Source organism: Lucilia sericata, unplaced genomic scaffold (assembly GCF_015586225.1).
Source record: "Lucilia sericata isolate MDLA Ls3-8-SP2 unplaced genomic scaffold, ASM1558622v1 Contig000825F_arrow, whole genome shotgun sequence".
NCBI lineage: Eukaryota > Metazoa > Arthropoda > Insecta > Diptera > Calliphoridae > Lucilia > Lucilia sericata.
In genome coordinates this window covers 287-123999 of record NW_023994817.1, presented here as the reverse complement: position 1 = coordinate 123999, position 123713 = coordinate 287, and the positions used below count along the sequence as shown (strand labels likewise).

The 123713-nt window shown below is 29.7% G+C and overlaps 1 protein-coding gene and 1 long non-coding RNA gene across 2 annotated transcripts; one reads left to right on the top strand and one right to left on the bottom strand.

Annotated features, from left to right (window-relative positions):
- Window positions 1-21431: 21431 nt before the first annotated feature.
- On the top strand, window positions 21432-94684 carry LOC119608376 (protein timeless homolog; the record flags this gene model as incomplete). Its single annotated transcript, XM_037962777.1, has 8 exons — window positions 21432-21477; window positions 69664-69747; window positions 69850-69898; window positions 82743-82884; window positions 88835-89040; window positions 89662-89750; window positions 92318-92518; window positions 92589-94684. Coding segments are annotated over 8 exons (2499 nt in total), but the record flags the coding sequence as incomplete, so codon positions are not given.
- Window positions 94685-99344: 4660 nt separating this feature from the next.
- On the bottom strand, window positions 99345-100106 carry LOC119608377. The gene is made up of 3 exons (XR_005231813.1): window positions 100037-100106; window positions 99807-99859; window positions 99345-99701 (listed from the first exon to the last, which is right to left on the bottom strand). It is a non-coding gene; the product is annotated as an uncharacterized LOC119608377 (long non-coding RNA).
- Between the last annotated feature and the right edge of the window lie 23607 nt (window positions 100107-123713).

Below are 123713 nucleotides of genomic sequence, written 5' to 3'. Positions count from 1 at the left end.
CAGTCAGGGGTTCGCAAAGAAGGACACTTCGATTATTTTAAAATTTTAAAACGATCCTATTTATCTATTTATCTATCAGTTATCTCTTATAGCTTAGGAGATAATCGCATTTGAAAATTAAATGTTCAACCTTTTTATCCACCCTACTCCAGTTTTTTTGATAACAGCGGATCCAAATACTTCCTGATTTTTTTATTTAACAAATCTACATATCAAATAGTGAAAGAATTGTTTAAAAATTATCACTGAGTTCAATATTATATAATTTTAGAAATTAATTTTTGCTATTTTTTGGGAAAATAGTTTTTTTTTTATACTCACACCACTGATATTTGTAACACCCAAAAATATTGGTTTTACACCAATCCATCTGTATGTCCGTCCGTCCGTCCGTTTGTCTGTCCTTCCGCCTGTCTGTCTGTCTATCCGTCCGTCTGTGTGTCCATGTTAAACTTGTACTCACGCTACAGGCCGTAACTTGCAAGATAATGTGATTAATTAAAACATAATATTCTTTTGACCCAAGGACGAAGACGAAAATGGTTAAAATCGGTCCATTATTTCGGCCCCGAACAAAATAAATGTTTTTATTATTAAAAAACTATTTCACATTTTTAAGATACTCACTGATGTTGGGTATAATATGGTCGGTCATGTCCGACTTTACATGCTTACTTCTTCTTATTTTTAAGTTTTCTAAAAAATTTCGATGAAAAAAAAAAAAAAAAAATTATGTAAAATTAAAGTTTAGGGCGAAAATTCTCAAATCGCTAAGTCGATATCAATTTATAGCCTCCTATTTTAGTTGGCACAATATATTCTCAATTATTCTGTAAGGGCTTTCGATAATCCCGCCTCTGGTAGGGATTTTATAGCCAAAAAAGCAAAAAAAAATCATTTTTGCAATTTTTCAAAATTTTTTTTTTGGAATTCTGGGATTTGTAATAATAAATTTAAAAATTTCTTTTATGTTTTACATTGGCAATAAAAAAGTCTATATAACTGTAAATTTTCGTTAAAAAATATTCATATATTTTATTGAAATTTTAAAATCATTGTCATCTCACAAATTTAATATAAAACTATTTGGCACATTTTTTAAAAAGGTATTCAATCAATTTCTTAACTGATAAAAAAACTATAAGTTTCCGAAAAGTTGATATAATTCCCAATCCACTGATATATAAAACATTTACCTTGTTCCTTTCACATGTAAAATTCATTCACATCTCATAAAGTTTGACAGCAACAATTAAATAATACGTATACGTCTGGTATCCAACATAAAAAGTGTCATAATTTACATGGACGTTATTACACGCCAAAAATATCATAAAGGCATATATAACAAAAACTTAGTTTCGAAAGTGTTCGAAAAGTTAAATAGTTATCGTGGTAATATCTAGCAAAAGCTCGGTCCAAAATTTTCTATGTATGTCCATAAATAGCACAACATAACTTTCCAAATTAACCTATAATTTACTACCAATGTATTGAAGATGGGTATATAAGATTCGTCATAGCCGAATATAACATTAAGTTTTAAACTCTAAAAATTATATAATAAATAAAACGAAACATTTCTATAAATGCATCAAATTTATACTTTTGTTTATTTTTGCATTTTAATTGCATCAATATTTGTTTTTTCATTTTCATATCTTCTTTTCATAATTGTTCATTCATAAAATCTGATGTTTAAATACCAACATAGCTGTACAATTTATTTGTAAATAAATATAAAGAAACCAACATTACATCAACAATTTTTTAAATAAATATAGACACAATAATAATGTTGAATAATTACTAGCAATCCTTTTTCTCTCTAACATCCTTCTTTTTGAGCTGTTGTCGCTTTTTTTCTCTTCCGATTTTATAATTTTTTTGCCCGCAACCAGAAAAGGGTACATAATAGAAGTTTTTTGTTGTTGTGTGTACACAATTCATTATACTTTTAATTATCTCTCTTACTCTCTGTGTGTTAAAGAAGTTACAAATACTTATTTCAAACACAAAATAAAATGAATCTTTATTAAAACCACTTCTTTGCTTTGGAAAAAAAAAACTTCAAACAATCTTCTTTATATAGAATAAAATATACATGCATATACATATATTTTGGTATTTTTATTTTATTTTTACCCATTAAGAGTTTAGGACTTAAAGACAACAACTGCAATAAAAACATGTTCTTGGAAAGAGAAAAAATGTGCAAGTGAGGAGTAGAAAATATAGAAAATGTCGCGTTAATACTACACTTTCACCACAAACTGCATTATTAATGACTTGGAAATGTCACGTGCTTTTGGTTTTTCAAAAATAAAAACTCCAACCACTTCCCTTTTATACACTTGCACAGTGCTGTTGGCAGTTGTGTCTTATTGTATATTGTATATTGGGGTAGGCAACAAAGTCATTTCCAGTTTGATGAGTATAAATTGAAATGAAATTTATTTACGCTTTTAACGCTAATAATATTAGTAACAATGTTTAATATGTATTAAGATTCTATTTTTTCGATTGGAATACTTGAAAAGATTTAGGGTCTATGTCTAGTCTATGTCTAGTCTATGTCTAGTCTATGTCTAGTCTATGTCTAGTCTATGTCTAGTCTATGTCTAGTCTATGTCTAGTCTATGTCTAGTCTATGTCTAGTCTATGTCTAGTCTATGTCTAGTCTATGTCTAGTCTATGTCTAGTCTATGTCTAGTCTATGTCTAGTCTATGTCTAGTCTATGTCTAGTCTATGTCTAGTCTATGTCTAGTCTATGTCTAGTCTATGTCTAGTCTATGTCTAGTCTATGTCTAGTCTATGTCTAGTCTATGTCTAGTCTATGTCTAGTCTATGTCTAGTCTATGTCTAGTCTATGTCTAGTCTATGTCTAGTCTATGTCTAGTCTATGTCTAGTCTATGTCTAGTCTATGTCTAGTCTATGTCTAGTCTATGTCTAGTCTATGTCTAGTCTATGTCTAGTCTATGTCTAGTCTATGTCTAGTCTATGTCTAGTCTATGTCTAGTCTATGTCTAGTCTATGTCTAGTCTATGTCTAGTCTATGTCTAGTCTATGTCTAGTCTATGTCTAGTCTATGTCTAGTCTATGTCTAGTCTATGTCTAGTCTATGTCTAGTCTATGTCTAGTCTATGTCTAGTCTATGTCTAGTCTATGTCTAGTCTATGTCTAGTCTATGTCTAGTCTATGTCTAGTCTATGTCTAGTCTATGTCTAGTCTATGTCTAGTCTATGTCTAGTCTATGTCTAGTCTATGTCTAGTCTATGTCTAGTCTATGTCTAGTCTATGTCTAGTCTATGTCTAGTCTATGTCTAGTCTATGTCTAGTCTATGTCTAGTCTATGTCTAGTCTATGTCTAGTCTATGTCTAGTCTATGTCTAGTCTATGTCTAGTCTATGTCTAGTCTATGTCTAGTCTATGTCTAGTCTAGTCTATGTCTAGTCTATGTCTAGTCTAGTCTATGTCTAGTCTATGTCTAGTCTATGTCTAGTCTATGTCTAGTCTATGTCTAGTCTATGTCTGGTCTAGTCTAGTCTAGTCTAGTCTAGTCTATGTCTATTAGTCTATGTCTATCTATTTAATCTAATGAAATAGCTTTCTCCCCAAACCAAACTCAGCAAATTTTACAGGGTTGCTGAAGTAGTCGTTGTACTATTTTATGCCAATAGTAAATATACATTTGTAGTGATAAATAGTATAAATTATGTTTTTCCAAAAAAACCGGTAGTCCCATTCACGTCCTAACATATTCAAATTGTCTGTCTCTTCGTCATTCGATCAATATTTTAGCCACATTAAAGATCTATTGAAACTATGGTTGCAAAAGTGGAATAACCCATTCATACGACAAGAGGGTGGTAATTGGACGTTAAAATGTGCACTATTTGAAATATATTTATCACATTCAATGACTGGCTGAAAGAGTGAGTGAATGAATGAATAAACGAAATTCATATAGATTACAATATACAGCAGCAACAAAAATGACAACTGCGAACAATTATTTGCCAATGGTATTTGAAACATTTTTATATTTTAATGTTTGTATCTGAGAGTGAGTGTGTGTCTATATTTTTACTTATACTGTAATCGACTTTTATCTATGGACAATAGTAATACCAGTATAGTTGGATATCAATCGTCATAATCAAAACCGCACACTACAGTTTCTACTACTTCTGCCACATAATATTACAACTGTTGCAATAAATGCTGTTGCCACAACTACTACTTCAACATTCGTGTGGATGCCACTGTGAAACCACATTACAAAGCTCTATTTCTGTTAAGGATTAAAGCAATTTTTGCTTTATTGTAATCAATGGTTGTTATACCCTTCACTTTCGTGAGAGTGGTATATATAAGTTTGTCACACTGTTTGTAATTTCTGTAATATGAAGCTACGTATAACCTTTTAGAAAATATTTATGTTATTTTTTATGTATGTACTTGCAAAATATTTCGAAAAAACTTCCAGCTATTTTTAGAGTATATATTTTTTAGAATTTTTCAACATAAATGTATGTCATGAAAATATAGAAAGCAGTTAGCATTTTCCTTGCATACATACGTAAATAATAAATATATTGGTATCTGGTGAAATATATATCTGCTTTTTTGTCTCGACATAAAATATGAATAGTAAGCACAAAAGAAATTAATTATTATTAATTCAAATTATTAACTAATTTACTTCACATCAAATCATAATTAAAAAAAGAGTTCTGAACACACTACAGCGCAAATGAACTCGAACCAACAAAATATAATGAAAACTATACTAAAATACAACAAAACTATATGTCATTCATAAAAAATTTTGAATGACAATACAGGCAAACTTGCAATGAAAAATGTAATATACATATTTACTAACATTAAAAAATCACACATTTTAATATAAGTGTTAAGAATGAATGAATGTTGCACAAATGTTGCCATTAACGGATGTAAAGCAGAGACAACAGTTGCAACTTAAAAATATAGAATAGAGAAAATAAATACAATATGATGAGGTTTAATAAAAACTGACAGCGATGAAAGCGTCGACATGCAATTGAGGGAAAAGTGCAACATGTGTACATATGTATGTATGTATTGCCTTAAAAGAGAATTTCGGAAGGAGGTGTTTTTTAGTTTGATTTGATAGCTGACATATGCTTTGAATAATAAGAGTAACCTATCTTATATGTGATATCTCAATTTGAGTGAAAGATTATCATATTCGAAAAAAATTTTGTGATCTCAAATTGGTCTGCCCCATTTGTAGCACACTGTTAGTTGTTTTATAAATGTGGATTTTTTGTTCGTTTTGAAAATCGCTATTTAAAAATATGTCTGTAGATACAAAGGATATGAAAACTGAATGCACAAAAACACAAAACAAACTTGTCATTGAATAAACACACACAAATATAGAAACAAAACTGCACTTTCAAACCTGGAAAATTTCTATTTACCATATACATACATGCATACATACATGTAAGTCAGTTTGTTAGATAAACATTAGAAGTTAAAAATACATTTTTAACATAAATGTTAAATCAACGTCATACACACATGCATCCTTTCATTCATTCGCCAAGATTCTGACAAATAATGACATTCTCTCGCAATATCATGGTGGTAGTGTTGTAGTTTGCGTGTTTGTATAACTGTAATTGTTTTTTTTTTTTTTTTTGTAGTAGTAGTAAATTATTATGATGGTGATGATGATGAGTACAATGATGACAACATTTGATGATAATGGTAATGTTGTCATTATTGTTGTCGTTCCTTTTTGTTGTTGTTGTTGCTCCTATTCTTGTTTTTGCTGTTATTATTGTAATTGTTGTTGCTTGTTTTTCTTGCACATACTCACAATATGCATAGCTTTAGTTTAGTTAATAGAAAAACACACATACCTGCAGTCATAAAGGAAATCAAATTCAAATGTTAATGTTGGTAAGTTTACCAACATCCACATTTGATAAATGTACATTTGTACACATTAACATATCGCTCATTTACTACAAGACTGGTATAATTAAAAAAAGGTAAAGGAAAAATGGCTTTAAGTGTTTTATAACTTTTACTATTTTTGTAATAACTTTTTGTTATCGGATTTGAATACCAGATACATGTATACATATATATACATGTATACATATATGGAGTATAGATTAGTATGTTTCTAATATGAATTTAAAACATATCTTATCTTATTAAATACATGAAGAACGAGCATTTAAAATTTTGCATTTGCATCAAAAAGTCATCCTAACACCAAAAATAATAGACGTTTACAAAACCCGAATTTTGAGTTATGTCAGTCTTTTTGTAAGTAAACGATATACATTTCAGTACAGGTATGCATAAATAAGTGCGTGCATAGAAAAATTAATATTGGCGTCTAAGGACTAGCATTGATAATGATGAAACTCTAGTCTATTTCTAGTCTATGTCTAGTCTATGTCTAGTCTATGTCTAGTCTATGTCTAGTCTATGTCTAGTCTATGTCTAGTCTATGTCTAGTCTATGTCTAGTCTATGTCTAGTCTATGTCTAGTCTATGTCTAGTCTATGTCTAGTCTATGTCTAGTCTATGTCTAGTCTATGTCTAGTCTATGTCTAGTCTATGTCTAGTCTATGTCTAGTCTATGTCTAGTCTATGTCTAGTCTATGTCTAGTCTATGTCTAGTCTATGTCTAGTCTATGTCTAGTCTATGTCTAGTCTATGTCTAGTCTATGTCTAGTCTATGTCTAGTCTATGTCTAGTCTATGTCTAGTCTATGTCTAGTCTATGTCTAGTCTATGTCTAGTCTATGTCTAGTCTATGTCTAGTCTATGTCTAGTCTATGTCTAGTCTATGTCTAGTCTATGTCTAGTCTATCTAGTCTATGTCTAGTCTATGTCTAGTCTAATGCTAGTCCTATGTCTAGTCTATGTCTAGTCTAGTGTCTAGTCTATGTCTAGTCTATGTCTAGTCTATGTCTAGTCTATGTCTAGTCTATGTCTAGTCTATGTCTAGTCTATGTCTAGTCCTATGTCTAGTCTATGTCTAGTCTAGTCTAGTCTATGTCTAGTCTATGTCTAGTCTATGTCTAGTCTATGTCTAGTCTATGTCTAGTCGATGTCTAGTCTATGTCTAGTCTATGTCTAGTCTATGTCTAGTCTATGTCTAGTCTATGTCTAGTCTATGTCTAGTCTATGTCTAGTCTATGTCTAGTCTATGTCTAGTCTATGTCTAGTCCTATGTCTAGTCTATGTCTAGTCTATGTCTAGTCTATGTCTAGTCTATGTCTTAGTCTATGTCTAGTCCTATGTCTGTCTATGTCTAGTCTATGTCTAGTCCTATGTCTAGTCTATGTCTAGTCTATGTCTAGTCTATGTCTAGTCTATGTCTAGTCTATGTCTAGTCTTGTCTAGTCTATGTCTAGTCTATGTCTAGTCTATGTCTAGTCTATGTCTAGTCTATGTCTAGTCTATGTCTAGTCTATGTCTAGTCTATGTCTAGTCTATGTCTAGTCTATGTCTAGTCTATGTCTAGTCTATGTCTAGTCTATGTCTAGTCTAGTCTATGTCTAGTCTATGTCTAGTCTATGTCTAGTCTATGTCTAGTCTATGTCTAGTCTATGTCTAGTCTATGTCTAGTCTATGTCTAGTCTATGTCTAGTCTATGTCTAGTTAGTGTCTAGTCTATGTCTAGTCTATGTCTAGTCTATGTCTAGTCTATGTCTATCTATGTCTAGTCTATGTCTAGTCTATGTCTAGTCTATGTCTAGTCTATGTCTAGTCTATGTCTAGTCTATGTCTAGTTTTCTAGGTCCTAGTCTTATGTCTAGTCTATGTCTAGTCTATGTCTAGTCTATGTCTAGTCTATGTCTAGTCTATGTCTAGTCTATGTCTAGTCTATGTCTAGTCTATGTCTAGTCTATGTCTAGTCTATGTCTAGTCTATGTCTAGTCTATGTCCTAGTCTATGTCTAGTCTATGTCTAGTCTATGGTTCTCGTCTATGTCTAGTCTATGTCTGTCTATGTCTAGTCTAGTCTAGTCTATGTCTAGTCTATGTCTAGTATATGTCTAGTCTATGTCAGTCATGTAGTCTATGGTCTAGTCTATGTCTAGTCTATGTCTAGTCCTATGTCTAGTCATGTCTAGTCTATGTCTAGTCTTCTGTCTAGCTCTATGTCTAGTCTATGTCTAGTCTATGTCTAGTCTATGTCTAGTCTATGTCTAGTCTATGTCTAGTCTATGTCTAGGTCTAGGTCTATTGCTAGTCTATGTCTAGTCTATGTCTAGTCTATGTCTAGTCTATGTCTAGTCTATGTCTAGTTCTATGTCTAGTCTATGTCTAGTCTATGTCTAGTCTATGTCTAGTCTATGTCTAGTCTATGTCTAGTCTATGTCTAGTCTATGTCTAGTCTATGCTAGTCTATGTCTAGTCTATGGTCTAGTCTATGTCTAGTCTATGTCTAGTCTATGTCTATGTCTAGTCTATGTCTAGTCTATGTCTAGTCTATGTCTAGTCTATGTCTAGTCTATGTCTAGTCTATGTCTTGTCTATGTCTAGTCTATGTCTAGTCTATGTCTAGTCTATGTCTAGTCTATGTCTAGTCTATGTCTAGTCTATGTCTAGTCTATGTCCAGTCTATGTCCAGTCTATGTCCAGTCTATGTCCAGTCTATGTCCAGTCTATGTCCAGTCTATGTCCAGTCTATGTCTAGTCTATGTCTAGTCTGCGGCTAGTCTTCTTATTTATAAATTTTAGAATTTAGATTTTATGTCTAATTTAACTAATTTCACTCCTTGTATAAATAATGTTATTTCATTCAAGGACAACTATTAATTCAAACAGAATTTATTTCCATTTTCCCCTGCATACTCCTAACCTAACACTTTTCTCAATTATGTGCTGGCTTTTACCAGTAACAAATAGAAAAAAAGTTAAAATAAAAAATTAAAAAATAACTAAAACAAAAACTACCCATACGCTTGTATAATAAACTTTACCTCACAGTTGTGTAAATATCCAAGAGATATTTAATGAAAAAAAAAAAAATACAAAAGACGTTGCTCTCCAAAACCGTTGAATGAATAGATTGATGGTTGTTGTTGTGTAATGGTAGTTTTAACATTGACCTTGACTTATGCAAATATGGATTTTTACGATGAATGAATGACTGTCAGGCTACATGCTTGCAGTGAACTGGGGAATACTTTGCAATGCCAAAAAAAATATTGTGGTAGACAATTGCTGATTAAGAAAAAAGTTTATTGGGAAATAGTGTCTACCAATTTATCTTTCGATTTCAACTCATTCTGGACCGATGTTATTAAATTAAACCGAAATAATAGAGTAAAATTATTGTCAAGCGTTCAAAAATAACCTTTAAAAGTCCTATAATAAATTATTATTGTATTTTGATCTTGTAGTAAAAATTTTTTAAAGTTCTTCATTAAATCTAAATGTTTGCCAAAATACCCCTTTTAGTGCTTTATGAGTGATAATTTATATAATCCAAAGCGAAATTTCCAAAATTCTTTATTTGGGGGTTGTTTCCGAAAATACATCCCTTAGTATAAAATAAATAATAATTACCGAGTCAATTTTGACATAGGACAAAGGGTCAGCTGACTGACCCTTATCATATATTTCTGTCACGCTAATATGGCCACTGTTTTGTTTATAACACTTCGAATAGTTTCTTTAATTTCTGTTATTTTTAACACAATACTACACAATTGAAATTTATTAAATATATACAGTTTAGTCATAAAAAGGTCGATAAGACAATGTATTTAAAAATTCATTTTACTATGATTATAAGAAAAACTAAATAATTTTTAAATTCAATAAATAAAAGAGTACATAAAGTTTCTGTTATTATTCTCTTGAGTTATTCTGTTGGAAAAAAATTTAAAGTCATCAACATAATACCTACACCAACACTAGCTAGTACCATGTAATTTATAGAGATCATTATTATTATATATTTTATTGCTGTTGCTGATGTTGTTGTTATTACTGTCCTTTAAGTCAAATGCACTCATAGAACAACAGACAAAGCTAAACAAATAAACAAACAACATGACTTACATGACTTTTCCAAATTATACTTTGTTTATAACTATACATACGAATACACACAAATGGTAAACTAAATATATCCTTATATGTATTAAATCCTGCTGGTGCTTTATATCTGTGTTTACAGAAACATACACACTTTCTTGGTTTGTTTACCTGAGCGAAGAAACCTTAAAAGCAGAAGAAGTTTAAACTGCAAAAGGAAACAATTTGTGAAAAAAAATACAAATACATGCATTCACTTGCACACATATTTACCGAACTAAAAACCAATACAATACAAAGCTAGAAAACTTGTAGATATGCAATCCACACACATGCATGTGAAGTAAATCTTCATCAGATATAAAATATTGTTGCATGCAATTTAAATAAATATATTTGTTCTCATATGTGTGTTTCAAACACTCTCTTCTCTGTATGTGTTTTTTATGTATAAGTAAGACTAACAAGATGTACTGCTGCAACAGTGGAATATTAGGGTATAACAAATTAATAAAAAAGCGGAGTTTGACTGCCTTTAACCCAAAATTTTTCTGTTCTGATTTTGACTTTTAATCAAAATCTGACAAAGCTCACTCATTTGAATATACGATCCCCGATCCCCGAGCTTAAAGTCTATAGATGGCTTTTTCGTCAAAGTTAAAGAATTTCATAAACTTTTAATAAAGTTATTGTATATGGGAAAAGTAAAGTAATAAAATAATATTAAGTTATTGTTGGTTTCATCTAAATATAAGAAAAAAGCTGCTTTCAACAAATAGATACCATTCTATTAATTATAGCCGCATCTTTATCTTTATCCACATACTTTTTGTTAACTAGATTTTGGGTGATACTAAGGACTAAAAGAGTTATAGAGTTGGTGACAGTCTTGTTTAGAGTTTGTGGTGGTAGAAGAATAGAAATATTTGTCGTATCTTTGAGTTAGTTACTGTTTGTTGTGCAACTTTCCACTAAAGGTGAATTAAGCAGTATATTTGGTTTAACATTAGGTTTATGAATAACGTAATTTTTAAATTATTAAGTTATTTTAACACCAGCAAATTTATGTCACTTATAATGACTATATACAATGTACTATATAGTGGACTTTATCAATTATGGACCTATCATCATAAAATTTCGCAGAGGAATTGATAAAATATCATTTCAATGATATGAGACTTTGACCTGACCTATTATATGGATAATTAGTCAAACTAAAAACAAGTTCTAATCTGCTAATCATTTTTGTCAATACCCTTTATTTAGGAATGCTTATGAAATATTTTGTTTATAACACATACAATTATATCACTATTCAAAATACACTCACAAAAACATATCGAGGGACTATATTCAATAGTCGCTATCTGTCATTTTTATGAAAATGAGATTTTGATGGCAAACTATCCCGCATCAGTGATATAAATTTCAAAGAAAAAAAATATTTTTTTGGCAATTTTATAGCATTTTTTAAATTTCTCTATCTTAAAAAAAGAAAAATTCTGAATGCAAAACTCTCTATCTTATCCAAAAATTGCTTCAAACTCGATCCCTTTGGATAATTTTCTGTTGCAAAACAAGTCTTCTTAATAATTTGGACATGCTGAACACAAATCCGTCAAAATATTTAAAATCGGTCTAATAGTTTTTGAGATATCGCTCATTATGATACTAATTAAATCAATTTTATTGTCGTGTTTAACCATATAACATTGATTTTGGACCAAAACATTATAATCTGTTGCTTTTTCAACAATTTGGTTTCTTTTCCTCCATTAAATTGTATAAAATATAATATTTATTGATTTTAATTCAAATAAAAATTTTATGTTTCCATGAAAAACTCTCTATCTGTTGGTTGAATGAACATTTTCGTAGAAAAATAAGCTCTATCTGATATAAATTTGTGAATAATTTTGTAAATAATGCAAAAATTAAAATTCTTTTTATATAATGGTTTAGAATATGATCGTAAAAATATATTGTAAAAGGAAAAAATAAAAAATCTTCACGAACTAGCGAAATAAACAGTTTTTTTGCTCTCCTGAAAACTTGTATTATTTTAGATAGAGACTATTGAATATAGTCCCTCGATATTTATAAATAAATGTTGGTTTTACATTTACAAACAGGAAAACAGCTTTAGGATATTTTAAATAATGCAAATGATTATCATTTGTTGTAATCGTAGTCCTCGTTATTGTCACACATATCCGTTTTTGTCTGAATGAACTATTACACCGGTTCAGTAAAGATTAAATACAGTTGTTTGGCCCTGTTGGTTGTATGGTTATGATGATAATGATGATATCATACCATTTACTCAAAACTAAGAATGTAAGTTCAAAGTAGATGAGGTATATAGTATGGTTTATTTAGTTAACTTGGCTTACTAAATAGTTTGGTTTGTAGGATGGTTGTTGGTCGGTCGGTTGTATGGTCGTTAGATTGTTTGGCTTATTTTGTATTGTTGTATTATTTATTTATTCGCATGCGACGTAAATAATTAGTAATAATGACACTGCACTTCTCTACACTCTGCAGAGAATTTTTGAACAGCAAACAATATTTATTCAGTTCCATTAAATGACCTTTCCTGCTGTACAATTAAACATACTGTTATGCCTTTAAATGCCGGGTTATTTAATAAGTTCAATATTTGTTTAGTTGGGGATGTTGCCCCGTTGGGCTCAGCTGATTGTGTAAGTGACATAGTTCAAAGCAGGTGGTTGGTTGCTTTACTTTACTACGAGCATCAGCATATACCAACAACATATTTATTTGATTGAATTTTAATTTAATTCCATTCGAATAAATGTTTTGTGGCTATAAATTTACAATTCACATGATAAATTATCTAAATATATTACAACATTCTGTTGTCTTAATAGTTATTTGTTGGTCATATGATAAATTTCAATTCTATTAACTGAATTTGCATATTATGTGTGCGTATTATACCTTTTATATGTTGGTTAATTTGTATTTAGTTAAAATAATTTGCTCTAAATGCTCAATTTAATCGTGTATAAATTTAAGTTTAAATAGAAAATAATAAATAAATTCAGTATAGTTTTAACTATAGCAATACCAATCAATTAGTTAAATGTTGGTAATTTTAAATGATTTACTATGAGTTTTATAATGCAATATGCCACAGACTTATGCTCCTAACCGCAATTGTACATATGTCACATAATGATTAAGGTAATTCTATTTGATTAAACAACAACGGCAATATATTTATCAGATATTGTAGAAAACTATTATATGACTACCTTTCCCTCGACTGTGAAAAAGTAGTCAGATTTTGAATATACATATACATGTATTATATACAAAGTTGTCATAGACTGACTACGCTATCTATACCAGGAAAAAGTTTACTTACCCGGTAAACAGGCAACTAATATTGAAGAAAATAGGGTGAATAACTACTTATTTTTGATCAATTTGATACGAAAAATAAATGGTTGCAAAAGTGCTTTTCCCATTTTCCCGGACTTAAGTTAATTTCTGTGTTCATTAGTCTATCCGTGTGCTCAGTCTCCATTAACAAGTTATTTTATCGTGCTATTTGGATTAGTTTTAACATAAAAGTATAAGTCAATGTTCTTTGAAAACAACTACTGATATCAACTAGGGTTCGAACTACTTACTTCTTGTTTGGTAGACAGACGGTCTAGACAATTGGCTACAAATCCAGTTTAACCAGAGGAAATTATGTTATTGATAACGATCACTCATTACCAGGTAATGTTTTAAATAAATACATACATATAATATATGCACAATTGGGACGAACGACGAATTTTTTCGGAACGAATATTCGTCGTCAGAAATAGAACTTACTTGGGTATATGAAAATGTACACAATCATTGCGTATGACGAAATTCGTTGTACGTAACGAACTATGCGGTAGGTTTATTTATATTTCTTATGCAGACGAACGACGAATTAATTGGGAAAAATTGTTTTAAAACCAATTCCGGTAGCCCGAATATTCGAAATTATATTCTAAAGTTCGAAGTTATGTTCGAAAAATTTCTTATGCTCTTAAAATAATCTCTGGGTCATAAAAACTAAAAATAAAATTTTCGAAAATTCGAACTTAAGTTCGAAAATTTTTTTAAGCCATTAAAACCAGTTCTCGTGGCCCGAATTGTCTGAAATTTGGCAGTCTGGAGACACTTGATGACACTACAATGCTATGTTGGAATATTTAAAATTAAGTTCGAAAATTCGAAGTAATGTTCGAAAAAAATTTTGAAGCTGTTAAAATAATCTCAAAATTGGGGATATTCACAAAAATATAATTTTAGTTCTTTTCGAGGCCAATTTCTTACATTTTCTAATTTCGAAATAATGTTCGAATAAAAGCTGTTAAAATTATCTCAAAATCGTGAAGATTCACAAAAATATAATTTTTGTTCCTTTTTCTTACTTTTTCCAATTTCGAACAAACAAATTTTGAAACGAATTCGCTGTACGAATAATTTGATTGTGTTCCATTCGACGAATCTACCCAACGAATTGTTGTCGACTAGTTCGTCGTGCTATACGAAATTTGTCGATCGTCCCTTTACCTATTTTATTTTTTACTATGATATTGCACAAATTAACCAGAGTCTATTAAAATTGAAATCATCCATCAATCAGTAATTAATTGGAATGCATTTTCTGTAGAAGTAGTCACGACTTAACATAATTTTGTATTGGAAAAATTTGCCAAAATGTGGATACTTTTTCTATAGAAAAATTATTCCCAATTTGTCTACATATTCTCTAGAAGAAATAGTGACAGTTTGACTCCATTTTCTAGAGAAAAGTAGTCAGAATTTGACTGTATTTTCAATAGAAAATGTTGTTACAGTTTGGCTCAATTCTCTATAAAAATTTGATGACATTTTCTATGGAGAAAATGGTCACTATTTGACAAAATTTTCTATAGAAATGGTTTTCAGATTGTAGAAAAAGTGTGACTACTTTTTTTGGCTACATTTTATATACACACAGAAAACAGATCGATTGGAAATTGGTTACCATGATAAGTATTTAGTAGGGTGATCGAGTCGATTTTTCAATCGGTTTTAAAACCGGTTTTTTCTGCTTTACCAGTGTCGGTTTTTTCTAAATGTTGATTTTTCGAATATCGAATAACCCGGTTTTTTCACTTTTTAAAAACCGGTTTCGAATACTTTTATTTGCTTTGTAATCAAAGATTATTTAAATGAAAGTTTGAAGTAAATAATACAGCCCGTTTAAATTTTAAAAATATTCGAGTCCAGGAACTAGGATATATTTTTCTAAAGCACCATTGTTTAAACTTTTTTGATTTTCCTAATTAATTAAAAAAATTTATTTGTAAAATTGATGACTGTTTAATAAAATTTTATTAATCTTAAGAATATATTCCAATTACAATAATTAATTTACCGCTGAAATATTATGGAAGTGTTGGAATGCCTATGAAAATTTCCTAAAAGGGCTTTAGAATAAGCTAGGATTACATAGTACCTTATGTTTAACAGAAGTGTCCACTTTTTTTCCTATTTTTTTTTATAATAAAGAAATAATGTAAATCAGACGACTAGATCTAAAGTTATAATCTGTTAAACTGTTAAAAATCATTTCGGGCCATGTTTTATTAATCAAATTTAAACATAAACATTAATTTCTTCAAATTAACATATATTTTTTTTTATTTATTATGAAAAACCGGTTAACCGGTTTTTTCTGAATTTGAAAAATATCAACCGGTTTTTTTGAAATGTCAACTATTCGAACTATTCGAAAACCGGTTTTTGGAAAATGTCGAATAATCGATCACCCTAGTATTTAGTTAAATTAATTAAAATTGTATAGATGTTATTGAAAAACTGTATAATTAACTGATTTTCTATATTTAGAATTATAAAATAAATAATAAAATAAATAATAAATCATAATATGAATCGAATTGTGGTTGTAACAATTTCCAAATCAATAATTTGAACTGAATTCTATTGGTTATTAAATTCATTTATGAATTCAGTAAATGCAGCCCACTTTTATTTAGGATTAAAATGTAAGAACATCAAATATTAGTCTATGTAACCGAAAAACAGTAGAAAGTAAAAAATATTCACCACTGCAACCAACTATCAACTGACAAAATTATTTCAAATTTAATTACGATTAAAGGGACCAAATTCGATGTTCACAACCGATCAATTGGTAATTATATTTGACGTATACAAAAATAAATAAAATAAAGCGATTTTACAATTGAATAATAAAACTAATAACAATTAAATGTAAATTAATGCGGAAAAATGGGATAGAAAAGGTAAGTTTAGTCTATTTTATATCTTAACATCTATTTTGTGTTATTTTCCTATAATCTTTAATAATTTTACAGCAGCAGAAAACGTGGTATGGTAGTGTTCCTTTGGAAATGTTGGACAGAATTAAGAACAATATCCCTGGTACATAAACATAGCTTTTACCATCAATATCTCAAAACTAGTGACTATTTTGTGGTAATAAGTTTTGTAGGTTTGTAAATGTACATTTATATTTATATTTTATTGTAATTATTTTAAACAAAATAAAATATATTTTCAAATAAACATAATCCACAAATTGGTTTTAATAAATAATATTTCAGTTCCAAATACCGATAATTTCGATCCAGATTATCGAATAATAATTTAAAATAGTAGCGTACACCATATATTCAGTGACAGGAACCGAATTTTACAGTAGCTACAATAGAATTATGGGATAGTTGTGAGAACCGACTGAATTCGATTGGAAACAAATTCGGTTATCACAACGAATCTGTTTTCTCTGTGTAGAGAAGGTAGCCACAATTCAACATAATTTTCTGTATAAAAAGTAGTCTCAATTCAACTACACAGAGAAAACAGATTCGTTGTGATAACCGAATTTGTTTCCAATCGAATTCAGTCGGTTCTAACAACTATCCCAAAATTCGATTGTAATTATTGTTTAATTCGGTTAGTATTACTGAATATATGGTGTACTCAACTATTTTTATTTATTATTCGGTAATCTGGATTGAAATTATTGGTATTTGCAACTGAAATATTATTTATTGAAAAACAATTTGTGGATTATGTGTATTTGAAAATATATTTATTTTGTGTAAAGTATTTACAATAATATATAAATATGCATAAACATACAAAATGTATAAATATAAAATAACTTCTCCCCTTTACTTTTGAGATTTTCGTGGTAATAAACATAGCATTTATGTACCAGGGATTTTGCTTTTGATTCTGTTCAATATTTTCAAAGGAACACTATCTATCCACGCCTTTCCGCTGCTGTAAAATTATTAAAAATTATAGAAAAATAACACATAATATATTATAAGATATAAAATATACCAAACATTACCTTTTTTATCCAAATTTCTGCATTAATTTATCCTCAAATGTAATTAGATTGTTTTTAATTATAAATTCGTTTTATTTTATTTATTTTTGTATACGTCAACTATAATTACCAATTAATCGGTTGTGAACATCAAATTTGGTTCCTTTAACCGTAATTAAATTTTAAATAATTTTTTCAATTGATAATTGGTTGCAGTGCTTAATATTTTTTACCTTCTACTGTTTTTCGGTTGTAGCGACTAATATTTGATGTTCTTACGTTTTAATCCTAAATAAAAATCGGATGCATTTACTGAATTGACAAATGAATTTAATAACCAATACAATTCAGTTCAAATTATTGATTTAGAAATTGCTAAAACCACAATTCGATTAGTACACACAGAAAAAAGATCGGTCGGAAATTGGTCACAATCACAATTATTTAGTTGATATAAAGGAATATTAGTTGTACTTAAAAAACTACACCATCAACATATTTTATATAATTGCAACTGAAAAGCCAAAACTGTAATCAATATAAGGTTAACATAACTGTTAATTTAGTTTATGTAACCAACTTAAGCTTTATTAAAATAATTTTTAATAACTTTACTTAGTACAACCGAATTAAATTTTTAATTTTATGTTCCAATTGAAAATATCAGTAATTGTAATCAAAAATTTGTTTATATGAATATATTTAAGTCAAAAATAGGTTTTTAGTCGTGGTACCAAAATAATTTAATTAAAGGTATAAACATTTCGGTTATCTTAATAAATTAAAGCCTTATTCGGTATTTCCAACCGAAAAATTCGATATTTATTATAATAATGTTTAATTCGGTATTTACAACCGACATCAATATACAAATAGTTATGTTGACATGACATTTAAAAAAATATTTAGTTCTAAATTAAAAGAAATAAAGAAAAAACATAAATAGAATTAAATAAAGCTTTCTTGCAGATTTTTCCGGTCAATTGTAAGTAAATAAATCAGCTTCCATGTACAATACATAGTAAAACCTTTATGTGTTCATTTTCAGAAGATTATGTGTCAATGCCTATAATAATTACGCAGGTCGATGCAATTTGAACCAAGGGATTCTAAGGGAATGATCTAGGCTGAATCCGGATCTGCTATTGGTAACTTCATATACGAATTGTGAAATTCAAGTTCATCAATTTGTGGATATTACAGGCCAACAAACTATTAACACAAAATCCATAGTTTACTTTTCAAAGGACCCGAGTCCGAATCTTAGCCTGAAGTTTGAAGAACCCCGTATTTTGTCGTATTCAAGGCACTATAATAGCGCGGAGTCAGTTTTATTTATAAAGTCATCTGAAATTTTGGTCCATTGGCTATAAAACCTCGATTATATCTTGTTTATTTATTAACATAACTTAAGCTTTTATTAAAAGAGACGCTGTACAGGGATTTTCAAACATATAACGAAAACGTGATGTGATTTGCAAATTCTGAGGTCAAATTCGGATTAGAATCCGTCGAAAAAGTAAACTTTGGGACACAAATTTGTTGGCCTGTGTTATCCAAAATTCTATGAACTTGATTTTTACAATACGTTAAAGTTACATAGCACTTATAGAAGTTACCAATAGCAAAATCCCTTCAATCATTAGATGATTTGATTGATGTATATCGAGTTTTATAGTTTTAAGAATAATATACTGTAAATGTTAAACGTTCATAAATACATTTAGTTTTGTGATACAGTAAGACATTGATCTACAACAATTTGTAACACAAACAGTAAAAATGTTGTAACTTTTTTTAAATGTTGCAGATTCGCGATGCTTATGGATTTATGAACGTAGGAATTCAAAATGTATAAATATGTATAAAAATGAATTAAATTTGCTAATTAATAAAGAAATTGATGAAAAAAATAAAACAATGTATGCTTTTATTTTGGTTATTAATATTGATATTTTCGGTCCCTATAACCGAATTGTTTTTTAAAATAAGTAGTTACGATAAATAAAAGCTTACTGACTGCAATCGAAAATTCGGTAATAACAACTAACCTGTGTTCTAAAAGTATAGTGTTAGCAAATGAAATATTCGGTAATTGCAATCAATTCATATGATAGTACATGTAACCGACCAAATTCGATTGGAAACAAATTCGGTTGTGACAACGAATCTGTTTTCTCTGTGTATTATTGTTTTTTAATACTGAATATAGAAAATCAGTTAATTATACAGTTTTTCAATAACAGCGATACAATTTTAATTAATTTAACTAAATATTTATCATGGTAACCGATTTTCAATCGATCTGTTTTCTGTGTGTAGAAGAAGTTGTCATCGTCTGTTTCAATTGTATATAAACAATAATAATATTCTGGCTACAGGTAGACACATTACGCCTACATAGGCACAATCTGAACACATACTTTCTAAGGTACCAAATTGACATCAAATTTTTCAATAACATCCGTTGTCAATTATATACAAGAATGTTGACCACGCAACTTTGTCAACATTGCAACATTTCGTTGTCGCAATCTAAATTATATGCACATCCGTTGTCTAAAAGTTAACAAACGTGGTAAGGTCACTATTGACAACGGATTTTAAGTTTACCACATTTGTTAACTTTTAGACAACGAATGTGCATAAAATTTAGATTGCGACAACATTACATGTTGTTGTTGTATGTATTAATATACTTGACAACAGATGTTATTGAAAAATTTTATGTCAATTTGGTATCAGGCGTGTATACATATTTATTTTTCCCTCTGTGTATGTATGTTTTAAAACAAAAGTTTAAAAATTTATTTTATGCGATAAACTCTTACATTCATGACACCTTTTCCTTACTCGAAAACAAATGCACTAAACATGCAGTAAACCTAAGCATTCATTTACTCCCTAAATGTTGTTTGTCAAAATAAAAAATGTCTCTAATATTTTAAACATGATCTTACATAAAATCCCAACTCTTAACAAAAATAATATTTGCGTGACAAAAATAACAAAATATTATAGATAAAAAAACGATTTTTTTAAATAAACAAAAATATAATTTTATTTAATTTATGCTCTTTTGTCTCGACAAAACAACAATTATTCTTTGCCAAAAGAAAAAAAGGGAAACCAACAACAAAATTTGCAAACAACTTTGTAGTATAATTTAGCTACTAGTAGTAGCAGTATTGAGAATAAATTCTAATACAAACACATATAAAAAGATTCTAACACACAGAGACACCAGCACAGCATTATCGAAAAAAAAAAAAAACAAAACAAACAAATAAAATAATACTAGAAAGTGAAAGAGAAAAAAGGGGAAAAACAAACAAGCTACCAAAAAGCCATCAACGAAGTAAAAACCCCAACATAAAATAACAAAACGTTAGAAAAATACTGCAAAAAAAACAAGCAAAAAACTCTGTAAACAACTACAGTAGAATTCCAATTAACAGGATTTTATTTGGCCAAAATAAAGTAACTAAATTCAAGTGTTTTTCTTTAATTTGAGGTTTTAAGGATTCGATGGTAGCAACACATACATACCTACTTATGTGGTGGTTCCATTCAACAGCAACAAACACCCACATATACATACTCACACAGATAAACAAAATTGAACAAAAAAAAAAAAAAAAACACTTGTAATTTCAAAAAGAAAATCCCAACAAAATAAACAAATTCCGCGGGCGTATAAAATACATTATTTATGTTTTATTTTATTTCATTTTATTTGTTTGAACTTTTCTCTTTGCTGTTTTTTTTTTTAAATCAAAATTTTTGTGCGTATTTGTATTAGTAAACACATATGCATAGTTAGTGGTATGTGTGTGCGTGTTTATGGAATCCCAGCAGTCATTTATGTGATCTTAGGATACTTTACAGTTAATTATATAAATATTTTAAATCCTTTTGTAAAAACTATATTATCTTTACTAAAACATATTTCTTCTTTTCTTTTAGGTAAGCCACTGATCTGTCGCTTATTGCAGAAGAGCTTTATTTTACTGTAAGTATGTATATATGTACATATATCGTATCAGGAGATTTAGAATAAGCAGATCCATTTCCAACTTAACCAATGATTCTAATTCCGCTACTTAATGTGCTGAAAACTAAAAACCTTCTCAGTGAAAAGTTTACGTACTCGGTAAGCTGACAAGTAATATTGGATTAAATTGGAAGTACTTACTTTTTAAGTGAAAACTACTAATTTTTCTTCGACGTGGTTCAAAAAACTACTGGTTACAAATGTTCTTACCCCACTTTCCCGGACTTACACACGGGTGTATATCGGTTGTCTGCGCTTATTAGTCTATCTGCTTACTCAGTGCTCTATTAATAAGTTATTTTTTCGTGCTATTTGGAATAGCTTTTAACTCTTAAAAAAACGACTGATATCAACTAGGGTTCAAACCATTAACTTCATGTCTGTTAGACAGACGCTCTAGACAAATGACTACAAATCATATTCAACAGAATGTCAATAACTTTATTGATAAATCCCACTCATTACCAGGTTATGTACTAAATAGTTACTACAATTTTGGTTGCTGGGTTATTTTAAAATGTTATATTAATGTCTCTATATGTATTTATGTGAATTGCTTAAAATGTTGGTGAATATTAAACTGATGTTACTCATCCGCATTTAGCTTAAAAATAATATGTTTAGATTTGTTTGTTTGTCAAGGTAGTTGTGTTGAATTTATAAAATTCTTTTGGCAAGTTTGTTGTTATACCCTACACCACTATAGTGGGGAGGGCATTATGCGTTTGTGCAACCACCTTAAAGTATACCAATCGGCTCAGAATCACTTTCTGATTCGATTTAGCTATGTCCGTCCGTCTGTCTTTCCGTTTGTGTGTCCATGTAAATATTTTGAAGATAATTTGATGAAATTTGGCACAGACTCTTCTTTTGACCCAAAGCCTGTTGAAAATGGTTAAAATCGGTCCATTATTTCGCATAGCCCCCATACAACCGTTCTCCCCAATTGGGCTTTTGAGCTCATAAATCCGTCTGTCTTTCCGTCTGTGTGTCCATGTAAATATTTTCAAGATAATTTGATGAAATTTGGCACAGACTCTTCTTTTGACCCAAAGCCTATTGAAAATGGTTTAAATCGGTCCATTATTTCGCATAGCCCCCATACAACCGTACTCCCCGAATTGGGTTTTTGAGCTCATAAATATGTTAAATAGTCTTGTATCACTCCAGAAATCTGGCAAACTTAGTTTTATATAAGTCTTAATGATACTGCTGATTTTCGTAATGATCGGGCCTCATTTGACCCTATCACACATACAAAGTCCCCTTCAGAAAATGACTTGACTGTCAATATTCACTTATAAACACTAATATCACGATGAAATTCTGCATAAATAACTTTAATGTAGACGTAAATCCGTCTACCATAATTTATAATGATAGCACCCTAATTATATATAGGCCCCCATATAACCTTATAATGCTTATCTTTTTGTCAACAAATTGTTAATTCTGAATTAACGTAAAAATGTATAGTCGGCCATGCCCGACTATAAATTCTTACTTGTTTGTATTTTATATTTTTTAATCTAACAAGATTTTTAAGAGGTTTATTTATTTAGAAAATAAAACCAGTTAAATACAAACATTCACGTACATTTTCGCTGACTTTAAAATATGATTCTCAAACGCTTAATAGCAAAATAAGAAATTTGCACGAAATAACATTAATTTCGATGAAAAAGGTATTATTTTTTGTGTTAAACTAATAACTTAAAAATATGTATGTGTAGAAGGTGAAAATGAAATTTATTTTGTTAACCAATTTTTTGTATTAGGAAACATTTTGTATATATGATTAAAAAAAAGAATGTTACACAATTTTTAGAAAAAATATATATTTAAAATTTATATAGTACTACATACCAAAGAGCTGCATCGCACAACCCTCATTAATTACCTGGGTTTTTATAATTAAATATATCAGATATTATAAGCACATACTTACATAGTATTTACATAAATGTACATATGTGAAATATAAAAATATCATGATTTAATTTAATTTTTAATTAACACAGCACAGGATTTACTGAAAAAAATTTAATAAGCATCAACAAAAGCTCAAGAAAATACTAAATTGCCATATTTTATGTTGTTATTAAAAAAAAGAGAAAAAATCCTTTTCAAAAAATATGATATGAATTTTTTTATTTCACCTAAATCAAGTGCCTTCTTCGGCATATTGTTGTATTATCCTGCTGCTGTGTTGTTGCTGTTTGTGCGTCGGCTGTGATAATTCTTTTTGTTGTTTTTTTTTTTAATTTAAACACATTATTTAGATCTCTTATATTGTAATTAACTTTTTTTGTTGGTTTATCATTTTAGTTAACTCGAGATGCTTACGTTTATTTTCATATTCATATTTCTTTTTATCTATATTAAATCCCTTCATCACTTCATTAATAACATATGAAGTAATAGTATGAGCAACAAAGTACATTGTTAATTTGAGAATATTTCTACCCTGTTGGAAATTGTGTCTTTTGACGACATTGTTAGAGTTGATTCATTACATACAAGTCATCAGGTCACTACTGACAATATACTGATTTTATCTTAAAAAATTTTACAAAATATCAACAAGTTTTTTTTGGGAACAAATGACAAATTCTGTAGGGATTCTAACAAGTCACGAAATATTTACATAAGACGTTTTAAAGAAGTGTCCTGAACAATTTTGGCATCCATATGAACATTTGCGTACAAAATGTTCGGACTAGCTATAGTTGGCGTGTCACTTCCTATATAAAGAAAATATATATGTGTGAAAATGTAACAATTACAGTCCTAAAATTTGTTCGTTGCCACTTGGTATCATTATGAATATTTAAGTAAAATAGGTGGACAAAACTAGGGGGCAAGGTACCTTCCATGTGAATTAAATACAAAAATTCGTATATCTGGGAAACTATCAGACCTAGAAGTTATAAAATTTTCACGGGAACATAGAAATCCATATGAAAAATTTGAAGGGAAATAGGGGCCACGCCCCCTATTGCTTGTCCGGCTAATCCTTAAATCCTTAAATTTTTCCCAAACGACTTTGACACCCATGTAAACATTTTGGTAATAAATTGGGGAATTAGCAACATAGGGCGTGACATTTCCAATAGGATTTCGTATATCTGGGAAACCATAAGAGATAGAATCCTCAAATTTTACACTATAGTCATTGACATCCATATGAAGAAATTAGGAAAACCTGGCAGGACTAGCAATAGGGGGCGTGGCATCCATACAAATTAAATACAAAAATTCGTATATCTGGATAACTATTAGAGCTAGATGCCTCAAATTTTACACGAGCAACTTTAACATCTATGTGAACATTTGGGTAATTAAGTAGTGGAGTAGGAACATGGCCATTAGGGATATAACCAAAATTAGGCCCTATCTCTACGTGGTAGCCAGTAGTGTTCTAATAAAGAAAACCATTTTTCATGTCATTTTGGTGCAAAAACCTTCAGCGTCAAATTGATTTTCTTGAACCATTCACAAACAAATTTACAAGAATTTTTAATAGTATAATCTATATGTGTGGGTCCTAAAATTGAAAGAGGGATTTACCGTATAAATGTCTTGGGACACTTGTTCATACCAAAAAATTTCGATTTTGTATTAAAAAAATTTTAATTTTTTTAGAGTATATATTGAAATCTTTAGAGCATTTGCCGCGGAAACTTTTTTGACGTACTTTTTTTATACTCTATGTAGAACTAATAGGGCCGATTTAAAATTTTCAAAAAATGTATAAAAGTTTTAACCCTAATGGGCATGACACTTCCTATATGAATTAATAGAGCCTAATATACTTACATTCTTTTGTATATAGCCGACTGGAAAAATGGGAATGGCCCTCCCCGTAAAAAGTAAATATGAAAAATCCTAAAGCAGTTTTTATACCGTATACCTGAAATATTGGTCCTACTCCCACCATACACGGCTCAGAATTACTTTCTGACTCGATTAAGCTATGTCCGTCTGTCTGTCTGTTTGTTTGTTTGTCCGTCCGTCTGTCTGTCTGTCTGTCTGTCTGTCTGTCTGTCTGTCTGTCTGTCTGTCCTTCCGTTTGTCTTGTGCACACACTTGCTATTTTCAAATAATTTGATTAAATTTCGCACATACTTTTCTCTTTCTATTAAAAATCTTTAAAATCGGTCCATTATTTCATCTAGCACCGTATTACATTACCCCATTCAACAAAACTACAAAATTCAAGAAGAACTTTTAAATCCAATTTTCAAGCAATTTATTTTAGAAAATAAAATCTTAAACCATATAATCTATATTAATAAAAGATAAACATTAAACATCGAACAAATTTTAATAAATGTAAATTTTCTTAAAAGAAAAATGCCTATATATTTTTTTTGCTTGTGATCAAAACTAATATTAATAAAAAAAATAAATAATGTTTTTCATATAGATTTTTTAACAAGGCAAACAATATCCTTGTTTGAATAAAAATTTCTGCTGAAGAGTTTATGGATTTCAAAAAGAACGTGTCTATACATATATTCTTACCGGAATTACAATAACAAACATCCGTTCACAGACACACTCTCTCCTATACTTGAGTGTTGAATAATGAAGTGTTGTTGTTATGTTAGTTGATAAAGTTATTTTTGTTGTTGTTGTATGATGTTGAATGACTGTATGAATAAACGAGTAAGTGAAGAGTGAATGTATGACTGACTAACTGAGTGACTGAAAGAATGCATACATGTTTTATGTCAAAGATTATAATAAACTCAACTGTAATAACAAAAAAAAAATTACAACAACATATACTAGCACATGTACAATATGTATTAAAATTTTTTTCTTATGCTGTAATATGCTTATTTTTTAATAAGAAGTATAAAAGAGAAAGTAATAAACAATAAAACATGTTGAAGCATATTTTAAGGCTTATAAACTTGTTGTTCTCTTTGTTTTTTAAAATTTATTTTTTAATTAATCCTTTGTTCTTTCAAGAATTCAAAAAAAACTGTCTAATGAAGTTTGATAAGGGAATACATACTTTATTTAAATAATTTCATTCATACACATACATACATATTTCATATGCCTAAAACGTTCTTAATTTAAAACACATTTTAATATTTAAGCTTTACACCAAAATATGAAAAAAATATAAGAAATTCTTATTATTACTTTATATAAACTCTATATAAAGTATAATACAATTATGTCTTTAAGAATGAATGAAAGTCATTCTTTTAGAACTTCTTCCCGAATGTCGCTCGTAATACTTTTGCGGATGTTGTAGGTATTGAGTGCTATATTAACTTATATTAATGTTTATATTTAACCTAATAATCTATAATTTCAATGTATGTATGTGTGTGAGTATGTCTGTTGGAATATGTGTATTAACAAAATGGCACTTGAGTGTACGTGTATGTGGGTTAAGTATCAGTTTAAAAGAAAAATACTGTAGAACAATCTAAAGAAATATTTTTAAATGTTATTTTGGCAAAGAAAATTTTAAGACAAAAATACTTTTATAGTCTCTATTATCCATGCATTCAAACATAACAGTTCTTTATTTCTTATATTCTGTACCAATCGGTTCATGATCACGTCCGTCCGTCCATGTAATAAATCTACATACTTTAAATGGTTGTATGAAAAATTATTCCGCTTTAAAATGTTTGAGTAGAGTACTATACGATATCTGTAGAGTACTATACGATCTCAATATTCGTGGCAACATAGGATTTTTTTCAACAGTAAGTCGGCACTTCTTTCTCTAAACTCATACACTACCACATCCTTACTAGTCAGACAATGCAAGAAGGATTTGTCAAGGCTGGGTCATCTGTCTGACATAGCCCTAATTTGGGTTCCTGCGCATAGTGACTATTATGGAAATGAACTTGCAGATGACCTTACCAGAACGGAATCTGCACTTAATATCTCTAACGCCGTTTCAGTAGCAACACCGTTGGATTTTGACAAAAGCAGCATCCAGAGATTCTTTTTTCAAAAGGCTGAAAATATATGAAATAACGTAGACACATGTAAAGAAGTCAAGTTATTATGGCCGTCTTTCAATGAGAAACGCACCAGAAGTAGGCGGGATATATCGAGGCTAGGTAGACATGCAAGTCGGCTTGGGCTCCCCTTCAACGAGTACTGTAGCAATTGCAAAGATAAGGAAAAAGAAGAAACGGTCTTTAATCTGTGAATGCCCTGCTTTAACTGCTAAGAGAAACAGTTTCCTTGGCAGTCACTTCATATCCAACCTTAGCGAGATATCAGGGTCTAAACTTAATAGCATATTGAGATTTCTCACGGCTACAGGCTGGATCTAATACCATACAATACTACATGTGACGAATGGAGTGGTCCTGTCAAAACGTTGATATATTGCAAAACCGTTTTAAAGGTCAAACTTCAATTAGATCACGTGTTGTCAGAACCACTTTATCGATTCTACGACTGTAGTAAAAAATCTTCAGCTATGAAAGTGCAAAAGTCAGAATTGGGACAAAAGTGTAATATTGAATAATACTTTCACTATATATTTCTAGTCCCACTGTTGAAAAAAAATTTAATATTAAACTCTTTACTTTTTATCATTATGTTGTTGTTGCTGTTATGTGTTTTTTACAAGTCTTTGTTTTATATTTCGTATTCATGCTGAGCATAACAAACAATAACAAAAAATTATGACTGTCAGGATTATGATAAAACAAAAGCTTTGTCGCTGTATTTTTTACGCGTTTTAAAACGATCCTTCATATAAACATACATACATACTCAAACACAGTAATACTCTTACAAAGTAACAGTATTATTTTAAAGAAGCAAAATAAACCTTAAATATGACAAAATACACACACACACAAGCTAACTGTTATACAGACACATTTGCAAAGTCATCACTAAACAATTGTGAGTGTCACGACGAGAGAAGAAAAAGAGTTTTATTTCCAATGTTAACGTACAAATGCAAGGTTGCGTGATGTTGTGTGTAAGTATGTATGTATCTCAATGTTAGTGAGTATTGATATAGAAATGTACTACTACTGTATGATTATGAATGAGTGTGATTATATCTGTATGTCTCTAGTTGACTGCCTGCTGTGTTTTGAGGTATTATTTTTTCCCTTTAGTTTTTTTCCAGAAAACACAGCCTAAACGTATGCTTTTAATATGAGCCTATATTTGCATGTGTGTGAGTTTATATTTTTCTCTTTATGGAAATGACATGTTGTGTCACGCGTTTATTTGATATTTTTTTAAATTTTGCTGTGTCTTTTGTTTTGTCTTTTGTTATCATTTGTTAAAAAAAAATATTAAACATCGAAAATAATGATGACAAAAACAGAAGAAATGGAAAAAATATGAAATAATAATTCAGATTGCAACACTCTCATTTATATTCTAACTTGTTTTGTTCACGTTTGTTAGACACAACTACCATTATCATTTTTCTAATGTTGTTGCTGGTGTCTGCTTCTGTGTCATTGTTTCTGTTGTCTTAAAGGACTGTTATTATGAGTGTAGGCTGTTTACCATAAAAGAGTGAGCGTGTGTGTTTATATTTGTAAAATATGACTATGTGACACTTTGTATGTGTTAAAGTGTATGCGTGTCTGTGTTAAACATCAAATCATCATCATTGTGTCTTGATTATAAATTATGAAAAGCAAATAACCTTTTCTTGAGGCTTTATTTTAAAATAATCTTTTACTATTTGTATCAGTATTTGTTTGTTTTTCCTTATGTTATATTTTATTGTACTACTGCTGCTATTTTTGTTTTTCTAATCTTAATACTGTTCTGAAATATTCATTTAGCAGGGCTCAAAATGTTTAATTTAAGCAAATTTGAAAAATATGAAATTCAAGTTTTATTATAAATAAATCTCCCTACTATATTAATGGTTTAGCTGATTAGGTTTAAAATGCTTTTACTTTATATGTATATTTTTTAAACACATTGCAAATGGATTCATTGTTCTGTTTGTAATTTCTTTTAGCTTGTTTTTAAGTTTTAAATAAACAATAGACACTCTTGTCTTAAACCATGAATGTTGATGAAATACATTGTGATAAATTGTCATAATATTTTTAACAAATAACTATTTTAACATTTATTTAAAGTAAAAAAGAAATACTTTAATTTAAATTAAGTCAAGTCGAGGATGTTTGAAAAGTATTTTGTGCAGATTTTTCAAAACAAGTTATATATGACGTATGAATAATATCAGTACTATTAAAAATAATCATACGTACTGTGTTACATATATGATTGATAAAATAGTTTGAATAAAGAAGGTGTAATTATTTACAAAATACTACAATAATACTAAACGAATTACAAAATATATAGGTAAAAAAATCGGAACAGATTTAAACGTTTTCTTTAAAGTTTGATTTTGTATTCTATAGTAGATTTGAGAGTTATTTCAGGAACTATTTCTGATATCAATATATGGGCAATTTTTATGTCAAGTGAGCCAAATTAAAATTTGGATGAAATTTGCGGTTATTTTCAGCTCTAGCGGTTAAGAACTGCCTCTGAAGAAATGAACTGACATTTTGGACATACAGAGTTTTTTCAAATGAGTGTAACCTTTTCACCTATTGGTTCTAGCAAAAATTGTCCAAAGGACTTTAGATAGCTATTTCTTCAATCTAGTAGATTTTTTTTTTTTTTTTTTTTTTTTGTGTTACGAGGGATTTTTTGGAAATTTATATATTTAGGTGTAAAAAAGGGGAAAAACGGGTAAAACAGGGTTTCTTAATTATCTTACACAATATTAGAGATACAAGAAAATTTAAAATACATCTATACTTACTCTTAAAAGGAGCAGATGAGTATCTGCTACTTTTTCAAAATTCGTACTTTTAAGGGGTGAAACGTGTAACAAAGGTGATTTCGGCCCTTTTTAACTAATAAAACATATTGGACATATCTCTCCAAATTATGAGACACCTGTTTCGTACTTTTTTAAAATTCAGTGCTTTTTGGGTGTAAACGGGAGAAAACTGTATTTTTTGGTACTTTTTCGATTTATTAATTTATACATATTTAGTTACGAAATAACACTGCAATATTTTTTGGAACAAAACGTTTCACTAAGGGAAAAAAGCTCCAAAAAAGAAAAAAATATAGTTTTAGTTAAACTCATTGGCCAATTTTTATAAAATTTGAAGAAAAAAAATTGTTAATTTACTCACACAAAATACGCTATTAAAGTGTTATTTTGGATATCTGGTACTACGACCTATATATATATGACCAAATATGGAAAAATAATTTGGTTCTTTTTGAAATCATATTTAAACACAATATATTTAGAAAACTTAATTCACGAAAACTCTATTCCTGGGCGAAAAAGTTCGTCAAATGGTACTTTTTTGTATTTTCTTTAATATTAAACATAGAAACATAAAAATTAACATGACTAACTAAGAATCTATCAGAGGTGACAGAGGTACGGGTAAAACAGGTTTTCTTAATTATCTTACACTCTTAAAAGGAGCAGATGGGTGTCTTTTAAGGGGTGAAATGTGTAACAAAGGTGATTTTGGTACCTTTTTTGACCCTTTTTAAATAGTTAGTTAGTTAGTTAATTAGTTAGTTAGTTAGTTAGTTAGTTAGTTAGTTAGATAGTTAGTTAGTTAGTTAGTTAGTTAGTTAGTTAGTTAGTTAGTTAGTTAGTTAGTTAGTTAGTTAGTTAGTTAGTTAGTTAGTTAGTTAGTTAGTTAGTTAGTTAGTTAGTTAGTTAGTTAGTTAGTTAGTTAGTTAGTTAGTTAGTTAGTTAGTTAGTTAGTTAGTTAGTTAGTTAGTTAGTTAGTTAGTTAGTTAGTTAGTTAGTTAGTTAGTTAGTTAGTTAGTTAGTTAGTTAGTTAGTTAGTTAGTTAGTTAGTTAGTTAGTTAGTTAGTTAGTTAGTTAGTGCCTGGGCCTGTTGCATACAAACCTCTAAGGAGAGGCATGGCATCAATTGTAGACCCTAAGTAATATCACTCCTTCGGGAGAATATGCCAAATTAATCTCACGTCGGTTCAGTAACCCCCAGAAAAACACTTTAGAGTACATTATTTTTTTATTCGATTTAGTAGTGTTTGTAGTGCCATAATGGGCGTGGCTATCATCCAAGATATATATTATGTTTTATTTCTTCTCTTATCATTTGTATAATTGTGGCTTGTTTGTTTCCCAATATAACTGTTATATAAACAGTATGCCTAGAAAGAGCTTTGATCCTATCTATATCTAATATAATCAATAGCTCGTCATTTAGATTTAAAAGAGTGTCAAAAACCATTTGAATTGATTTCGAATTTTTTTGGTATAAAATAGTAATTTTTGGTACTCCAGCATAAACTTGGTAATGAGAGGTACTTAAACAACTGCTTCCTTTTCATATACCGTCTGCATTACATTTAAGCACTCTAATAATGACTTATTTATTAATGCTTTAGTTGTGCTTGGTGCATAATTCGAAAATCCTTTGGGTATAAAACTTAAATTACGTGTTACATACTTAATTTCTTTTAACAGCAAAAAAAAATGTATAATTTTTATTTAAAAATTTTTGTACTTCATATATTTCAATACATGACAGAAAACAGAGAATACCAGTTAACACCAACATGCATCATTAACAAAAGCATTTTTCCTTTCCTCCTCAGAGAAAACATTAATAAAAAACCGACAAACTGCAGATAAATTCCAGCCATTGAAGAAAATGAAAAAAAAACACGAAACCAACTTGAGTTTAATGTTCTGTACAATAATTGAACAATTTTTAAAAAATGAAACTCAACACCAACATTTACATACAAATCCGTTTTATTTATTTTTGTTACAAGAAATGATTAAGGGGCCATAAGGATATTTAAAGTGTTCATATTTAGGCAGAGGAGATGAAAAACTAACAGAAATTAAATACAATTTTTAATAAATACATTTCATATTATATATGTAATAAACGCCTATAGGAATAGCTATAGTATTAAGCTTTAGTTTGTCGCAAATTTTGTCTAAAATTAAGTTTTGTTTGTGAACAATTAAATCAAATACTCTTGTCTTGCAGTTTAGTATATTCCCGCTATCATTGGAAACCCCAACCAGCATTTAAAATAAAGAGAAAACATCTGTTAATAGGACTATTAAAACTCACGTTTACAACTGTCATTAAGGCTCTATGAGTAGTACAACGTCATTGTTGTATGTTGTTTGTATGTATGTACATGATAATGATAATAAAGACGATAAGGATAATAATAATGACTGGGTATGAGGAATAATATTTACGTTTTTTCTTGTACGAAACAAATATTTTGCCACCACAGCTCACGTACAATGGGACAGAAAATTAAAACAGAATCCTTAAACTGGGAATCATCTTCATACATATACATACATTGGCAAACCGACAGTTTGACTTGGGAGAGCGTGTGTGGTTTGAAATATGTATATACCCTGCAAGTTTTAAAGAGGTAAACCTATGAAAAAGAGAAGTGCACAATACGGATTATCCCTAGCCACTGGCTACCCTAATGACTAGCTATTTCAACATGTGCTTGTCCTGCAAGGAAGTTGATTCTCACTCCATAGGTTACAAAAAGACAGACGGAAAACTAGTCAAAATTAGTCTATGTTTGACAAGGAACCTTTTTACTTAAGTTTGTTTTTGAAATGTCCACTCCCTAGATTATTTGGAGACTGTAAAGTGACGACTGTATTCGCTCTCTCTTACACTAATGTGATAACTGTCGTCATTCTCGTTTACAAAGAGCACATTTGTGAAGAAAGTCAAATCAGAGCGAAACAGATGACGTTGGTGGAAATAACTGTATTTTTCGGATACATTGTCTCTATGTCGAACTGCAGGGTATGTATGTATATGTATGTGAGTGTATAAAGAAATCGGTAGATACAATTGTAGTTTTTTGTGTATATTTGTATAAAATGTTAAAAACACCCAATTTATATATAATTTAACAACATCAATGTTGGTTAAAATAAATATATTGTTATTTTACATTCACAGTCATTGGGTAAGAGAAATAGTCTCTATACTATACACTATATTTTAGAACAAAAATTGCAATTCATTGGTATTCTGAAAAATTCACTATTTAAGCTATAGGATCGTCTTTTTTTAATCTGTGTTGTCTTAAAATGTAAATAAGACATATTATGTAAGCATACTGTCAGCCGTTATTGCATTAACTCTAGAGGTTAGCAATGTCTTTTTCGCTACATACAAAATTCCAGGAATTCGAAATTTCAGAACATGCAGAACATCAACTCTCCTCACATAACTCTTGGCTTTTAATATATGATTTTGTTATGTCTTCTTTAATATAAATGTGATTGTATACATAATATCTTATGTACAAATGTACTATGTGTCCTTAAATATAAATGAATAAAAAAAAGTAACACATTCATTGTCAATTCTTATAACAAAACTTTGCTCCTTTTTTGCGCTTTTTCATCCTTTCTTTATATATTTTTTTTTTTTTGTGAAAATGAATAAATAAAATGAAAGCCAAAAAAAAAAAAAAAACTACGCATGAATATCCTTTAAGTTGACAATGCCAACAAACGTATTTACACAAATACACGCATTCAGTGTGAATTGTGTATTCCAAGCCCACCTCAAATAAACTCTGAAATCCTGTAAAACCAAATAGAAAAAAAAAAAAAACGTAAGAAAACAAAACCAATGCATTTAATGTAACATTTTGTAATTCCTAACGCGTTTTTTGATTCTTCCACATACTCATTGTACATTTATGTATATTGCTGTTGGTTGTGGTGGTGATTGTAACATGTCCTGGAGGAAGAGAAAATGAAATAATATGAAACATTCATACCTTCAGCACTCCCATTTCTGTTGCTGTTATTTAGCATTCTTTAGTCATTCTTCTCTCCCTGCCTTTTTGAATTTCTTGACAAACATACATATGTAGGTACTATTTTTAGTAGTTTCAAATATTCATACATTTCTTTATTTTCTCTTTAAAAAAAAAAAAAACATACATGCATTCTTTAGTACACACACGTGTATGTTTGTCAAAGTATTTTTTACTCAGACAAGAATACATATTTGCGTATTAGGATGGCAACATTTCGTGTGGAGTGAAAATTTGTTTTTTTTTTAAGCAATTTAAAGAATTTATAATTTATCAAGAATATTGTCTAAAGAGAAAATTTATCAAATATTTGCTACTAAAGGAGTAATCAGGAATTTTCCTTAAAAAAAATAAAACGAATCTATAAATAGAATTTTTTTTTTTTTTAATTTCTTATAAAAAGTTAATTTATTAAAAATTTCCTCTAGAGATTAAGAGAATTTAAAAAAAGTAAAATGTATCCAAAATTTTATCTAAAGACAAACTTTAATGATTTATTTAAAATATTTTCTAGAAAATGTATAAATATGAAAACATTTCTTTAATAGGATTGTTTTCTGGAAAATTCATTTAATTAAAATTTATTTAAAGATAGACAAAGATTTCTAAGTATACTGAACCCAGTTTCCTGGTCAAGAAGATAACGGTGACAGACAGATTTAAGTACTTCCTATATATAATTCACTATATAGGAGAACCACAGGCATGAAATGGGGTCTTAGTCCCACTATGACACATTGGCTTTATAAAAGTGTAATTAGTACAATTCTAGCTTACGCTTCAATAATCTGATGGACTTCTTTGGACAAAAAGTATAATATCAAACTAATACAGAGATTTCTGCGTACATGCTTCTTGGGTATAAGTGGAGCCATGAGTACTACGACAAATAAGGCTCTGGAAACGTTGCTAGATATTCTATGCGAACGGCTCATAACTTTAGGGGAACTGCCCAATACTGGTTATAGGACACGTCATCAATGTATACTGGACACATTGGAAGGCTATACACAATCATCGGACGTGGCCGATCGCATACCAGACACAGAATATGTCGGAAACTTTGAAACACTGATCCCAGATGGAATGTCTTGGTCAAGCGGAATATTAGAGCAAATACCCTTAGGAATCCGTTGCTACGCCGACGGCTCTTAATTAGAGAACAAAGGGTCTGGGGTTCTATATTGAAGACCCAGAAACAGAAATATACCACCATTTACCTAATCACAACCCTAGCTTCCAGGCAGAAGGCCGAGCAATAACGGAATGCGGATTAGAATAAATATGGCGCCCACAGGGCTTAACATATTTACCAACAGCCAGAAGGCAATTAGGTCGATATCGGATTATAAATTTAAATCTAACTTAAGGCGAAGGTAGATCGAGGTAGTTAACCTGACGAACGCAAGGGCAGAATTGAAAATATGGATGAGGAAAACCTCTTGAAATAATGAAACAGTGGGTAGAACCACAAAGATCCTATGAGGTGACCCTAACGAGAGCAGGAGTAGAAGTCACCTCAAAATCAGAATGACTGAGATTAGTATAATGGAACGTATTCTGAGTGGACATATAAAATTGGATGTGCAGATTCAGGTGAATGTAAAGCATGTAGAGAGGACAGTGAAACTCTGGAAGTCCTTTTACAAGGATACAGGATCACGAAATAAAAAACTGTGGATGTAGTTTTGCTGCATTAAATCTCTAGTTTCATCTGGTTCAGGTCTAATTTTTAGTGTTGGACGGTGCTTTATAAGGTTTTTTACCAACAAACATTTTCCATGAAAAGAGGCGCATAACAGGCACGATTGTGGCCCAGGTGTATTTTTTCGAAGAGGAAACTTGTCTAGAATTTTTACTAAATAACAAATTTAACGATATTTGTCTATAAAATTTAACGAAAAAGTTCTATAGAGAGTTTGATTTGAACGGCACTTTTAAAAATTTAACAATTATTTTCTCCCCAAAGGCAGAAAAGAGAGATTTTAAAGAAAGAAAAATGTAACAAAATTTTTCTGTTTCTTTAACAAATATGTTCTATAACGCGAAAATTTAAAATTTACAAAGAGAAAATTTAACGAAAACCTTTTACATACAAACAGAAAATTAAAAAAAAATTTACAAAAAGAAAATTTTACAAACATTTTTTATAACGATTTTTAAGTGAAAATTTAACAAATTTTTTTATAGAAAGAATTTTATATTGAAAAACTTTTTTTTATAAAATATTTTCTTTTTAAAGAATTAAACAATCGAACATTTCTATAGCAAAGTTATACTTATAGTCAATTTTGTTCTTCCTATCAATGTTACTGTCCATCCTAATGTGCATAAGTATGTGTTATAAATGCTTGGCTGATTTGGTCCTGTTTCGTTTAGAGAATATATGAGTAAAATAGTAACGACATTGACATAAAATTTTTCCCTTTGTATTTTCATTATTTTTACTTATTTTTTGTTCATAAACTAAATATGTACGCATTGGTATTTCGTATTATCGTGTTAAATTTTCTTTCAAGCTACATATGTATATAACTACGAGGGCTGGTTGTTATGTCACATAACATATTTGTTCTTTTTTTTCAGCTTCTTAAATTTTTTTCATGATTTGAATCTAATATCTGTTTCAGTCTACTCAAATGAGTTTTATGGTGGTATTTGTTTCCTTTTAGGTATTTTTTACTTACACCCTCGTATTTAACTTTCTCTATTTGTAGATTTTCTACACACACGTTTTTCATATTTTTTTTTGTTGTTTTTATGTATAATTTTTTTTTTCATGTATATAGTTGAGGTTTTTGTTCTAGGTTTTAAAATCCATTTATTTTAAAATTCCTTTTTTTTTTTTCATTCCACTTAAAACATAATAAAATTGTGTGAGTGCGTGCGTGTTTATTTAAGAATGCATTAAAAAAAAGTAAACTCAAGTTGGTGGCGGGATTTAAAAACACAAAAATTTATTTTATTTATTTTAATGGACATGTGTGGCGAATACTTATAAAGGTGAAATATGAACCATAAAATTAGGTATGTGATGAGAGTTCAAAAAGGGATGAACAAGAGTAATGACACCAACCACGCCCATTAGAAAAAAGTTTAGCAATAATCGTAATTGCATGACGAAATTTTGTAGTTAAGGCCAGTCTTAACAAATATTTCTTTTCGGCATAATTTATTAAGATATATAAGGAAGTAGAAGTTATTACATTAGTACTTGAAATTTAACGTTTTGGGTGGGGTTTTAGAAAATGATATATGTAATGCATTAGATTTTATGAATTATAACAGTATGAAATTTGTACATAAATTTAAACTCCATTAACATGACATTTTATTAAGTTCGACATAGTATTCATATGTTAATAATTTAATATTGTATGGGGTCTAGGGGAAATAATGGACCGATTTCAACCATTTTCAGTAGGCTTCGTCCTTGGTTCAAAAGTAGAGTATGTGCCATCAAAATATGTTGAAAATTGCGACCTGTAGCGTACGCACAAGGTTTACATGTGCACACAGACGGACGGGCACGAATGTCAAGTGCTTAACGTGAACACCTGCCTTGACGGCCTTATTTCACGGTGATCTTTTTCATCCACTGGGTAGACTAGAGACGGTCGCAATTTTTGTACATGACTGAGCCGGTCCATGTACAAGCACTTTGCTGAAGAACTCGAGCTATCTAATCTCTTGCCATAGTAGCCCCGTTGCGAAATGATCAATCCCAATGCAAAACCCCGACAAGGAAAAAGCAATCACTGGTCTAAAGTCAATAGAAGGGGTTGACAAGTCCCAACATCAGGTGAAATCAATCTTCCGGTAAGCCGGAAGGTGACCACCCTTATGATGTCATGAAAGATTGCATTATTCAAAATGCAATCTCCATCATATAAGAACCCATTCCAGTGCATTCCTTAACCTCTTTAAGCCCGCGCAACCACACTACTGAGATGGCTCTGTTGCTTCGGCAACAGCACCTAGAGACGTATTTGGTAGCCCGAAATATCCAGCCATTAAATCAGGATCCCTCTGTATGCCAGATATTGTGACAAAGTATGTAGAAATTTCCAAAGTCAATTCGAACCCAATAATCCAGCATAGGTTGCTTTGTCACATCACCCAGTGACATCTGTTAAGATGGCAACAGCACCGGAGAGAGAATCCAGACATATTTAGTATTTGGATATATCAGTCCTTAAACCAACATTCTCTCCCCGCGATTTGGGTTTCAACTACAGCCACTACGTGGATCCCGAAGGAACCTCAACCAATTGACCGGTCAGGACTAGGTCCTGTGGGCAACCGGCCACCCGTAGTGCCAGATTATATGGTGCTCTGGTTAGACCCTATGCCAAATCATTCCGAGGCGAAGCCAAGGATACAGTTTATAGTCCCGGCAGACTAGTTTATAGTCCCGGCAGACTAGAGATACTGGTAGCATCTCTTTACCCCGGGATTGCAATACACCATGATGGACATTTCATCATGGAAACATGCCCCGGGGGAAGACGGACGGACAGACGGACATAGCTAATCGACTCAGAAAGTGATTCTGAGCCGATTGCTATACTTTAGGGTGTTTGTAGGACCAATATTTTTGGATGCTACAAACATCAGCAGAAAAGCATAATACCCTCCCCACTATAGTGGTGTTGGGTATAAATACTATATCATCTTTAGCAGAATCGTTTAGACATAACTTACTTACAAGTCTTATTTATATTAGTTTTTCATACTTACAGAAAGTCCTTTAATTATTTAATATAACTATTATATGTATATTTGAACTAAAACTTTTTCTATCTATTTCTCTCTATTAGAAATTATTTAGCTAAATTGTTAAAGAATCCATACAAGTTAACTAATATCCTTTTAACAAATTATCTACATAAACTCTCGGAAGTTCTTGAAATAAGTGTTGGACAAACACTTAATAATTTGTTTCAAATTGTTGTTGTATACTATTTAAACACATCATCAGCCATTTGGAATATAAATGGTACAACAGTTTCCCAAATAAAAAAAAAACGGAAAAAGTAAAAAAAAAACCTTAAATGAACAAAAGGAAAAAAACTTTGCTCATTACATAATTTTGTTAGTGTAATTCTTTTTATTTAGTTTTAGTAACATTTTCAGTCCAACAAAAAAAAAACGAAATTCGCTAGAGTATTAACAATTATGGGTTACGCTTGACCAACAAAAAATATCCAGAGACAGACGGACAGATAGAGCTAGAGATGAATAAGAATAAAACTTAGAGTAAAACGAATACCTTAATATAAAACCACTTAAGTTGTCAACACTGTTGTTTACCTATAATACAAAAAGAATACACACTCCAATACACGCATACACGTGCGACACACTCACACTTGGGAAAGAGTGTATTACAACCATAAGCCACAATGTGTGGCATACAGAGAAATTGTATGAATTTTTATTCCATTTTTTTTGTATCCTTATCGAGTCAGAATAAGGACAATAACAACAACATCAAAAAAAGTGCTTTGAAGTGCAAACAATTTGCTTACGTGCCTAAAATTGTCAATGGTCAAAACTGTCAACACTTTTTCTTTCTTACTAAAACCTGTGTAGAAAATAAAAATGCAAAAAATGTTGACAAAAAAATGAAAAAATACAAAAAGGTAATAATGTCCTTTTTATGTTTTTTTTATATAAAATAAAAATACAGGAATAATTTATGAAAAAAATACAATAACTTTTAAACAGTTCATGGTTACCTTGATTGCTTGTATATTTATGATTTAACTAATTTTTTATAAAGGACTTTTCATCCTTACTAACCAGAATTTGCTCTCTGCAGGTCATAAACAAATTAGACTTGTTTCATTACTCTTTAATATTGATAAGCCCACTTCCTTTTAGTTATCCTTCTCTGTGCGTAATAAGTTTGTCATACATACCACGTAATCTCTAAAATTAACAAAAATTTAGAAAAAGTATAGAATTTATTATCAAATTAAAAAAAAAAAACAATATTTCTTTGTAAAAAAAAGAAAATTTTTCGAAATATTTCCATAAATAAAATTTCAAAAAAATTTATAAATTTAGAATACCCTGGGTGCTTTCCTACCCTAACCAAAAAGTCCCTTTCATATTACATATTAAATTTTATATTTCTATATTCAATATTTTAATATATTCAAAAAGTACCATCTGAAAAATGAAAAAGTACAAAAATTTCTCTCAATAAATTTTCCTTTAATAAGGACCGTGTGTCATGTGTTCCGGTTATTATGTATAGTGAATACAAAAGGTAGCATTCGAAAAATGGAAAAGTGCCAAAGATTACAGATTATTACTCAGTCAGTACCATATATGTTCAAATATATGTTTCTAGATTAAATATTTTAAAAAATTCAAAAAGTACCATTTGAGAAATAAAAAGTACTAATATGTTCTATACTAAAGAATCTTATTCAAGAAGGACCGTCTATGTATATTTAATAATCATGTGTTTTGGATTCATATTATAGAACAAACAAATAGTATCATTTGAAGAAAGAAAAAGTACCAAATGTGCAATAAATTCTACCTTTGTGGAAAGTACTAATAAAAAGAGTAACATTTTCCCCCTTTTGCCTAAGAATAGACTTTTTCGAAAATTAAATTTACAAAATATTCTGTGTTTAAATCTATATATCGCAGATAAAACTCAAACGAAACAAATCTGCATTAATTTGTTCCAGAAAAACTGTGCTTTCAAAAAGTACCTAACAATTTAGCCGAATTTGGTCCTTAGTACTTAAATTCTGAAGTAATATGCCAATAGCTTAGTTTGTGTGAGTATATTAACTATGTTTCAAATTTTATAAAAATTGGCTCAATTAATTTGAATAAATTAAATTTCCCGTTTTCCCCTTTTTGGTACTTTTTTTTCCCCAGTGAAATAGCAAATATTTTATTTCAATAAATATTACAGAGTTAGTAAGTAATTGAATTGAAACATATTTAAGATATGAGGCGGCTCTTTACTATAGGCGAACTGGCCAAAAGCGGTTATAGGATACGTCATCAATGTATTCTGGACACATTGGAAGGTTATACAAAATCATTGGACGTGCCTGATCGTATACCAGACACAGAATATGTCGGAAACTTTGAAACGCTGATCCCAGATAGAATGTCTTGATCAAGCGGAACATTAGAACAAATACCAGTAGGAATCCGTTGTTACACGGATTGCTCTAAATTGAGGGACAAAGTGGGACTGGGGTTCTATATTGAAGACCCAGAAACAGAAATATACCACCGTTTACCAAATCATAACACAAGCTTCCAGGCAGAATTACAAGCAATAACGGAATGCGTAAATTGGATTAGAATAAATATGGCGCCCACAGCGCTTATTATATTTACCGACAGCTAGAAGGCAATTAGGGCGATATCAGGCGCTATAGCTAAATCTAAGACCGTATTGGATTGTAAGAAAGCTTTAACTGAATACTCTCCCAGAGGTAAGGTTCACATCTTATGGATACCAGCCCACTCGAAAGTAGTCGGTAACGATAGGTCGAATGTAATAGCTTTAAAGGGAAGGGAGCTCGAGGCAATTAACCTGACAAATGCAAAGCCATGCGACGCAACAAAAGCTGAACTAAAAATATGAGTGAGTGAATCCCATAAGGCCTCTTGGAATAATGAAACAGTGGGTAGAACCACGAAGAATCTATGGGCTGACCCTGATGAGAGCAAGACGAAAAATCTCCTCAAAATGAGCAAGTTTGAAGTTAGTATGATGGTACGTATTCTGAGTGGACACACAGGATTACGAGCACATCTCTGCAAAATTGTACGTACGGATTCAGACGAATGTACAGCATGTGGAGAGAACAGTGAAACTCTGGAGCACTTTCTTTGCCACTGCCAGGCATTCGTCGAAGTTAGATCCAAGTATATTGGAAGTGATGTTATTCCGGAAATAACATTTCTAACTAACACTGATTGGAAGATTCTTAGGAATTACGTTCAGGAAACTAAGTTTCGGAACACTGAAAAATAATTCATTCAGTTGCTTTTTTTCATGAAAAGGAGCGCACAACAGGAGCAACACAACAGTGGCCTAGGATAGGGTACACCTAGTATTTCTTCGGATTTGATGTAGTATTCATCCTCCTATCAACCTACCTACCTACTTACCTACCTAAGTAATTCAATAGATGTACGTCAATAAATCGAAAAAGTTTTCTTAATGTGCTAAAAAAAAGTACCAAAAATAAAATTTTTTCCCCTTTTATACATTTTCACCCCTTAAAAGTACGAATTTCAAAAAAGTACCAGACACCCATCTGCTTATTTTAAGAGTAGATACAGGTGCATTTAAAATTTTTCTTGTACATATCACTAATATTGTGTAAGAAAACCTGTTTTACGCGTTTTTTACCCCTAAATGTTCAAATTTCCATAAATCCCTGCTTAGTGAATCTACATAACTAAAAACACATCTACTATCAAAATTTCATGATTCTAGGTTCAGCCGTTTGGGCTGTGTGATGATGAATCAGTCAGTTAGTAACACGACTCTTTTATATACATACATAGAAGATTCAAATCTTTAAACATTCCCTCTTAATTATTATGAGTATTTTTCGTTTAAAATACAACAAAAGTAGTTAATTTTAGTAATTGGAGATAATTGCAATTCCTAAAAGTAACAATTCTATAAATTATAAATTAATTAAATTAATTTCATATTTCCATAAACATTTAAGCTGCATCTACTATCATTAATTAGTTAAAATTTGATTACTCACATACAATTTATTGGCAACACTAATAAATCTAAAGTGTCTAGTTTAATTAAAACTTAATTATGGACATAAATTAATTTTCATCGTTTTCTACATAAATATTGAAAAATGTACACATCTTATCTCATTTCCTTTAGACAATATTACTTTCTGCCATTAAATTAATGTCTTTAAATAAATACAATTTATTTTTAAGTTTTTTTTTTCTCTCATTTGTTCATTCCTTTTTTTCAATTCAGTTCAATTCGATTTGATTTCTGTTCTTGTGTTCGTTCTTTCAATGAGTCTGTGTTTGCGTACGTAGAGTTTATCAAAAATCGATTTTAAATTTCTATTTAACAAAATTCATTTCGTTTCAATGATAATGTGTGTGAAAGTGTTTGTGTTTCTCTCGTAGAGGGTATGTGTGTGCGTGTGTTTGTATATTGACTTTTATGGACAAAGTTTTCAATTCAATTTCAATTTAATAATATTTTATAGTCATTCATATTGTTGTTGCTTGGTTGGACAATTGTTTTTTCCCCAAACTGCTGTATGATTTTAGCTAAAGTCCTTGAATGCTTGTTGACTGACTGACTGGTTGATTGTTCAATCAACGCGACCATAACAACTACAATAATTTTCATTATTTCCAAGCTTTATACTAACAAGGTTGTGTATACCCCAGCATACAGATGCAAACAACTGTACGTATTTATTTGTATGAAATGCTAAACAATGAATGACTCTTTTTCGCTCAACGCTTTCCCTTCATCAACAACAACATCATCAGCAGCGTGTTGACTATGGTAATGACCATGTATATGAGGGTAAGTCTGAAAAGTTTAGAAAAAAGTAGCGTAGGTGGTCTTTATATAAACACAATTTTTTTATTTTTTACAGAAAGAAATATAGAATTTAAGCACTATATACAGAAAAATAATAGTCCTACACCCTAAGGTATACCAATCGTCTCAAAATTACTTTCAATTAAGCTATGTCCGTCCGTCCGTCTTTCCCAGGGGGAATGTTTCCTTGACGAAAAACTCCATCTTGGTGTATTGTAATCCCGGGGTGTAGAGGTGCTGGTGATGATCAAATGTATCTTCGGCCTTTTCTTAGAATAATTTTACATGGGGTCTGACCAGAGTACCATATAATCTGGCACTACGTGTGGCCGGTTGCCCGAAGGACCTAGTCCTGACCGGTCAATTAGTTGAGGTTCCTTCGGGATCCACGTAGTGGCTGTAGTTTATATCCAAATTCGTGGGGAGAGAATTTTGTTTTAAGGACTGATATATCCAAATGCCAAATATGTGTGGATTCTCTCTCCGGTACTGTTGCCATCTCAACAGATGTCATTGATGTGACAGAGCAACTTATGCTGGATTCCTGAACCCGTTGAGTATCTTTTACTCTTCGCGTAGTAGGGCGCCAGTATATGTTGGGGAATTTTCAGGTTGACACTTGGTAGTTGCCTGTCATTCCGTAGATCGTTCTTTATGGTCTGAAAATGGAAGTGATGTAATTGGTGAACTATCGGAAAAGACACCTCTGCCCTACAGAATACTAGTACTGATTTAGTAGACCTTTTACTTCAGGGAAGCTCTCGGTGCTGTTGCCATCTCAACAGGATTCATATTGTTTCATGCTACGCGACATATGGTTGAGGTCCGTTCCCTCAACTCGTCAGGGAAAATATTGGGTTCGAATTGACTTTGGAAATTTCTACATCCTTTGTAACATTATCTGACATACAGATTATTTGGCTGGATATTTCGGGCTACCAAATACGTCTCTAGGTGCTGTTGCCGAATCAACAGAGTCATCTCAGAAGCGTGGTTGCGCGGGCTTCAAGAGGTTAAGGAATGTACTGGAATGGGTCATTAGTTGATGGGGATTGTATTTTAATAATGAAATCTTGCATGGTCTCCTTCCGGTTTACCGGAAGAGTGATTTCACCAGATGTTGGGGTTTGTCGCCCCTAGACTTTCGATCAGTGATTGCTTTTTCCTTGTCGGGGTTTGCATTGGGATTGATTCCATGCTGTCTGTCATTCCGCAACGGTGCTACTATGGCAAGAGAATAGATAGCTCGAGGTATTCAGCAAAGTGCTTGTACATTGACCGACTCAGCCATGCACAAAAATTGCCACCTGAGTTCTTCATAGAAGGATTCAGGGGCGCATGGTAGACCGTCTCTAGTCTACCCAGTGAAAGACCACCGTGAAATAAGGCCGTCATGGCGGGTGTTCACATTAAGCACACGACATTCATTTGTCTGTCTGTCTGTCCGTGCGCTCACTACAGATCACAATTTTTAAGATAATTTGATTAAATTTGACACACACTCTTCTTTTGACAGAAGGTGAAGCCAATTGAAAATAGTGAAATGGGTCCATTATTAGTTAAATACTTGCTACGATTGTTTTTGCTAAAAAAATGCCCTACGAGGATACGTCCTCGTAGGACAAAACAAAATTCGAAAACAGTATATCAAAGCTAAAAAGAAAGTACTTATATAATACATTATTTGTAAGTCATTACTAGATTACCTTCTGTGGAGAAAGTATAAGTCATTGCCATGTTTGTTATGCCACATTTAAGATAAATTATGAAAATGTTTTAACTTATACATTGAAAATATATTTTCAGTTTGCCCTCGTAACATGTTCAATTATACATAGATTCTTGTATATAAAAGACCGACCGTTTTATTTCAAAAACATAGTGTACCACTGCCATCAACAATCAAACGACCATAATTTAAAAATTCTGTTTTCCATTATTTTTTATTTCTTTAACACCAATCAGACGTACCTTCATCTAGCCGTTACTCCCCCTTTCCTACAGCTGTTGTTGTTGTTGCTAGAGTTTGTTAATATTGTTTGAAATATTTAAACTAGAGCAACATTACACTTGGCAATCAACAATTCTTTCTTTTTTATGTATTTAACATTCATTTCGTTTATTCATTCATTCGTTCGTTCATATTTATATTTACTTTTGTTAAATAATGATGGCCAAATGTGGGTCTGTATAGGAAGGGGAGATTTGAGGCTAATATTAAGGCATCTCTATGAAATGCTTTATGACCACGTTCTATTTTTAATGGCAGAGAAATGTGTTTGTGTGTGTGTTTTTTTATAGCTGAATTATAAAGACATCAATATTTTTTTAAATGTATTTATAGAAAAATAACATTTTTATTTGTAAACATTTTTATTTCCGAAAGTTAAGTGTGGCCGATAAGAAAACGTAATGTCCTTTAACACCTGCATATTTTGGCTATAATTTTAAAAATATTTACGACCCTATAAGGCTACTAAGTTTTTAAGATGAGTAGATCTTTAAAAAATATTTATTGAAATAAATTATTTTCATGTTGAATTCCTTTTTAAGCATTTTATGATATCAAAAGCCAATACGACGAGTTGATATTTTAAAAGTTTTGAAAGAACCATTCAGAAAATGTACATGTTTGGTATTAAAAATGGTTTTCATTGTGAATATAGTAATCTTGATAAACATATCTTAAGATACCTGGTACTTACTTCTTCTTGAAAGTTTAACCCAGATTATAAATATGCAATTTTGTCTATTTTTTTGTTAAATTTTCTTTTATAAAACAAATCTTAAAATCTTTATAAACATATTGTTTAAGTACAATATCAAATTATACTTACAAACATACGTTACTACTTTATTTTGCACTATTTTTTATACCCTACACCACTTTAGCGGGGAGGGTATCTTGGGTTTGTGCTGTTGTTTGTAACGCACAATAATATTGGTCCTATATATATAACAATCGGCTTAGAATCATTTTCTGAGTCAATTTAGCTATGTCCGTCCGTCCATGTAAACTAAAGGCCTGCACAAGACAACAATAATTCGACTATTTGCTAAACCTTGTATACGATCTTCTATTGTCCCAGGGATGAAGCCTATTGAAAATGCTTAAGATCGGTATATTATTTCACCTAGCCCCCATACAACTGAACACCCGAATAGGGATTGTAAACCTTGTAATCAAACTACAGGTCGCAATTTTGAAGATAATTCAATGAAATGTGGCATATGATCTTCTATTGTACCAGAGTCGAAGCCTATTGAAAATGGATAACATTGGAACATTATTCACCTAGACCCCATATAACTCAACCTGCCGAATAGCTCTTTTATGTTCATAATTATGTTTAATATACTCGTATCTCGACAAAAAGCTGCAAAACTAAGTTATATACTAGCCTTGATGTCATTCATGAATTTTATAATTATATGGCCTCATTTGACCCTAGCCCCTATACAAAGCCCCCTTCAAAATATGACTTAAATGTCCACAATTTCATCCAACAATAAATTGCTTAAGTATATCTGAGGCAAGGTACAATTCCACTTAATTATGAAAACTAAATCACATTTTATTTTTATAACTGGTGTAGGGTATTATACGGTCGGCCTCGCCCGACTATAATGTCTTATTTGTTTAAAATTTACTTTAATATTCTACACAACTTTCACTTGCAGTAGGGACTACTGTTTTTAAATAACCCTGTAGTTCTTATAATGTTCTAATTTAACACATTTCATTAACGTTTAGTTATTTGGCTGACAAATGTAGTTATTTTAGAAATCAGAGTCATCCGTTTCCCTTAACATTATTAGGTTATTATTCCATTTTACTGGACATGTTACATGCAATGATTCCTATGTATAAATTAAATCTTTGCTTTAAAAACAGAATTACTGGAACTATTCCACACATACTGTCGGATTGTAAGGTGTAAGAGCTGTAGTAAAGTATGAATGGAACACATTTAAATGACACGTTTTATTGTCATCATCTCGTTTGGTCTGCATAAAATTTAGACTTTATGGAAAATGCAGCTTGCTAAACTAGAAAGTAATATGAATGAAATATGTTGCAATAAAATTCTGAAAATATTGTGTAGGAAAAAAAAAGACAAGAAAAAAGAACGAACGAGGGAAATGACTAAAGTGTGAAAGCAAGTGTGTTCATGAATTTACAAATAAATAAAAAATGTTAATAGTACTGACAATAGTAATAGGAGAAGCCTAAGTTTTTAAAGAATTCAATATTTTATTGTTCTCTGGTAGAAATCGAACACCCAACTCCTAGACTGAGGACTCAAAATATTACATAATGAACAGGTTTCAACAATTTTCAATAGGCTTCGTCCTTTGGTCAAAAGAAAAGTTTATCAAATTATATAGAAAATTGCAACCTGTAGCGTGAACACACAGACAGGCAGACGGCTTAATTGATTCAGAAAGTGATTTCGAGTCGATTGGTATACTTTAACGTAATTGTAGCACCAATATTATTGGGTATTACAAACATCAACACAAACGCATAATACCCTCCCCACTATAGTGGTGTAGGGTATACAAATTGTATTTAATGTTATTAATTGAATACTCTCCAGGCTTGAGTTCGAGTCCTACTTGGGGATACATTTTTTCTAAATTTTAATAATTTGTTTATGAATATTAGTCAGTTTCATTACTATATATGTCAGTTTGAAATGTTTACATCCATGATGGAATAAGTATGATGTTCTATCTTCAAAAAAGCTTAAACGGATCTTCAAATATAGTTTTATATCCTACATAGGTTGAAAATTTTGATCTATTTTCTTGATATTATTTAGAAGGTATTCTTATTTAGAACCGTTTGCATTCTGTCTCAATCCATGTTTGTTCGTAATAGATAAACTCAAGAACTTCTACAAGTAATGCGACAAAAATTCGGGCTTACATTCCATGGATCTAGAGAAGTGTTCCTGAGAAATTAAAAATTTTCCAGATAGATAGCTCCGTAGTTTTAAATTTCACACAAATACAGCTAAACCGCCTGAATTGATTAATTTGCATTGTATTTCGATCTTTACGTGAAAAGTGCTATAAAACAAATTAGAGACCTGTAGCGCGTACCGGACTCTGCTAGTATCTAATAAAATATACTATCAATAGTTTCAAAAAAATACCTCCATACATTTCCCTTACTGTAAAACCGGAAATTACTTAAACTCAACATGAAATTTATAAGTAACAGGCAACGTAAAAAATATATTGCATCAAACAAAAAAATACATTTTTTTTCTCCTCAAATCCTTCCAAAAAGGATGTGCATTAATGTAATAACATTTCAATAATAATGATGACAGGAAATGTTGTGCATATGCACGGGCATAATGCAAATATCATGATGTGGGAGAAATATAAGAAAAATAAACGCTATTCTTTATACATAGCAGGAAATTGTATAATTAAGATAAGAATTATACTTAAAAAACTTAAGTAGATTATAGCCATAAGAAAAAAGCAAACAAGAGCTAAATTAAGAGACAACAAGACACAACAAAAAACTAACTACAAAAGAATAATAATGAAAAATATAAATAAATAAAAACAATAAACTATAAATCATTTCAACAATACAAATAAAGTCATTGGAAATGAAAGTAGAAAAAACAAACGATTGTAGCCCACTCACAATAAAGATTAAGTATGATGTCGGCGGTATGAGTTACTCACATGAAAAATTATCACAAAACAAACCTTAAACTCTTGACAAACATAAATCAAAACAACAGACACAAACAAATCACAACAGCTTTACACACACACACACACTTGTAAATAGTCGCACATAGATACATAAAAATAAATAAAACCTAGTTAATAATATATTTTGTTTTATTATAGTCATGATTCCAGTCTATGATGAGACAATCATCATTGTCAACAACAATATCGCTATCATCAGCCCTGTTATTATCAACATGATCCAAATATTAGAGTTTGTTAAAAGAGGATTGAATTGACACATTGATGTTAATACATTAGCTTTTTGCCAAATATCTCTCTTTTCTGACTCGTAACGGACGTGACACACATCTGCCTCCAGAATTCTTCTTAACTAAAATAACTAATAAGTTTTCCATGTATCAGATGTATTAATATCTTTTTACGTACAAAGGTGTTTGCAAAAATAGCACTTAGAATTTCCATGAATTTTTGTTTTTTTTATAAATTTACAATGTATAAAGATTTTCCAGAAATTTTATATTTTATTGAAAAATTTTAATCTAGGTGATGTAGTTATTTAATAAGATACTTGAGTAGTAGTTCTCAATAGCATTACCTCATTGTGTTGAATAGGATTTGTAGCCAATTTTCTAGAGTGTCTGACCAACTAATAAGAAGTTAGTGATTCGAGCCATAATTGATATCAGTAGTTTTTTTTTCCAAAAAATGTTGATTTATACTTTTATGTAAAAATTATTCCAAATAGCGCAATAAATAACTTGTTAATGGAGCATTGACTTAGCGGATGGACATACAAACACTAAAAACAGCCATAGAGCCAGCCGAGTTTAAGTCCGGGAAAGTAGGTTAAGCACATTTGTAACCAGTTATTTGTTTGAACCTCGTCTAACAAAATAAGTAGATATTCACCCCTAAAGTAAGTACTTCCACTTTGTTCCAATATTACTTGTCTGATTGCCGGCTAAGTAAAGCTTTCCTGCGTTCTCACCTATAAAATATTTTCGATACATTTTTTTAAAGAAAATTTTCGATCCGTTTTCTTCTTTTCATAAGTTTACTTTTTTAATGCAATTAGTTATTCTCTTTCATAGAAATTTTTCAATAAACTTTCTCTTTATAGAATTAATCAATAAATAACCTACACCACTATAGGGGAGGGTATTATGCATTTGTGCTGATGTTTGTACACCCACCTTAAAGTATAACAAACGGCTCAGAGTCGATTTAGCTATGTCCGTCCGCCTGTCCCAATTTTCAAGATAATTTGATAAAATTTGGCACATACACCTATTGAAAATTGTTAAAATCGGTCCATTATTTCGTCTAGCCCGCAAACAATCGTACTTCCCGAATATGGCTTTTGAGCTCAACTTGGTTTTATATAAGTCTAAATGATACTGCCGATTTTCGTAATGATCGGGCCTCATTTGACCCTAGACCCCATACAAAGTCCCCTTCGGAAAATGGCTTGATCAAAATAACCTTATAAACACTAGTATCACTATGAAATTCTGCATAAATAACATTAATGTAGACGTAAATCTATCAAAATTTATAAGGATAGGTCCATAGTTATCCTTGCCCCAAATATAACCCCTCTTTTAGAAAATCACTTTTATGTCAACAAATTGTTAAAATATTTCGGAATTAAAACAATAAACCCTTAAATGGTTTATTATTTAAAATAATTGACATTTTACATACTACTCACTGGTGTAGGGTATCATATGGTCGGCCATACATTCTTACTTTTTTTGTTATGTGGAAAATATTGAATAAATTTTTGTTAATTTTCTCTTCTGAAGAAATTTTTTTTAAAATCTTATCTTTTACAGAAAGTTGTACATAAATATTGTCTCCTACAAAATGTTCTTTTATAGAAAATGTTCTTTAAGGTTTTTGTTTTACTGAAAAATTTGCGATAATTTTTAAAACATTTTCTCTTTTGTAAATTAATTAGTTATTGCGTCGTATAAATTTTACTACATATGGTGTGCTATTTCTATAACCATGACTTTATTTCAAAATATATATTGTTATATCGTTTTCTACGACTGTGGTGATTTTTAGTAGTAGAACATTTTATTGTTTTGCACTGAATCTATTTTTGTACATTTGTTTATGTTAACCATAATACACACACAAACAAATAATATATTTTAGACTTCGTTATCACATTAAAACCCGCAGTTCTGGGTAGCTGTACCGAGCTTAAGATTTCATCTGAAATTTAAGGCTATGGAACATATTATAAGTACTTGTTCTAAGATTAATTCAAATGGTCCTTTCCAGACTTTCTATGTTTAGTGCAGAAAAAATCAATGGGTTCTTTGCAGACTTTTTATGTGCAGTGCTTAAGCGTTTTTGTCTAGATTACTTAAGGCCACAGAAGTGATAACCCCTTACTTAAGGCCACAAAAGTGATAACCCCTTTTAGTTCAACAGGCAGTTAGATATTTATGAAAAATATTATCTAAATGGAAAAACATTGATTCCTTATAAAACTCCTACACTCCTAAAAATACGCATTTATAAATATGAAATTTTTCAAAATTGTCATCTCATTTCGTATTAAATAACTGTAACTATATCATCATTTACTTAAGCATATTCATGTATGTATTTGTATTTGAAGGCGGACATGTGATAGAATGGACTAAAATAGACAAACTGACAGACAATACAATTGTTTGGGATTCTATTCTATTTACTTTACTTATCACTGAAAACAGTGAAATGCTAAAAACAACATCATACAAAGTTTTTTGTTTATGTTTCGGCAATACAAATATGATTTTTATGTTGGTCAATGTAAATTAAATACACAAAGAAAACACAAACATTTAAATGTATACATCGATAGACAGAAAGGCCCAGGACATACTACAATAGTATTACAATAGACTAATAGAAATGAACAGGAAAGCAAATACTATGAACCCATACCGAGTCAGTGATTGAAAGGAGTAAAATTTATTTATGCTACATGGATCTCAATGTTTCCTATGGAATCCCAGCAAAAATGACTTGTACTTACCCAAAAACTTACTTTACAATGAATACTGCATATCGTCTACATTACTTAGAAGGAGTCTAGTAATGTCTTATAAGTAACGTTATATGTAAGTACTTACTTTTTAGCCTTGACATTTTGTCTTCGAATTCTTTTTATTATAACAATAATTTGCATTATAACAATAACTAAGAGTAGAAAACAAAACTACTTACTTAACTCCTTATTAGCAAGCTAACTTGTAAGTACTCATTTAACTCCCTATTTGTAAGCGAGCGTGGTAAGTACTTCCCTACAATGCCATCACCTTATTAAAATAATAGCTTAAAATTATATTGTGTATGTAATTTTTGCATTTCGACCTCTTACTTGTTCACATTTCTACTTTAAAAAGAAATACACCTATACCTCTATCAAACCTATTGTGCTCTCCTTTACCAGTGCCTCAGATGGGAATCGAACCCACAACCTTCGGTCAACCAAATTAGAACTCTAACCTACTGGAAGTTAGTGATTTTCTCTGTATTTTCAAAAAATTTTCCTTAAAAAATTTTCAAAGTTCTCTTTACCATATGGTCCTGTCAGGTTTATATCGAAATCGAAACATTCCTTTAAAACACTGTTTTTCTCTTCACTGTCATTACACAATATGATATTTCCATTATGCAAAACGAGATATATGACAAAGAGCGACCAAAAAATCGACAACGTTTTATAACAAATAATCTGTAAAACAGTTAAAGGCCTTTGGATATACAAACCATTAAATAAAAGACACGGCACAGATTTATTGAAAACAATAAAAACAAACAAAAAATATTTTTGCGAAATCATACCGCACAGAATAGCAAGACAATAATAACTCTGCAGTTTGTGGTGGCTGTCTCAACCTGGTGATTTTCAATATAATTTGATAATCAAATTATCTTTGTAACAACTTATTAAAACATGTATCAGTCCAAAGAGGAAATAATCGTATACTTAACTCTGCCGTAGATTACTTAGGGTGGCTTACATAACTACTCATAAAGTTGTTTGTGTTGATTACTTGTTATACTATTGTTATACTATTATACTATTTAGATGGCACGCTAAAGTGACAATCTATTTCCCCAGACTAAAGTGATACTTTTAGATTAATTAGCGACACTTTGGAGACATTGACTCCTTGCAAAACAGTTGGTAAACTTTTCAACACACTCATGTATACATACGTACATATATATACCCTTCAAACATTTAGATGACAAAACTATTGCGCATCACCCCCGACGCCACGTCAGAAACACTTCTGGACGATTGTCAGACGAGAACGCACATTTCACAAAAACAAAATACATTGATTTCGAATTTTTGTCTTCTAGAAATATACTTTTAAGTTACTTCCAGATGATAGTTAGAAGAGTACATCCATTTTGCTTAAACAGAAAACCATGACTGTTGAATTTTTTTCATCTGGAAGTATACGTTTTAGTGACTTCTGAATGAGAGTTGGATGAGAACACACATTTTACAATAACAAAATACATTGTTTCCTAATTTGTATCTTCTTGATTTGTATGATTATGCCACTTCTGGAAGACAGTTTGAAGAGTGTTCACATTAATGTTGTATTTTATTCATCTGGAAGTGTGGATTGTAGTCACTTCTGTACGATTGTCAGACGAGAGCACACATTTTACAAAAACAAAATACATTGATTTCTAGTTTTCGCCGTCTGGAAGTATACTTTTAGGTTACTTCCGGATGATAGTAAGAAGAGTACAAAAACAAAAATATGTAAATACTCCATTTTTTAGCGTGAACACGAAAAAAATAAAAATAAATAATGCAGAAATTTTGATAAGTTCAGTGATGTTTTGTGTTTTGTCCTGTCATGTTCAGTTTTAATTATTCATTGTAAAACTTAAATGAGTTATTGAATTTAATATACATAGAAAAATAGTGTAATTAATATATTGTGAATCTTAAGTAATAAAAAACAATATGATAGTGTTGTGTTAAAAGTCAAATGTTAATAAACATTTAAGAAGGTTTTGTTAATTGGTGAAGTTTATTAAATATATACCAAAAAGTAATTATCTTCAAGGATTATATAAATAAAATTAAAAAGTAAGTTGTCATATTTTACATTAAAATACTATTTTAGGTATAAGTTAACAACTCTAAACGGCTTCCATTTCCATTATTTTTAAACGAAGTCTAATTAAAAATGTTTTTTGTAGGAGTTATAAGCATTTAAAGACTTTTTTAAGTTGTATGTTTCGGCTTTCATTTGATGAATATTGCATTTTTAACCTATGTATTTAGATTTATTTGAGTTAAATCTTAACTTTCAATATTTTTTAAATTATTTGCGCGTTTAGGTCCTGTTTCTAGATTACGTATGATCACTTTGAGCTAAAATTTTATTTGTATTTCATTATCGTAACAAAAAAAAAATACATTAAAATTTTACTTAAGTATTTAAACGCTAGCTGGAATCATTATATTCAAATTAATACTACTGTTTTATACATAAATTATTTTTTGACTTGGGTCACTTGACACGAAATTGCCCATATAAGATATTTAATATTAAAATCAAATATTTTTAAAACCACCTTTTTTAAATACAATTTTATTAATTTTCATATAGCTTTAGATTTAATTATTCTAATTATAGGCCTTTATATGATACTAATATTCTTAAGTTTTTGAAAGTGTATAACTCCTTAATTAGAAGAGAGCAAACAAAAAATAGTATTGCAGTCAGTGTTGCCAATTTAGCACTTTTAGTGCTAGATTTAGCACTTTTAAAACTCATTTAGCACCCAAAAATGTAATCTAGCACCTAGCACCTTTTTTTAGCATTTTTCAAATGTTTTTGGCACCTTTTTAGCACATTTGAGGATTTTTTGTACATATTCTTGTTTGCCAATTTTAATTGTTCTTCTGTAAAAATATGGATAAAAATAAATTATTAATTAATTATGTACAACATAAAAATTAATGTTTACTGGTTATCTGTAGAAATATCGGTTCGTATTTGATGAGCTTAAGTTACATTTTAAAAGGGCCACTTCCTATGGAAAATGGCACAAAGCTAAACTAAAATCTTATATTCAACATACATTTCCAAAACTAGATCTTTTTCCAGCGATTTATGATTCAAATTGTTGAGATTGAGATCAATTTTTGGAAACCATCAATTATAATTAAAATTTCTTACAATAAATTCGAGATCTTTTTCTACTGGTTTGAAGTAGTTGTTTTTAAAATCTGGACTAGTATCCCAATGTAAATATTTGTATTAATGGAAATATTGAAAGAAACGATTTCATCGGAACTTTTTAATCACAACATTTTTCGACAGAACTGTTTCGAGAATTAATGGCTTTATTATTAGTTGCAATGTCGTTGTTTACTTCCGATCTAAAAAATTCAAAAAAATTATTGAATAAGCATTTCTTATTCCGTATTAAAATCATCCCATAATAAGTGGATTTAGTACGTTTGCGTATTAAGGTAAAAACATTATTTATGCAGTTAAAAAATACACAAAAATAAAGCTATTTTAGACAAATTCCAGGGGAGCCATATAAAAAATCCTCTTTTTGGGATAAAGTAAGAATCGAAAAACTCTAAAACTAGTTATTATAAACATTTTGTTCTGTATTAAAATCGACCCATAATAAGTGGAGTATTATTTATGTAGATTATTTTAAAAATTTAAATATTTTACAATAAAATACCTTATTTTTGTTAGCACTTTTTCTAGCATTTTTTTCTTTATTTTTAGCACTTTCTAGCATTTTTTTTCAAAACAATCTAGCACTTTTTCGCAATTAGGTTTTGGCAACACTGATTGCAGTATTAGTGTCAAAAGCAATTCCCGTTTAGGGTCGTTAAGGTGTTTCTATTGTTAATGACTGTAAATAATTTTAAAATAATCCATGACTTAGTAATTTCAGATCTTTATGGATTGACGGTTTAATTCCAAGTTATTTAAAAAATGTTCATGAAAGGTAATGTTGTGTAATAAATAAATGTGTAATAAATAAATAAATAAATTAATTTTTAATTATTTTATTTTTTTTTTAGAAAGCAGTAGCTAATATTGTACCCCCTATTAAAATACTTCTAATCGATTTAAAATATAAAAAAGGGATCTGGTATGTTATTTCATCACGCGGTTCCATTAAAAATGTCGATTATTTGCAGAAAATGTAAAAAATGGATCTGAACGTTTAAACTTCGGTGGGAAATGTATTGATCATAAGAGAATCCTATTTTTATTGCTTCCTAAAGTATAACAGGTAATTTCAATAAATACCTGTTATAATAAAGTATGTATGTACATATATTCAATATTAATTATAACATTATTTTTGTTTATTTCGTTGAAGGATTAATGCGTTCCAAAATATAACTCTTACAATTTGATGGATCGATCATAAAATTTATGAAGAACTAAAAAAATATTTTAGAGTCCAACGTTTTACAATTTTTGGAAGTATACCAGTCAACAGTTGGAATATTAATACAGATTTCCTGAAAATTATCTTATTATTATAAGGTAATAATTCAAAATTTTTGATACATATGTACATTAGACCGACTCACTCTGTATGGAAAGCAAAAACGTGTCTTTGTTAACTCTCTCAAAATTTACCTTGCTTTGTTTTATGATGATTCCCAAAACATTTTAAGTCTAAAGATGACAGTTCGTGAGCTGGATCAAATTAAAAAAAGGTATTTTGGAATTATTTTTTTTAAATTTTTGTTTGTTTTGAAATAAAAGATCCAATACGGGGTATCGTTTAAAAGGTATTTTAAAGCAGCGTCCAATGATGTATTAATCATAAATAACCGTCTGCTTATAATTGTCATATTCCAAAATATTTAAAATTGTTAGGTTTTTCACTAAGGAAAATAAAATGTATGCACAATTTTGCAAATTAGACTTGGTTTCAAATGATACCACATACTGTATATATTGTTTAAGAAATGCTGTATAATTAAAAAAAAAAAAATAACCAAAAAGGGACTTTTTTGTAACCGGTTCAGCTCACGAACGGCCATTGAAGACTAGAAATATTTTGGGAACCATTATAAAACATAACAAAGATTTTTTGAAGCTGGGTAAAATATTGAATTTTTTCTTTAAAACTGTCCAGCTCACGAATGGGCAACACTTAACCGAAAATATTTTGGGTTGCATCATATTACATAACAGCGAATATTTTGAAGTGGGTAACTCAAGCATCATTTTTTGTGAGTCGGTCTAATGTACATATATTACTTTTTTTAGATTAGTTGTTAAATCAATTATTTTTTCTACTATTTTTATTTCAATAAAAACTATAAAATTTAATTTTATTTAGATTTTTTTTATAGATTTTATTTTGGTGAGTATACAAATAGAAGAAGAGAAAACTCATCTTCTGGAAGAAGAGAATAGTCATCTTCTAAAAGAAAAGAATACTCTTCTTCTAGAAGAAGAGAATACTCCTCTTCCAGAAGAAGAGAAAACTCATCTTCTAGAAGATAAGATAGGAACACTTCTAGATGATACTAAGTAGTCACTTCAATAGGTGACTTCCTAGTTACATCTAGAAGAGTCTTTGGCAATACCTTACTTCCAATAGTCATCTAGAAGTTTCTTCTGCAGGTCTTCCAGAAGTATCTTCTACGTTACTCTTAGACGTTCCCCAGCTCGGCATCAGTTCTTCCCGACTGGTGACAAGAATTCTTATACTTCCGCAACATCGCTGGCGAGCTTTTAGCACGTTTGGAAGTTTCATACGGGTAACTTCCGCAATAGAAAATGTTTGTAGGGTAATTTGTCACTCTATTTACATGCACACATAAACATATCACAAACAAAATGTCAATAGTATTAACCCTACAAACATTTTCTATTGCGGAAGTTACCCGTGTGAAACTTCCAAACGTGCTAAAAGCTCGCTAGCGATGTTGCGGAAGTATAAGAATTCTTGTCACCAGTCGGGAAGAACTGATGCCGAGCTGGGGAACGTCTAAGAGTAACGTGGAAGATACTTCTGGAAGACCCGCAGAAGAAACTTCTAGATGACTCTTGGAAGTAAGATATTGCCAAAGACTCTTCTAGATGTGACTAGGAAGTCACTTCTTGAAGTGACTACCTAGTATCATCTAGAAGTGTTCCTATCTTATCTTCAAGAAGATGAATTTTCTCTTCTTCTGGAAGATGAGTTTTCTCTTCTTCTAGAAGATGAGTATCCTCGTCTTCTAGAAGATGAGTTTTCTCTTCTTCTATTTGTATACTCACCAAAATATAATCTATAAAAATAAATCTAAATAAAATGAAATTTTATAGTTTTTATTGAAATAATTGATATTAAAATAGTAGAAAAAATAATTGATTTAACAACTAATCTAAAAAAGTAATATATGTACATTAGACCGACTCACAAAAAATGGTGCTTGAGTTACCCCCTCAAAATATTCGCTGTTATGTAATATGATGTTACCCAAATATTTTCGGTTAAGTGCTGTCCATTAGTGAGCTGGATAGTTTTAAAGAAAATATCGTATGGGAACACTATTCTTCATGTTAAATTCAATATTTTACCCAGCTTCAAAAAATCTTTGTTATGTTTTATAATGGTTCCCAAAATATTTCTAGTCTATCGATGGCCGTTCGTGAGCTGAACCGGTTACAAAAAAGTCCCTTTTCAGTTATTTTGTTTTAAATTATACAGCAGTTCTTAAGCAATATATACAGTATGTGGTATCATTTGAAAAGTTTTTTGAAGCCAAGTCTAGTGGTGCGCAAAATTTGCAAAATTGTGCATACATTTTATTTTTCTTAGTGAAAAACTTAACAATTTTAAATATTTTGGAATATGACAATTATAAGCAGACGGTTATTTATGATTAATACATCATTGGACGCGGCTTTAAAATACTTTTTAAACGATACACCGTATTGGATATTTTGTTTCAAAACAAAAATTTAAAAAAAAATAATTCCAAAATACCTTTTTTTAATTTAGTCCAGCTCACGAACGGTCATCCCTAGACTTAAAATATTTTGGGAATCATCATAAAACAAAGCAAGGTAAATTTTGAGAGGGGTAACAAAAACACGTTTTTGCTTTCCATACAGAGTGGGAGTGTACATACATATGTATCAAAAATTTAGAATTATTACCTTATAATAGATAATTTTCAGGAAATCTGTATTAATATTCCAACTGTTGACTGGTATACTTCCAAAAATTGTAAAACGTTGGACTCTAAAATATTTTTGTAGTTCTTCATAAATTTTATGATCAATCCATCAAATTGTAAGATTTATATTTTGGAACGCATTAATCCTTCAACAAAATAAACCAAAATAATGCTATAATTAATATTGAATATACATACTTTTGTATTTATTGAAATTACCTGTTATACTTTAGGAAGCAATAAAAATAGGATTCTCTTATGTCCAATACATTTACCACCAAAGTTTAAACGGTCAGATCCATTTTTTACTTTTTCTGCAAATAATCGAACCGCGTGATGAAATAAGACATATATAACTTACCAGATCCCTTTGTTATATTTTAATTCGGTTAGAAGTATTTTAATAGGGGATACAATATTAGCTACTGCTTTCTAAAAAAATAAATAATTAAAAATTAATTAATTTATTTATTATTTTGAATCAATAAAAACATTACCTTTCATGAACATTTTTTAAATAACTTGGAATTAAACCATCTATAAAGATCTGAAATTACTAAGCCATGGATTATTTTTAAAATTATAACTAACGATAGAAACACCTTAACGACCCTAAACGGGATATTGTTTTTGACACTAATACTGCAATACTATTTTTTGTTTGCTCTCTTCTAATTAAGGAGTTATACACGTTCAAAAACTATCTACTTAGGTTTAATATCTTGGGAACGGCATGCTCAATATTAAGAATATTAGTATCATATGATAGGTCATAGAAAGACCTGATGTTAATAACTAAAAAAGTACCTATAATTATAATAATTAAATCCAAAGCTATATGAAAATTAATAAAATTGTATTTATTTAAAAAAGGTGGGTTTAAAGATATCTGATTTCAATATTAATTATCTTATATGGGCAATTTCGTGTCGAGTGACCCAAGTCAAAAAATAATGTATGTATAAATTAGTAGTATTAATTTCAATATAATGATTCCAGATAGGGTTTGAATACTTTAAGTAAAAATCTTAATGTATTTTGTTTTTGTTACGATAATGAAATACAAATAAAATTTTAGCTCAAAGTGATCATACGTAATCTAGAAACAGAACCTAAACGCGCAAATAGTTTATAAAATATTGAAAGTTAAGATTTAACTCAAATAAATCTAAATAGGTTAAAATGCAATGTCCATCAAATGAAAGCCGAAACGTACAACTTGAAAAAGTCTCTAAATGCTTATAACTCTTAAACCAATTAAGAGAAAGACGAAATTTAATATAAAAACATTTTTAATTAAACATATTAGACTTCGTTTAAAAATAATGGAAATGGAAGCCGTTTAGAGTTGTTGACTTATTCCTAAAATAGTATTTTAATGCAAAATATGACAACTTACTTTTTAATTTTATTTATATAATCCTTGAAGATAATTACTTTTTGGTATATATTTAATAAACTTCGCCAATTAACAAAACCTTCTTAAATGTTTATTAACAGTTGACTTTTAACACAACACTGTCATATTGTTTTTTATTACTTAAGATTCACAATATATTAATTACACTATTTTTCTATGAACATTAAATTCAATAACTCATTTAAGTTTTACAATGAATAATTAAAACTGAACATGACTGGACAAAACACAAAACATCACTGAACTTAGCAAAATTTCTGCATTATTTATTTTTATTTTTTTTCGCGTTCACGCTAAAAAATGGAGTATTTATATTTTTTTGTTTTTGTACTCTTTTTACTATCATCCGGAAGTAACCTAAAAGAATACTACCAGACGGCGAAAAACTAGAAATCAATGTATTTTGTTTTTGTAAAATGTGTGCTCTCGTCTGACAATCGTCCAGAAGTGACTACAATCCACACTTCCAGATGAATAAAATACAACATTAATGTGAACACTCTTCAAACTGTCTTCCAGAAGTGACAAAAACATACAAATCAAGAAGATACAAATTAGGAAACAATGTATTTTGTTATTGTAAAATGTATGTTCTCACCCAACTCTCATACAGAAGTCACAAAATCGTATACTTCCAGATGAAAAAATTCAACAGTCATGGTTTTTTGTTTAAGCAAAATGGATGCACTCTTCTAACGATCATCCGGAAGTAACTTAAAAGTATATTTCTAGAAGACGAAAATTCGAAATCAATGTATTTTGTTTTTGTAAAATGTGCGTTCTCGTCTGACAATCGTCCAGAAGTGTTTCTGACGTGGCGTCTGGGGTGATGCGCAATAGTTTTGTCTTCTAAATGTTTGAAGGGTAATTTATTTAAACAACTACAAACATACAATGAATACAAATTATTCCCTTCAAACATTTAAAAGAGAAAACTATTGCGCATCACCCCAGACGCCACGTCAGAAACACTTCTGGACGATTGTCAGACGAGAACGCACATTTTACAAAAACAAAATACATTGATTTCGAATTTTCGTCTTCTAGAAATATACTTTTAAGTTACTTCCGGATGATAGTTAGAAGAGTGCATCCATTTTGCTTAAACAAAAAACCATGCCTGTTGAATTTTTTTCATCTGGAAGTATACGTTTTAGTGACTTCTGTATGAGAGTTGGGTGAGAACACACATTTTACAATAACAAAATACATTGTTTCCTAATTTGTATCTTCTTGATTTGTATGTTTATGTCACTTCTGGAAGACAGTTTGAAGAGTGTTCACATTAATGTTGTATTTTATTCATCTGGAAGTGTGGATTGTAGTCACTTCTGTACAATTGTCAGACGAGAGCACACATTTTACAAAAACAAAATACATTGATTTCTAGTTTTCGCCGTCTGGAAGTATACTTTTAGGTTACTTCCGGATGATAGTAAGAAGAGTACAAAAACAAAAAATATAAATACTCCATTTTTTTAGCGTGAAAAAAAAAATAAAAATAAATAATGCAGAAATTTTGTTAAGTTCAGTGATGTTTTGTGTTTTGTTCAGTCATGTTCAGTTTTAATTATTCATCGTAAAACTTAAATGAGTTCTTGAATTTAATGTTCATAGAAAAATAGTGTAATTAAAATATTGTGAATCTTAAGTAATAAAAAACAATATGACAGTGTTGTGTTAAAAATCAACTGTTAATAAACATTTAAGAAGGTTTTCTTAATTGGCGAAGTGTATTAAATATATACCAAAAAGTATAAGGAAGGATTATATAAATAAAATTAAAAAGTAAGTTGCCATATTAAAATACTATTTTAGGAATATGTTAACAACTCTAAACGGCTTCCATTTCCATTATTTTTAAAAAAGTCTAATATGTTTCATTAAAAATGTTTTTATATTAAATTTCGACTCTCTCTTAATTCGTTTAGGAGGTATAAGCATTTAAAGACTTTTTCAAGTTGTACATTTCGGCTATCATTTGATGAACATTGCATTTTTAACATATTTAGATTTATTTGAGTTAAATCTTAACTTTCAATATTTTTAAAACTATTTGCGCGTTTAGGTCTGGAATCACTATATTGAAATTAATACTACTGTTTTATACATAAATTATTTTTTGACTTGGGTCACTCGACACGAAATTGCCCATATAAGATATTTAATATTGAAATCAGATAGTTTTAAACCCACCTTTTTTAAATAAATACAATTTTATTAATTTCCATATAGCTTTGGATTTAATTATTCTAATTATAGGTACTTTTTTAGTTATTAACACCAGGTCTTTCTATGACCTATCATAAGATACTAATATTCTTAATATTTAGCATGCTGTTCCCAAGATATTGAACCTAAGTATTAGAAGAGAGCAAACAAAAAATGTCAAAAGAAATATCCCGTTTAGGGTCGTTAAGGTGTTTCTATCGTTAGTGACTGTAAATAATTTAAAAAATAATCCATGACTTAGTAATTTCAGATCTTTATAGACGGTTTAATTCCAAGTTATTGAAAAAATGTTCATGAAAGGTAATGTTTTTATTGATTCAAAACAATAAATAAATTAATTAATTTTTAATTATTTTATTTTTTAGAAAGCAGTAGCTAATATTAAAATACTTCTAACTGAATTAAAATATAAAAAAGGGATCTGGTAAGTTATAAATGTCTTATTTCATCACGTGGTTCTACTAAAAATGTCGATTATTTGCAGAAAATGTAAAAAATGGATCTGACCGTTTAAACTTTGGTGGTAAATGTATTGGACATGAGAGAATCCTATTTTTATTGCTTCCTAAAGTATAACTGGTAATTTCAATAAATACAAAAGTATGTATATTCAATATTAATTATAACATTATTTTGGTTTATTTCGTTGAAGGATTAATGCGTTCCATAATATAACTCTTACAATTTGATGGATTAATCATAAAATTGATGAAGAACTACAAAAATATTTTAGAGTCCAACGTTTTACAATTTTTGGAAGTATACCAGTCAGCAGTTGGAATATTAATACAGATTCCCTGAAAATTATCTTATTATAAGGTAATAATTCTAAATTTTTGATACATATGTACATTAGACCGACTCCCTCTGTATGGAAAGCAAAAACGTGTTTTTGTTACCCCTCCCAAAATTTACCTTGCTTTGTTTTATGATGATTCCCAAAATATTTTAAGTGACCGCTGAACCAAATTAAAAAAAGGTATTTTGGAATTATTTTTTTAAATTTTTGTTTGTTTTGAAACAAAATATCCAATACGGGGTATCGTTTAAAAGGTATTTTAAAGTCGCGTCCAATGATGTATTAATCATAAATAACCGTTTGCTTATAATTGTCATATTCCAAAATATTTAAAATTGTTAGGTTTTTACTAAGAAAAATTAAATATATGCACAATTTTGCAAATTTTGCGCACCACTAGACTTGGCTTCAAAAAACCTTTCAAATGATACCACATACTGTATATATTGTTTAAGAAATGCTGTATAATTTAAAACAAAATAACTAAAAAGGGACTTTTTTGTAACCGGTTCAGCTCACGAACGGCCACCGATAGACTAGAAATATTTTGGGAACCATTATAAAACATAACAAAGATTTTTTGAAGCTGGATAAAATATTGAATTTAACATGAAGAATCGTGTTCCCATACGATATTTTCTTTAAAACTGTCCAGCTCACGAATGGACAACACTTAACCGAAAATATTTTGGGTAACATCATATTACATAACAGCGAATATTATGAGGGGGGTAACTCAAGCACCAGTTTTTGTGAGTCGGTCTAATGTACATATATTACTTTTTTTAGATTAGTTGTTAAATCAGTTATTTTTTCTACTATTTTAATTTCAATTAATTCAATAAAAACTATAAAATTTAATTTTATTTAGATTTATTTTTATAGATTTTATTTTGGTGAGTATACAAATAGAAGAAGAGAAAACTCATCTTCTAGAAGACGAGAATACTCATCTTCAAGAAGAAGAGAATACTCTTCTTCTAGAAGAAGAGAAAACTCATCTTCTAGAAGATAAGATAGGAACACTTCTAGAGGATACTAGGTAGTCACTTCAAGAAGTGACTTCCTAGTCACATCTAGAAGAGTCTTTGGCAATACCTTACTTCCAAGAGTCATCTAGAAGTTTCTTCTGCGGGTCTTCCAGAAGTATCTTCCAAGTTACTATTAGACGTTCCCCAGCTCGGCATCAGTTCTTCCCGACTGGTGACAAGAATTCTTATACTTCCGCAACATCGCTGGCGAGCTTTTAGCACGTTTGGAAGTTTCACACGGGTAACTTCCGCAATAGAAAATGTTTGTAGGGTTCTTTCTTTGATAACCATATTTGTATTTGTTTTGCTCTGATATTTAGAATTTTGAGTATGAGATTTTTTTTTTTTCGATATTTTCAATTTGCTATTGTTGTCAAATTATAATTTAAATTTTTATTGATACTTTAGACAAGGATAAACAAACAAATAATAAAACAAATGTGAGATAACTTCCACAAACAGACACAATAAAAAGAACATATATTTTTTTTTAAATTAAAACAATATGACAAAATAATAATACTGAAACAGATATCACCCTGACAATAAAAAATAAAACACTAGTTTAAAGCAAACTTTGAGAATTAATCTAAAAAAATTATGAAGAAATAAATATTTGATATTTTATTTTACTAAAAATAATATTATTATATTTTATTTGAAATTTAATCTTTAATTTACTTTTTTTGCAATAGGAATAATACAATATTTTTGTTATGAATACGCCCTGGTGTACGCCCTTTAGGCGTATGCATTTATTTGGATGTACATAGAGTATACGTTTTTTTTTTTTCGTTTATTCTGTTTGTGCCAAAAATTCATTACAAGTTTTATTTTAGTAAGTAGGTGGACAGTTTTTATTTTCTGATTTCAAAATTTATCTATTATTTGGTTTACATTAGCCATATTTATATTTATATCCATAATTGTCTGTGTTTGTATTATAAAGTTTTCTTACGTTTGAATTTTCTTTTTTTGTGATATGTGACGATTTTTAGATATCCTACTTAAGGATTGGCAAAAATCTCATAATTCCTTAAAGGAATTAGTTAGTTAGTTTACTAGGTAGTTAGTTAGTTAGATAGATAGATAGATAGATAGATAGATAGATAGATAGATAGATAGATAGATAGATAGATAGATAGATAGATAGATAGATAGATAGATAGATAGATAGATAGATAGATAGATAGATAGATAGATAGATAGATAGATAGATAGATAGATAGATAGATAGATAGATAGATAGATAGATAGATAGATAGATAGATAGATAGATAGATAGATGGATGGATGGATGGATGGATGGATAGATAGATAGATAGATAGATAGATAGATAGATAGATAGATAGATAGATAGATAGATAGATAGATAGATAGATAGATAGATAGATAGATAGATATATAGATAGATAGATAGATAGATAGATAGATAGATAGATAGATAGATAGATAGATAGATAGATAGATAGATGGATGGATGGATGGATGGATGGATGGATAGATAGATAGATAGATAGATAGATAGATAGATAGATAGATAGATAGATAGATAGATAGATAGATAGATAGATAGATAGATAGATAGATAGATAGATAGATAGATAGATAGATAGATAGATAGATAGATAGATAGATAGATAGATAGATAGATAGATATATAGATAGATAGATAGATAGATAGATAGATAGATAGATAGATAGATAGATAGATAATAGATAGATAGATAGATAGATAGATAGATAGATAGATAGATAGATAGTTAGTTAGTTAGTTAGTTAGTTAGTTAGTTAGTTAGTTAGTTAGTTAGTTAGTTAGTTAGTTAGTTAGTTAGTTAGTTAGTTAGTTAGTTAGTTAGTTAGTTAGTTAGTTAGTTAGTTAGTTAGTTAGTTAGTTAGTTAGTTAGTTAGTTAGTTAGTTAGTTAGTTAGTTAGTTAGTTAGTTAGTTAGTTAGTTAGTTAGTTAGTTAGTTGGTTGGTTAGTTAGTTAGTTAGTTAGTTAGTTAGTTAGTTAGTTAGTTAGTTAGTTAGTTAGTTAGTTAGTTAGTTAGTTAGTTAGTTAGTTAGTTAGTTTTTAATTTTTATAGCTTATATTCTTTTTCTGTATTTATAGCAAATTTTCAAAAATTCTCTCTTAAAGCATTTTCAAAAAATTTTCTTTTTTCAAAAAATTTTCGAAAGATAATATTTGTGTAGAAAATGTTGTAAAAATTGTTATAGAAAATTTTCAAATTATTTTTATAAAATTTAGTTTTAGAAAGTTATGAAAAATTCTCTTTTTGTACATAGAACGTTCTCGTTTTCAAAGATTCTTTTTGTTTTTTTTTTTTCTTGCTAAAAATCTTAAAAATCTATAAAAAAATTTTGGAATAATTTTTTACAAAATTTAAAAAAATGCCTTTTTTTAGATCAGTTTTGGATAATTCTAATTTTTGTTAGAAATTTGCAATTATTTGTTTTGTAGAAAAATAGCATTCCAATAAACAACCTTATAAGATTCGCCTACAAAGTAGAGTGCAGGAAAAAAATAAATAAAATTAATGCATTATCGCTAGTGCTTACATGCTTTAAAAATGTCTACAAGTGTATAAGTATGCGCCCATTTATGTATTGTTGTACTTGTCATCAAGTCTAAATGTCTAAAAGACTTTAACAGTATTTGGCAAATTTCATACTTTTTGAAGTCCACCCATATTATGTCGGTCTGACAGCCTCTGTGTGTGTGTGTGTTTGTAAGTTTGTTGATAGAAATGATGATAATGGTATTTATGGCTGTATGTTGCAGTTAATTTTTTTGTTGTTATTGCTATTGCATATTGTATAAGTATTTTTGTTAATTTTGCGAAATAAAAAAAATATTTATATGTCTATGGCTGAAATCTAACGTATTATTGCCAAATTGCCATGACAGGCTTTGTTTGTCATGCAGAATATATTGGTTTATTGACTCTCTCTTTTTTATTATTCTTCTACAAATGTCAAAAGCAGTTTAAAAATGTTTGTTTATTTTTTGAATCAGTTGAACTGGACTGAGCTAAAGATTTAAATCAATGTTTTTGGTGGGAGAAAATTTAAATATTATAGCTTTTTGTTTAAAATGTATATAGTAGTGCTTAATGTGAAACAAGGAGACCTAAAATGTTTAAATATAGTTATACTACTTGTTTTTACTAAATATAATTTCCTATCTAATGATATATATTTTTTTGATATGCCCACATGTAAAATTAAATTAATTTTACCGTTTTAAAACAAGTAAGAATGTATAGTCGGGCATAGTCGACTATATGATACCCTGCACCAGTGAGTATGTTAAAAATGTGGATTATTTTTGTAATAATAAAACATTTTTCCTTGATTCCGAAATATTTTAACAATTTGTTATTAAAAAAGTGATTGTCTGAAAGAGGGGTTATATGGGGGTAAAGGTGAATATGGTCCTATTCGTATAAATTTTGGTAGAGCGATTTACGATGACTTCAAAGTTATTAATGCAGAATTTCAATGTGATACTTTCCACCTTCAAGTCATTTTCTGAAGCGGACTTTGTATGGGGGCTAGGGTCAAATGAGGCCTTATTATTATGAAAATCGGCAGTATCATTCAAACTTATATAAAACTAAGATTTGTTAAATTTTGTAGAGATTCTACAAGATTTAATATAATACATATAATTAAAAGCCCTTTTCGGGGGTACGGTCCCTTTCAGTAGGCTTCGTCCTTGGGTCGAAAGAAGACTATGTGCCAATTTTCATTAAATTACATGGAAAATTGCGACCTGTAGCGTGTACACAAGTTTTACATGGACTCACAAACGGACGGACGGACATAACTTAATCAACTCAGAAAGTAATTCTGAGCCGATTGGTATACTTTAGGGTGGGTGTAGGACCAATATTTTTGGGTGTTACAAACATCACCACAAACGCATAATACACTCCCCACTATAGTGGTGTAGGGTATAAATACTTTATACTACACATACATATACCCCTAACTGTTGTATAAACTTCTTTTAAACAAAGTTTAAGCAGCTTTAAACTTACTTCAATTTAACTGATTTCGTTTTCTAATTCTGTTGTTGTTTGACAGTCTTTTTTAGAACAATACTTTTTGATTGGCTTTTCCTTTTTTATAAAAGTTCTTTCGAAAATTGATCAACAAAAAATCTCAGAAACTAGTTTCTTAATTGATAACGATTTTAAATCCATTTTCATTTTTTTTTTTTTTTTGCAGTTGACCCCAGTGAAAATGACCAAAATGATGGTGAAAATTTCGAACGCAGCGATGATGACGATGAAGAAAATGAAGAAATTGCAGGTAAGAAAAGTAGAAAACTTGTGTTTTTTGTTTTTTTTTTACTCATGCCATTTTCGTTTCTTTTGTTTTCTTTTATTTTTTTTCCCTCCACCCTATTAACAGATGATGGCATGGTCGAGAAAACTTTTAAATTTGATGATTTTGCCAAAAGGTAAGTAACAAAAGTTTAAACACACCAGCAAAGTAAATTAAAGACCACAAAAGAATATAAAAATCTTTGGAATAAATTAAACATTTAATAAGAAGTTGTAAATTTAACCCAATTTAAACAAGAATGCCGAAAAAAAAACTAGAGCAGCAGCCAACACCAAATGATTTATTAACTCTTTTTCACAAATTAGTAGAATTTGTTATTTTTCATTAAAAATCGCACAAAACGTTGAAGCAAAAGAGCGAAATAATTCTTTAACTTAATTTGAAGTAATTTCTTTTATTTTTTTTTTCTCTTGTTGTTGAGTTTTAGAGTCAAATTACAGACACACATTCCTTTTTGGCAAATATGCGTGTTTAGACGGCGCGAGCTCATTTCGTTTCGGTTTCTTTTTTTTTTAAGTTTTAGGTTTTTTTCTACTTTGTATCCTTTTCTTTTTTTTCGCAGATAAAGATAAAGTGTATAATTACACACAGGATATAAATGAGGGTGCTCTACTTTATTATTACAGCTTTCGTTGTTGTAAAGTTAAATAATACTTTTATTTTCAGTTACAAGTTTGCGCTGCCAAATTTAGAGAAGAAACAAAATTATTTAAACTGTCAGGAATGTGAAACTTGCAAAAAAATGGAAGAAAATGGTATGTAAGGAAAGTGTAACATGAAAATGGGGCTAATTGAGGGGCGAAAACGAATTGCAAATGCGCTCTACTTAATACAAATTCATAATTTTCTTTTCCAAATCGAACATAAAATCTTAAATTTCGATTTAGGACTTCGTGATACGAAAGCTCTTTTCGATCACAGCTTTTCCTTCGGCTTCAATTCAACAAAAATTATAAAAAAAATTTTCGGTTTTATATTTTTAGCAGTATAGAAATCTCCCACATACCCACAACCTCTGTGTAGCGTGACTAAAAACAATTGCTCAATTGAAGGGTTAAACTTAAAAATGTTTTTTTGTTTTATTTTCTTTTCACCATAAGTAAGTGAAGCAAATTGTAAAGAATAAAACAAAATCAACTGAAAAACTTTTGACTTCCAAAAACGGCGTCATCTGTTGTATGTTGCTGTATAATTTTTCTTAAGGAAATTTCAATATTTTTCGCTTTTTTGCGGCATTTAACATTTTTGTTATTTGTTGCTCATAAGACCTTTAAAAATTTGATCGCATAATAAATAAATTGGTTGTTTTGTTCTTAAGGATTGTTGATTCTATGTTTTGGGATATGACTGAAAATTAGGAATTTTAATTGTTATTAAAATATGTTTCAAAGCCTTATGAATATACATACATAAGGGTGGCTTCAAAATGCTGATGTTCCCGCCGAACATCATGCTAAGATACAATTAATTAACATTTTAGTCTTGACATACATAAAAGGATTATGATTAAAAATGTCAAATATTTATTCTCCAATAGTTAATGCAAATGGTAATACAAAATTGTATTTATTTTCACTTTACTTTTTACCTTATACATAAGTAGTATACCCTGGGTGCTTCGCTACCCTAACCAAAATTAAATATATACAAAATTTTTATAACTTTAATAGAAAATTTTAATTGATTAAAAGTTTTTTATTATGGCCTACATAACTTTAGTGGGTTTGTCCGTCCGTCCATGTAAGTCTTGTAATCAAACTACAGGTCGCATTTCTGAAGATAATTCAATTCAAATTTGGTACATGATCTTCCATTGTCTCAGTGACGAAACCTATTGAAAATGGTTATGATTGGTTTATTATTTCACCTAGCCCCAATACAACTGAACCGCCGAAAAGGGCTTGTAAACCTTGTAATCAAAGTACAGGTCACAATTTTGAAGATAATTCAATAAAATTTTGCACATGGTCATCTATTGTACTAGGGACGAATCCTATTGAAAATGGGTAACATCGGTCCAATATTTGACTTAGCCATCATACAACTTAACCCCCCAATATGGCTTTTAAGTTATTATGTTCAATAAACTTGTATCTCGACTAAAAGCTGCTAAACTAAGTTCTATACCAGCCTTCATGACCCTGATGAATTTTTTGATGATGGGGCTACATTTGACCCTCGTCCCTATACAAAGCTCACTTCGAAATATGAATTTTATTCAACAAAAAATGGCTAAAGTATATGTGAGACTTAAATGCTTTATTATGAATAATAAGTCACAATTTATTTTTATAATTGGTGTAGGGTATTATATGGTCGGCCTCGCCCGACTATAATTTCTTACTTGTTGAATGTTTTTGTTTTTTATGTTCAATATTATCGACATTTATAATGTGAATAAATTTGCATTCGCTAAAGAAAATTCAATAAATATTTATAATTTGATGAAATATGTACCAAAAGTCCCTTTTTTTAGATTCTCATTCACTCAAGTCTCCACATGTTAAATTTTATATTTCTATGTTCAATATCGTAAAAACTTCAAAAAGTACCATCTGAAAAACGAAAATGTACAAAAATCGCTCTCAATAAATTCTCATTTAATAAGGACACTATGTCATGTGTTTCGGTTTCCCATTATTGAGAATCCAAAAGGTACAATTTGAGAATGGAAAAGTACTAAAGAATCCCCACTTACAGATTATTATTAAGTTAGGACCATGCATGTTCAAATTTATGTTTCTTGGTTGAATATTTTAGAAAATTCAAAAAGTACCATTTGAGAGATAAAAAGTACTAAATAGTTCTCTCTTAAAGAATCTTATTCAAAATGGACCTAGTATGTTTAATAATCACGTGTTTTAGATTTATATTATAGAACATACAAAGAGTATGATTTGAAGAGAGAAAAAGTACCAAAAGGGGAATAAATTCCATTTTCCCTCTTTTCGCCTTAGAATAGACTTTTTCTAGAATTAAGTTTTAAACATTTTCCGTGTTTAAATCTATATATCACAAATAAAACTCAAACTATTCAAATCTGCATTCATTTGTTCCAGAAAAACTGTGCTTTCAAAAAGTACCAAAAAATTTACCCAAATTTGATCCTATATAGGGCTTAGTACCCGAATTCCAAAATAATATACCAATAGTATATTTTGTGTGAGTAAATTAACTATTTTTTAAAAATTTGCCGCAATGAGTTTGAATAAATGAAATTTCCCGCTTTTCCCCTTTTTGGTACTTTTTTTCCCCAGTGAAATAGCAAATATTTTGTTTCAATAAATATTAAAGGATTAGTACGTAATTTAATAGGTACACGTCAGTAAGTCGAAAAACTTTTAATGTGCTAAAAAAGTACCTTTTACACCCAAATTGGACTGAATTTTAAAAAAGTACGAAACAGGTGTCTCATAATTTTGGAAGATATGTTCAAAATATTTACAAAAATTGTATTATGTTTATTAGTTAAAAAGTTATAAAGGGCCAAAAAAGGTACCAAAATCATCTTTATTACACATTTTTATCCCTCAAAAGTACGAATTTCAAAAAAGTACCAAACACCCATCGGCTGATTTTAGGAGTAGATACAGATGCATTTAAAATTTTTGTTGTATCACTAATATTAGGTAATATTATTAAGAATCCCAGTTTTACCTCTAAATGTACAATTTTCCAAAATTTTCTTAGTGGATTTACATAACCAAAAACTACTGTCTCTGTCAAAATTTCATGATTCTAGGTTCAGCCGTTTGGGCTGTGCGATGATGAATCAGTAAGTCAGTAACGCGACTCTTATATATATATAGACAGATTGTATATTTACTATTGTTTTTTTTTAATGCTTTTCTTCCCACTTGACATTTACCTCCTCAGCTAATGCAAGTGAAGACGACAATTTTTTAAAGTCAAGAGGTTAATGAAATAGGAATAACAAAAAAATAAAAACAGAAAATTAAAGAAAAACGCAATCAAAAAAAAAAAATAAAAATCATTACAAAACAACAATTGATGTCAAAAGCATTAAACGAGCAAAGAAAAAAAGCTCATTGGAAGGACACTCTACACAAATACTACAAGAGATACTTTAGTCACAAAAGAAAGATGAGAAATGACGTCGTCTAGAAAATTATGAAAAAAAGCCAAGAAATATGAATTTTAAATAAATTATAAACGTTAAAATAGCAGGCAACATTTCACTTTTTTTTTGCAAGAGACACACACCAGCCGCCAGCAACATTAATGCCATCAAACAAATAAAGAAGTTTTCACAATTCGAAAGCAAAATAAATGGCTGATAGACAGTTTAGTTAAATAGACAAACTTCTAGCAGTGTCATCGTTTGCTTTCAACACAAACTTGATGATGAGCCAGCCTTGTGGCGGTTGCTAGTGGTGTTTGTCTTCTATGTGGAAAAAGGAAATTAAGTTTTATGGTTTGTAAAAAGACAAATTTAATATTTAAACATTTGATGGCAATTAAATTTCAGTTAAAACTTCAATTAAACTGGGCGAAAAATGAAACAAAATACTAACCATGAGAATAAAGACAATTGCTTTAGAAAGCTCACAAAAAACAAACGAAAAACTGAAAACTTTTGCTGATGGGCTACACTTAAAAATACAAAAAAAAGTGTAAAAGAAAAGTAGAAAGAACAAAAGCATAAAAAAAAAACAATTGACAGCAAATTTAAAGGAAAGGAAGCAAAACAATAAAATCAACACAAAAAGATGAGAATAATTACGCAATAGTCAAAGGAAACCCAAAACCAAAAACAACAACAACGACCACAATAATTTTAAAGTATTTAAAAACAACAATTCAAATAAGTACTCAACATTTTACATTCATACATCCTCCCACACACATACACACACACACACACCTAAAACATAAACCCTGTGTTGAACACAAATACCCTTCAAACATTTAAAAGAGAAAACTATTGCGCATCACCCCAGACGCCACGTCAGAAACACTTCTGGACGATTGTCAGACGAGAACGCACATTTTACAAAAACAAAATACATTGATTTCGAATTTTCGTCTTCTAGAAATATACTTTTAAGTTACTTCCGGATGATAGTTAGAAGAGTGCATCCATTTTGCTTAAACAAAAAACCATGCCTGTTGAATTTTTTTCATCTGGAAGTATACGTTTTAGTGACTTCTGTATGAGAGTTGGGTGAGAACACACATTTTACAATAACAAAATACATTGTTTCCTAATTTGTATCTTCTTGATTTGTATGTTTATGTCACTTCTGGAAGACAGTTTGAAGAGTGTTCACATTAATGTTGTATTTTATTCATCTGGAAGTGTGGATTGTAGTCACTTCTGTACAATTGTCAGACGAGAGCACACATTTTACAAAAACAAAATACATTGATTTCTAGTTTTCGCCGTCTGGAAGTATACTTTTAGGTTACTTCCGGATGATAGTAAGAAGAGTACAAAAACAAAAAATATAAATACTCCATTTTTTAGCGTGAAAAAAAAAATAAAAATAAATAATGCAGAAATTTTGTTAAGTTCAGTGATGTTTTGTGTTTTGTTCAGTCATGTTCAGTTTTAATTATTCATCGTAAAACTTAAATGAGTTCTTGAATTTAATGTTCATAGAAAAATAGTGTAATTAAAATATTGTGAATCTTAAGTAATAAAAAACAATATGACAGTGTTGTGTTAAAAATCAACTGTTAATAAACATTTAAGAAGGTTTTCTTAATTGGCGAAGTGTATTAAATATATACCAAAAAGTATAAGGAAGGATTATATAAATAAAATTAAAAAGTAAGTTGTCATATTAAAATACTATTTTAGGAATATGTTAACAACTCTAAACGGCTTCCATTTCCATTATTTTTAAAAAAGTCTAATATGTTTCATTAAAAATGTTTTTATATTAAATTTCGACTCTCTCTTAATTCGTTTAGGAGGTATAAGCATTTAAAGACTTTTTCAAGTTGTACATTTCGGCTTTCATTTGATGAACATTGCATTTTTAACATATTTAGATTTATTTGAGTTAAATCTTAACTTTCAATATTTTTAAAACTATTTGCGCGTTTAGGTCTGGAATCACTATATTGAAATTAATACTACTGTTTTATACATAAATTATTTTTTGACTTGGGTCACTCGACACGAAATTGCCCATATAAGATATTTAATATTGAAATCAGATAGTTTTAAACCCACCTTTTTTAAATAAATACAATTTTATTAATTTCCATATAGCTTTGGATTTAATTATTCTAATTATAGGTACTTTTTTAGTTATTAACACCAGGTCTTTCTATGACCTATCATAAGATACTAATATTCTTAATATTTAGCATGCTGTTCCCAAGATATTGAACCTAAGTATTAGAAGAGAGCAAACAAAAAATGTCAAAAGCAATATCGCGTTTAGGGTCGTTAAGGTGTTTCTATCGTTAGTGACTGTAAATAATTTAAAAAATAATCCATGACTTAGTAATTTCAGATCTTTATAGACGGTTTAATTCCAAGTTATTGAAAAAATGTTCATGAAAGGTAATGTTTTTATTGATTCAAAACAATAAATAAATAAATTAATTAATTTTTAATTATTTTATTTTTTAGAAAGCAGTAGCTAATATTAAAATACTTCTAACTGAATTAAAATATAAAAAAGGGATCTGGTAAGTTATAAATGTCTTATTTCATCACGTGGTTCTACTAAAAATGTCGATTATTTGCAGAAAATGTAAAAAATGGATCTGACCGTTTAAACTTTGGTGGTAAATGTATTGGACATGAGAGAATCCTATTTTTATTGCTTCCTAAAGTATAACTGGTAATTTCAATAAATACAAAAGTATGTATATTCAATATTAATTATAACATTATTTTGGTTTATTTCGTTGAAGGATTAATGCGTTCCATAATATAACTCTTACAATTTGATGGATTAATCATAAAATTGATGAAGAACTACAAAAATATTTTAGAGTCCAACGTTTTACAATTTTTGGAAGTATACCAGTCAGCAGTTGGAATATTAATACAGACTCCCTGAAAATTATCTTATTATAAGGTAATAATTCTAAATTTTTGATACATATGTACATTAGACCGACTCCCTCTGTATGGAAAGCAAAAACGTGTTTTTGTTACCCCTCCCAAAATTTACCTTGCTTTGTTTTATGATGATTCCCAAAATATTTTAAGTGACCACTGAACCAAATTAAAAAAAGGTATTTTGGAATTATTTTTTTTAAATTTTTGTTTGTTTTGAAACAAAATATCCAATACGGGGTATCGTTTAAAAGGTATTTTAATGTCGCGTCCAATGATGTATTAATCATAAATAACCGTTTGCTTATAATTGTCATATTCCAAAATATTTAAAATTGTTAGGTTTTTACTAAGAAAAATTAAATATATGCACAATTTTGCAAATTTTGCGCACCACTAGACTTGGCTTCAAAAAACCTTTCAAATGATACCACATACTGTATATATTGTTTAAGAAATGCTGTATAATTTAAAACAAAATAACTAAAAAGGGACTTTTTTGTAACCGGTTCAGCTCACGAACGGCCACCGATAGACTAGAAATATTTTGGGAACCATTATAAAACATAACAAAGATTTTTTGAAGCTGGATAAAATATTGAATTTAACATGAAGAATCGTGTTCCCATACGATATTTTCTTTAAAACTGTCCAGCTCACGAATGGACAACACTTAACCGAAAATATTTTGAGTAACATCATATTACATAACAGCGAATATTATGGTAACTCAAGCACCATTTTTTGTGAGTCGGTCTAATGTTCATATATTACTTTTTTTAGATTAGTTGTTAAATCTGTTATTTTTTCTACTATTTTAATTTCAATTAATTCAATAAAAACTATAAAATTTCATTTTATTTAGATTTATTTTTATAGATTTTATTTTGGTGAGTATACAAATAGAAGAAGAGAAAACTCATCTTCTAGAAGACGAGAATACTCATCTTCTAGAAGAAGAGAATACTCATCTTCAAGAAGAAGAGAATACTCTTCTTCTAGAAGAAGAGAAAACTCATCTTCTAGAAGATAAGATAGGAACACTTCTAGAGGATACTAGGTAGTCACTTCAAGAAGTGACTTCCTAGTCACATCTAGAAGAGTCTTTGGCAATACCTTACTTCCAAGAGTCATCTAGAAGTTTCTTCTGCGGGTCTTCCAGAAGTATCTTCCAAGTTACTATTAGACGTTCCCCAGCTCGGCATCAGTTCTTCCCGACTGGTGACAAGAATTCTTATACTTCCGCAACATCGCTGGCGAGCTTTTAGCACGTTTGGAAGTTTCACACGGGTAACTTCCGCAATAGAAAATGTTTGTAGGGAGGTCCCTAAAAATAACAACAGCAACAAAAATAAAATAAAAATTAAAACTTTTAAAATGAAACACAAACCAAAAATAACAACAATTCTTAATGAAACCACTAAACAACAACAATTAGCAGCTAAAGCACTCGTACAAGACATCGGAAAAATAATTTAACAGCAACAATCATACTCACATTCTCTCCAAAAGTATGAGTAATTTTTTACGTTAATCTCTAATTAGTTCCCCCGAGCTTAATGTTTTCTTTTTGTTTTATTTCTTCTTTTCCACAACAACTCCCTTTTAGAACATTTTTAGTGTTTTTCGGGAAGGAGTGTAGAAACTTATTTTTGTAATGGTTTTCTAAAATTATAAAAAAAAGAATAAACCATCATTATTACTGACAGTTTCACTCTAAGCAGAAGTTTTTGGGTTGAAAAGTATAAAATTTTATCAAAGTAAATGAAATCAGTGTATAAGTGGTGAAGATATGTCTCAACTTTTTTTGTATCTATCAAAGTTTAATAGGAACTAAATTCAAAACATTTTGGTCGCAGATTAACAAACATACATGTATTATGTACATTAGAGTGCCCCGAGGAACTGCCTTTTTGAGAATCTCATGTAGGAATACTTTCAATCAATACCTATTAATGAACTGAACACAAGGAAAATAAAAACTGTTCTCTACCAGCGCCACATTTGCCCCATTTAGAACGGCAATCGATACGTATTAATGAACTGAACAGAAGAAAAATAAAAACAGCGCCACATTTGTCCAATCTAGAATGACAAAAGTCAAAACATAAAAGTTGCTCGATTTCTGCGATTTATCTACATATACATATATAAAAATGAATGTGTGTTTGTATGTATGTTTGTTTGTACTTAATAGACAGCTAAACGGCTGCACCGATTTTTCTGAAATTCTTCAAAATTTTAATTGGGCGGCGTGCCACGCCCATATACAAAATAAGTATTAAAAGTCGCATATCTCAGAAACTCAAATATTATATGGACAACTTTGACATCCATATGAATACATGAGGATAAAATGGGCAGTCTATCTACAGTGGGCGAGGCACCTCTCATACAAAGAAAATCTTAAATTAGTATATCTGATAATGTATAACAGCTAGAGTCCTAGGACAAAAAATGGGTGGACTAGAAATAGGGGGCGTTGCACCTCCCATAGGAATCAAATACTAAAATTCGTTTATCTGGGAAACTATTAAAGATGAAATCTTAGATAAATGAGCAGACTTTTTTAAGGGGTCTGGCACCTCCCATATTGATTGAATACAAAAATTCTTATATATGAGAAACTCTTAGAGCTAAAATTTTTAAATTTTGTACGAACTTCTGTGACATCCATGTGAATATTTGGGTAATAAATTGGAGGACTCGATTTTAGGGGCGTGGTACCTCTTATATAAATTAAATTCAGAAATTCGTTTATCTAGGAAACTATTGGAGCTAGAATCTTTAAATTTTGTACGAAGAATTTTAACATCCATTTGAACATTTGGGAGAAAAATGGGCGGACTTTTATTATGGGGGCCTATCACCTTCCTTATGAATTATGTACAAAAATTCGTATATCTGGGAAACTATTAAAGCTAGAGTCTTAAAGTGGCAATGCACACTGGGTATAGCTAGTATATACATATACATATGTATGTGACTTAAGACTTCCAGTAAAGTTCTAATAGAACCATCTTTTGAAATTGGTCCGTTGTGGTGATCTTATTACAATATTTTAAAAAATTGTCCGCAATCTTTTCAAAATGGGTCTCAAAAATTTCGTAATTTTGAGCTGATTACAGGAAAACTAATTGCGAAATATTTTTAAGATATTTTTGGTCCACAAAATGATTTAAGTGCCTTATTATTTTCGCTTTTTATAGGAATAAGTGTCAAAACTGACGTAATTATTAGTTTTTACAGAAAAATATTTGTCATTATTTAAGTTAGTTCCATTTCAGAATTTTTTATTATTATTATGTGACCCTTATATTGCACTAAAAGTCGATTTGCGGACCAGAAATACCCAAGAAAAAATGTTAACTATTTTTTCTCACGTTAAGTGGCCTCCGGTAGGTTAGGTGGCCTCCGGTAGGTTAGTGGTTAGTGTTCTAGACTGGTAGACCGGAGGTGGTGGGTTCGATTCCCACCTGAGGCACTGGTTAAGGAGCGCACAACAGGCCCGATAGAGGCCTAGGTGTATTTCTTCGGATTTGATGTATATACATCCTCCTTTCAAACTAACTAACTAACTAACTCACGTTAAGCGCATATTTTTGCATATTTTACTCACAAGAGCATAATTTTGCATGATTTGATTTTAATAGCATATTTGAACATAAGAATACCATAATTAATTTCTAAAAATTGCATTTACTCCCATTTTCTTCTCCTACAGTTATCGCGCTAAGAATTCTCAAGTAAAAATCTCAAAGAATTTATGATTTTTTAATAAATAAAAAATATTTGGGCAATAATTTTCTTTTAACTTTAAATTGTTCTGGGAAAAAACATATTCAAATTTTATTTGTATATATACATCGTCTACCTTTTCTATATAAATATTTTTTTCTTTCAATTTTCCATTAATTCAATAAATATAAGTACTATAAATTATGAGCTTCCTTTATGCAGTTTTAAGTAATTTAGTTCTCTTTTTTTTGTATCCTTTCTTCAGTCATTTACAATCAAGGTTAACATTTGCAACTAAGGGAAATTCGAAAAAAAAAAGAAAACAAAATATGACTTGTTAAAATAGATTCCTACCTTTTATGCACATAAACTGAATTCTGAAAAAGGTAAAGAATTCATTTTTTCATTCTCTATGACTACTTAAAATGATTAATAACCATTTAAAAAAATCGTATCTTTAGAAAATTTTTACCTTTGTATATTAGTGTGGATATAAGGTATGGTAATAGTGTTATACACTAGAGGAAAAATGATAGTTTCAAGGCCATCATGTTGGTTTTAAGTAATTTTTTTGTCAGTTTGTAGGTCTTGTGTTCCGTAAACAGAGTTTAGAAACCAGGTTTGGGTAATCAACTTCCCATACTCAACTGAAAAATTTTGGAGAAGTAATCGTCATACATTTTATTCTGGTAATATTATAGTACAATAGAACTTTAAAAACTTTAAGCCTCACAAGTAATTATAGTGCTCCGAGGCCGACCATTTAATACCCTACACCAATTATAATTAGAAAATGTGAATTAGTGTTCATAATAAATCATTTAAGTTGTCCTGTACCTTGCCTGAGATATACTTACTTTATCCATTTTTTGTTGAATAAAATTGTGTACATTTAAGTTATATTTCGAAGGGGGGCTTTGTATAGGGGCTAGGGTCAAATGGCGTCCTATCATCAAAAAATTCATCACAGCCATCAATGCTATTATATAACTTGGTTTTGCAGCTTTTTGTCGATATACGAGTATGTATATTAAACATAATTATAAACTTAAAAGCCCTATTCGGGGGTTCACTCGTATGTGGGCTAGGTCAAATATTGGACCGATGTTACCCATTTTCAATAGGATTCGTCTCTAGTACAATAGAAGATTATGTGCAAAATTTTTTGAATTATCTTCAAAATTTCGACCTGTACATTGATTGCAAGGTTTACAAGCCCTTTTCGGGGTTTTAGTTGTTTGGGGGCTAGGTAAAGTAATAGTGCGATCATAACCATTTTCAACAGACTTCGTCCCTGGAACAATAGAAGATCACGTACCAAATTTCATTGAATTATCTTAAAAATTGCAATCTGTAGTTTGATTAGAAGGTTTACATGGCGGATATAGCTAAATCGACTCAGAAAATCATTCTAAGCCGATTGGTATACTTTAAGTATAGGTATAGGACCAATATTATTGTGAGTTACAAACATCAGCACAAACTCGATATACCCTCCCCACTAAAGTGGAGTAGAGTATAATAACCACATCAACATCCTGATATTTTCGCCTTGAGCAAAGGCATGTCAATGACAATAGAGCCGGTAACATATTTTTAGGATTTTATGCCTTCTGATTTACTCTATTTCTAGTGATCTTAAGATCGCTGATCTTGCCTCGAATCTCTCTAGTACGGCTGTGTTTAAATACATGTGTGCTAAGGTTAGGCTGTAAGGTATCGGTGTTTTCGGAAATGAAAATTTCTTTAATTCGCCATCAAGTAACGGCTGGCTTCGACTTCTATATTAACAAGGAGTAAGAATTTTGAACCCGGTACTTTGATTTTAGATTTTGCTAGTCGTATTTTGTTACCTCTTATAACACATATTCACATAAACACTTTGGGAATTATAGGAAATTATGTTAATGTTAAAAATATTGGACTTTCTTGGTTGATGCCTAATGGTTTTCGATCTTCTTCTTAAATGGTTCGTAGCAATTTGGAAACTGCTAATATACTTACTTAAGGCTTCCATTATATATCGGTTAACTTATCTACCTCAGAATTCAAAATCCAGATAAACTTTTATAATTATTACATATTGAAGAAAATAATGATCTTAAAACTAATTTTTATTTTACAAACATTATTTTCCCAGTGTATTGTCATAACTCATGGAATTCATTTCTATTTACAGATTACTAAATCCAAAAATAGTTCGTGCTTGTGTTGTGGTACTTTCTGATTGGGAACAAATACCAACAAAATCCCTAAAAGCAGCTGTAACCATACTACATCGTATTGCCTATGGATGCTCATGTCCGGCCATGCTTTATCAGGTGAGTTTACTACGGGTGTTTTAACTATGTAACAGTCTTTGGCACTTGCTACTACATACTCATTTCATAAACCTAAAGCTTTAAAGGATATCTGTCTTTTTGTATTATTTATTTTCCTTTGAAAATAGGGATTCTTTTGAAAATATATCGTTCTTTGTGTAGTAGGTTTGTGTTGTTAAGGATAAGCGCTCTTTATGTTTTGACTAAAATGGCTGGCAAAAGAAGCTAGAGAGCTAAAGCAAAATATAAAAAAACTGCCCCTATATATTTTGTTAGAAGAGTAGTTAGCTTTAAATGTGTAGAAAGGTAAAATCAGGGTGTTAGCAAAACTGCTGCTGGTTTAAAATCTCTTCTCTTTCGTTAGAAATTATAGGTGTTTTTGCAATGGATTAGCTGTGTATGTGTGTGAGTGTCGATGTTTATTTGTTTATACAAGTGTAAAGGTATTTCCGTTTCCGTATGCTCAATATAAAATGTATTTTTTTTTTCTTCCGTTTTTGTTTCTTATGCTTTATAACATTACTTTTTTCTATGACTGCATGCAAAATAAACATAAATCAACGTCATGTACATAAAAACGCGCATTCAAAAATTGCCAACTTACCAATTATAAAACACCTCAAACACAGTGCCTGGGTTCCTTAAGTTCTCCTGCCCTCCGCCTTCATCATTTTTAGACATTATAATCGTACAAATGAATGAATGGTTGTTTAAAGTTAGGACCATGAAGTAACTGTTAGCTAGTATAGTATATACAACCTATAAAACAGCATCAGCTGCTTATTTTGATGCTTTGGGCAAATAGAGTATAAAATTTAAAGCCACATGTTAGTTAGATTTTAATGCCTGTTTTCTTGTTTTTTTGTCCTATTGCAATGTTGTTTGGTTTTAATGTTTGTTTCTTCTCATCGTTAGCTGTTGGCGTTTCTTTTTTTTCAGGACTTTTGAACAAATTAAATGAACTTGAACTTTTAATCTCTTGCTTTTGCTGTTTTGCTGGCAAAATCCAGTGAAATAAACAATAACGACTTTAACCATTAACAGCTTCAACAGAAATCAAAAGATGTAAAAAGTGGCGAAAAAAAATCCGTATAACAATGGCAGCAGACATTATAAATTTTTAGGCTCCTAAAAAGATTTGCCCAGACTTTTTTATTTTGCCACCTCACACCACTTACTTTCCTTTATTTATTTCACCACTTTTCGCCAATTATTCGCAGTTAGGAAAATTTAAAGGGAGCCATAAGGAAATTATGGCCACTCAAATTAGCCATTTTGTAAATACCCTACAAAAGATATTAGTTTTGTTATATCAAAATTGTTATAAGCAGCTGTAAATTTTATGAAAACATTTTTTAATGATTTAAAGAGATTTTAAGTGTATTTATTTTTTATTATTTAGAGGAAAGTATTGCAGGACGAAATAATGTTTTAAAATGGGAATTTTTATATTTAGAAATATGTATGTAGTTGATAATTCGATCCTTGTTTATCAAGTCATATTCTCACTTTCGTGAGAAGGATATATATTGGGGTTATAACTTTTATAGAATTTTTGAAAATTTCAAAACGGCCCTACGCGCGAAATAGTTTCCGCGGCAAATGCTTTAAAGTTTTTGAAGTTACTCTCAACAAAATTGTAAAATTTCTAAAATCGAACTACTAAGTCGGAAATCGCTCCTCCAGTTTAAGTACCCAAATGGATTTTACTATTAAAAAAATTTGGGTAAATTATTTGGTGAATGATTTCAGAAAGTCGACAGCACTTTATTGATCCGAAAACAGGTTTTCGTTGTAGTCAGTAGTGATAGGTCCTCATTTTGGCTATAACCCTAGAATGACAAACTTATGTATGTTTTTCATTCCGATTGTTATTTCCGACGCTATAACGCATATATATTCGGAATCTGAAGACCCTTCGAAATCCAAATCTTCTGTAATTCTATTCTATTATCTGAAATATTGAAGAAATAGCTATTAAACAAAATACATGAAAAAAATTTCAAACTTTGACCTACTGTAACTCAAAGAGGTTTTGACCGATTTTGTTTTAGTGTAAATTTTATCCCGATCGGAAGGCATTGATTTCAAAAGCTGGGTCATTTGACATTAAATACCCAATATGTATATTAAAAGAAAGATATTTGAATGACCTTTAATTCATGTAGGAACTTTGTGTTCAAGATACAACTCACTATCATAAAAATGCGGGGTATATTGATTTGGTCATTCCGTTTGCAATACATCGAAATATTGGTCGTAGAACCACAAAAGTATATACATATATTCTGGGTCATGATTAAATTCTAAGACCATCTAGCCATGACCGTCCGTCTGTCTGCCTGTTGAAAGCGTGATACGGTCCGAACGGTTGAAATTTTACAAAAATATTCTCTAGAGGTAAGGTTTGTTTGAAATTTAAAATGGGCTATGTCGGTCCCAATTTTCGTATAGCCCCCATACAAGTGGCCCGCCGGAAAACAGTTTTTACAGCCTTAATTGTTTAAAAAGTTCAAGTATAGCGATGAAATGTAACATAGACAAGTTTTATATGAACCAAAATATCTCTACATAATCTTATGAGGATCGGTATCGGTATATAAGGTCCCCTTCAGAAAATTACTTTAACTCCCATAACTGTCGAGTGTATCGATGAAATTCGACATAGAAAAGCTCAGTGTGAAGCAAAATCGTTCTACGACATTTTATTAGGATCGGTTCATAATAGGTCCCTTCAGAAAATCACTTTAACGCTCATTGTTGCATTAAAAATACGAGTAAAGTTATGAAATTCGATATAAGCAACTTTTATAGGAACGTAAATCTCTCTACCGAATATCATACGGAATGGATCGGTAACTCAGCCTACAATGACTTGTTTTTAAATTAATTTTCCAAAAAAATAGAAGTCATTTGTTTATATTGCCTAAGCATTAACATTATAATGCTAAATATTACTGCATATAGGGTAAGAAACAAAAACAACAGGATTTATTTTTTCAACTAGAAAATAAAATTGCAAAAATTTTAATTTACTTTTATAATTTATGTTGATATTTAAGAAACCAGAAAAAAAAAGGGAATTATAATAAAAACCATTAAAAATATACATTTTGGGTTCATAAATCATCATAACTTCTCTTGGTTTCTACTACATAATGCTGCTGTTTGTTAAATCCAATTCAAGGTTGTCTAAATCATACGAAGCTGTAACAGAGTTTTGTGTTACAAAAAAAAAAAAAAAAAAAAAAACTAAATACAAATTACAATTAGAGACAAAGTAGAAGAATATTTGGTAGAAAATTATATATTTTTTTATTTTAATCCTTCCTCCAATAGCACATAATGCAGTCTGTGATGATTTTTTCATTCCCATTTCTTTGAAATGAAATGAGTCATTATAATTTAAAGATTTTTCTTTATGTATTTGTTGTAACATTTTCTTTTTTATTTTTTCATTTCCGTTATAATTAATTTCATTAGCAAAGAAAATCACCATCATCATCTTCATCGTTGTCCTCATCACCATAGACTTTTCCTCCATTGTTGCTTGGTGTTCGTTGCAACTGCTGCAACACCACTGTCTCTGACTGCCTTTTTGTTTGACTATTAAATCTGTGTATGTGCAACAGGAAGTATATTGCATTGTCTTGAAAATAATGAAAGAAAAAGGAAGAATATAAAATTTACAGTTTGTATTAATATTAATGGCCTGTTATTTAAGATTTAAATGTTCCTAAGTAGAAAATATAATTTATTAATTTAATTGAGTTCATTTGCTCACTATTCATTGCTACTAGTGCTAGCACTATCCCCAGGGAACCAGTACCGTAATTAGTCCTCTATGAATTTTCTTTCATTTAATAGTTGAGGTTAAGCCATTTTTAAATTGATATTAAGCTTAAAGCTTAATAAGCGTAGTGGAGTTATACTTTTTGTATTCACTATATTCTGTAGTTATTATATGTTTAAATAAAGTTTGTTGCTCTATTGTTTTTTATTGTTTCTATTCTTGCCTTAAGATGTCAAAAAACTAATTTTTTATGTCATTATACAAAACAACGGGGTTTTTAATTATATTTTTAATGTAAAAATTATTATTAAGAATGGCACGTATTCGCTAAGACATGTTTCATTTTGCAAACGTCTACTATTTTGCTTAATATAGTTACCTTTATGCAAGGATTGTAAAGGATACCTTAAAAAGGTCCGGCATATTTGATACTCGAATGCCGCGAATGCTTCGAATTTGGTCGAAAATCTTCTTTTGGGATAAATTAAATGAATTATTTTGTTTCGCCTGTATTTTATAACAAACTTATGTCTCAATTTGGGAAAAAATATTGCAATGTTTTGCTTAAAAGTCTTTTGTAATGAGATATCGTCATGTGAAGTTCTTGCCGTCAAATAAAGGTTATATCGAAATAGTACTTTTAAGCTTTGGGTTAGGATATCTCGAATATATAAGAACACATAACAGAGGTTAAACCTTTATTTTGAAGTCGACTGATTGAACTTTCCTCGTGCTATTATAACGTCTTAAATATGCTCAAAAAAGAAGGACACGATATCTCAAAAACTTCGGATTAAGTGCAGCTCAATCTTTTTGTACCTTATTATGCCACCATTTTAGTGGGGAGGGTATTATACGTTTGTGCTGATGTTGTAACACACTTGGACCTACAGCTTTAAGTTGCCAATCGGCTTAGAATCATTATCTGAGTCTATTTAGCCATGTCCGTCCTTCCATGTAATCTTTGTAAACAAAATACAGGTCATATTTTTAAAGATAATTCAAATTTGGCACGCGTAATGCTTTTGGTCTAAGGACGATATTAATTTCGGTTCAAATGGGTCCAATATTTTACCTAGCCCCCATACAACGAACCATCCGATTTTGGCTTTTTAGCTCATAATTATATTTAATATACTCGTATCTCGTCAACTAAGTTTTATACTATTCTTGATGACCCTTCCGAATTTTTTTAATGATCGGACCACATACAAAGCCCCATTCACAAAATGACTTAATTAATTTCGGTTCAAATGGGTCCAATATTTCACCTAGCCCCCATACAACGAACCCTCCGATTTTGGCTTTTTAGCTCATAATTATATTTAATATACTCGTATTTCGACAACTAAATTTTATACTATCCTTGGTGACCCTTACGAATTTTTAATGATCGGGCCTCATTTGACCCTAGGCCTCATACAAATCCCCATTCTCAAAATTACCTTATTGTCCATAATTCGCTTAAAAGACTAATGTCTCGAAATAAATATATTCTATATAAACGTCAATCCATTCGCCGAATTTTATGAGGATCGGTCCTTAATTTACCCCAGCCCTCATTTAAAGCCTCTTTCAGAAAATTGGTTTTCATCAATCAATTGCTTTAATATATATCTATATCGGTGGCAAGGTACAATTCAACATAAATGCTTTATTATGAATGATAATTCATATTTTTTTCAAATAACTGGTGTAGGGTATCATATGGCCATCCCGACTGCAATTTCTTTCTTGTTTCAATTTTAGTATCTCCAGAGTATATTTACCTATACAAATATTTATACTGAACATACTTCAGTTATGGACCGATCATTATGAAAATCCTATATAAACATTAGTTGAGCCAATTTTTGTAAAGAATGATCGAGTTGTATAAGGCACCGAATTCAACCAATATCAACCTTTTTCAACCTTTTTTTCTGCTTCTCTGCTTGTTTTTCCGAGTAATTTATTTTCTAATCAGATTATTTAATTTAGGTTTAAATGGCGAGTATAATGCAACACCTTAAGATAACAATAAAAAAAATATGTAAATCCTTAACAAATTTTAAAAATTTTGTTCCCAAAAAAACCCTTTGTAAAAAATAAAGAAAAAATCATGTTAAAACTACATATATTTTAAGCAACTCTTTCCTTTTATGCGTTTATTTTTAGGCCAAACTATTTCGTATCTTTCAACAAGTTTTCCACGCTGGTCGTGATGCACATCATGAGGAATTGCGTCGTTTGGGAATTTTTGTTGTACGTAAATTTGTGGAAACCGCACCAAATAATCCAAAAATCTACGCTGAATTGTTGTTCTATAAATCGATTAAAGAAGCAAATGAACTGGAAAGTGGCTACTGTGATGCCTATGAATCGTAAGTATATCTACGTTTATTTGTAATGATACCCATTCAGTTTTTAAATTGTTCAGTCAGCCAGTCTCACACACACACTGAAACATAAAGATATTCAAACTGAATTTAACTCTATTCATTTCATTTAAACACTTTCACTTTGGCTGATCATTTAGGTCATCCTTGAGGCAAATTTTAATTTCATTTTAGGTTTTTTTTTTTCTATCTTTCTGTTCGATTTGTATGAAAGAGTATTAAATTTATGAACAAAGACCAGCTGGACCTGACCGACCGTCTTCTTTTAATGTGGGTACCAACAAATTTGTAATTTTCCTTTTCCTTCCTATTTTTCTTGTTTTGGCCAAGTAGATTGATTATGATGTGATTGCAGACAAGGATTTGCGTTATTTTCTTTCATTTGAAGTGTGTGTTTTTTATCTCATAAAAACATTTAAATGAAAATGATGATGAATGATTGTAAATAAAATAACACTCCTTTCTCCCTTCTTACTTTTTTTATTTTTTTATATCTTTTGTTTAACAAATATGAAAAAAGGAAAAAACGAATCAGTTTATTTGATTACTTATTCTTTTTGTTGCATTATTTTTTCATCTTTTACATTTCTTGTTTCTTGTTTTCAGCGGCACCAAAGGAACCTGGACTGAAGAACAAGAGTCAGAGTTACGTTTTCTATTTGAAGAGAATCAACGAAATCCTGAAACTGACAAGGGTAAGTCTTACAATCATGTTTTTTATAAGTTTTCCTTTTTGCTTTCAAAACCTGCCTATTAAGGGGTGTTCAAACGTATGACTTCATTAAGTTTAAATTTACATTGACTGGATAAAATGCAAATATTTTCTACAAATATAAATAAACTTATAAAATTAAAAAAAAATTTCAAAAATTTAAATCAAATTCTCAAACAAAATGTTTCCCAAAACTAGGTAAACTTAACGAAGTTTTAAAAAAGTCAATATTACGAAGAGTAGAAAATTTTTGGAAAATTTTGTAAAAATAGAGAATTGTTTGAAATTTGCCTCTGTGAATTAAAATTTTGTTAAAAAGTTTATTTATTAAAAATTATTAAATTTATTACAATTCCATGATTAAACACTCTTCCTTCTCTGTCATTTAACCAGAAGGCAAAATGCCTTTTAAAAATTCAAATTTGTTGAGGTTAGAGCAACTTTTTCAAACCCACTCTACTTCTGGGGCAATTTTTTCCTACTTTTTTAAAGCAAAAAAAAAAAAAAAAAACTATAGAAGATGAAATGATGATGATGAGAAAAGGTTGCTGCTGTTGGTGTGACAAAATCCTTTATTAATGTCGCTGTTGTTCTTATTGCTGCAGTGTCCTGTTGTTTTGTGAACTTCATTTTGCCGTTGGCATATTTTTTAAGTGCTTTAGCTTGGTTTCCAAATCCAAAGTGATTGATTTAACAAGTCAATTTCAATGTGTTGACAGTTTCATGATTGAAATAATTTTCTTTATTATCGCTTTGCAATCAACCCAACAACAACAACAACGTCGTCGTCATCGTCATCATCGTCGCCATAGTCAGCAGTTGCCTTCATTTGTTTTCCTCTTAATAACACCAATTGATGAGGATTCTGTTTCAGTATGTGTGTGTGTATAATGCTATTTTTCCCTCTCTCTCCCTTAATCTTTTCTGTTGGTCCTTTTTTTCTAAAGTCTGTCGTCTGCTAATGTTTTGACATTTTTATTTCACCAATATGTCCAAGATTAATTGTTATGTGTCTGGTAGTATGGTTGAAATTTTTATTTTTATCCATAAAAATAAATTTATTGTTAAAAACGAAGCACATACCAACCAATTTACGAACTTTTTTTATGTTATTGTATGTCCTTTTACTGCAGCTAAACCAAAAGTTTGCTTTTAAAAGTGACAAACAAAAAAGGCTTACTGAGTAAAATCCTTTAATGACTATCATTTAAGGTTTAAATAATCTTTAACATCATTTATATGGCTTCATTTTTAAGATGACATTAAGATGCTTTTCAGTTTGCCTACAGATTTAGAAGTCATCAAGATCCAGTTAGTTATCTAGTATCTAGATGCTCTTTGAGTACTGCTGCAACGAAACTGAGTAATGAGTATTTACATACATATATCAATTTTGGAAAGAATTTTATTTAAAGATTTTTGTACTTTAAATTTATGTATTCCACATGGTAGTCTGAAGTTTAGTCTAGTACTATAGTCTAGTCTGTAGTCTAGTCTGTAGTCTAGTCTGTAGTCTAGTCTGTAGTCTAGTCTGTAGTCTAGTCTGTAGTCTAGCCTATAGTCTAGTCTATAGTCTAGTCTATAGTCTAGTCTATAGTCTAGTCTATAGTCTAGTCTATAGTCTAGTCTATAGTCTAGTCTAGTCTATAGTCTAGTCTATAGTCTAGTCTATAGTCTAGTCTAGTCTATAGTCTAGTCTAGTCTAGTCTATAGTCTAGTCTATAGTCTAGTCTAGTCTATAGTCTAGAGTATAGTCTAGAGTATAGTCTAGTCTATAGTCTAGTCTATAGTCTAGTCTATAGTCTAGTCTATAGTCTAGAGTATAGTCTAGTCTATAGTCTATTCTATAGTATAGTCTATAGTCTAGTCTATAGTCTAGTCTATAGTCTAGTCTATAGTCTAGTCTATAGTCTAGTCTATAGTCTAGTCTATAGTCTAGTCTATAGTCTAGTCTATAGTCTAGTCTATAGTCTAGTCTATAGTCTAGTCTATAGTCTAGTCTATAGTCTAGTCTATAGTCTAGTCTATAGTCTAGTCTATAGTCTAGTCTATAGTCTAGTCTATAGTCTAGTCTATAGTCTAGTCTATAGTCTAGTCTATAGTCTAGTCTATAGTCTAGTCTATAGTCTAGTCTATAGTCTAGTCTATAGTCTAGTCTATAGTCTAGTCTATAGTCTAGTCTATAGTCTAGTCTATAGTCTAGTCTATAGTCTAGTCTATAGTCTAGTCTATAGTCTAGTCTCTAGACTAGTCTATAGTCTAATCTATAGTCTAGTCTATAGACTGGTCTATAGTCTAGTCTATAGACTGTATAGTCTAGTCTATAGACTGTATAGTCTAGTCTATAGACTGTATAGTCTAGTCTATAGTCGAGTCTATAGTCTAGTCAATAATCTATATTATAGTCTATAGTGTAGCCTATAGTCTAGTCTAATGAGAGGTCTGAAGAGGTTTAAAGTTTTTGATCAGTAAATCGTTTGACGATAAATGAATTCGATAATTTTATACGTTAGCAACAACTAAAGATTCCCTTCTCTTTTTTTTCTACAGATGTCATTGACTGGATTTTAGAAAATATTGGTGACAGAACACGCACCAGGAGAGGAGTCCTAAAGAAACTTAAAGAATTGGGTTTAAAGTTTAAGGCACCAACCAAAAAGTCCACTGCCGATGCCCACAACAAAAATCTATGGCGCTCGGAAGAAGATGAAGAACTGCGCAGTCTTTACGATCAGTATCGAACTGAAGATGGTAAGTGTCAAAATTACAAATTTAACTATCATTCTAAGAAAAGATAATCTTTAAATACATATCCCCACAGATTGTCTTCAACGTATCCTAGACGAATTCGCCGAACGGCGCAACAAGCAAGCTATAATCAAAAGAATGTTGCAATTACATATTATCGCTGATAAATCGGAAATTCTACCCCAAAAGCCTCGTAAACGCAAATCCAAGAAACAAATGGAAAATGGAGAAGAGGAAGGAGGAGAGCATGATGAATATGAATTTATGGAAGAACCAACATTTGATGGAACTGATAGGCCAAGCACATCCCGACAAAGTAAGGCTAAGAAACCAGCCAAAGCTAAAGCACGCAAGATAGTACGTACTCCGCTAGATGTGGGCACGGTAAGAGCTTTATTGGGGCAAGTTGATGCCGAAAAATACCAAGAAGCTATTGATTGGCTTAAAGAATGTTTGGATGATGCTGCTGATGATACTGATGAACCGGCAGAAGAAGATGATGGTGTTCCTTTGGTACCCTTGCAAGAGTTGCAAAAAGAAGCCATGGAAGATGGAGATTTCAAAAAGGTTTTGGTAGCTTTGGGCATACAGCCCCCTGTCTTTGGCATGGAAAGCTATTGGCGTATACCCACTTATTTGAATTCGGCTGATTTGAAATTAAGAGCTAAAATTGTGGCTGGCGAAGAGGTAAATATCGATGTGGAAGATTTGGAAGATGAAGACAATGGAACGGACAATGAAAGCGCCGAAGAAAATGTTGATAATCGCGATGGTGATGAAAGTGAGGAAGATTATTTGGAGACTTTGGGTATGGCCAAGGAACGTAAGAAGTTGGATAATTTGGAAAATTATATGGATCAGCAAAGGGAGAAAATGAAAAACTTAATGTTTAGCAAAAGTGATGAAGAGACTGAAGAACGTGCTCCTTTAAAAGAGAAAAAGAAGAGTAAAACCAAAAAGGAAACCAAAGCTAAAAAAAAGAAGCAAGACTCTGATTCTGAGGAGGATACCGAAATGGTGGATAAAATAAAAAAGAAGTTAGATAAAAAGAAACGCAACTATGATTTGAGCAGTGAAGAAGATGATGGAGAAGGAACATTTAAAAAACCTAAAGAAAAGGAAATGGTCAAGCCCGATACAACCGATTTATTTGATCAATTAAAGGCCAAACGAGCCAAAAGTAAAATTAATCTTAAAGATATGATGGCCGAAAAGGATAATACAGGTGAAGAGGATGATGTTGATTTAAATTTCAATTCTGAGGATTATCGCAAACGTTTAGCTGAATTGGGCGATGATGACGAGGTGGATGATGATGAGGACAATGAACAACAAACATTAAGCAATCGTTCCCGCCGTGCCAATGTAATTGAATCCGATTCTGATGATGCTGATGGCAATGTTGTTGACAATGTTAATAAAGCCAACAACAGAGATAAACAAGCCTTCAACGACACTGATGATGATGATGACAACAATAATGCCGATGATGATAGTGTTAAATCCATTAAAAAACAACAAACAGGCGACAATATAAAAGACTCCTCGTCTAAAATTTCTACAAAAAAACGTCAACGTTCCCTAGATGAAGACAATACAGCCGAGATGGAGCAAGAGGATGATGAGGACGAGGATGCTAAATTTCTAAAACGCAAAAAACCATCATCAAACGAACAACGTGCTTCAGTGATTGGTGAGGAACCAGCTAAACGACGCCGTGTTGCTGTCATAGACGATGATGATGAGGATGATTGAGCAAACAATTTCATTTTTACTTACTCTCTATATTGTATGCAATGATTTTCATTTAATTTAATTTTTTTTTTTTATGTTTTGTTTTACTTTATTTTCTTCTTAATTGGTTAAAAAGTGAATGAAATGTAAAGCAAAATTAATATGTGAAGTCAAGACATTTAAGAAGTACTTGTCTCATTTTTCATTCGTTAAGTTTTAATTCACTTTTTTTTTAATAAGCTTTTTAACACATTTGTTCATTAAGATTACTTTAAGGATGATATCAATTTGTAACTTTTTTTCGTATTTTATTTTAATCTCAGTTCGTCGTGTTAAATTTGTATTATTATTTCATTGCATATAATCGATGGAGTCTTGAATTTTTATAATAAATTGTTTTGTAATAAATTTAATAATGTACATATGTTGTTGTTTTTAATAATATAAATGTATTTACAGGTTGGAAATTGTAACATCTGTTAATTTGGAATTTGAGCTCCAAGATCAGTTGCAATTGTTAATGGATGTTTGGACAACTGTTAATAAACTGGAGTGTTGTTTTGTAATAAATTTCGAAATTATGTTCATTCGAATAAGTTTAGTTGTTAAATTTTCTTTTGAATTTTATTGATCAACATTTAAACATAAACAGGTTTAACTGACGTCAACAAATAGAAACACTTTCGTTTTCGTCAGTTGAACCTGATCCGAAAGTGATAAACAACTATTCTGCCCAAAATAGATTTTTATATGAAAGTGGATCTGGAGGCAAAAATGCAATATTTAAAACAATAATAACTCTTAATTTTTGTTTTCTTTTAAAGGTTGTTATAAATAAGACTTGGATTGTTTCACAGCGAGGAGCAAAGGAAGTACTGCATGACAATGGCTTGAGGATAGAAGCAGCTGAAGCTCAGCGTTTAAAACTTTGGTAAGATGATAGATTTTTACTTTGCATTATTTTTGTCTATAAAAAAAACAAGTAGTGTATTTTCTGTGGGAACATCAGTACCTTAGGTCACCCTAATGTACATATTTAGTGATAGTCTATTTGTTATAGAAAATATCTGGGTTTTTATCATCAGTCCGATTAATTCTCTTAAATAACTTAAAGGTCTAAACTCAAAATCTATCTATATTTATATTTAAGCACAGACTTATGAATAACGATGTTAATTATAAAAGACTTACGCTTGTATTTATAAAAAAATCTTATTTTGTTTTTAATGCACTCAATAGTTAAAGCACACTTTAGCCTTAAAAACCATTAATAAAATTGTGATATTCATAAACAAATAATAAACGTATATTAACTATTGTGCTGATTTACGTTTAAATTGGCAGCACTGTACAATATGGCTGTCATTTTATGTGTTAGTGTTGCGTAGGATAAAATATTCGTTGATTCGGTTTTCTTAATTTCATATTTTTGTTTATAATAGATTTTTGACAATAAAAACAAACTTTTAAGAAAAATAAATATATATATGGCTTTAATAAATGTCTATTTAGTTCAGATGTATAAATATAACATATAATTTCTAATTATTATTAAAAGTATCCGAATAACGGATACTTTGCGACAAAATATACATCACTATGACACATTTTCTTATTTTTACTTATTTTTCTTGTAATTTTTGATAAATTTTTGCAAATATTGATAAATTTCTTTGATATTTGACTAATTTTAATGCCGGCGAATATATTTTGCATTAGTATAACACTAATCAATATAATTTACATGGTTAATTACTTTATGGCATTATATTTAACCAACAAACTTGGAAAAAGCCAAATCATTTTGTCCATCATTTGGTTGACAGACGGGCATTTCCAAATTGCCTAAAAATAGTGCTGGACAATTGGAATATTGTCAAATATTCATGCATTAATCCAATAATGCCTAGATTTGAGTTTTTTCCTCAAAATATAATCGTTTAAAAATTTTCTGGGATTTTATTTACAAATTTGTAAACGTTAAAATTAGAATTTTTAGATTTTATTTTAAAAGAAACCATAATTAGTTTTCGCAATCAACCTAAAATTACCGGAAAAATCTTTATCTGAGAAAAAAATTGTTAAAAAACAACTTATTGTTGGCTTAAAGAAGGGTCGAGCCTACAATAAAATTCTTCTAATTGTCAATGGTTTATTGAAGGTGTTTTAAGCTATTTCACGTTTATAAATACGATTTTCCTGAATTTTGCCTAAAATTGTTTAATAAACCTAAACTAAGTTTTTATAAATACAGCCGTTAAAGCAGAAACGACCAATATTGATCCATTTACTTCTCCAGCAAAAACTTGGTAATGACTTATTCCACATCTTACTTTTCAAAGACTACATCGTGTCATGTAGCAAAGAGTTATATGGGGGATTTCATGTCAAAAACAATTTTGCTAAAAAAAAGTCCAAACATTTTTTTAAATATTTTTTTCCTAAAGATTTCAAAAATACCTATCTAAGCCATTTAGAACAAATTTTGGTTATGAACAATAAATGAGAAGAAACACATGTTTTTCAAAAAATTTTAAACTTTGACCCACTGTAACTCACAGTGTTCTTAACCGATCTTGTTAAAAAATCGTGTCTAAACTACTATCCCATGGGAATAACATTGGTGGAAGTTACATTCTGATCGGAAGACATCGGTTTCAAAAGTTGGGCCACTTGACATGAATTCCCCAAATATACCTATAATTATATATGTAAATACTTACGAAAGTATCTTAAACTCTTATAAATAAAGATCAAACGGAATTCTTAAAATAATTAAACCATTTATTTACATCCTTATAAAATTTTCCTCAACATCCTTTTTAAACATGCTTTATCAATTTACTACTAAATTTAAACTATAGCAAATGTAACGTAAAACTTAACATTTACTTTAAAAATTAATTGTTTGTAAAATATTTAATTTACCAACAAAACAAATAAACATCAATTTTTACTAGCAGCTCTCTAGCATTTTACTTCTTTACTGCTCCACAACTGAACTGATGTGTCCCATATATTTGGTTTGTTTTAAATAGTTTACAATTTAATTTGATATCCTTTTGCAAAACCAACCAAATAACTACATATTATACAGCCAACCATCCTTTCCTTTCTAGTCATAGTTTTTTATACACAATTTGTTTGTATTTTTTTATGTATTTCTTCCTTATTACTTGTTCACATTGAAAAGTTAATAGTTGCAATTATATAAAGTCACATCATCTGCCATATTATGTCATTTGTACATATCTACGTTCGAAATACGGAAACGTTGGCAAACATATACATTCTACATACAGATGCCAACATAAAATATAGTGAATCCTTTTAAACTTAAAACGAATACGTGTGTATTGTAGCAGAACCAGTAAATGGTCAATTGCTCTATATGAAAAACAAGAAACAAAAATATCGAAAAAACTGTAACGAAACTAATAATGAAACTTTTAGACTCTCGTTTGGTTACACTATGTAATAATATTTTTTTAAGCAAAAATGAAAAACAAAACAAGAATATTTTAGAAAAGATTTTGTTGCCATTCAAATGATGGCTTTCCGTTATGATACACTTGGGAAATACAATATCATCGAATCTATGTTGCGGTTTTTTCTATACTAAAGGAAACATTTTCAAAAATAATTCTTTTTTTAATCGATTTACTTCGAGAATGCATTAATGTATGTCCGAATGAGTGAAGAAATTGTATGACTGGTTGAAATCTACAAACATACAAGTGTATCAGGCATGAAAAATTCAGTACTTTAGTATCTTTTGATAACGAAAAATACCACGGTACACCCACGACATTTTTAGTACTTTTTTTTAACTTTTAAACTTTTTTATAAATAGTCCACAAAGTAGTCTATAGTCTTGTCTATAGTCTTGTCTATAGTCTAGTCTATAGTCTAGTCTATAGTCTAGTCTATAGTCTAGTCTATAGTCTAGTCTATAGTCTAGTCTATAGTCTAGTCTATATTCTAGTCTATAGTCTAGTCTATATTCTAGTCTATAGTCTAGTCCATAGTCTAGTCTATAGTCTAGTCTATAGTCTAGTCTATAGTCTAGTCTATAGTCTAGTCTATAGTCTAGTCTATAGTCTAGTCTATAGTCTAGTCTATAGTCTAGTCTATAGTCTAGTCTATAGTCTAGTCTATAGTCTAGTCTATAGTCTAGTCTATAGTCTAGTCTATAGTCTAGTCTATAGTCTAGTCTATAGTCTAGTCTATAGTCTAGTCTATAGTCTAGTCTATAGTCTAGTCTATAGTCTAGTCTATAGTCTAGTCTATAGTCTAGTCTATAGTCTAGTCTATAGTCTAGTTTATAGTCTAGTCTATAGTCTTGTCTATAGTCTAGTCTTTAGTCTAGTCTATAGTCTAGTCTATAGTCTAGTCTATAGTCTAGTCTATGGTCTAGTCTATAGTCTAGTCTATAGTCTAGTCTACAGTCTAGTCTATAGTCTAGTCTATAGTCTAGTCTATAGTCTAGTCTATAGTCTAGTCTATAGTCTAGTCTATAGTCTAGTCTATAGTCTAGTCTATAGTCTAGTCTATGGTCTAGTCTATAGTCTAGTCTATAGTCTAGTCTACAGTCTAGTCTATAGTCTAGTCTATAGTCTAGTCTATAGTCTAGTCTATAGTCTAGTCTATAGTCTAGTCTATAGTCTAGTCTATAGTCTAGTCTATAGTCTAGTCTATAGTCTAGTCTATAGTCTAGTCTATAGTCTAGTCTATAGTCTAGTCTATAGTCTAGTCTCTAGTCTAGTCTATAGTCTAGTCTATAGTCTAGTCTATAGTCTAGTCTAGTTTATAGTCTGGTCTATAGTCTAGTCTATAGTCTAGTCTATAGTCTTGTCTATAGTCTTGTCTATAGTCTAGTCTAGTTTATAGTCTGGTCTATAGTCTAGTCTATAGTCTAGTCTATACTCTTGTCTACAGTCTAGTCTATAGTCTAGTCTATAGTCTAGTCTATAGTCTAGTCTATAGTCTAGTCTATAGTCTAGTTTATAGTCTAGTTTATAGTTTAGTTTATAGTCTAGTCTGTAGTCTAGTCTATAGTCTGGACTATATTCTATTCTACAGTCAATACATATAGTCTAGTAGAAATTTAGTTTAGTACTTTAAAACCTAAAAAAGTACTTCTTTTGTTTTAAGCTAGTACTATCTGAAATTTTAAATTTTCCATGTTTGATGTGTACTGCACCATTAAATATAGCTTTTTTTAAATCACTAAACATTCATTCCACTGCTTAGTTTATCTATACCTGCAACAAAACAACTAACCATATAGTGAATATTAAACAGTTTCACAGCTGGGGTTAGTAATATTTGGCGGCATAATTGGTAGTAAACATACATAGTTGGTTGTAGAGTTAAAGGATTTTTGCTGAAGGCTTATATCGGACTATTAAAACCGAAATTACTGCTTTTGCTGCTTGTCCCTTTATAAGGTCTGAAATTTAAATGTTTAATTATTCTATGTAATAACAAGTTTAGATATATGCGATTTTGAAATTCTATAAATCTAACCAAATTGTAATATTCTATTTTTAGGTACCTGTGACACAGCTATACAAATCAATCGCTTAAATGTTGCAGCCGAAAGCCTTCCTGTTTAAACGCATACAGATTGGTCAGCATGAATTTAACAAAATATTGTAAAACCAAATAAAATTATTAAAAATAAATATTGTTTTAAACATTTATATTAGTTATATAAATATACATTAATTTGCTAATTAGTGTAATTAAAATTTACTTTACAATGATTTAAATAAAGACGCATACCTATATATGTATTAATAATTACAAATAATCTTATAAATATCAAATTCCAAGGAAAATATGTAGTTTATCTGCAGAAAAAAAAACAGAAAATAAAAAAAATATTTATTATTCGTTAATAAAATAAAAATTTCAATAAAATGCTTAAAAATGCGTGTTTTTATTTATGTTTTTTAATCAATTTTATTTAATTCAATAAACAAACAATTATAATAAACATTATATTGCAGTTTATTAAAAATAATATGAAATAAATACGAAAATAACTAGTTTTATCTCTAAATTCGTTCGTAACATATTCATTTACTTACTACGTATTCATTGTACTCGTGACGTCACACAAACAGAAATTTGTCAATTTTTCTATAAACTCAAAATTTTCGCTTAACACCAGGCTCACAGAATCTCAGAAAAACAGCAGGCTGTTTTTTTCTAGTTCAAAAAATTATACAGCATAGTCTTAGGCTTAGAAAAGTATTTGTTCCACCCTGTTGCCATAATAAACAACCGGGTGTGTAATATAAAAAGTTAATGTTATGCCTGAAAGTATGTGAAGTATTTAGGCTTGATTTTATTTCAAGCTTAAATTAGAGTTGCCGATATTATTTATATGGGTAATTTAATGGGAAACATTAATATTTACATAGTAATTACGGATTTGAAACGTTGTTTCTTTGGTAAATAATTAAAATGATTAAGACATAATTACGAAAATTAGTTTAGATTTCTATTGTTGGTAAATAAAACGCTTTTAGGATATAAATATATATTATTTTAAGACTTTATATGAAAGAAGACTTTTTGCATGTATGTAGAAATGAATTTTCATAAAATTGTTAAGTTTAACACATTTAATGACGTTGTAGCTTACTAACCTCTTTTTCACCATCTATCTTCTAAACTATAATGAAAACAAACAAGAGTATTATCAGGGATCAATTTTATAGAAGAATAAAAGGCAATTCAACAGTATCCATACTAATTTGGTAATTTAAATTAGTCGAAAACCTGCTATCGATTTGCTCTAAAATAATTTTTCTTCACAGGGCATTTTGTATATTTTTACAATAATATGTAGGAATTACTTATAATATATAATGGTATCCCTAACATAAATTCATTATTCTTATTATTTATTGTTGCTTCCTAAAATTTCTTATTACCTGTTACATGCAAAAAGTTTACACATACATATATTTATTTATTTCATTGTTGTGTGACGTCATATGCAAAAAAACAGTTACTTTAAAGAAGAAAATAAAAATATGTAAATAACAACAAAACTAAGAAATTTAAGAATTATGGTAAACAAGTTATTTTAGTATACCCTACAATTTAAAGGCTGTGTTAATTGATTCGGTGAACTATATTAGCTATAAGCCAAACTTTCAACTTATTATTAACCCTAATGTTTATAATAACATGGAAGTTATTATAATTGGTGATCTTTATAAAAAAATTTAAATGTATTCTGTAAACAAACAAAGTACGTAGGTCACCATTTGATATTAAGGCTAATAATTCTTTACAGCAAAAGAAAATTATGTAAAAATTGGAAAAATAACTTTACTTTTTACTTAAATTTTTTAGGATTTTGAAATATAAGAATCAAATTAAGTGACATATACTAAATAATTGAGTCGAACCTTATCTGATTATCTCTAAGTATCATTTTTTACTATAAACGATCAGCTTTATTTCTCACCAAAAATCTATAGTGCAAAAAAAAGTATTAATAATCTGTGATCACTTTTATTTCACACAAATAATCGATTTTTTGAGTAAAAACATTAAAGTCCATTTATTTTGGAAACTAGAAGAGACATGGCCAAAACAACGAAAATCTGTGATTACTTTTGTTTTCCACCAAAAATCGATATTTCACATCAAAAATCGATTTTTTGAGTGAAAACATAAAAGTCCATTTATTTTGGAAACTAGAAGAGATAGAGCCTAAACAACGTTAATCTGTGATCACTTTTATTTCCCATCAAAAATCGATATTTTCACATCAAAAATCGATATTTTCACATCAAAAATCGATTTTTTGAGTGAAAACATAAAAGTCCATTTATTTTGGAAACTAGAAGAGATAGAGCCTAAACAACGTTAATCTGTGATCACTTTTATTTCCCATCAAAAATCGATTTTTTGAGTGAAAACATAAAAGTCCATTTATTTTGGAAACTAGAAGAGATAGAGCCTAAACAACGTTAATCTGTGATCACTTTTATTTCCCATCAAAAATCGATATTTTCACATCAAAATTATATTTTTTCACATCAAAAATCGATATTTTCACATTAAAAATCGAATTTTGGAGTGGAAACATAAAAGTCCATTTATTTTGGAAACTAGAAGAGATAGAGCCTAAATAATGTTAATCTGTGATCACTTTTATTTCCCATCAAAAATCGATATTTTCACATAAAAATCGATTTTTTTTTAGTGAAAACATAAAAGTCCATTTATTTTGGAAACTAGAAGAGATAGAGCCTAAACAATGTTAATCTGTGATCACTTTTATTTCCTATCAAAAATCGATATTTTCACATCAAAAATCTATTTTTGAGTGAAAACATTAAAGTCCATTTATTTTGGAAACTAGAAGAGATAGAGCCTAAACAATATTAATCTGTGATCACTTTCATTTCCCATCAAAAATCGATATTTTCACATCAAAAATCGATTTTTTGAGTGAAAACATAAAAGTCCATTTATTTTGGAAACTAGAAGAGATAGAGCCTAAACAATATTAATCTGTGATCACTTTCATTTCCCATCAAAAATCGATATTTTCACACCAAAAATCGATTTTTTGAGTGAAAACATAAAAGTCCATTTATTTTGGAAACTAGAGGAGATAGAGCCTAAACAACGTTAATCTGTGATCACTTTTATTTCCCATCAAAAATCGATATTTTCACATCAAAAATCTATTTTTTCGCATCAAAAATCGATTTTTTGAGTGAAAACATAAAAGTCCATTTATTTTGGAAACTAGAAGAGATAGAGCCTAAACAACGTTAATCTGTGATCACTTTTATTTTCCTTCAAAAATCGGATTTTTGAGTGAAAACATAAAAGTCCAATTTATTTTGGAAACTAGAAGAGATATAGCCTAAACAACGTTAATCTGTGATCACTTTTATTTCCCATCAAAAATCAATATTTTCACATCAAAAATCGGATTTTTGAGTGAAAACATAAAAGTCCATTTATTTTCAAAACTAGAAGAGATAGAGCCTAAACAATGTTAATCTGTGATCACTTTTATTTTCCTTCAAAAATCGGATTTTTGAGTGAAAACATAAAAGTCCATTTATTTTGGAAACTAGAAGAGATAGAGCCTAAACAACGTTAATCTGTGATCACTTTTATTTCCCATCAAAAATCCATATTTTCACATCAAAAATTGATTTTTTGAGTGAAAACATAAAAGTCCATTTATTTTGGAAACTAGAAGAGATAGAGCCTAAACAACCTAAACCCATCAAAAATCGATATTTTCACATCAAAAATCGATTTTTTGTGCGAAAACATAAAAGTCCATTTATTTTGGAAACTAGAAGAGATAGAGCCTAAACAACGTTAATCTGTGATCACTTTTATTTCCCATCAAAAATCTATTTTTTCACATCAAAAATCGATTTTTTGAGTGAAAACATAAAAGTCCATTTATTTTGGAAACTAGAAGAGATAGAGCCTAAACAACGTTAATCTGTGATCACTTTTATTTTCCTTCAAAAATCGGATTTTTGAGTGAAAACATAAAAGTCCAATTTATTTTGGAAACTAGAAGAGATATAGCCTAAACAACGTTAATCTGTGATCACTTTTATTTCCCATCAAAAATCAATATTTTCACATCAAAAATCGGATTTTTGAGTGAAAACATAAAAGTCCATTTATTTTCAAAACTAGAAGAGATAGAGCCTAAACAACGTTAATCTGTGATCACTTTTATTTTCCTTCAAAAATCGGATTTTTGAGTGAAAACATTAAAGTCCATTTATTTTGGAAACTAGAAGAGATAGAGCCTAAACAACGTTAATCTGTGATCACTTTTATTTCCCATCAAAAATCGATATTTTCACATCAAAAATTGATTTTTTGAGTGAAAACATAAAAGTCCATTTATTTTGGAAACTAGAAGAGATAGAGCCTAAACAATGTTAATCTGTGATCACTTTTATTTCCCATCAAAAATCGATATTTTCACATAAAAATCGATTTTTTTTTTGAGTGAAAACATAAAAGTCCATTTATTTTGGAAACTAGAAGAGATAGAGCCTAAACAATGTTAATCTGTGATCACTTTTATTTCCTATCAAAAATCGATATTTTCACATCAAAAATCTATTTTTTGAGTGAAAACATTAAAGTCCATTTATTTTGGAAACTAGAAGAGATAGAGCCTAAACAATATTAATCTGTGATCACTCTCATTTCCCATCAAAAATCGATATTTTCACATCAAAAATCGATTTTTTGAGTGAAAACATAAAAGTCCATTTATAGTATTTTGGAAACTAGAAGAGATAGAGCCTAAACAATATTAATCTGTGATCACTTTCATTTCCCATCAAAAATCGATATTTTCACACCAAAAATCGATTTTTTGAGTGAAAACATAAAAGTCCATTTATTTTGGAAACTAGAAGAGATAGAGCCTAAACAACGTTAATCTGTGATCACTTTTATTTTCCTTCAAAAATCGGATTTTTGAGTGAAAACATTAAAGTCCATTTATTTTGGAAACTAGAAGAGATAGAGCCTAAACAACGTTAATCTGTGATCACTTTTATTTCCCATCAAAAATCGATATTTTCACATCAAAAATCTATTTTTTCGCATCAAAAATCGATTTTTTGAGTGAAAACATAAAAGTCCATTTATTTTGGAAACTAGAAGAGATAGAGCCTAAACAACGTTAATCTGTGATCACTTTTATTTTCCTTCAAAAATCGGATTTTTGAGTGAAAACATTAAAGTCCATTTATTTTGGAAACTAGAAGAGATAGAGCCTAAACAACGTTAATCTGTGATCACTTTTATTTCCCATCAAAAATCAATATTTTCACATCAAAAATCGGATTTTTGAGTGAAAACATAAAAGTCCATTTATTTTCAAAACTAGAAGAGATAGAGCCTAAACAACGTTAATCTGTGATCACTTTTATTTTCCTTCAAAAATCGGATTTTTGAGTGAAAACATTAAAGTCCATTTATTTTGGAAACTAGAAGAGATAGAGCCTAAACAACGTTAATCTGTGATCACTTTTATTTCCCATCAAAAATCGATATTTTCACATCAAAAATTGATTTTTTGAGTGAAAACATAAAAGTCCATTTATTTTGGAAACTAGAAGAGATAGAGCCTAAACAATGTTAATCTGTGATCACTTTTATTTCCCATCAAAAATCGATATTTTCACATAAAAATCGATTTTTTTTGAGTGAAAACATAAAAGTCCATTTATTTTGGAAACTAGAAGAGATAGAGCCTAAACAATGTTAATCTGTGATCACTTTTATTTCCTATCAAAAATCGATATTTTCACATCAAAAATCTATTTTTTGAGTGAAAACATTAAAGTCCATTTATTTTGGAAACTAGAAGAGATAGAGCCTAAACAATATTAATCTGTGATCACTTTCATTTCCCATCAAAAATCGATATTTTCACATCAAAAATCGATTTTTTGAGTGAAAACATAAAAGTCCATTTATAGTATTTTGGAAACTAGAAGAGATAGAGCCTAAACAATATTAATCTGTGATCACTTTCATTTCCCATCAAAAATCGATATTTTCACACCAAAAATCGATTTTTTGAGTGAAAACACAAAAGTCCATTTATTTTGGAAACTAGAAGAGATAGAGCCTAAACAACGTTAATCTGTGATCACTTTTATTTCCCATCAAAAATCGATATTTTCACATCAAAAATCTATTTTTTCGCATCAAAAATCGATTTTTTGAGTGAAAACATAAAAGTCCATTTATTTTGGAAACTAGAAGAGATAGAGCCTAAACAACGTTAATCTGTGATCACTTTTATTTTCCTTCAAAAATCGGATTTTTGAGTGAAAACATAAAAGTCCAATTTATTTTGGAAACTAGAAGAGATATAGCCTAAACAACGTTAATCTGTGATCACTTTTATTTCCCATCAAAAATCAATATTTTCACATCAAAAATCGGATTTTTGAGTGAAAACATAAAAGTCCATTTATTTTCAAAACTAGAAGAGATAGAGCCTAAACAATGTTAATCTGTGATCACTTTTATTTTCCTTCAAAAATCGGATTTTTGAGTGAAAACATAAAAGTCCATTTATTTTGGAAACTAGAAGAGATAGAGCCTAAACAACGTTAATCTGTGATCACTTTTATTTCCCATCAAAAATCCATATTTTCACATCAAAAATTGATTTTTTGAGTGAAAACATAAAAGTCCATTTATTTTGGAAACTAGAAGAGATAGAGCCTAAACAACCTAAACCCATCAAAAATCGATATTTTCACATCAAAAATCGATTTTTTGTGCGAAAACATAAAAGTCCATTTATTTTGGAAACTAGAAGAGATAGAGCCTAAACAACGTTAATCTGTGATCACTTTTATTTCCCATCAAAAATCTATTTTTTCACATCAAAAATCGATTTTTTGAGTGAAAACATAAAAGTCCATTTATTTTGGAAACTAGAAGAGATAGAGCCTAAACAACGTTAATCTGTGATCACTTTTATTTCCCATCAAAAATCCATATTTTCACATCAAAAATCTATTTTCACAGCAAAAATCGAATTTTTGAGTGAAAACATAAAAGTCCATTTATTTTGCAAACTAGAAGAGATAGAGCCTAAACAACGTTAATCTGTGATCACTTTTATTTCCCATCAAAAATCCATATTTTCACATCAAAAATTGATTTTTTGAGTGAAAACATAAAAGTCCATTTATTTTGGAAACTAGAAGAAATAGAGCCTAAACAACGTTAATCTGTGATCACTTTTATTTCCCATCAAAAATCCATATTTTCACATCAAAAATCTATTTTTTGAGTGAAAACATAAAAGTCCATTTATTTTGGAAACTAGAAGAGATAGAGCCTAAACAACGTTAATCTGTGATCACTTTTATTTCCCATCAAAAATCGATATTTTCACATCAAAAATCGATTTTTTGTGTGAAAACATAAAAGTCCATTTATTTTCAAAACTAGAAGAGATAGAGCCTAAACAACGTTAATCTGTGATCACTTTTATTTCCCATCAAAAATCTATTTTTTCACATCAAAAATCGATTTTTTGAGTGAAAACATAAAAGTCCATTTATTTTGGAAACTAGAAGAGATAGAGCCTAAACAACGTTAATCTGTGATCACTTTTATTTTCCATCAAAAATCCATATTTTCACATCAAAAATCTATTTTCACAGCAAAAATCGAATTTTTGAGTGAAAACATAAAAGTCCATTTATTTTGCAAACTAGAAGAGATAGAGCCTAAACAACGTTAATCTGTGATCACTTTTATTTCCCATCAAAAATCGATATTTTCACATCAAAAAACTATTTTTTCGCATCAAAAATCGATTTTTTGAGTGAAAACATAAAAGTCCATTTATTTTGGAAACTAGAAGAGATAGAGCCTAAACAACGTTAATCTGTGATCACTTTTATTTTCCTTCAAAAATCGGATTTTTGAGTGAAAACATAAAAGTCCAATTTATTTTGGAAACTAGAAGAGATATAGCCTAAACAACGTTAATCTGTGATCACTTTTATTTCCCATCAAAAATCAATATTTTCACATCAAAAATCGGATTTTTGAGTGAAAACATAAAAGTCCATTTATTTTCAAAACTAGAAGAGATAGAGCCTAAACAACGTTAATCTGTGATCACTTTTATTTTCCTTCAAAAATCGGATTTTTGAGTGAAAACATAAAAGTCCAATTTATTTTGGAAACTAGAAGAGATAGAGCCTAAACAACGTTAATCTGTGATCACTTTTATTTCCCATCAAAAATCGATATTTTCACATCAAAAATTGATTCTTTGAGTGAAAACATAAAAGTCCATTTATTTTGGAAACTAGAAGAGATAGAGCCTAAACAATGTTAATCTGTGATCACTTTTATTTCCCATCAAAAATCGATATTTTCACATAAAAATCGATTTTTTTTTTGAGTGAAAACATAAAAGTCCATTTATAGTATTTTGGAAACTAGAAGAGATAGAGCCTAAACAATATTAATCTGTGATCACTTTCATTTCCCATCAAAAATCGATATTTTCACACCAAAAATCGATTTTTTGAGTGAAAACATAAAAGTCCATTTATTTTGGAAACTAGAAGAGATAGAGCCTAAACAACGTTAATCTGTGATCACTTTTATTTCCCATCAAAAATCGATATTTTCACATCAAAAATCTATTTTTTCGCATCAAAAATCGATTTTTTGAGTGAAAACATAAAAGTCCATTTATTTTGGAAACTAGAAGATATAGAGCCTAAACAACGTTAATCTGTGATCACTTTTATTTTCCTTCAAAAATCGGATTTTTGAGTGAAAACATAAAAGTCCAATTTATTTTGGAAACTAGAAGAGATATAGCCTAAACAACGTTAATCTGTGATCACTTTTATTTCCCATCAAAAATCAATATTTTCACATCAAAAATCGGATTTTTGAGTGAAAACATAAAAGTCCATTTATTTTCAAAACTAGAAGAGATAGAGCCTAAACAATGTTAATCTGTGATCACTTTTATTTTCCTTCAAAAATCGGATTTTTGAGTGAAAACATAAAAGTCCATTTATTTTGGAAACTAGAAGAGATAGAGCCTAAACAACGTTAATCTGTGATCACTTTTATTTCCCATCAAAAATCCATATTTTCACATCAAAAATTGATTTTTTGAGTGAAAACATAAAAGTCCATTTATTTTGGAAACTAGAAGAGATAGAGCCTAAACAACCTAAACCCATCAAAAATCGATATTTTCACATCAAAAATCGATTTTTTGTGCGAAAACATAAAAGTCCATTTATTTTGGAAACTAGAAGAGATAGAGCCTAAACAACGTTAATCTGTGATCACTTTTATTTCCCATCAAAAATCTATTTTTTCACATCAAAAATCGATTTTTTGAGTGAAAACATAAAAGTCCATTTATTTTGGAAACTAGAAGAGATAGAGCCTAAACAACGTTAATCTTTGATCACTTTTATTTCCCATCAAAAATCCATATTTTCACATCAAAAATCTATTTTCACAGCAAAAATCGAATTTTTGAGTGAAAACATAAAAGTCCATTTATTTTGCAAACTAGAAGAGATAGAGCCTAAACAACGTTAATCTGTGATCACTTTTATTTCCCATCAAAAATCGATATTTTCACATCAAAAATCTATTTTTGAGTGAAAACATAAAAGTCCATTTATTTTGGAAACTAGAAGAAATAGAGCCTAAACAACGTTAATCTGTGATCACTTTTATTTCCCATCAAAAATCTATTTTTTCACATCAAAAATCGATTTTTTGAGTGAAAACATAAAAGTCCATTTATTTTGGAAACTAGAAGAGATAGAGCCTAAACAACGTTAATCTGTGATCACTTTTATTTCCCATCAAAAATCTATTTTCACAGCAAAAATCGAATTTTTGAGTGAAAACATAAAAGTCCATTTATTTTGCAAACTAGAAGAGATAGAGCCTAAACAACGTTAATCTGTGATCACTTTTATTTCCCATCAAAAATCGATATTTTCACATCAAAAATCTATTTTTTGAGTGAAAACATAAAAGTCCATTTATTTTGGAAACTAGAAGAAATAGAGCCTAAACAACGTTAATCTGTGATCACTTTTATTTCCCATCAAAAATCTATTTTTTCACATCAAAAATCGATTTTTTGAGTGAAAACATAAAAGTCCATTTATTTTGGAAACTAGAAGAGATAGAGCCTAAACAACGTTAATCTGTGATCACTTTTATTTCCCATCAAAAATCTATTTTTTCACATCAAAAATCGATTTTTTGAGTGAAAACATAAAAGTCCATTTATTTTGGAAACTAGAAGAGATAGAGCCTAAACAACGTTAATCTGTGATCACTTTTATTTTCCTTCAAAAATCAGATTTTTGAGTGAAAACATAAAAGTCCAATTTATTTTGGAAACTAGAAGAGATATAGCCTAAACAACGTTAATCTGTGATCACTTTTATTTCCCATCAAAAATCAATATTTTCACATCAAAAATCGGATTTTTGAGTGAAAACATAAAAGTCCATTTATTTTGGAAACTAGAAGAGATAGAGCCTAAACAACGTTAATCTGTGATCACTTTTATTTTCCTTCAAAAATCGGATTTTTGAGTGAAAACATTAAAGTCCATTTATTTTGGAAACTAGAAGAGATAGAGCCAAAACAACGATAATCTGTGATCACTTTTATTTCTCATCAAAAATCGATTTTTTGAGTAAAAACATAAAAGTCCATTTATTTTGGAAACTGGAAGAGATAGAGCCAAAACAACGATAATATGTGATCTCTTTTATTCCTCATCAGAAATCGATTTTTTTAATAAAAACATAAAAGTCCATTTATTTTGGAAACTAGAAGAGATAGAGCCTAAGCAACGATAATCTGTGATCACTTTTATTTCCCATCAAAAATCGATATTTTCCCATCAAAAATCGATTTTTTGAGTGAAAACATAAAAGTCCATTTATTTTGGAAACTAGAAGAGATAGAGCCTAAACAACGTTAATCTGTGATCACTTTTATTTCCCATCAAAAATAGATTTTTTGAGTGAAAACATAAAAGTCCATTTATTTTGGAAACTAGAATAGATAGAGCCTAAACAACGTTAATCTGTGATCACTTTTATTTCCCATAAAGAATCGATATTTTCACAGCAAAAATCGAATTTTTGAGTGAAAACATAAAAGTCCATTTATTTTGGAAACTAGAAGAGATAGAGCCTAAACAACGTTAATCTGTGATCACTTTTATTTCCCATCAAAAATCTATATTTTCCCATCAAAAATCGATTTTTTGAGCGAAAACATAAAAGTCCATTTATTTTGGAAATTAGAAGAGATAGAGCCTAAACAACGTTAATCTGTGATCACTTTTATTTCCCATCAAAAATCGATTTTTTGAGCGAAAACATAAAAGTCCATTTATTTTGGAAACTAGAAGAGATAGAGCCTAAACAACGTTAATCTGTGATCACTTTTATTTCCCATCAAAAATCGAATTTTTGAGTGAAAACATAAAAGTCCATTTATTTTGGAAACTAGAAGAGATAGAGCCTAAACAACGTTAATCTGTGATCACTTTTATTTCCCATCACAAATCGATATTTTTACAATAAAAATCGAATTTTGGAGTGGAAACATAAAAGTCCATTTATTTTGGAAACTAGAAGAGATAGAGCCTAAACAACGTTAATCTGTGATCACTTTTATTTCCCATCAAAAATCGATATTTTCACATTAAAAATCGAATTTTGGAGTGGAAACATAAAAGTCCATTTATTTTGGAAACTAGAAGAGATAGAGCCTAAACAACGTTAATCTGTGATCACTTTTATTTCCCATCAAAAATCGATATTTTCACATCAAAAATCTATTTTTTGAGTGAAAACATAAAAGTTCATTTATTTTGGAAACTAGAAGAGATAGAGCCTAAACAACGTTAATCTGTGATCACTTTTATTTCCCATCAAAAATCTATATTTTCCCATCAAAAATCGATTTTTTGAGTGAAAACATAAAAGTCCATTTATTTTGGAAACTAGAAGAGATAGAGCCTAAACAACGTTAATCTGTGATCACTTTTATTTCCCATCAAAAATCGATCTTTTCATATCAAAAATCTATTTGTTTAGTGAACAAAAGTCCATTTATTTTGGAAACTAGAAGAGATAGAGCCAAAACAACGATAATCTGTGATCACTTTTATTTCTCATCAAAAATCGATTTTTTGAGTAAAAACATAAAAGTCCATTTATTTTGGAAACTAGAAGAGATAGAGCCTAAACAACGTTAATCTGTGATCACTTTTATTTCCCATCAAAAATCTATATTTTCCCATCAAAAATCGAATTTTTGAGTGAAAACATAAAAGTCCATTTATTTTGGAAATTAGAAGAGATAGAGCCTAAACAACGTTAATCTGTGATCACTTTTATTTCCCATCAAAAATCGATATTTTCCCATCAAAAATCGATTTTTTGAGCGAATTTAGTTTGGAAACTAGAAGAGATAGAGCCTAAACAACGTTAATCTGTGATCACTTTTATTTCCCATCAAAAATCGATATTTTCCCATCAAAAATCGATTTTTTGAGCGAAAACATAAAAGTCCATTTATTTTGGAAACTAGAAGAGATAGAGCCTAAACAACGTTAATCTGTGATCACTTTTATTTCCCATCAAAAATCGAATTTTTGAGTGAAAACATAAAAGTCCATTTATTTTGGAAACTAGAAGAGATAGAGCCTAAACAACGTTAATCTCTGATCACTTTTATTTCCCATCAAAAATCTATATTTTCCCATCAAAAATCGATTTTTTGAGCGAAAACATAAAAGTCCATTTATTTTGGAAATTAGAAGAGATAGAGCCTAAACAACGTTAATCTGTGATCACTTTTATTTCCCATCAAAAATCGATCGATTTTTTGAGCGAAAACATAAAAGTCCATTTATTTTGGAAACTAGAAGAGATAGAGCCTAAACAACGTTAATCTGTGAACACTTTTATTTCCCATCCCAAATCGATATTTTCACAATAAAAATCGAATTTTGGAGTGGAAACATAAAAGTCCATTTATTTTGGAAACTAGAAGAGATAGAGCCTAAACAACGTTAATCTGTGATCACTTTTATTTCCCATCAAAAATCGATATTTTCACATTAAAAATCGAATTTTGGAGTGGAAACATAAAAGTCCATTTATTTTGGAAACTAGAAGAGATAGAGCCTAAACAACGTTAATCTGTGATCACTTTTATTTCCCATCAAAAATCGATATTTTCACAGCAAAAATCTATTTTTTGAGTGAAAACATAAAAGTTCATTTATTTTGGAAACTAGAAGAGATAGAGCCTAAACAACGTTAATCTGTGATCACTTTTATTTCCCATCAAAAATCTATATTTTCCCATCAAAAATCGATTTTTTGAGTGAAAACATAAAAGTCCATTTATTTTGGAAACTAGAAGAGATAGAGCCTAAACAACGTTAATCTGTGATCACTTTTATTTCCCATCAAAAATCGATCTTTTCATATCAAAAATCTATTTGTTCAGTGAACAAAAGTCCATTTATTTTGGAAACTAGAAGAGATAGAGCCAAAACAACGATAATCTGTGATCACTTTTATTTCTCATCAAAAATCGATTTTTTGAGTAAAAACATAAAAATCCATTTATTTTGGAAACTGGAAGAGATAGAGCCAAAACAACGATAATATGTGATCTCTTTTATTCCTCATCAGAAATCGATTTTTTTAATAAAAACTTAAAAGTCCATTTATTTTGGAAACTAGAAGAGATAGAGCCTAAGCAACGATAATCTGTGATCACTTTTATTTCCCATCAAAAATCGATATTTTCCCATCAAAAATCGATTTTTTGAGTGAAAACATAAAAGTCCATTTATTTTGGAAACTAGAAGAGATAGAGCCTAAACAACGTTAATCTGTGATCACTTTTATTTCCCATCAAAAATAGATTTTTTGAGTGAAAACATAAAAGTCCATTTATTTTGGAAACTAGAATAGATAGAGCCTAAACAACGTTAATCTGTGATCACTTTTATTTCCCATAAAGAATCGATATTTTCACAGCAAAAATCGAATTTTTGAGTGAAAACATAAAAGTCCATTTATTTTGGAAACTAGAAGAGATAGAGCCTAAACAACGTTAATCTGTGATCACTTTTATTTCCCATCAAAAATCGAATTTTTGAGTGAAAACATAAAAGTCCATTTATTTTGGAAACTAGAAGAGATAGAGCCTAAACAACGTTAATCTGTGATCACTTTTATTTCCCATCAAAAATCTATATTTTCCCATCAAAAATCGATTTTTTGAGCGAAAACATAAAAGTCCATTTATTTTGGAAACTAGAAGAGATAGAGCCTAAACAACGTTAATCTGTGATCACTTTTATTTCCCATCACAAATCGATATTTTAACATCAAAAATCGAATTTTTGAGTGAAAACATAAAAGTCCATTTATTTTGGAAATTAGAAGAGATAGAGCCTAAACAACGTTAATCTCTGATCACTTTTATTTCCCATCAAAAATCTATATTTTCCCATCAAAAATCGATTTTTTGAGCGAAAACATAAAAGTCCATTTATTTTGGAAACTAGAAGAGATAGAGCCTAAACAACGTTAATCTGTGATCACTTTTATTTCCCATCACAAATCGATATTTTAACATCAAAAATCGAATTTTTGAGTGAAAACATAAAAGTCCATTTATTTTGGAAATTAGAAGAGATAGAGCCTAAACAACGTTAATCTGTGATCACTTTTATTTCCCATCAAAAATCGATTTTTTGAGCGAAAACATAAAAGTCCATTTATTTTGGAAACTAGAAGAGATAGAGCCTAAACAACGTTAATCTGTGATCACTTTTATTTCCCATCAAAAATCGATATTTTCCCATCAAAAATCGATTTTTTGAGCGAAAACATAAAAGTCCATTTATTTTGGAAACTAGAAGAGATAGAGCCTAAACAACGTTAATCTGTGATCACTTTTATTTCCCATCAAAAATCGAATTTTTGAGTGAAAACATAAAAGTCCATTTATTTTGGAAACTAGAAGAGATAGAGCCTAAACAACGTTAATCTCTGATCACTTTTATTTCCCATCAAAAATCTATATTTTCCCATCAAAAATCGATTTTTTGAGCGAAAACATAAAAGTCCATTTATTTTGGAAATTAGAAGAGATAGAGCCTAAACAACGTTAATCTGTGATCACTTTTATTTCCCATCAAAAATCGATATTTTCCCATCAAAAATCGATTTTTTGAGCGAAAACATAAAAGTCCATTTATTTTGGAAACTAGAAGAGATAGAGCCTAAACAACGTTAATCTGTGAACACTTTTATTTCCCATCCCAAATCGATATTTTCACAATAAAAATCGAATTTTGGAGTGGAAACATAAAAGTCCATTTATTTTGGAAACTAGAAGAGATAGAGCCTAAACAACGTTAATCTGTGATCACTTTTATTTCCCATCAAAAATCGATATTTTCACATTAAAAATCGAATTTTGGAGTGGAAACATAAAAGTCCATTTATTTTGGAAACTAGAAGAGATAGAGCCTAAACAACGTTAATCTGTGATCACTTTTATTTCCCATCAAAAATCGATATTTTCACATCAAAAATCTATTTTTTGAGTGAAAACATAAAAGTTCATTTATTTTGGAAACTAGAAGAGATAGAGCCTAAACAACGTTAATCTGTGATCACTTTTATTTCCCATCAAAAATCTATATTTTCCCATCAAAAATCGATTTTTTGAGTGAAAACATAAAAGTCCATTTATTTTGGAAACTAGAAGAGATAGAGCCTAAACAACGTTAATCTGTGATCACTTTTATTTCCCATCAAAAATCGATCTTTTCATATCAAAAATCTATTTGTTTAGTGAACAAAAGTCCATTTATTTTGGAAACTAGAAGAGATAGAGCCAAAACAACGATAATCTGTGATCACTTTTATTTCTCATCAAAAATCGATTTTTTGAGTAAAAACATAAAAGTCCATTTATTTTGGAAACTGGAAGAGATAGAGCCAAAACAACGATAATATGTGATCTCTTTTATTCCTCATCAGAAATCGATTTTTTTATTAAAAACATAAAAGTCCATTTATTTTGGAAACTAGAAGAGATAGAGCCTAAGCAACGATAATCTGTGATCACTTTTATTTCCCATCAAAAATCGATATTTTCCCATCAAAAATCGATTTTTTGAGTGAAAACATAAAAGTCCATTTATTTTGGAAACTAGAAGAGATAGAGCCTAAACAACGTTAATCTGTGATCACTTTTATTTCCCATCAAAAATAGATTTTTTGAGTGAAAACATAAAAGTCCATTTATTTTGGAAACTAGAATAGATAGAGCCTAAACAACGTTAATCTGTGATCACTTTTATTTCCCATAAAGAATCGATATTTTCACAGCAAAAATCGAATTTTTGAGTGAAAACATAAAAGTCCATTTATTTTGGAAACTAGAAGAGATAGAGCCTAAACAACGTTAATCTGTGATCACTTTTATTTCCCATCAAAAATCGAATTTTTGAGTGAAAACATAAAAGTCCATTTATTTTGGAAACTAGAAGAGATAGAGCCTAAACAACGTTAATCTGTGATCACTTTTATTTCCCATCAAAAATCTATATTTTCCCATCAAAAATCGATTTTTTGAGCGAAAACATAAAAGTCCATTTATTTTGGAAATTAGAAGAGATAGAGCCTAAACAACGTTAATCTGTGATCACTTTTATTTCCCATCAAAAATCGATATTTTCCCATCAAAAATCGATTTTTTGAGCGAAAACATAAAAGTCCATTTATTTTGGAAACTAGAAGAGATAGAGCCTAAACAACGTTAATCTGTGATCACTTTTATTTCCCATCAAAAATCGAATTTTTGAGTGAAAACATAAAAGTCCATTTATTTTGGAAACTAGAAGAGATAGAGCCTAAACAACGTTAATCTGTGATCACTTTTATTTCCCATCAAAAATCTATATTTTCCCATCAAAAATCGATTTTTTGAGCGAAAACATAAAAGTCCATTTATTTTGGAAATTAGAAGAGATAGAGCCTAAACAACGTTAATCTGTGATCACTTTTATTTCCCATCAAAAATCGATATTTTCCCATCAAAAATCGATTTTTTGAGCGAAAACATAAAAGTCCATTTATTTTGGAAACTAGAAGAGATAGAGCCTAAACAACGTTAATCTGTGAACACTTTTATTTCCCATCCCAAATCGATATTTTCACAATAAAAATCGAATTTTGGAGTGGAAACATAAAAGTCCATTTATTTTGGAAACTAGAAGAGATAGAGCCTAAACAACGTTAATCTGTGATCACTTTTATTTCCCATCAAAAATCGATATTTTCACATTAAAAATCGAATTTTGGAGTGGAAACATAAAAGTCCATTTATTTTGGAAACTAGAAGAGATAGAGCCTAAACAACGTTAATCTGTGATCACTTTTATTTCCCATTAAAAATCGATATTTTCACATCAAAAATCTATTTTTTGAGTGAAAACATAAAAGTTCATTTATTTTGGAAACTAGAAGAGATAGAGCCTAAACAACGTTAATCTGTGATCACTTTTATTTCCCATCAAAAATCTATATTTTCCCATCAAAAATCGATTTTTTGAGTGAAAACATAAAAGTCCATTTATTTTGGAAACTAGAAGAGATAGAGCCTAAACAACGTTAATCTGTGATCACTTTTATTTCCCATCAAAAATCGATCTTTTCATATCAAAAATCTATTTGTTTAGTGAACAAAAGTCCATTTATTTTGGAAACTAGAAGAGATAGAGCCAAAACAACGATAATCTGTGATCACTTTTATTTCTCATCAAAAATCGATTTTTTGAGTAAAAACATAAAAGTCCATTTATTTTGGAAACTGGAAGAGATAGAGCCAAAACAACGATAATATGTGATCTCTTTTATTCCTCATCAGAAATCGATTTTTTTATTAAAAACATAAAAGTCCATTTATTTTGGAAACTAGAAGAGATAGAGCCTAAACAACGTTAATCTGTGATCACTTTTATTTCCCATCAAAAATAGATTTTTTGAGTGAAAACATAAAAGTCCATTTATTTTGGAAACTAGAATAGATAGAGCCTAAACAACGTTAATCTGTGATCACTTTTATTTCCCATCAAAAACGAATTTTTGAGTGAAAACATAAAAGTCCATTTATTTTGGAAACTAGAAGATCACTTTTATTTCTTATCAAAAATCGAATTTTTGAGTGAAAACATAAAAGTCCATTTATTTTGGAAACTAGAAGAGATAGAGCCTAAACAACGTTAATCTGTGATCACTTTTATTTCCCATCAAAAATAGATTTTTTGAGTGAAAACATAAAAGTCCATTTATTTTGGAAACTAGAATAGATAGAGCCTAAACAACGTTAATCTGTGATCACTTTTATTTCCCATCAAAAACGAATTTTTGAGTGAAAACATAAAAGTCCATTTATTTTGGAAACTAGAAGATCACTTTTATTTCTTATCAAAATCGAATTTTTGAGTGAAAACATAAAAGTCCATTTATTTTGGAAACTAGAAGAGATAGAGCCTAAACAACGTTAATCTGTGATCACTTTTATTTGCCATCAAAAATCGATATTTTCACACCAAACATCTATTTTTTGAGTGAACACATAAAAGTCCATTTATTTTGGAAACTAGAAGAGATAGAGCCAAAACAACGATAATCTGTGATCACTTTTATTTCTCATCAAAAATCGATTTTTTGAGTAAAAACATAAAAGTCCATTTATTTTGGAAACTGGAAGAGATAGAGCCAAAACAACGATAATCTGTGATCTCTTTTATTCCTCATCAGAAATCGATTTTTTTAATAAAAACATAAAAGTCCATTTATTTTGGAAACTAGAAGAGATAGAGCCTAAGCAACGATAATCTGTGATCACTTTTATTTCCCATCAAAAATCGATATTTTCCCATCAAATATTGATTTTTTGAGTGAAAACATAAAAGTCCATTTATTTTGGAAACTAGAAGAGATAGAGCCTAAACAACGTTAATCTGTGATCACTTTTATTTCCCATCAAAAATAGATTTTTTGAGTGAAAACATAAAAGTCCATTTATTTTGGAAACTAGAATAGATAGAGCCTAAACAACGTTAATCTGTGATCACTTTTATTTCCCATAAAGAATCGATATTTTCACAGCAAAAATCGAATTTTTGAGTGAAAACATAAAAGTCCATTTATTTTGGAAACTAGAAGAGATAGAGCCTAAACAACGTTAATCTGTGATCACTTTTATTTCCCATCAAAAATCGATTTTTTGAGCGAAAACATAAAAGTCCATTTATTTTGGAAATTAGAAGAGATAGAGCCTAAACAACGTTAATCTGTGATCACTTTTATTTCCCATCAAAAATCGATATTTTCCCATCAAAAATCGATTTTTTGAGCGAAAACATAAAAGTCCATTTATTTTGGAAACTAGAAGAGATAGAGCCTAAACAACGTTAATCTGTGATCACTTTTATTTCCCATCAAAAACCGAATTTTTGAGTGAAAACATGAAAGTCCATTTATTTTGGAAACTAGAAGAGATAGAGCCTAAACAACGTTAATCTGTGATCACTTTTATTTCCCATCACAAATCGATATTTTCACAATAAAAATCGAATTTTGGAGTGGAAACATAAAATTCCATTTATTTTGGAAACTAGAAGAGATAGAGCCTAAACAACGTTAATCTGTGATCACTTTTATTTCCCATAAAAAATCGATATTTTCCCATCAAAAATCAATTTTTTGATCGAAAACATAAAAGTCCATTTATTTTGGAAACTAGAAGAGATAGAGCCTAAACAACGTTAATCTGTGATCACTTTTATTTCCCATCAAAAATCAAATTTTTGAGTGAAAACATAAAAGTCCATTTATTTTGGAAACTAGAAGAGATAGAGCCTAAACAACGTTAATCTGTGATCACTTTTATTTCCCATCAAAAATCGATATTTTCCCATCAAAAATCGATTTTTTGAGTGAAAACATAAAAGTCCATTTATTTTGGAAACTAGAAGAGATAGAGCCTAAACAACGTTAATCTGTGATCACTTTTATTTCCCATCAAAAATCGATATTTTCCCATCAAAAATCGAATTTTTGAGTGAAAACATAAAAGTCCATTTATTTTGGAAACTAGAAGAGATAGAGCCTAAACAACGTTAATCTGTGATCACTTTTATTTCCCATCAAAAATCGATATTTTCCCATCAAAAATCGATTTTTTGAGTGAAAACATAAAAGTCCATTTATTTTGGAAACTAGAAGAGATAGAGCCTAAATAACGTTAATCTGTGATCACTTTTATTTCCCATCAAAAATCGATATTTTCACATCAAAAATATATGTTCACATCAAAAATCGATTTTTTGAGTGAAAACATAAAAGTCCATTTATTTTGGAAACTAGAAGAGATAGAGCCAAAACAACGATAATCTGTGATCACTTTTATTTCTCATCAAAAATCGATTTTTTGAGTAAAAACATAAGAGTCCATTTATTTTGGAAACTAGAAGAGATAGAGCCTAAACAACGTTAATCTGTGATCACTTTTATTTCCCATCAAAAATCGATATTTTCACATCAAAAATCTATTTTTTGAGTAAAAACTTAAAAGTCCATTTATTTTGGAAACTAGAAGAGATAGAGCCAAAACAACGATAATCTGTGATCACTTTTATTTCCCATCAAAAATCGATATTTTCTCATCAAAAATCGATTTTTTGAGTAAAAACATAAAAGTCCATTTATTTTGGAAACTAGAAGAGATAGAGCCTAAACAACGTTAATCTGTGATCACTTTTATTTCCCATCAAAAATCGATATTTTCACATCAACAATTGATTTTTTGAGTGAAAACATAAAAGTCCATTTATTTTGGAAACTAGAAGAGATAGAGCCTAAACAACGTTAATCTGTGATCACTTTTATTTCCCATCAAAAACCGATATTTTCACATCAAAAATTGATTTTTTGAGTGAAAACATAAAAGTCCATTTATTTTGGATCAATTACCCATCAAAAATCGATATTTTCACATCAAAAATCTATTTTTGAGTGAAAACATAAAGTCCATTTATTTTGGAAACTAGAAGAGATAGAGCCTGAACAACGTTAATCTGTGATCACTTTTATTTCCCATTAAAAATCGATATTTTCACATCAAACATCTATTTTTTGAGTGAACACATAAAAGTCCATTTATTTTGGAAACTAGAAGAAATAGAGCCTAAACAACGTTAATCTGTGATCACTTTTATTTCCCATCAAAACCGATATTTTCACATCAAAAATTGATTTTTTGAGTGAAAACATAAAAGTCCATTTATTTTGGATCAATTACCATCAAAAATCGATATTTTCACATCAAAAATCTATTTTTTGAGTGAAAACATAAAAGTCCATTTATTTTGGAAACTAGAAGAGATAGAGCCTAAACAACGTTAATCTGTGATCACTTTTAAAACAACGATTATCTGTGATCTCTGTTATTTCTCATCAAAAATCGATTTTTTAACTGCAAACATAAAAGTTCATTTATTTTGGAAACTAGAAGAGATAGGGCCAAAACAACGATAATCTGTGATCACTTTTATTTCCCACCAAAAATCGATTTTTTGAGTGAAAACATAAAAGTCCACTTATTTTGAAAACTTGAAGAGATAGGGCCAAAACAACGAAAATGTGTGATCACTTTTATCTCCCACCAAAAATCAATTTTTTGAGTGAAAACATAAAAGTCTGTTTATTTTGGAAACTAGAAGAGATAGAGCCAAAACAACGAAAATCTGTGATCACTTTTATCTCCACAAAAAACTGATTTTTTGGGTAAAAACATAAAAGTCCATTTATTTTGGAAACTAGAAGAGATAGAGCCAAAACAAGATAAATTGTGATCACTTTTATTTCTCATCAAAAATCGATTTTCTAAGTGAAAACATAAAAGTCCATTTATTTTGGAAACTAGAAGAGATAGAGCCTAAACAACGTTAATCTGTGATCACTTTTATCAACAATCGATATTTTCACAGCAAAAATCGAATTTTTGAGTGAAAACATAAAAGTCCATTTATTTTGGAAACTAGAAGAGATAGAGCCTAAACAACGTTAATCTGTGATCACTTTTATTTCCCATCAAAAATCGATATTTTCACATCAAAAATCTATTTTTTGAGTGAAAACATAAAAGTCCATTTATTTTGGAAACTAGAAGAGATAGAGCCAAAACAACGTTAATCTGTGATCACTTTATTTCTCATCAAAATCGATTTATTGAGTGAAAACATAAAAGTCCATTTAGTTTGGAAACTAGAAGAGATAGAGCCAAAACAACGAATATCTGTGATCACTTTTATCTCCCACCAAATATCGATATTTTCACATCAAAAATCGAATTTTTGAGTGAAAACATAAAAGTCCATTATTTTGGAAACTAGAAGAGATAGAGCCTAAACAACGTTAATCTGTGATCACTTTTATTTCCCATCAAAATCGATATTTTCACATCAAACATCTATTTTTTGAGTGAACACATAAAAGTCCATTTATTTTGGAAACTAGAAGAGATAGAGCCTAAACAACGTTAATCTGTGATCACTTTTAAAACAACGATAATCTGTGATCTCTGTTATTTCTCATCAAAAATCGATTTTTTTAACTGCAAACATAAAAGTTCATTTATTTTGGAAACTAGAAGAGATAGGGCCAAAACAACGATAATCTGTGATCACTTTTATTTCCCACCAAAAATCGATTTTTTTGAGTGAAAACATAAAAGTCCACCTATTTTGAAAACTTGAAGAGATAGGGCCAAAACAACGAAAATGTGTGATCACTTTTATCTCCCACCAAAATCAATTTTTTGAGTGAAAACATAAAGTCCATTTATTTTGGAAACTAGAAGAGATAGAGCCAAAACAACGAATATCTGTGATCACTTTTATCTCCCACCAAAATTCGATTTTATTAGTAAAAATATAAAAGTCCATTTATTTTGGAAACTAGAAGAGATAGAGCCAAAACAACGAAAATCTGTGATCACTTTTATCTCCACAAAAAACCGATTTTTTTGGGTAAAAACATAAAAGTCCATTTATTTTGGAAACTAGAAGAGATAGAGCCAAAACAAAGATAAATTGTGATCACTTTTATTTCTCATCAAAAATCGATTTTCTAAGTGAAAACATAAAAGTCCATTTATTTTGGAAACTAGAAGAGATAGAGCCAAAACAACGAATATCTGTGATCACTTTTATCTCCCACCAAAATTCGATTTTATTAGTAAAAATAAAAAGTCCATTTATTTTGGAAAGTAGAAGAGATAGGGCCAAAACAACGATAATCTGTGATAACTTTTATTTTCCACCAAAATTCGATTTTTTGAGTGAAAACATAAAGTCCATTTATTTTGGAAACTAGAAAGAGATAGGACCAAAACAACGATAATCTGAGATCACTTTTATTTCTCATCAAAAATCGATTTATTGAGTGAAAACATAAAAGTCCATTTATTTTGGAAACTAGAAGAGATATTTCCAAGCAAAAATCGATTTTTTGCGTGAAAACATAAAAGTCTATTTATCTTGGAAACTAGAAGAGATAGGGCCAAACAATAAAAATCTGTGATCACTTTTATTTCTCACCAAAAATAGATTTTGTTGAGTGAAAATTAAAAGTCCATTTATTTTGGAAACTAGAAGAGATAGAGCGAAAACAACGAATATTTGTGATCACTTCTATTTCCCACCAAAAATCGATTTTTTGAGTGAAAACATAAAATTCCATTTATTATGAAAACTAGT